General features: G+C 40.1%; 8 protein-coding genes across 20 annotated transcripts; 4 read left to right on the top strand and 4 right to left on the bottom strand.

Annotated features, from left to right (window-relative positions):
* Positions 1-14143: 14143 nt before the first annotated feature.
* On the bottom strand, positions 14144-22416 carry klhl30 (kelch-like family member 30). Of its 2 annotated transcripts, none has more exons than XM_048975868.1 (8): positions 22283-22416; positions 17416-18208; positions 17101-17296; positions 16882-16968; positions 16321-16476; positions 15590-15778; positions 15157-15302; positions 14144-15025 (listed from the first exon to the last, which is right to left on the bottom strand). In XM_048975868.1, the coding sequence occupies exons 2-8, from the start codon at positions 18187-18189 to the stop codon at positions 14777-14779; spliced, it is 1797 nt and encodes a 598-aa protein (XP_048831825.1). In that variant the 5' UTR covers positions 18190-18208; positions 22283-22416; the 3' UTR covers positions 14144-14776. The 2 variants fall into 2 exon arrangements, with proteins under 2 accessions (XP_048831825.1, XP_048831824.1); XM_048975867.1 differs by lacking the exon at positions 22283-22416 and adding an exon at positions 18736-18999.
* scly (selenocysteine lyase) lies at positions 22046-34603 on the bottom strand. The gene is made up of 13 exons (XM_048975872.1): positions 34415-34603; positions 33711-33802; positions 30803-30912; positions 30473-30573; positions 28747-28915; positions 28094-28221; positions 26305-26460; positions 26090-26196; positions 24844-24880; positions 24346-24429; positions 24078-24180; positions 23838-23913; positions 22046-22526 (listed from the first exon to the last, which is right to left on the bottom strand). The coding sequence occupies exons 2-13, from the start codon at positions 33797-33799 to the stop codon at positions 22373-22375; spliced, it is 1314 nt and encodes a 437-aa protein (XP_048831829.1). The 5' UTR covers positions 33800-33802; positions 34415-34603; the 3' UTR covers positions 22046-22372.
* Positions 34604-39788: 5185 nt separating this feature from the next.
* On the bottom strand, positions 39789-77554 carry LOC125708382 (kinesin-like protein KIF1A). Of its 4 annotated transcripts, none has more exons than XM_048975858.1 (48): positions 77245-77554; positions 71078-71243; positions 70316-70389; positions 69808-69987; positions 69571-69639; positions 69301-69479; positions 68081-68192; positions 67676-67753; positions 67504-67569; positions 67362-67379; positions 67192-67270; positions 66982-67060; positions 65868-66010; positions 64538-64671; positions 64172-64251; positions 63782-63857; positions 62330-62409; positions 62010-62116; positions 61784-61861; positions 61506-61686; positions 61317-61389; positions 60749-60836; positions 60404-60552; positions 60096-60274; positions 57666-57803; positions 56311-56429; positions 54465-54550; positions 54244-54373; positions 53996-54158; positions 53478-53568; positions 52801-52919; positions 51309-51364; positions 49076-49184; positions 48647-48713; positions 48169-48253; positions 47763-47868; positions 45944-45970; positions 44013-44127; positions 43790-43923; positions 43602-43663; positions 43374-43519; positions 42838-43017; positions 42667-42738; positions 41855-41976; positions 41570-41713; positions 41293-41485; positions 41068-41186; positions 39789-40915 (listed from the first exon to the last, which is right to left on the bottom strand). In XM_048975858.1, the coding sequence occupies exons 2-48, from the start codon at positions 71181-71183 to the stop codon at positions 40873-40875; spliced, it is 5034 nt and encodes a 1677-aa protein (XP_048831815.1). In that variant the 5' UTR covers positions 71184-71243; positions 77245-77554; the 3' UTR covers positions 39789-40872. The 4 variants fall into 4 exon arrangements, with proteins under 4 accessions (XP_048831815.1, XP_048831817.1, XP_048831814.1 ...); XM_048975860.1 differs by having other exon boundaries at positions 54244-54328; positions 61784-61864; XM_048975857.1 differs by having other exon boundaries at positions 61784-61864.
* A 4402-nt stretch (positions 77555-81956) lies between these two features.
* zgc:103559 (Allantoinase, mitochondrial) lies at positions 81957-87574 on the top strand. Of its 3 annotated transcripts, XM_048975870.1 has the most exons (11): positions 81962-82234; positions 83117-83268; positions 83872-83986; positions 84137-84283; positions 84787-84829; positions 85546-85651; positions 85744-85930; positions 86050-86188; positions 86864-87036; positions 87121-87153; positions 87273-87574. In XM_048975870.1, the coding sequence occupies exons 1-11, from the start codon at positions 82049-82051 to the stop codon at positions 87435-87437; spliced, it is 1446 nt and encodes a 481-aa protein (XP_048831827.1). In that variant the 5' UTR covers positions 81962-82048; the 3' UTR covers positions 87438-87574. The 3 variants fall into 3 exon arrangements, with proteins under 3 accessions (XP_048831828.1, XP_048831827.1, XP_048831826.1); XM_048975871.1 differs by having other exon boundaries at positions 81957-82055; positions 86864-87153; XM_048975869.1 differs by having other exon boundaries at positions 86864-87153.
* A 2281-nt stretch (positions 87575-89855) lies between these two features.
* On the top strand, positions 89856-93432 carry LOC125708773 (alanine--glyoxylate aminotransferase-like). 3 transcript variants are annotated; one of them, XM_048976570.1, is made up of 11 exons: positions 89856-90074; positions 90459-90651; positions 90783-90847; positions 91295-91395; positions 91495-91565; positions 91643-91727; positions 91815-91913; positions 92059-92128; positions 92693-92788; positions 92922-93050; positions 93221-93432. In XM_048976570.1, exons 1-11 carry the CDS (start codon positions 89916-89918, stop codon positions 93326-93328), a joined length of 1176 nt encoding a protein of 391 aa, XP_048832527.1. In that variant the 5' UTR covers positions 89856-89915; the 3' UTR covers positions 93329-93432. The 3 variants fall into 3 exon arrangements, with proteins under 3 accessions (XP_048832527.1, XP_048832528.1, XP_048832529.1); XM_048976571.1 differs by having other exon boundaries at positions 89991-90130; XM_048976572.1 differs by having other exon boundaries at positions 89999-90138.
* Positions 93433-93556: 124 nt separating this feature from the next.
* LOC125708775 (claudin-18-like) lies at positions 93557-102987 on the top strand. Its single transcript, XM_048976574.1, has 6 exons — positions 93557-95814; positions 97554-97801; positions 101491-101655; positions 101732-101879; positions 102190-102300; positions 102511-102987. The coding sequence occupies exons 1-6, from the start codon at positions 95741-95743 to the stop codon at positions 102650-102652; spliced, it is 888 nt and encodes a 295-aa protein (XP_048832531.1). The 5' UTR covers positions 93557-95740; the 3' UTR covers positions 102653-102987.
* Positions 102988-104610: 1623 nt separating this feature from the next.
* On the bottom strand, positions 104611-110507 carry im:7152348 (uncharacterized protein LOC559250 homolog). The gene is made up of 4 exons (XM_048976573.1): positions 110357-110507; positions 108927-109273; positions 107935-108042; positions 104611-106745 (listed from the first exon to the last, which is right to left on the bottom strand). The coding sequence occupies exons 2-4, from the start codon at positions 109259-109261 to the stop codon at positions 106691-106693; spliced, it is 498 nt and encodes a 165-aa protein (XP_048832530.1). The 5' UTR covers positions 109262-109273; positions 110357-110507; the 3' UTR covers positions 104611-106690.
* Positions 110508-113598: 3091 nt separating this feature from the next.
* On the top strand, positions 113599-131558 carry cep63 (centrosomal protein 63). 5 transcript variants are annotated; one of them, XM_048976822.1, is made up of 14 exons: positions 113599-113826; positions 115317-115385; positions 115622-115799; positions 116667-116762; positions 118001-118123; positions 118551-118727; positions 119223-119362; positions 119680-119826; positions 123931-124033; positions 124222-124419; positions 126067-126153; positions 126352-126557; positions 127222-127540; positions 128748-131558. In XM_048976822.1, the coding sequence occupies exons 2-14, from the start codon at positions 115345-115347 to the stop codon at positions 128922-128924; spliced, it is 1992 nt and encodes a 663-aa protein (XP_048832779.1). In that variant the 5' UTR covers positions 113599-113826; positions 115317-115344; the 3' UTR covers positions 128925-131558. The 5 variants fall into 5 exon arrangements, with proteins under 5 accessions (XP_048832779.1, XP_048832778.1, XP_048832781.1 ...); XM_048976821.1 differs by having other exon boundaries at positions 113599-113814; XM_048976820.1 differs by lacking the exon at positions 113599-113826 and adding an exon at positions 113917-114302.
* Positions 131559-139531: the final 7973 nt, after the last annotated feature.

The raw sequence follows: 139531 nt of genomic DNA on the forward strand, positions 1-139531 counted from the left end.
CAGTGCCCCCCCCCCCCCCCCCCCCATTTTGATTGTAGTAACACTGGCTGCATGACCGTAGCAAGCTGCCGTCTAGTAGAATCGAACCGTTCTTAAGTGTGGCAACGGGAGATTCAACATTAGGGAAAACTCCGTAACTCAATACTGAATTACACTCCGCTATAGCTGAGTTTCCACCACCAGAGACGCTTTTCCGTAGATTAAGAACCCCCAGAAAACTGGAATGGAAGGTAATGCTTCCCACGGCTTGCCAACGGCTCACATACACTCCGGTGAACAAAAGGGCTTGATGTCTCATGCTAGGTATGCTACAGATATGATGTTTTATCCTCCAGGTAAAACCACGCTAACTTTGTTGCATTCCTGCTGGGTCCTAATGGACCACCACATAGGCACAATGCCCCGAAAAAAAATCCAGGAAGTGAACCAATAACATGGATAGTAGCAGTAGCAGCTCTTACTTACATGAGACAGTAATCCATCTCTCACCAGGTGAGGGCAGTCCACCTTTATCTGTTCGAGAAGGGTGTTCACATTATATTGAGAGATTCAGGCTCTGAAAGAATCATTCAAAAAACAGAAAAGAAAAACTGACAACTTGCAAGATTATAGCAAACACTGTCCCAGTTTCTGAGGGATGCAAGAAAAGATGCTTAATACTATATTCACAAAGTTATCCATCTTTACTAGGTTATCCAACAGCTTTCCTATAAGAAGTATTGTAGCATCCGGATTGGCCATGGTTTCAGCAGAATACATAAAGGCAGGAGGCAGCAAAGCATGATCGCAAGTTGGCATTCATTGCACCCATGCCATTCATTCTGACACTTGTGAGGTTCCCACCCCACGCATGGTGGACCCATGCACACTACTCTTTATAACACTTATCATTTAATACTGCACATGATATTATGTATGACACAATGACAGCTAAATGCAGGATAATTACAGGGAACTATTAATGTTACTTAAAGGGTTGGCAATGGTCTAACCTGCGGCTGTGCATGACTGGTATCTCCAGCACTACAGTATTAATGAAAGATCTTACCACAGCTTTTCAAATCACGTGCAACTGATATAAATAGTTATTTAAACTAGGTTAACATGCAATCAAATCAAATCAAAATTTATTTATAGATTACATTAAAAACGACAAAATAAGAAATAACACATTGCCCAACAGGTAAATCACACCATAGATGAACTTTCTAAACAGGCAAAATGACATTTAATATTCCCTTCAACCATGTACGAACACTAAAATGGGCCTTAACTGGAAAACATATTCATCCAATTCATTGAAACCAAAATTTTAAACAAACTCTTTGTACGAAATATGTTTGAATGTTCAGAACTCCAAAAACACAAACACTTACTGATGCTCATTGTAGATAAAACATTACTTCTGAAAAGGTAAATGCGCATTAAAGGTACTGAAGGAAGCAGCTTCCTCACTGGCTTGGCCTGGCATCAGCTGGACCTTCCGCATTTATACCTACACTATACACAATTCTATTTTATAAACTGAGACTTTGTTACTTTGGACTTCCTCTGCTGGCTCTAGGAGGATGGGCTCCCACTTTGAGTCTGCTTTCTTCCAAGCTTTCTTCCTTGCCACTATTGCCTCTGGCTGTCTCACTGGGGCTTTGGGCAGGGAAAATGTAAAGTGGATAATATAATGTAAGTGCTTTGAGACAATTTAATGTTGTGAAAATGTTCCATACAAAAATGAATTCCATCCATCCATCCATTTTCCAAACCGCTTATCCTACTGGATCGTGGGGGGTCCGGAGCCTATCCCAGAAGCTATGGGCACGAGGCAGGGAACAACCCAGGACGGGGGGCCAGCCCATCATCGACAAAAATTAATTGACTGATAAGTTGATCTACTTAGCAGATACATTTATCTACAGTAATGGACAAAGAAGGATCAGAGAGCAGAGTCAGACAGTGTCCCTGGAGCATTCGGGGTATAGCACCTTTATTAAGGGCCCACTGGTAACATCATTTTCCCAGCCATGAGGTTTGATCCATAACCTTCTGATCATAGACACAGCATCTTAACCTGCTGGAGTTGGACCCTGGTTTAACCCCAAGATGGAGAAAATTGGCTGTGTGCCTTTTGACACATATCAACAGACATCTACAGTTAGCTAAAACATAGTTCCATAGTGAGGCAGTCTGGCGCCGTGGTGATTGGACAGAGCTTTTTACATGGCCCAGTTAGAAAACACACATCTATGGCATTAGAGGTGGGGGTGGGGTGGGGAAACGGAGACAGGGGGCTAGTTATCCAGTGGGTTTGTACTGGGGAGGCTCTCACATAACAGCTGTGGCTCTTACCACTCAGGCTGAAGCCTCAAACACAAATGCGCAAAAGCCATTATGGTCCAGTTATGTTAGTATGCAAGTAAACAATGCTCTTCTGAGTCCTTCCATGTGTTCCAGCAGGCGGTGGTCATTTACAGTATGTTGCATCAGTGCCTTAATCTTGCCAGATGGTTGTACTGTCCAATGACCTTTTTTTAACTGCTGGAATGTTTTTGCAGGAAACGACTGCTGGGAAAATCACAACTAAAATTTAAACAAAGGAATAGTCTTAAAAATGCCGAATACAGGCCAAATACTGAAGTGCTTTATGTGTTGCCTAGCTGCAGCCTAGTTATTGTTGTTCAAGTAATTGATAGAAGGGGGAATTCTTGCTGACCGCCTCCCATCCAATTTTCAAAATCATCAGGCATCTTTTTTGTTAGCCTTGCCTCAGTTCCCACTTAGATTCTTTGTCAAACCGTGGATAAACAGTGTCTGCCTGCTCCAGCAATCACAGTACCTAGGACATTTTGACCTTAATGAGACTGATGCACCTGGGTAGCACTTGTTGCTAGTGGATTGTAACAAGGGACAAGCTAAAAGCCTCACCTGCCAAGTAATTGTATGGTAAATATAACCGTCCCCCATATACTGAGAAAATACGGCTGACAGTTCCATAATGCCAGAATTTATTTTCCTAATCTTTCCCAGATTGTCATTGTTTGCATTAATACAGTGGCCACCAACCAGTCGATCACGATCGACAGTTCAGTCTTGCAACAATGAAGCCATTACCTCCAGTCCCCCGGTTTGGAAAAAATGTGATATCTTTTCTTTGTAAAAGTCACTGTGAAAAAAAAAAAGGTTGGGGTCTATTACATAAAAATTTGCAGTAAATGATTATGCACAAAGTATGTTTATATGACTTAGAAACAAGCTCCAGTTGCAATAAACTAACCCAACAAACTTGCACAAATGAATTAAATGAAGATCTGGGGGACACACCAGTTCTAATGAGGTAAATATGGTGAAAAGGACTTCGGTCTGGCAGTTAAGCTTAAGAACTAGGATACTGTTACATATCAGGGGAAATTTTCCAGTCATTCACAAGATCAAAGGAGCTCCACCGTGTTAGATAATGCCTTATGTCATGTTCTGGAAAAATGAATACACAAGGAAAAAACAATAATCGATTAAAGCTATTCATGAATGATAGAGGGGTCCTAAGCAAGGGGTAGAAGGGGACAAGAGGCCCAGCAGATCAGAGACTGCCCCAGTATCATTCAATTATTTAACGCTCTATAGCACAATATACCCGTGTTTTTTTAAGGATCAGGTAAGGGATCAGGGCTCGGTTGTGCTGACCATTAAGTCTTTTTAGATAAAGGTCTATATAGGCTGGTTTATTCACAGACAAATAGGACACCAAGCCCATATTCAAAGAGCAGCATATTTCCAGCTTTTTCCTTGCATGAGAATGTAAATGTAGACAACAGAGAAGAGATATACCCCCAAAGTCACCCTAGGAAGCTTACACCATGTATTTACCCAGAAACTGCTTCCCTTGTTTTCAAAAAACTAACAAATAATGCTGTGGGATATATCTTTAAAATCCTATCAGGTGGTTGTGCTTTAAGTCAGAATATATTGAATTATGTGATTTTTATTTTTCATTTCTTGTTTCATTTCTTTTATAGAATCCATTTAGCCAGGGTTGTTAGTTTGATTCTTACCCCCAAGGCTTTGTAGAAATTACATGTTTTCTCTTTGTTTACCTCTCCTCAGATTTCCTCTGGTGCCCTACTTTTCTCTCACATTGATGTCTCTATATTGCCCTGAGTGGGTAAATAAGAGCATGTGTCCTTCGACTGATTGGCACCCCATTAACCATGTTTTCTGACTTATGCCCTGTGCTTCCTAAGAAAGACCCCAGGCTCTTTGAAACACTATATTTGATTAATGACTATGGCAAATCAGTGTATTAATGGACTGTGGTTACTGTTTCACAAGAAAATTAATAGGGATGTCTGCTTTGGCTTTTCAGTGTACCAAATGGAGTGGCGCTCACCTCCTCTGTCTCTGTGCCAGTGGACACATAACAACTTAGGCAGCTCTATGGTTGGTTCACTTTGCAACTGCAAACAAAGTTATTCTCTTTGGACCCACTGTCCTCATCCAAACCTTAGAACTGCACTGCCATGAACTTCCCAAAAGAGAAAGAACAATTCTGGCATTTCTTCCCTTAATAAACTGTAATCACAGTAGGCAGAATGAGGTACAGAGGCAGGACGCATTCCCTGTCATAATTCAAGATGTAAAGGCCGCCTCAAATGAGCCTTTAGGCAGTGCTTAGATGGCTGCTTGAATTTGTTCATGCTTCTCATCTTGCTGCCTGGTGCCAATTCCCTGCCCCAGTGTACCCCCACCCCCATTCTTCCTCTGTGCTGTCATGCCAGATAGCCCTGTCCTTGCTAACACAAAACACATGTTTGAAGAGAGCTGACAGCAACACTGCATGCCTGTGATAGGACCGGCCCACGTGTACGTTAAAAGCAGAAGGTGGAAATGAGAGAGAGAGAGAGAGAGAGAGAGAGAGAGAGAGCGCAAGAGCATACCCCACCTCTCCTCTAATCAGCAGCCCCAGCCTACTTCTTCTCTATTCTGAGGGAGTAATATCTCCAGCAGACTCAATAAGCAGTCAGGACAATGGCCTCACTGTTTCATGCCAGGGCCAAAATCCTGCTCCACGTTAATAAAACATTTCAAATGACCATTTCAAATTACAAAAATCTAGTGCCTTTCTCACTGACTTAACCATTTTCAGTTGAAAACAGAATGTAATATTGTCAATGCACACTGTTAAGCTTTTAGGGAACCAAATGGGGTCAGAAACATGACAGCCAATAAAAGCTGAACGTAAATGACTTCTGAGAACATTTATGTGTATCAGAATTTCCATTTTGCTGATTATTTTTACCATTTTAGTTTAGTAATAGGATATGCAAAATTAAAATTCATGGCAAGCAGTGCTGGACATCAGCAAGCCATTCACAACAATAAAACAGGCTCCTTGATTGTCATGAGGCGGCGGGGAATCGTTTCTTGCATGGAACAGTCTTTTATTACATGCGCCATTCACAGTACAAGCAAGAGCAACTGATCTATTCTGCTGGCTACCCAAGCACAGTCGTACACTAAAGGCAGAGCCAAATCTAACATAGGCAACATTAATCAGTATGCCCGATAACAGGCATCACTACATCTCCCTTTTCTTAAGGAAATAAAACAATAAAATGTTTTTTTTTTTTCTCTCTTCAGCCTGCTTGAATGACATTCGCTCCCAATTATATAGCACGCAGCAACTCGGCTTCCTTTTTTTCTTAGTATTATTGTTATTAGTTTAACTTCAATTTACCTTTAAATAATTAATTAACTAGAACATTTGAATTTGAACGTTTCAATTAGGACACTGGGGTAGACTGCCCTCCGTCCACAGCAACATAGGCATTATTCTGCCCTCAAACAGTTGCTGTTCCTATAACGACAGTCTCTCCCCATTCTCTTCACAAAGGAGTTGGACTCCCCACCTAAGTGTCTTTAAACCTGAGAGGGGTTCTGATCTCTCTACCCATCAATGTTATTCTCACTGCTCTAGGAGTCCCAGGTTGTGCTGCGGACATCGGGGCAGTGCCTGTAGTTGACTGGGTCTCAGGTTGAACCTGCGGACTGGCCTCTCCAGTTGATCCTAGTGTATCTCCAGTATGTTCGTCTGATGTCTCAGCAGAGGGTGAAGCTGGCACAACCTGAAGATGTCTCCTGTTCCGTCGAGCGACCATACCTCTGTCTGTTTTGACCCAATAGGATCTTGGCTCAGGAGATTTGCCTAGGTCCTTGGCTGGTGTTTTCCAGGCCTTCTCCTCGTCTAGTTTGACCCTTACGCTCTGACCAGGGTGCAGATCCGGCAGAGCTTCTGCAGAATGTCGGCGGTTATAAAAGAACCGGTAGGCCTCTTTAGCTCTGTTGTCCCTCTGAAGCACTTCTTCGTAGCTGACATGCTTAGGCTGCAGCTTCTCATCCAATGTGAGGAGTGTTGTTCTGATCTGACATCCAGTCATAAGCTGCGCTGGACTCACTCCTGTCGCACGATAACACATCACAGCAAGATGAGGGTCTGGTTGCTTGAGGATACGCTTGGCAGTTTGCACAGCGGCCCCGTTCGCCTGGGGATAATGTGGACTTGAGGACAGATGCGCCCTCAGTGTGTAGAATCCCTGCAATGATGGTAACTGTGCAATTCGTTTTGGCCAGCCTGACCTGATGAAACTGATGACCGTTTGGAGATCTGCATCATTACGCGTGGCCTCTCTAATGTCGTCTAATCTATGAACTGACATTGGCCTACTCGTCACCACAGCCTCCACAAAGACCTTAACATCCTCCTCTGTGTTGGACGTCATATCATCTCTCAGTGGGGTTCTGCTCAGCGTGTCAGCCACTGTTAGTTGCTTGCCTGGCTCATGGTCGGCTTTCACATTGAAACGCATGAGGCGCATCAACAGACACTGGGACCTGAGTGGTGCTTTGTCTAGGTCAGGGGTCGGGAACCTATGGCTGGCAAGCCTGATGTGACTCTTTTGATGGCTGCATCTGGCTCGCAGACAAATCTTAAATTTTTAAAATATTTTTTTTTATTAAAGTTAAAAATATAAAACATTCTCATGTATTTCAATCCATTCATTTCCTACCGCTCATGTTCATGGTTGCGGGTGGCTGCAGCCAATCACAGCTGTCCTCCGGGACAACACCAAATTTTTATTGGATAATGCCTAAAGCACACGGGTCATTGTGAGGTCAGGAAGTAAACTTCCCTCCTTTTAATCAAGTAGTCAGCTAATTGCAGAAACCCTTTTATCGAAGAAGATGGCTAAAAGAAAAGAAGATGAGGAGTATCGTACTTTTCAGCAGGAATGGACAGAGGAATTCGCCTTTGTGGAGAGAGCAGGTTCTGCTATGTGTCTAATATGCAATGATAAATTTGCATCAATGCAACGGTCAAATGTAAACCGGCACTTCGACACACGCCATTCTACATTTGCATCGACATATCCTATGGGGGACAGCAGCAGATTTGGAAAGACTTTTACGACAGCAAGCAGAGTTGGCAAGCAAACACAAGTGGGGAGAAACGAAAAGACTTCAACCCGCAGGCCAGCTGATTGTCAAAACCTGGAATGTGCTTCCTGTCACACTGTACCACACACTGCAGCGTGTGAGTATTGCTGTACTGACAATGTTTGACTCCACGTATGCATGTGAGCAGACTTTCTCACATCTAAAGAACATTAAGACCAACCTACGATCATGTTTAACGGATGGAAGTCTCAATGCCTGTATGAAGCTTAACCTCACCACGTATCACCCAGACTACAAAGCCATCAGCAAAACCATGCAGCACCAGAAGTCGCATTAATGGTAAGAAGTACTTTATTCATCATTGGTTAGCAACAGCATAACAACGTTATTAAAAAGAAATCAGAAACTTGTACTTTAAAAGTGTTGGTCTTACATAAAATGCACAGATTTACTTGTATTTAGTTTTAAACATATTGTATGGCTCTCACGGAATTACATTTTAAAATATGTGGCGTTCATGGCTCTCTTAGCCAAAAAGGTTCCTGACACCTGGTCTAGGTCATATGTATTGATCAGTGGAACTAGTGGCTTGTGATCAGTTTGTAAACAGAACCTATCCAACCCATGTAAGTAACGGGAAAATTGCTCCCAGTCTCTTGGGGCTACTGTATGTCCTCCAAGGTTGGTAGGATGAACTTTTCTCACTTCACGGCCTCATTGAGTCTCTTTAGATCAACGCATATTCTCACTTTACCTGTCTTTTTGATGACTGGAACCATGGGCGCACACCAGTCGGTGGGCTCTGTAACCTCTTAAATAATGCCCAGTGATTGCATGCGTCTCAGTTCCTCCTCCACCTTAGGTAAAATGGGAATGGGCACTCTGCGAGGAGTAGCTAAACTATAAGGTATTGCATCTGACCTCAGCACTATTTTAACGGGCTCACAGTTTAGCAGTCCAATATCACCAAAGATGTCTGTGTCTATTTGATCAACTCTCAACACTAAACCCATCCTGCATGCTACTGTTCTTCTGAGAAGATTGTTTGCATAAGGCCCACAAAACAAAAACCCAAAAGGTGTATCTATGTCCCTTGTGTTTTGCTTGTGACTAGAAATTCTCCCATACAGTCGATTCTGCTACCTGGGCTACTAACGGCAGTTCTAGTATTCACCAGCAGGGGGCTGTCGCAGACTGGTATGTGTTCTCTGACATCACTGTGACATTGGCACCAGTGTTTATTTTAAACTTGATCTTGTGGCCATTAACAGGGAGCACAACATACCACAGCTCGTCTGAGTCTGCTTAGTTAATGAACCCAGGAAAAATGCCCCTTGATTTTCCATTTCCATCTCGGGCTCTTCTGTATCCTCTTGCACCATTTTTGTTTTGCACACAAATTCAAAGCGACCCATTCCATTACATTTCCTGCATCTCTTATTGCGTGCAGGGCACACTACACTATAATCGTGCGATCGTCCGCAACGTGTGCAGTGTCCTTGCTTAAACTCACTTTTCCCCTGCTTGTTAGACTGCCGCTGCTGTCCTCCAGTGCATTGATTAATGTATCCGTGCCGCTGCTTGTGTCTTACCTCGTCCACTTTGCTGCTCACGGTTCTTATGCCGGCGCACTGCACCTTTATCTGCTCACACTCACGCGCGATTTGAATTGCCTTGGACAGCGTCAAATCCTTTTCTAGTTATAATTTTTGTGAAACATCATTGTCCATTATTCCCATCACAATCCTATCCCTAATTTGCTCATCTTCGGTAATTCCGAAATCACAGTGTTCGGCCAACTCGTGAAGATTTCTCACGAAAGAATCCATGGATTCTCCCGCCTTCTGAGCCCTCTTATGGAAGCAAGCGCGCTCACGAATGACATTACACTTAGGCACGAAATGGTCATCAAACCGTGCAATTACAAGTTCATAGTTAAATTCGTTTTCTGCCCCCATACGAAAAGAATTATAGAAAGGCTCACAGTCCCGGCCCATTGCATAAAGGAGCGAATTCACTTGCACTTCACTGGTCTTCTTATCCAGTTTCGACGCTACTCGGAAAGGGGCAAAACACTGCCGCCATATTAGCCACGCAGCCGACTGGGAGAAGTCGAGCGGCTCCAGTGGGTTAAATTTCGACATCTCTTTACTTATTTGGCTCTCAGTCCTTTACTTCTGACACCATGTCATTAGGCGATGGAGAATCGTTTCTTGCATTCCATGTGCCATTCACAGTACAAGCAAGGAGCAACTAATCTATTCTGCTGGCTACCCAAGCACACTCGTACACAAAGGGCGGAGCCAAATCTAATATAGGCAACATTAATTGGTATGCTCGATAACAGGCATCACTACACTGATGGTCAGTACAGGACTTCAAAACATAGATAATTATGTATTGTATATGTGAATGGTCACGTTAGCCCTTATAGAAGAAATCATCACTATAAATCCCAGCACTTTCTTGAATCTATATAAGGAAGTATCATAGGGCATGAGGCAGGGGGCACCCTGAAGATGATGCCAGTCAATCACAGGGCATGAGGCAGGGGACACCTGAGGCAGGATATCAATCAATCACAGGGCATGAGGCAAGGGGCGCATTGGACATGATGTCAGTCAATCACAGGACACGTGGTAGGGGACAACCTGGACAGAATTCCAGTCCATCACCAGGTACGAGACAGAAGACACACTGGATGGGATGCCAGTCCATTGTGGTGTAAAAATTGCACACAATTTTAAACTAAGGCCAACACCAATATATCCAAAAACACATCTTTAACTGTAGGAGGTATCACAAGATACCTGTGTAACATGGGAAGAACATGAAAATTGTACATACTCAAAGCTGGGGCTACAATTTAATGGACCAAGGTTGTGGCCACAGTGTTGCTCAGTATGCCACTTAATTATGCCACATAATTTTTTTACGGAATACATGAAAAATTCTGTGACTGCAAATAATTACTGAATAATACTGCACTGGATTGAAAATCTTTCATTATTATGAATGGAAATGAAACGGAATACTCTGTACTAACAAATTAAACATGTTGTATCAGATGTACTCTAAGTTTCCACATGAGAAATACTTTACCTGATAAATAAGCATGTTGGCTTTTCAACCTGCAAAAGCAAAAATCCATAATAGAACAAATATTAAAAGATCTTTTCAATAAGTAGAAAATATTATACTCTTTTTCAGAAGTTTTATGTCTTCTGCTGCTATTTCCCTTTATTTAGTATTAAATATTACTTATGGTTTATTTCTTCTATTGATATTTATACATATATTTATAGATATATCTCTTCATTCTTTCTCTGTCATCCACTGTACATCTCCTCACAGCAGTGAAAAATGCACTGCACTATGACCTATCTGCTCACGTACAGTACCACACTCATAAGTTTCCAGTCCTACTGTCAAAGAGGGCTTCCCGCCAGCTCTGAGCAGCCATATGTTTTTATGTCTGTTCCCAGGTCAGCTTCAAAAAGGGGGACTGGGGCTGGTCTGGATTAGGCATGCTTCGTGGAGGATGCCCCCATGGGAACACAGCAATGGCCTGTTGCAAAGGCCCTTTCGTTGGGCTCGCATCATTAAATTTACCCGCCTCATTCACCAAGCAAGCCTGAATTTATTATTCACCATCAATCCCATATGGTGAATGGGAAAGGATATAACGTTGACTTGCACCCACAATGAAAGCCCATTGTTGACTTTTAACCATCTTGTTCCAAAGGGTTTCAGAAATACTAATATATATATATATATATATATATATATATATATATATACTTGAAAAGTTTATGTTGGTAAATTCTGTTGTTTTTCCTAACAGAAAAAATCAGAAGTTACACATTAAGAATATATATATTTTTTTAGCCATTGGTTTATTTTCTTCTTTCACCAGTTCTTTTTACAGTATATCTAGTATATTTAAAAACCTCAAATTATTTGTGAATATTTGTCATTGTCCTTTTATCAGCGTTGAAAGTGTTATGTAAACATCTCCTGAAACATCCTAGTCACTAACTCAATGTCATCGTATCACAAGCCTTACATTCTGAATTCCACAAAGTAATCTCAGTGCCATTTCTTCCTCAAAAGACGATTAACATTTTCTTTTCTGATTCATCAGCTTAAAAACTTGGGGGCAAGGATTCGAGATTTTGAAAAGGACACCTGTATCCCCTTATGGATTCTGAGACTCACCTGGTTCATACTCAGCCAGAGCAGCATAGTAAGGGTTACAGCTACAAATATTTTCTTCAGCTTGGCTAGGCCCCAAATGCTTAATAAAGAAAATTAATGGTGTGCACTACCTGTAAGATTCTTAAACACAGCTGGAGGGGATGTCCATTTCCTCAACCATATGCCTTGCTATCTAATCCCTAAAATGTGACCTCCCCTCCTTCCCATTACCCCTTTCACATGAGCACCACAAAGGAACCCCAGCTGATTGTGAAAACTTTTGTCTGTGATGAATGGCCATTACACAACACAAGACCACATGTGATCCTTACTTTAGGCTCATCATATACAAGTTCTGGCTCTCACTTGCTATGAACAGGACTATGAAAGTAATGCCAGAATGATACAAAGAACAAGAACCAAAAGAGCAACATTGTTACAGAAGTTATTATACTGTAATAAGCAAACTGTGAATATCACTATAAAAATGCGGCCTAAAATTTCAGTATTTCAAAATAATGCAGCACTCAAGTCTACAGATGTCATTACATAAACTAGGGCATGAAGCAGGGAAACAGGAGCGGGAGAAAACTCACTCAGGAACACAGCACAACATCACCGGACTGGGAAACATACTTAAACGCAAACCTAAAAACCCAGAACAAATGACAGCAACTCAAAACAGCTGATCACATGGGGATTCCACAAGAGGTAACGAGGGGGTGTGGCACACAAGAGGATCGGATGAGCGGGGCATGACAGGACCCCCCCCCCCCCCCCCCCGAATGTGTTTGGCCAGACCAGGGACACAACGGCACCTGGGGAAACAAAAGCAAGAACATTAACGAGGGACAGGAAACAAAACAAATGGAGCAGTTTCCTCAGGGTCTCCTCTGCCTTCTCCAGCTTCTGTGGAGGGGATGCTGGACTAACCGCACCACAAGATCCCCCATCACCCGCCAGTAAAGACCCTGGAGGGAATCGTCTGGCCAGGATCTCTGGTGCAGACGGCGGTGAAGCTGCCGATCCCAGAAGGGCTTCTGACACGCCCTCCTACTTGTGACCCTTCCACTTCTTGCGAGCGGATGCAGCAGGAGTAACGGAGGGTTCGGGCTGCCCAGATGGCAGGAGGAGAGGCAATACACTGTCCAGGTGTACTCGCCTGAACATCGTCTCTGCCACTCCTTCCCTCAACTGCTGCAGGTTGGCTTGTACCTCCTCTTCGAGGTTAAACACATTACGATGTGCGGCTGTACACTGAGCATAAGAACTGGAGCCAGAGAAACGCAACGGCAGGTGGTATCAACTCTCTTATATGCTTTTTCAGTTTTGCCACTACAGCAAATTGCAGACCTGAACTCACAAAGAACGGGATATTCCAAGTGTTATTCTGAGTGTTATTTTGCATTAGATGGCACCACTTATAGGTATTGCTTAACCTGTGTCGTAAATTATGTATAACCCACATTGTGTTGTTATACAGTGACACAAATCGGCATAGATTGCCATAAGTCTGATAATTTAGCAGGTATGTCCCAAAAACACAATTTAGCAGGTATATCCCAAAAACATTTCTTATATACCACTGAGGCGAGTTTTATACTCAGTGCTTAGTGTGTGTAGAAATTTCAGCGGATCAAAATAAATCCAACAAAACGGAACACTTATGCACAAATTAATTTTTGACACAGGTGGAAATGCAGGCAGATTCTCAAAAGGCACCAAGCGAGAATCAATCCAGCTCCAACTCCATGTTGGTGGAAATGAGACATCCATCCATTTCCACCATAATCCATAATTGCATTTAATAGCTGTAGGAACTAGTGAACGATATTTAGCAACATTCATCAAAAAACATTTTAAAAAGTTTGGTAGATTAAACCCCCAAGTGCCCGGACTATGTACTGTCATGCTGGACAGGCAGTGGGGGTTTTCTTATCGCACTAGCAGCGGGTGGGCGGTGTAGAAACGGCCAACGGTCAAGAATTTAGGACACATTTAGCTCTTTTGTTATAGAGCTATTTTAATTTAGTATGAATGTTATGTAAATCATTTATGCAATAAGAATTGAGGAAGAACCTAAACAACCGTGTATCAGCCTCAGTAATGGTTCGACAAACAGCGCAGCTCTGGTACGTGCAGCCGGCCTGTTTGAACAACGCGGCTGAAATGTTTGCCCGAGACGGCACCAATCTTGCGCATGCGCACTCACGCAGACACGCATTTCAAAATGGCGACAACAACGGGGACACATGCTGCCCTTTTATTTCAAATAAGCCCCTTTAAACACATCGTTTTTTAAGTAATGAAACTCTTTTTCGGCTTAATATGTTATTTAAAATAAAACATCCTAAGCATTTCGACAGCAAGAATCAAGGAATAACGCGAGCGATTCTTGTTAAAATAAATAAAATAAGTTTATGTATTCTTTGAATATTTTTTAAGGAAAGATAGAGGTAATCTTCATTCAAGGGAGCAGCAATACAAGTTTCACAAATCAAAGTAGTTTGAATACCATTTAAAGTTTACTTCAGTTTTCAGACATAAACAAAGTAGTAACAAATATGATACATGGTTTATGATTATTTTTATTAAGAGGTTATAGTTAAGCAAATATTACCTAGAATAAGTGTTCCCAACGTTTTCATCTTCACTTACTAATTTATGTCGCACAAAAATTTCGGGAAGGGGGCAGGGGCTTCAAGAAGTTCAAATGGTGATTTCATAACATTAACTTTCAATTCAATTCAATTTTATTTATACAGCGCTTTTAACAAAAGTCATTGTCACAAAGCACTTTACATTCAACCGGCCAGAACCCCACCAAGCAAGCCTGAGGCGACAGTGGCAAGGAAAGACTCCCTCTAGCAGGAAGAAACTTTGAGAGGAACCTCGACTCGGAAGGGGACCCCATCCTCCTCTGTTTCCATGGGTCATGAAAATTTAGTTCATATATAGTTTATTTTAGTATGAATATAGTTTATTTTTGGAAATAGACCCCTCTGCAAAATCCCCATGGCTTACAGGAATACTACCCACATACTGGACCAGGGCTTGGGAGTCTAGAACATACAAAAGTACTTATATCTTTGGGGGCAGTTCAACAAGCTGTGTAATTGATTACCTTTGCCCTTAGTTACATCTGATTGAGAGGGAAAGGCTCCATCCATTGGGAAGGGTCCAGGAATATTGAGCAGGATCCGCTGTACAGCCACAGCCTGGGCAGATTGCATTCCACATGCCAGATATTAGAGGCACAGCTGTATGCCTCCACTTCCACTCCATAATCGCCCTCCATGCCCTTCCAGTGCCCACCTGTTACATACAGCTGGCCTCCTAGCACTATGATGCTTCCATTCTCATGTAAAGTATGAAGGAACTGCACCTGAGAGACAAAATCATGTATAGGTAAGTCGAATATATAACTCATGCAGGATTTAATACATGATTTAGTTGTCACAACAGAATCAAATAGATGTTTACAAACAATTTAAAATGTATATGAATCATACTAACCCTTTGCCACATATTAGCACTGGGGTCATAACAATACACTTTCTTAGTGTTGTCAGCTATTAAATAAATGATTCCATCCAAGCAGACCGAGCGGGGAGAGGACAGATATTTTGGGATGAATGGAGAACAAATAATACTCCAGTTGTCTGTAATAAAAGGGAAGGATTAGTTCAAAAGAAAAAAGGAACCAGAATATTGTCATATCAGGTTTGCTTATGAAAAGAATTTATGTTTTGCAATAATTATTGACTTGCCAGTACAGTATCCCAGAAGTTTAATAGACTTGATGCTATACTCTGATTAAAAAGTGTTCCTTAATTTTGTTTGAGCAGTGTATAAATTGGACATCAAATATTTTAGTAGACAACAATGGTCTTCAGCATTTTATAATTTTTTATAACAATTTTGTATATTGAGCTGAACTCAGTCTTACCAATGACGGGGTTGTAGCACTGCATCGTGAGCGCATTATATTTCACTGCACAGGAGCCAATCAGGTACAACTTTCCAGCACAGGCACTGGCAGTAAAGTTTGTAACATATTTCAGAGCTGGTCTAGTGAGACACCAGTTGTTGCTGTAAGGGTCATAATGTTCCACTTCTACATAATCCACTGTAGTGCCTACAGAAGAAAAGGTTTAAAGGAGTATTATCCTGATAAATCACTCAGATTTTTTTGAAAATTGTACATGTGTTATAGCATTAATCTGTCCTCGCACTTAAAAAAACCCTGTAAATTCCAACAATTCTAACTTTTTAAATAGCTACCCATTTCTCAAAACAAACTTCTACCATTGCTTACTATGTACTTATATGTTTCTGCAAGTGCTCCAAACTGCATGTTGCAATGTCTATACTTTGATGTCAAATTACAAACTTCACATAAATCTGACATATTTACAAAGTACACTAAGATTAAGATGAGTTTAATGCCAAAACAAATATACAATAAATAATTTATTTGCCTTGAATTAAGTTTATGATATTGAATGAAATGTGTCATGTCCCAGTCAGTGAAAGTGTGTTCCATATCCCTAGACCCCTGAGGGTTAAGTACTCATAAGACATGTTAAAAACATGTCAAAATGAAATTCCCTTTTTGACTGTTTTTGAAATTTTCATTGTTACCTCTGTAACTACACAAGGAAAACTTTATTTCCTTACCACCAATGACATAAATTTCTCCATTCAGCGCTGCTGAAGTATGGTTTGTTCTTGGCCTTAGCATTGGAGCCACTGTTACCCACTTTCCTTCTCGAGGGATATATTTCCATGTCTCTGTGGTGGACCAGGTGTGCGTCCGAGACCCTCGAGAACCTCCTGCATTGAAAATAGCATTAGACACATTATGTGTGTGATAATCTAAAGTAATGTATATCCCTCAATATAATTAGATAATTTTAAGATATCCATTTGTGTAAGTTCAAATATTAATGTAAAATTTCAGTGTTTAAAAATAACATTTTAATTTTGTACATTTTATTATGCTTTATTTATAGTTCATAGTCAAGTTAAAAAGTTTAACTGACAATTATGGAACTATCACAAGCCATATAGAATTATCAACTCACCTTTGTATTTTTGGCATCATTTATTTTTAGAATACACCAAAGCCCAAACAATTGCAATTCAACATGGACACATACCCTTTTTCTTTGTTAAAATAATATTTTGTGGTATGACATTTGCTGTGAAGTTATGTCTACTTGTCAGTATTAAACTTACCTGTGATATACACATCATTGTTCAGCGAGACCACAGAATAACCCAATTTGTTGTAATCTGGGAAATCAGGAAGTACATACCATTGGCCTGGAAAAAAATATTTATATGGTTTATAACAACACGTCTGTATGTCTGGGTGTATATGTATGCATGTGTGTGCATCGTTATCATTTCATATATACATTTATATATGAAATGATAATGATCTTATATTCTCACTTGTCCTTGTGCTGTAGAAGGCACAGTTTCTCGGAGGTGTAGCTGACACATTCTCCTCTTCTTCTTCTTCTTCATCATCGTCATCATGTGAGTCATCCAGGGAGTGGCCTCCCATAACAAACAATACTTCCTGTAGGTGGGGTTGTGGACTTCTCATATTTCCCTCTATTATAGTTCCTGGTTGTAAATCCAATATCTCAAGACAAAAAAAGACAATGTAAATTTGCCGAATGAAGCTTAGTAGAAATGAATAAAAATAATAAAAAAATACATATTATAAAACTGGTCATTCACTACAGAAAATCACACACAAACCCGTTTTTGGACTCCTTCCACAACATCCCGACAGCTTTGACTCTTCAAGATTAAGGTATCCTTCAAGAGAGTTTCTGTGATGTATTCAAGAGGCAAGAGAGAGAGTCTGGCCAGACTGAGCAGCTCTGGGAGGTGGGCGAGCCGTGAGTCTTCCTCGTGCTTGACCCAGGAGAGGACTGCCCTGGCGCAGGTGCAGACATCCCGAGTCTGCAGGCCTTCATTTGAGAGACAGGCAACGAGCCTCTCCTTCCCCAGAAGCAAGAATTCCTCTTCTTCTACCACTGCTTCAAAGTTTTCCAGTACAAAACACCAGGCTTTAGCCACCACTTCTGCGCAGCCATGTATTTCACCAAATTCCAGAATGCCTAAGCAGTTAGTTGCATCAATTTGATTCTGCAAATAACGACTGCAGACAGCTCGGACAGTTTGAAACTGCAGCTGGCTGGAGGTGCAGATTAATCCCTCCACATTCTCTTTGTTGATTGTCAGCTTGCCCGTGTAGGCAAAATTCAGCAGAATGCTAAAAATGTCAGGATCTACATCCTGCAGTTCTACTCTAGCAGCGATGCTTTCCACAAAATTTCCAGAAAACATGGAATGGAAATAGAGGCTGCAGAGAGCCAACACACTACGATGGCAAGGGAATTCACGGCCACCTACACTTAATGTCACGTCAATGAATTTGGGATGCAGACAGAGGGACCGCAGTCCTTCGAGAATGCTTTGTGAGTGTGAAGAGAGGCAGAAGTCCAGATCATCAACGTTGCGTACCATGGCTCAAGGCAATATTTACCTGGAAAATAAACAACTTCAACTATAAAAAGTAACATCTAGAATATTGTAAGAATACTGTATCATTTACTTTCTTAAAGGAGAGCAACACTTATTCTAAACCAGGCGGAAATGCATAAACACTTCTTTGCAAACAAATATAATGTACTGTATATTGCAATATACTGCTGAAAAATGTATTTATGGTTTCTGACTAAATAACATGATGCCAATAACTATAAACATAGGTCATCGTAACTCACAAAACACTAGTAAGACTCATTATGTAGGTAAGCAAAAATCCAGTCCTGTATCGACAACAGTTCATTTTGGCTCCATCACATTTATATTCTGTGAAATAAAAGGCTGGAGGTATTTGCAGTTAACTTTATAACACAAGCTTGTTCAGAAATGAATCATTATCATCTTTAATCAGTAATTAATTACAGTGTTAAATGCATAATCTGAAAATTCCTAATGTGAAAGTAAACTAAAATAAGGAAAATGTAAGCATAAAAGACAAAGTTGGGAAAAAAGCCGAGAACTCACCAGAGAGGCAAATGAGTACAGCAATCACATATTATTTAGTTGACCAACAAAACACTGGCAAGCGTTTTGGCACAACGCAAGGACAGCTCGTAGCATGCTTCTGCTGAGCCATTTAGAGCCCACATGATGGTTACCAGACTATTTTTAGGTCATACCAAGACAGGGAACTGACATCAGACTCCAGCTGCATGTTTTTAAACCTCACACCTGTTGTTGAACATATCAGTTCAATGTTAGGAATTGATCTCACAAACACCACACGTTTTGTGGCAATGCCTTAAAATGGGAAGTTCACATGAAAATAGCAATATAAATGTAAAAAGTTCAATATTCATTATATTTTAACTTTCTTTGAGACACTGGATCATTACACAATTTTTTTTTGTTTTTAGACTATATCCAGGAATCAGCACTAGCTTTCCAAGAACAGCACAATTTTTCATAGTATATTCGATTTTTTTAAAATAATGACCCTGTATACTGATTGGACAAACTGAATGTTTTTTCTTCGTAGCAGCCTAGTGGAATGGTGTTCCAGATACAGTAACCTGCAAACATGGTAAAATATAGGTCACTTTAGCTTTCTGACCAGTTATATAACAGTGGATGTAAAAAAAAAATCTACACACCCATAATGAAATTTGAAGATATTTGTGATGTAAAGCAAGAAATCAAGCTGATCTTGCCATATATTAGTAGCATATATATTTGGAAACCTAAAATTGATTTAGAATGTGACAGATTACCTCTGAACCTTGTATTCAATAGTGGGGCTTAAAATAAGACTATCATCAGCACTATCTATTGTTATACCACAAAATATCATTATTTTAACAGAAGAAAAGGGGTTTGTGTCCATATTGAATTGCAATTGTTTGGGCTTTGGTGTATTCTAAAAATCTATGAGGGCAATAAATAGAAAGGTGAGTTGATAATTCTATATGGCTTGTGACAGTTCCATAATTACCAGCTAAACTTTTTAATCTATATTATACATTACATTCAAACACCCCAAATCATGTGGGAAAAGGGGTTATGGTCTGACTGACAAAGGTTGAACTTTTTGTCCTTAATTCTTATTGATGTTAAAATGTAATTATTCATATTCAAATGTTGTATCTCCACATGAAGAATTTACCTTTTACATTCCAACTTGCAGATGTTAGACCAGAAAAACTCTTGTCTCCTAATTCCCTGTTTTCTGCATCATCATGCTCTGCCAGTAGTGTTCAGTGACCTTTTTCCCGATGTACAATACGTGTTCAAGTATGTAATGCGCTGATGTCCTCCAGTGGTAGAAAAATGAAGTGCTGTATGTAATAGGGTACTAGTAGCCTTACTGATTATATACAAAGGAAATCTGAATTGATTAAACAATCAGCAAATAAAGAGTTTGTCAAGAATGACAAACAAAAGCTATACAAAAGATATAAATTTCTGTGAACAAAGAAATGGATTAAACTAAATCCATTTAGCAGCATCTAACTCACTGGAACTATATAAAACCTGCAAACATTGCTTACCTGAAATATTATGCTTAGACAATTTCTCAAAAAAAATAAAGGGAATATATCATAAGGATATCTTTAAAATGCACAAATAAAAGACATAAGAATTTCCACATAAATGGTTTTTATACTTTCTTTGATGCAGCATGGAGAGCAAGAACAGTGATGGCCCCAGTATTGAACACTATGGGAAATCAGCAATACACATGATACAAAGCTGCCATTATCTTTCTGTACACATCTCTTATGTTAGACGGGTCGGTGCCGACCCATGTCTTAAATCAGACATAAAATACCCTCAAAACAATTATTTATCATCCAATATGTTTTTTAATTTTTTCTAAATAGACTTTCCTGATGCAGTACACAAATTTATGTGGTGCTTTCATGCATTTTAAACTTAAAAAGGGTTCGGTGCCAACCCCAACACCAGGGCTGTTATAATGTTGACCAGAGCATTTATAATTTAGTGAATTATCATAATTTTTTTTTAAATAGAGGTTCCTGACAAAGTCAAAAAGCCTTGATGCAGTACACAAATTTATGTGGTGCTTTTATGCATTTTAAACTTACAAACCGGTCCGTGCCAAGTCTAACATGATAGGAAGGTTAAGGACAGTTCCACATACAGTAGATGGTTGATAGTGTCTAGGAGCATATACTGTATACTGCTTTGTATCCATACATCATTGCATAGCAGTTCAACTGGTTAAAGCTGTTTCAGTGCTGTGGCTTTAGCGAAAGCCTGACTAAAAACAAGTATATTATTAGTGTCCAGGCATGCCTTTTTTCAAGGAAGGCAACATTTGAGACAGGTTTAGGTTGTTACAAAACATGAGGGTCTAACTTTGGCTTCTTAAGCAATGTCCTGATCAAACAAACAGCAGTGCAATACAGGATAAAACATCTACAATATAAGAACAGTTGTAATAATAAATAAGTAATAAGTAATGCAATATTGGGATGAAGTACTTATGAAAACAACTTTTCAACATGCCTCCATCCATCCATCCATCCATCCATCCATCCATCCATCATCTATTCTTTTTATCCCCAGCTCCCACTACTAAAGGTACAGTACTCTTGTATGTTAATGTGTTTATACCAAAAAATTTTGGACTGATCTGGAACAATTTATGGGAAGGTGTCATGGATGTCCAGTGGAATTAAAGGAGAGAGACACTGGCCTTCGACTCACGGATGAAGATATGGATACTTACACAGATTATTTGATGCATCTTCTGTTGGAACCTACATTGACAGCCACAATAAATCTTGCTATACTAGCTTGACACAATAGCTTTGACACATGCTAGTGATGCCTGTTAGAAGGTAACAAAACACTGATTGATATAATATGACTTTACAGTGCTTCACGCAAACAATTTAGCATGACGAAAATTTTGATCATAAAAACATTTTAAAATGAATTTGAGGAAGCACTTCTTTACAGAGAGTGTAGTTAGAGTATGGAATAGTCTTCCTTCTAGTGTAGCACAAGCTAAAACTCTGGGTTCCTTTAAATCAGAGCTAGATAAGATTTTAACAACTCTGCGTTATTAGTTAAGTTCTCCCCAAATGAGCTTGATGGGCCGAATGGGCTCCTTTCATTTGCAAATTTCGTATAAGTCAAATTGATTATGGCTAGTAATTAAAACAAACAGTAATGACATACTTATTACATGGCAGTCCACAGAAGGCAAACCAGCAGCCTTCCAGAACCATATACCAGCCCTGAAAAGCTCTGATAAAAGTATGTATGTTTATTCTTATAAGGAATGAAAAAAGTAGGATTGAAAATGTATTTTGTTCATTTCCTTGAAAAAATTATTTTTCATTCTATATTCAAGAATAAACCACATGCCAAGCATAATTCTTAAGTAACAGTAACTTGACATGATTCTTCCTAAAAAATACTCTAAAACGCATCATGTACAAAATATCAGAAGCATTTGACTCACTATACAGCTAGCAGGAGCTGACTCTTAATATCCCTTAAAAATAAATTACTACTGAAGAAAACAAAAACTTATAAGTACCTTATATAGGCTGTGATTTGTCTGCTCTTGTATTTTATTTAGCTCTGTATACTTTACACAGGACCAGTGGACCCCCAGTGAGGGTGCTTCTTAAGAGCCTTCCTCCAGCCGACATACAGCCTCCCTTAGGTCCTCCACTGCCAGGTCGACGTCCTTCCTGGTGGTCCTACGGCCCACACTCAGCCTCAGTGCGTTTGCAGCCACCTCTGGTGAAATATCACAGCTCAGCAGAATATGAGAGGGTCTGCAAGGAAAAGGTCACACAAACTGGTATACATGTCATTTGCTTCCATTTAGATTTCTTTGATTTGATCGCTTCTTATCCAAATTCTAATCCTATCCCTATCAATGTGGAGGAGCAGTGGCTCTACTTTGAGCCCCTGTCAAATGTCTGAGCTCCTCACCCTCTCTCTAAGGCTGAGCCTAGACACCCTACGGAGGAAACTCTTTTCTGCCACTTGTATCCACCATCTCATTCTTTTGGTCACTACTCAGAGCTCATGACCATATGTGAGGGTAGGAACGTAGATCAGCTAGTAAGTCGAAAGCTTCGCCTTCCAGGTCAGCTCCCTCTCTACCGCAACCGAATGGAACAGTGTCCACATTACGACTGATACTGCACCAAACCAATGCATGCTGCAGGCCACCGTCTTACAACCCCAACAGAACCATGTCATCTGTCAAAAGCAAAGATCCAATCCTGAGTCCCCCGAACAGGACCCTCTCCCTGCCTCTTGTCTACGACTACTAGTTCTGTTCATAAAAGTTATGAACAGAATCGGTGACAAAGGGCAGACCTGATGGAGTCCAACACCCACTGGGAATGAGTCTGACTTACTGCTGGCAATACAAATCAGGCTCTCGAGGACAAGTCCCCCCCTGAGTTTTCCAGCTCTATTTACTCCAAGGAAGGCATATCAATGGGATTCAGGAGATCCTCGGAATATTCTTTCCACTGCCTGACTATATCCCCAGTTTATATCATAAACTTCATTCATGGCAAATAAATTATTTCTTATATATAATTTTTTTGGCATTATATTCATCTTAATTTCAAGACAGACTTGCACAGTCTCACTTAGCTCTCACACCCGCAATATTTAAGGAGCTCAAATGAATGGATGAACGATGGATCGAACAAATGAGTCAAAGCGTGTAAAACGAGAATGTCGTTTTTTTTTTCCACCGCAGAACAAATGCTGCTGATGGAAATGTATAAAGAATACAAAGATGTAATCCCTAAAAATACTGTGGCCAATACTGGCAATACTGTGGCCATAAATAAAGCCAGGGAGTTGGCTTGGCAAAGAATTGCAGACAGACTAAATGCGCAAGTTATGTAAATGTTACAAGTGCCTAGTACAGTGGCATGGTGGTAATGTGGTTTATGCTGTTGCGAAGGTTCCTGGTTCGATTCCCATATCCAACGGGGAATTTTATGAGTTCACATGTCATTCTTACTCGCTCACAAAATCTCAGTTTACCTGGCACTACAATATTTTGAAATATATGGGATACGGGGAGGTTAATTTTCACTCTCCATTTAACTAATTACCTTTCCACTTTGTCAGAATGGCATGCAGCCCCCACACTCGCCAGAAGCCACCTGCACCTGGAAAGCACCTTCCAACCTGCAGAAGCACGACACAGAAGATAAGTTAAAGGTATCAATTATGAACGTGATTGTCTTAAACGCTATTAATCTGATAATTACTTGTGTATGCGTAACCTATAACTAGAAAATCATTCAACAATTATAATTATTGGTGCATTAAGCTAACTGTAGGTCATATACCTTCTAAGCCTGGCCCGAGCAGTGACACATTACAGGTGTTTGGGAGAGTCTCCGAACCAGGAAAATGGCTGTTGAAGTGGATCTTCTCCTTCCCAAATACAGCCTGATGATAAAGAAAAAGAGAAGAATTTGTACAAATAATTACTCGACAATCATAATGTTTATATACACAAAAAATGACAAATTCAAAATGCATATTATAAAAACCAATCAATTTAGCATTCAGGGATCTGTGAGAGCCTTTTCTCCCAGTGTCAGCAGTACTGACCTGCAGCCGCTGCTCTAGGTACTGTTTAATATCACACAGGTGGGCCTCATACTCTGGAAGATGCAGGTTCACCAGCTCTGCTGCCTAGACGACATAACAGACTGAAACATATGCTGATTTGCTCTAAATGCAACCACTGGTCACAGCCTGATCACTCCACCAGGGAAAAACAGATCAGTCCTTGGCTAACCCATGAATGTTAACCTATTTAAGGGATTTTCTTTCAGAAGCTGAACTCGGCTTTGAAAGATGTGATACACCACAGTTCAGTTTTACACACAGGGCAATGTAGGTTTTACCTTCATTTAAAAACTGCAATAAGTGTTTACTTGTGTCATATTTTTCTAATATTAAAATTTATTTGATGATCAGAAACATTTATGTGTGACAAACACAAACAAATAAGAAATCAGGAAGGGGGCAAACATTTTTTGACACCACTGTTTTTGGCTAAAGGCTTTATCAATATAAACATCTCTCATAATAGTTATTCGTTACCTTTCCAAGACCAGCAATCATTGGTGTGTTCTCTGTCCTAGGAATAAACAGTACAGCATTTAATTTAGCAAACAGGAATGAAGAATTTATTAAGTCATGCAATGACTGTACTAGAGCTGTCATGATTACTGGTGTATGATGAAATGACACATTTACCTCATTACTTTTCTATTTTTATTATGTTTCAAATTGCTATAAACCCATAAAACAGCTTGTCACACAACTAAATGTCAGCATTTGAGAAGGCATTTTTAATATAAAACAATATTTTTAAAAGGTACAACTTAGGATACTGAACACTAAGGACACTAATATATCCATCCATCCATTTTCCAAACCGCTTATCCTACTGGGTCGTGGGGGGTTCGGAGCCTATCCCGGAATCAATGGGCACGAGGCAGGGAACAGTGCTAACCACTGCACCACCATGCCACCCCGACACTAATATACCACATTTTAAAATTGTACTTCCTGCTCTTTTAAACTGCTTCCTAGGGTCAAGAGTCATCATGAAGAAGGCATCCCAAGGAATGAGAAGGCAAGTCTGTACAAGCTCATTATATTTAATAAATTAATTGATAATTTAGTTTCTCGGGCAGCACACAATTTCTACACATCACTACTGTTATGCACTGTAAAGGCTCATGGGGCAGCACATGGCTCTGTGGGCTAAGCCTGCGTGCCTGTGGTCAAAAGGTCACCAGTTTGGAGCCAGCTTTGGCACGTCTGCGGGTCCTTGAGCAAGGCCCTTAACCACCAGCTCCCTGGGTGCTGCAATAGGTGGCTGCCCTTCACTGCCAGCTTATCTTGCCTACAAAGAGCAGGTTGAGGGAGGTATAAAGCCAATTTCCCTACGGGAATCAATAAAGTATCAATTACTATTATCGTACAGCGGCAATTAAAACAAAAAAATTCCATTCTAATCGGAATGTCACTAGCATTCATGCTAATGCCATGAATGATCAGAATAATTAAAAAGCTAATTAATACAGGAATAATAGTTGTATATATTTCTCTTGATTTTGCCATTTTGTAAAATAAAATACCAACATACATATCAAGGTGGTATACTTCTGTGATTAATGTAACAGATTAAAAAAAATGTATTCTATTCAATTCGCACTTCAAATGGAGGATGATCTATATTTATGTATAATTAATGCTGTTGATATTAATATTTTAATTCACATATAGCACACTGTTACCTCAAGGGACAAGGTAAAAACGGTTATTTGGCTCAGATTACCCAGGTCTAAAATTCCTTTCTTGTCCACCTCCAAAGAACATTGGGAACAATGGAGTCATGCTTCCAGGCTTGTTTACATACAATGCACCAATTCTTGGGCCATAAAACTACAAAAAAGCATACAAGAACAGGGAATGAGGGATCATTAAAAACACATGAAGAATAATGAAGACATATTATATAGGAGTTTTATAAGATCTTATAAAACCGCTAACCTTGTGTCCCACTATGGTGAGGTAATCCACTCCAAGTTCTTGCACGTCCACCTTGACTTTACCAATTGCTTGTGCACCGTCAGAGTGCAAAAGAATTCTGGGACCAGACCTCTGCACGTTAAGGGGTTGCACTCTCTGGCAGAGCTCTTTAATTGGCTGAAATAAACAAGATTTTAATTAATCAATTTACAAAGATAGTATGAACACCAGTAGTATGAATAACACAGATGTGTCTCACCCATACTGACGTAAATCTAGTGTAAAAACCAAGGTGTGATTCATTTACAATTATTGAAGGAATGATTCAATGCACTGGAAATCTTTAATGTCCATGATTATAGCTGCTACAATTGCTTGATTAAACCTTTTAAAAGCATTGATTAAAATTTGCCTTCTCGAATCAGCAATATGGTGGAAGACTGAGCATGGGGGTGGCGGTCCAAATAAAGAGCGAAAGCTTCAGTTGTGTGGGAGCACATCACATTAAAAGTGACGTAAATGTAGACATTCCAGAAGACTTTCAGGTTGACAAACTCAACCAAATTGTGAAGTTAGAACATAGATAAGCTATGTTCCCTTTAGTTATTTTTACTTAGTTGGCTTAATTTACTTTCTGCTTTTCCATATCAAGATAAATTGCAGCTAAAATGAAGGCTAGCCTCATTGCTTAGCCACACATTGTGTAGGCATAGTATTAACGTAGGCACTGTTGCACAGTGGATAGCACTATCATTGCACTAAACCGCTTTGGGTGTTTACAAGTTCTTACTGTGTGTGTGTGTGGGTTTATGCCAGATCATCTAGTTTCTTCCAATAGTGTAACTTAAGTGAACTGGAGTGCCTAAATTGACCGTGTGTGAGTTAGTGCGCATCATGCAATGATCTGGCACCTAGTCCAGGGTTGGTTCCTCCCTCACGCTAATTGCGGAAAATTGGGGAAAATTTCACAAATAGTACCATGGGAACTTAATTACATAGTATTAATGGAATGCAAAAAAGTTGAATCTCAGAACATAAATTGGATTGTTAGGGGACACAGGGACAAGCCAGTTTGTACACTGCACTGCACAGAGCAAAAACAAACAGATAAGCAGACAAACAGATGTTTTTTAATCTGTGGAAATTGAATGATTGATCTGTGAGGCCACAATTAATAATGAATTATATACATATTACCACACAGTTGTTTGAAACCTCTTGTACGTGATGGATGAGCAGAAGAAATCCCTTGTCCATCACTACAGAAAATGGCTGATCATCCAATGCAATCACTTCCATTATTTTAGTAGTTGTGTCTTTAGCTCTGGTGCTGCTAATATTAATAAAGTTTAAATATCAGCCAAAATTGACGCATTTTTAACCAATACTGGGCGAAACCGATATGTTAATCAATATATCATGCATCTGTATATCTAGCATTGCTTTTTATAATAACCAGTAATAATTAGTTCATCATGATGCACCTCTAATAAGGACAATACAAGGAAGTACTTCTAACAATACCAAATTCTGAATTGCTTAAGTTTCCTACAGTCCTCTTAGGTCCCAGTATGTTGATTTCTGTTGGTTGAACATCATCCACCTTATCTCATCAACATCTCTAAATCGTCTCAATAAGTCAAATTAAGAATGAACATGGTTGCATACAATACTTACTAATAATCTTAAAGGTTAATTTCTCATAGTAAATTGAATATCGGCTATTTAATTGGGATTGAGCAAGTATATTAAGTTAACCAATGCCTCTCCCTTGCCCTTTAACGTCTTTTGACATTTTTATAGACCTTACCATGATGACCCCTGTCTCATTGTTGGCCAGCATGACTGAGATGAGGCAGGTGTTTGGACGCATGGCTGCCAGCACATCATTGACTTCCACTCGGCCCGTCACTTTAGAAACCTTCACAAAAGTAATATCTAGACCAAGAAACAGAAGAAGGAAGGAAAACATTTAAATACTTCACTTGTAACTATAACAAGCATAAAACTATAACCCATAACATAATGGTTATCCCACCAGTAATCGTAATCATGTTTTTTTCATGATGCTGCATCTAATCTGTGAAATACTTTTTGAGTTATTGCCCTAACGAGATAGTACCTGCAGCGGCGGCAGACAGGTCCCAAAAGCATACAAGACGTCTGGGGGACATAATTAGAATTTCAGAGCCATTCTCAGTTTATTGATTGTGCACAACTCTGCAGGACATAAGCCTGGGATACATCTTGGATGGGATACATCTTGGATGGGATGCCAGACCATTGCGGGGCACAACCAAAAAACAGACAATTCTGAGGTGGCAACTATGTGAAAAAACCAGGCGCCCAGAAGATTCCATTCCAATCAATTAGTGGCATTTCCTTTAAAACAACCATTTGAGATCTACTGTATAATGTGCTACCATTTAGAAGAGGTATTCTCAAAATCGATACTGGTCATACCTGCTTTACCCTCCTTCAGCAGGCTGTCAGCAGTGATCTTCACAGAGTCATGCTCTATACTGGAAGTGATGATGTGAGGGAGGACAGTCATTTGCTCTTCATTCAGCAGAGTCTCTCCCCAGCTGTCCCAGAAATGCTTAACAGCTGTGTGGAAAACCAGGTTGTTTGCCTGTGAAAGAAGGGGATTATGACAGGTAAACTGATGTAATACATTTTAAAAACGTGTTACAATGAAAGAACCAAAATGGACCAAATATATAATTAGATATGGATAATTTGATTTGCTTGCCTGTACAGTACTGATTAAAATAGGGATATGTACAGGGCTAGCAGGGGAGGATGTAACTGATGGCAACTGTACAGTCGCCAGAATTTAATGCTAGGAACACTTTTGCACAAAGTTGCATCACCTCTTCTTTTAACAATACTTGTAGGAACGGGGGAGACCAGTTGCTGGAGTTTTGAAAATGAAATGTCCTATTACTGCCAGATATAGGTTCTATATATTATCTATCTATCTATATATATATATATATATATATATGGCGTGGAATGTGGTTTGACTTACTGAAAGATACAAAGCTTTCCCTGAAAAAGACTATCTTCATGGCAGCATATGTTGGTCGAAAATCTGTATATATCGATCAGCATTGATGGTGCCTTCCCAGATGTGCAGTTGACCAAAGTTGGTAACCATGAATGTTTGAAAATGTAATGTTAATTTATTAATACTTATAGTTGAGAGAAGGGCCGCAATTTGTGTGTGTTTGTGCTCCATTGGATTTGAACCCACGAGCTCCGTGTTGTCAGCACAATGCTATACTTTTTGAGTTAGGCCCGGTTAATAGTCAATGCTGGCAACGTGTCCACATACTGTGCGCATCATGGCCACCACATGTTTCCTGCGTTGATTCCACACATTGCTTGTGCACTTACGCAAGGAATGAACACTATGTGTATGCAAGATGCAGTATTACCAGAAAAAAAAAAAACATGCTATTATAAGAATGAGTTTTTAATTTCTTCTGCTTCCAAATTCAATCTGAGTTAAGAAAACAGTGCATATGTACAAAGTATAATTAAATTGTTATTTGAATGCCTTCTCCACAGACCACAGACAATTAAAAATGTTACAGTTCAAGAAGAATACTCAAGTTGGGCTGGGTGATATACAATTAATATCACAAGTTATGCACATGCAATTCTCAGGTTGCAGCTGGATTGAGATTAGGTCTAGTCTAGTCTAGTCTAACTCCGTTTAGTCTAACTCTCTTCTCTTTCTTTCGTCACTAAGTGCCGATGCTTCGATTTTGGTGCAAGTTGTCTCAAAACTTGAACAGGTTCTGATCTTTATCTAAACAATGACAAGGTCAAGCGTCTGAGGCTGTCCTTTTTGCTATCACCATGTGGCGCTGCTTCAACAGAGATCTGTTGCAAAATTTGGGCCGTTTTAGTTCACCACCCATATAAATACCTGCAAAGTTTGAACAACGTAAAATCCCTTTAGTGTTACTTAAATGTTTCCCACAGCTGCCGTTTCCTTCCTTTGCTGCAACACAGCTTCATATTCAGGGTAAATTGTCTCAAAATTAAATCAGATGTAGATTTTCATCCATATAAAGTTATCAGGAAAGCATTTATAGCAGTGGCAGAGGCAGACCTGTCCTAAAAGCATATGTATTCCTAGATTACAGAATACAATAAATACACAACAAATTCTTCTCACCTCTGTTCCACCTGACATAAAGATGATGTCCTCTGCTTGCCCGTTTACCATTGAAGCAACAGTCTCTCGAGATTTATCATTAATCCCTTTGGCCTTCCTGCCTAGAGAAACCAAAACTTTACATTTGGCAGAGACTTTTATTCAAAGTGACATAAAATTCAGAATTGCATGATCAATTATTCCCTGGAGAAGTTTATGGGCCTTGATCAAGGGCCCAACAGCGAAATAACAGAACTAACCTCAGGATTTGAACCAACAAACTTCCAATCACAGATATACAGTTATAACCCCCGGAACCACACATCAGGTTTTAATTTGAAAGACACTAACCAGGCAAGTATGTGCTGCTGGGGTTTCCCCATGCATCCTTCAGAGCTTCAGTAATAGCCATAATAACCTCTGGCTCTAATGGGGTGGTAGCATTGTAGTCCATATAGATTCTGTGGAACAGGCAGAACATCACACATGTAAAATCAAGTCGTTTGCATATATTTTTAGCATGCAATTCGATCCTCATAATGGAGAAGGCAGGCAAAAAAGCACATAGGTATAAATGCTCCTAGACTGACATTCCAGTGAATACCCAGGTGTATGTGCTATAGTAACATCCATCCATCCATTTTTCTAACCGCTTATCCTACTCGGTTGCGGGGGGGTTGGCCTATCCCAGAATCAATGGGCACGAGGCAGGGAACAACCCAGGATGGGGGGCCAGCCCATAGCAGGGCACACTCACACACCATTCACTCATACATGCACACATACGGGCAATTTAGCAAGTCCAATTAGCCTCAGCATGTTTTTGGACTGTGGGGGGAAACCGGAGTACCCGGAGGAAACCCCACGACGACATGGGGAGAACATGCAAACTCCACACACATGTGACCCAGGCGGAGACTCAAACCCGGGTCCCAGAGGCGCATATATATATATATATATATATATATATATATATATAAGTTGGAAATGGATCTAAAAGTGTTTTATATATATATATATATATATATATATATATATATATATATATATATAAATAAATATATAAAAACACTTTTAGATCCATTTCCAAGCTACCATTTTTTCTATGGTCTTGGAGAAAGTTGTCTTACATCAGCTATCCTTATTTTTAAGACTTAATATTCTGGACAATTTTCAATCAAGCTTTAGAGTTCTCCATTGTACTAAGTGAGGCCTTTTGGGGATATCTAATGACTTACTTTTAGCTGCTAGAAGTGAAAACTCCTGTGTAAATGGAGATCGTTTTCATTTGAAAACTTTGTTTTCCTTAAACAAGTTAGAATGGAGGGGATCCAAAGAGCATGTGGCATGTCTCAGAAAGCTGAGAGCAGTCAAAGGGTGTGAAACTGGAGAGCCAACTATGAATGGGGGTGGTAAGAGACAGGAATTGAAATCAGGGATGGAGGCAAGATGGGAAACAAAGGCAGCCAAATAGCTGTGAATAATGGAAATTTTATCCTGAAAAAAGCTAAGAAAGGAGTTGCAAAGATCATCAGAGTAAGAGTAGGTATTATCTAGAGGTTATAGTGGTTTAACAATGGAAAAAGGGAGTAATAAGCAGTTCAGGCAGTGTAACGGGTGGAAGAGATAATCCTTGCAGGCCTCAGCATGGATGGCCAGCTTGTTCTTAAAAAAAAAAAATCTCTCCAGCCAACAACCATTCCTTTTCATGAAATGGAAACATTTGCTTAATACTGTAAGCAACTTATCAACAAGAACAGTATTTACAGAGAAGAAATATTTTTACATATTGCCTCTTTCACGTAGAGCATACCAATTCTATCCATACCATTGATCTAGACCAAATATTTTTTTAGATATTATAGTTTTAAAGCCCCCCCCCCAATACACAGAAAAAGGCCTAAAAATAACCACACCACACCATTCTTTAAAATGTATTTGTTTGTTTATTGATTGATTGCAAAACTAATGACAGTAGAGACCTAAAATTCTGTACATTCCCTATTAGGATCCACATGTTCCCCTGGTTTTTCTAGGCAGATTTGAGGTGGTCAGGTGGGAAGTTTGTCTTAAATCTGATAAACTGAGATGGAATTATCCAAAAGAGCCAGTAAATGGGAAACATGTTAAGGCTAGTGGACTATGGAGAAAAAAACAAACAAAACGCAGGAAAGAAAAAAAAATAGTTGTGAAGCAACAGGACGTCAGTAGTACTCTCCCAGTCGCGGTCATGCCATAAAAGTAAACGATACACGTATTAAGACGAATATGCAGATGACTACGTTGCCATATATTTTGTACGCCACTGGTCAGTGTATGAGACACCTGCCTTATCTTCATGGGAAGGGAAAGCACTGCTCAAGGATACTTAATTATTTTGGGAACTGCACCTAGTTAGTCAGTGTGTGTAGAACGCTTACCCCCATCCTTAGGAGTGGGGGATACATTGATTATAGAAGCCTGGCCAGTTTGTCCCCTGCCCACATGTAATGCCAAAAATTTAGTATAAAGGAAAGGGGAGATCTCAGTGTTGGTCGGAGCTCAGCCGCGGGATAGAGCGTGCAAAGCCAGGCACTTTCTTGGGACTTACGTGTTGGTCTCCTGCCAGGACTGAAAAGTGCTCCCCTGTCTAAGAGTGAGGGGAGGTAATGATGGCACGTCCGAGTGTGAATAGCTTTGCAGTGTCAATGTGTTGATTCAATTAATTATCACAATAACCATACTATCAATCTGCACTTTCTATGTATGCATGTTTTTTTTTATCACTTTTCATATATACCTATAATCTCTTGTATTGACAGTTTTATTCTTGTTAATGATATATGTACATAGCTATTATTATTAGATATCACTTGTGAATCGGAACTATTGTGCCATGCCTTTGATCCAGTGTTTTGGTATTGATTTTAATGCTAGGTTACTTTGTATTGCTTGTAATAAATAGCTTATAGAAGTGAACCTAAGCAAGCAAACAAAGCAAGAACCTAATAAGACTAATATTCAATGAGCTGAATGGGCAACATTAAGAACATTTAGGGAACATAAGAGTGACAACAGGCTATTGGAGGTATTCCTAGAAAACATGGGACTTGAGGCATTTCTTGAGGAGGGACAGAGAATCTGACAGCTCGACAGCTATTTCCACCATCAGGCAAATGCATTTTAGAAATGTCTAGAGTGAGAGCGCTAACAGGATCTCCAACAGGATCTCCAACATTATATCTCTCTAAGGGCAAATTTACAAACTGCTTTCACTTACCTCTCATCTTGATCCCTGCAGTTGGAGACAGTCTGTTCCATCAAGGTCAGCTGATCTTTGCTGGGGACACCAACCACTGCATCCCCCATGAACTAGAAGTATGAATAAGAAAGTTCCATTTCAGTCAGTCTCTTGTAGGACAGCTAAAAATATTTTCTGCAAAGTGCACTTATATTTTGAATATGCACGGGCCAAATGAACAGATTTATCTTTTTCAGTTTGTTCATTCATTTACTGTACAAGGAACTATGTTCCCTTGCGTCGTTAGATCTCAACAGCTAGAGAAGCCAGTAAAGCTCGATACAAACTACACACTATAAGCCAAAATAAACTGTAACGAGGAGTTTCTGGAAAACGAAACTACAATACCTTTAATGGAGTATGGAAATAAACATATTAGATAAATTAATTCCTACAGAGAACAGGCCGAGTATTAATACTAAAGTGCTATATTATATACGACTAGATGCAGCACAACACGTTAAACAGCATGTAGCCAGCATAGCTACCATTACGTCAGTGGTGAAAAAAGCATTTATGGCTCTCATTTAACTAATTTGTACTTTCGCAGTTTTTATTTTTGAATACTAAATTCAGAAACATAATATGAGCATTAAATCATCTTCTTGACGAACCACCTACAAATATCCACATAGCCAATGCATTATCCATCGTGTACAGTATAAACAGTAAAAGCGACCGACCTGTCCGTTTTTCTGCAGATTACTGCAGTAGTTTATTGTTAATTTATCTTAACGCAAAAGAAGTAACCAGCAGCTTCACGATACTCGAACGTAAAAGTGACGAGCTCGGACCCTCCCAGCGAGCAACGTGGTGTGACAAAGCGACCTGGAAGTGAATACAGAGAGGGACTGAGGTAAGGTTGGTTTCGTATTTTCTCCGAATATACAGTGAATAACATTCTCGGCGATTTTAGCCTTTAGGGACCGTGTGTAAAGTGTCGCACAAAAGAAAAAGTGTGTAATCTTCCTGTTTAAAACCAAAGAATTGAAAGCCAAAGTAGATTAATAAAACAATTAATTACTTCATAAGGAATTAAGTAATCAATTCTTCCAAGAATACAGTTTTCCTATACATTAGACCTCCTCTAGAAGACCTAGTCCCCCTCTGATTTTGTAGGCTTCTAAGTATCATTTATTTTATTAATGTAATAATCGTTCGCTTCTACATGGCTTACCCTAATGCTTTATAACAAGTTTCCCTACTTCAGAAATCCTCTGGAGGACCTACTCCTCATCTCCTTTTCCGATGCCAAACCTTCTGCTAATTTTAAGCAATTTATTTGGGTGCGAAATAAGCAATACCTCATTAATGACTTAATATGCTCCTGAAAACTAAGTTGCATTTTATAAATATTACAATATTATTTTCTGACAGCAGTGAAGTGGCAGCTCATTGTGTTAAATGTCCATAAACAAAATGTACAAGTATTTCTGTTTTGGCACTCACACGAAGAAAGTTAGTGAAGTTCAAAACCCGAATATCCAAATATGAAACCAACTTTACTGCAGTCAGAGAGGGCAGTAAGCAGCTTACACTACAAGAAGGAAAGTCCTGCTTATAAACCGACCATTACACATCATTTTATCACGTTCTTCCGGGTTTCAACCTTACTGAATTTTACCAAGAAATATCGGAGAACGATACTGGTCAGTTTTATAGTGAATAACTTTATTGCACAGTTCCCCAATGGGATGGATAGATGGATGGATAGTGTCTAATGAAGCATGATGCCACAATGTGCAAGCCATATGTGAAAAACATCAATCCAGATTTTTAAGTACTAGCATATAGTGAACGTTGTTTGATCCTGGGATCAATATGGCAGTGATCAAGTCTGCTGGACCCAGGCACAAATATTTCTGAGTGTACTGCAAGGTTAACATAATACACTGCGGCTACAGCTGCTGGTGCTGTATATGCCTTTACGGTTTACTGTGCTTGTCCATCAGTGTGTCTATGAATGTTCTGAGCATCAGTGTCCTCTGTTTTCCTACCCATTTGTCTGGATGCTGCCTGAGGTGGGCATCTTCTCACCTGTAATGCTGGTTCAGTGGCATAGAAGCGTGATATTGAGTATGTGACTTAGGAACTGTGTCATCATGTGTGCGGCCTACGATCTGCCACCCAGCTTGGAGAGCTGATTCATTCATGGACTTTTACTGTGACTACATGTTACAATGCTTTTATTAAAGCTGACTCTTTATCTCTGTTTTCTATAATGTTAGCATGCTCTGGGGACTTGGGCAGCCAGTTCATCTTGGAGCCCCGAAGGTTTTTTTTCTACCTACTTTGGAGTTTTTGGTTCCTCTCTTCGGTTGTCATCTGCCTTTGTTTCTGTCTTCCCTTTTTCCTGTTTCTTCTACCATTTTGAATGAATTATGTAATGTATTGCCACACATACACTTGTCAAACACCTTGAGGCAACTTGGCATATAAAATGTCAAAAATTCATAAATAGATTTGGATGCTGGATTTCCTCCATGCGCTGTTCAAGGATAATCGGGGGGCGTAAGGAGATGCAAGCGTTGAAAAAACTTGTAATGTAATATCCATGTCTGGGGTGAGCAAAAGATCGGAATGCTAGCAATGGGGAAGAACGGACAACCGTTATCAAGTAGGACGTGACAGGTGAGCTGTGGGGACAGAATGGTGAATACATGTCAGCGCTCTAATACATTTTTTTGTGAACATATTCTGCGTTTTGAGAAGAATTGAACAATATAATTTAAGTTTTTTTGCAATATTTAAAGAGTTGAAAATTAACTATATAACCAAATAGAACTTATCTGCCAACAAAGTCTGTCAAATAAGGTGGTGGGTTTGCTGTTGATTGTGTAATGAGATACAAAGCAGTCGAATAAATCAGAATTTTGAGGTAACATTTTGCTGTCCCTCATGCTTCTTTAGCAGAAAGGTCACAGTTACTGTTGTGCAGTGGGAAAGCGACACATAAAAGTTCTCAGTCAAGATGGCCCAGGAACTCAGAACCAACAACTAATACTGAATTACTGATAGTATAAACAGACTGGTCCAAATGTGTTTTCAGCTGTACATCAAACAGGGAACATTACTGACATTCACATTTTTTGGCTAATGTCAGGCAAGAACTAAATGGATTTTCACCTTCAAACATGTTAATATGAATGGAAAGCCAAGTGAAATTCTTAAGGTAAGCCTTGGTAAATGCATCCCCCTACAGGCGCAATTGCGTCATTGCATCCGGCTGCGCAGCAAGGTGGACCGGAAAATCCAAATAGAGACTACTTCATTCTCTTCACAGATACTGCATTAACGAACTTTTGATTCAAAGATTTTTTTCTTCTTCCCTGGTTCAGTGTATCTTTTTTGCTGAATTGGTCTTTTCTTACCTGCACTCAGGAGTATGTATATATAGGCGCACTAATGATAAAATGTGCAAAAATCTAGTGTTTAAGAAGGAAGTGGTCTGTAGCTGATTATTTATTCTAAAAAATCAGAATAAAGAGGAGGAAGCTAGTAAAGAGGGAGCATGGAAAGAGAGGTCACAAGTGATGATGAGAGTTAGATTATTAAATCTAATGTTCAGATTAAAATATTTTGCAAAACAGTAATTTAACTCCACATTCGTGCATCTCGAGTTTCTCTCAGTCTGTTAAACTTTCATTTATGTTCATTTTACATTTTTAATAATGAGTCCAAAATGTACTGCTCCCAGTGCAGACAGTAGTTAACTTTCAACATACAGGGAGATCATTTAGATGGTTTGTATATTATATAAAAATGTCTTCATAGAAAATAACAAAGTAATGTGACATGCAAAGTGTATGGTACTGTTTGTTTAGGAATTGGAGAAAATAGACTTTTATGTTATCGTTCAGGCTAGCAGGCTGTTATGGGCAGCAGTTAGGGGTGCCTTAAAAGTAGCCTCTTATTTGTAAATTGTCACATTTGCAGGCATCTGCCGGCCCTAACCCTCACTAAAGTGAAGGGGGTATATCACTGTCAGTCTTCCATCAATATAAAAACAATGGCATGCAAATTAGCAAAACTTGCAATGCATGCAAACATGCAAGGTCATTGATTGATACCATGGACCGAAAACAAGGATGCAACCAAATCATGTGCTGGTGTGACCACCTGAGAAAGCTGGTAGCTGCAGTGCTATCACTGGAAAAGTTAAAAAAGTTGGAAAAGTCTGGTGCCCTGATGGTACTTTGTTTCTTATTTATTGTCTGGAAATGCTGAGATGCAAGGCAAACAGCACATTGTCAGGATTTGCTTCTCTTGTTAGAATTACACTCACTAATTCCTTGACGATTATTGCTATTATTTTTATTTTGCTATAACATGAGCATATATATATCACGGACTCTACTGTACACTCTTGGGCTTTAACTCCTCTCTATATGATAATGTAAAATGTAAATGACAGTTATAAATGTCAGGCAGCATGGTGGCTCAGTGGATAGCATTGCAGCCTCATACCTCCACCACCAGGCTTTAAATCCCACATTTACTTAGTCTGTTAGTATTGTCTTTGTTGCATGACATTCCAGTAGAAACTTTGGTTGCCTCCCACAGTCCAAAGGAACACAGTTAGCCTAAATGGCATCTCTGATTTGCTGATAGTGGCTGTACCCTGTGATTGACTGACTTCCTGCCCAGAGTGTCCCCAGCCTTGTGCCCTATGTTTGACTGATATGCTGCCCAGGGTGTCCCCTGCCTTGTACCCTGTGTTTGACTGATATGCTGCCCAGGGTGCCCCCTGCCTTGTGCCCTGTATTTGACTGACATCCTATCCAGGGTGCCCCCTGCCTTGTGCCCTGTATTTGACTGACATCCTATCCAGGGTGTCCCCTGCCTTGTTCCCTTTGCTGCCTGAGATAGGATTCAGACTCCCAAGGACCCTGTATTGGATAAGTGGCTGGAAGAGGAATGGAAGACAACAAATGACAAAAGTTAGTTTGTAGAATGTCTATATACAATAATTATTGGCATCTTAAATCTCTTAAATACAATGTTATAATTAAATATGTGCACACTCAATTCACAAACAAGAAGTATATTTATATTTATGAGGAAAATAGACCACATAATATTATATGATGTTGTACATAATGGAGAATGCGGGTAAGCATTATAATTGTATGACAAGTGAAGGTTTTTTTTATTTTTTTAAAAAATCCAGCAAACGAAAAACAATGGCACCACAAAACATGAGCCTTGATATAACCGTACTATGTTGTACAATAGCTGAGTTTCATATGTGCTTCATTTCTGTAAAGTGGAAAATTTTAAGGTTTGATTCCAAAACTATGATTTCAAGCAACACAACGAGTTCATAAGTCACATTTCAGTCTGATTAATACATATTTGGTTTTGTTTATCCTGGTCAGGGGCACTGGAGGGTCCACAGCGTATCCCAGGTAGGAAAGGGCACTACAGGCTGTGGTATATCCTGGGTGGGATGCTAGTCCATTGCAGGGCACATGTGCGCATTCTCACTGTCACTGCCAGCAGTAATTGAGCAGGGAGAATACTGAGAGGGGAATCAGGATCGGGAAGCCAGACAGTCAGGAACGAGGGGTTTTATTCCACAAAATGGTAAAACGAAACACAATCACGCTGGAGACTTCAGTGACAGGACTGGGGAAACATACTTGAATGCGGACTTAAATACAGAGGACTCACACAAGGTTAATGAGGGGGCGTGGCTCACAGGAGGATCGGACGAGCAGGGTGTGACACTCACTATGTGCGGTTTAGAGATGCCAGTTAGCTGAACTACATGTATACACTGTACAAACCGGAACTGTGTTTGTGTTGCCCTTTGTAATATAATGCTAAACGATACAATCTATGTGCAGCTAAAATTGCAGACACATTTTTAGTTATGTTTAAAACAATTTACATTTGAGTAACTAATGGTTTAAATGGAAAATGCTAGAAAGATATACAAAAGTTTGTCTATTTCCATAAAAAATATAAAAGTCTATTCATAAATTATTTAAATTATTTCAAATTCAATTACTTTAAAACAAATACTTACTTGATTTAGTGTTATTTCAGCTCATATAACATTAGTTCAATAATTTATTTTTGCACACAGTTCATTATGGAACACACATTACACATAAAGTTTATGATACAACGTAATGGTTTTGTCAATCTAATCCAGTGGACAGGTTTATATCGTACCAATGCACTAGGATTATACTGTGCATGTAAAATTCCTGATTTCAATACAAGACAGACTCTTGTATAGAATATATTAGCTACACTTATTGTGCAGACCCAATATGTAGACAAGTGATGCTCTTATGTTCTTAGTACACAAAAAAATAACCCAAAACACTGTTGAAGGGAGAAGACGCAAGTACATCCATGGAAAAATTTGAGACCACTCTATATTTTTAAACAAATCTGGATTTTTGATCACGATTCTGCTGGCAGAAGGCTACGGTGAGCAGCAGGTTGCTTCCAGGTTCAGAATTTCTAAGACATCAGTACACAAAAATAAGTTGAAGCAGGAGACACCAGGAAGAACCATAAACCAGCCAGGTAAAGGAGGAAACAACTTTCTAATGCCAAAGATGACCATAGAATGACATCAAGTGACCTTAAAAAGGAATGGGAAACATTAAGTGTAGGTGTGAAGTTCACTGCTAGGACAGATCGTATCAGGTACCTAGAAGCAGGACTGAAGTCTCATTCAGCAAGGAAGAAGCCCTTCATAAGTGATTCAAAAAATTGTGCTGTGGTCTGTATATTTTTTCTGCGGCTATAAATACAAGTATATTACTGTAATTAGACATCATCTCCTCACCCCACACCTACAACCTTTCATTTTGCTTGTATGTAATTTTCTAGTGAAGTATAGCCTGGCTGAAATGCAAAACAATATCTACATTACTTGGCTCATTAGTAACAAAATCAAAACAAAGTCTGGGGTAATTAACTCCTGAATTTACTAGTTTCGTTGTGCTGGAAGACACATAAGAAGAAACGTAATATAATAAGGGACGAGAAGGGTCAGATATAGAAGAGAATCACCACAGAGCTGGAATACTTATTCAAATGTACAAAGACAATGTTTGTCTTTTACCTAAAAGTAATTGTAATTGACAAAGATTATTGGAGAATTATATTACTGGTGGTCTTATATGCTCATCTGGGCAGCTCTTCTTCGGGAAAGCTTAGATCTGAAGACAAAAGAAAAACAAGTTGATGTTTCTTGGGTGCTATTAATACTCTGACATTCTGGAAATCTTTGTACTGAAATGCTGAATAAGCAATCACATCTGTGTGGTTAGCTGTGTATACATACAGTGTGTTTTGATGTACTGACTATTACCTAATAGATCCAGCAAGGAGTGGATTAAAGGCATAAAGCCAGTCATGCATCTCTTTGTCACTGCTGGCTTGGATCAGAATTCCACGATGTGCAGTGCAAACTGCGAATGTGTTAGGGGTCTATCACAAAAAGCAGAAAAGCAGTGTTAGAAAGCACAGGAAGGGGCATTGCAATAATTTAGTTCTGCTGCGTTTCATTTTTCAGGATGCAGAATAGGTAACTCACTCTGAGCATGGCCTGCTGGTCTTCACTGTACTCAACCTGTGCTGACGATAGGTTGAGTATGGCCCTCTCCACACCGTCCTTGTCAGTGTTGTAAATATAGACGTATGGCCGGCGGACCACCACGTAGCGCTTCACCCAACCGTTGGTATGTGGCTCAAGGAAATGCAGGGAGCCCTTTTTGGATACAACTGGGCTGCAAAATCAACACCAAGAGAGAAAATTAGCATAATCAACTAACAACTCTCAGGACCAGGCAACAGTGCTCAATGCCACTCACCTCACACGCATTTCCTGAATCTCGGGTACAAAGGTTTGCATTCTTGCCTCAGGCTCAAGGACTCTATTGGGAGAAATTTTTATCCGTCCCTTGAGCAGGAAGTCAGGATCAGGGCTGACAATTTGCGGACATAGCACTGGAGTTCTGAAAGACAACACTGCCCTTTAGTCAATATTGTTCCACATGTTCCATAAATATCTCCTTTGAGGGAGATTCTAATACACCTGTTGCACATGGTCAACAGAGCATCCTGGCAGTCTTGCTGTTTGAGTCAACCATACCCACCTGAGCTCTATGTTACCATAGTGCCCATTCACCAATGAGGGGCATGTGGAAGAAGGGGTCAGTGTACTCAGAGCAGAGGTTGAGGAAGTGTCCTTCAGCAAGGTCACTGACATCTCAGACAACTGAAAATTAATGAGGACACATCACATATGAACTTATGGGCATGTATTCGGGGCTCATAATACATCAAATTAATCTCATTTGCAGAAATCACAAAAGTACAAAATGTATATGGGTTTGTCTGATATGTCCTGATGTTCTAGAAAAGGTAACCATTAATAATCTTAGATATACAGCCTTGGAAAAAAATGAAGAGACAACTCTATATTTTTAAACAAATCTGCATTTTTAAATCATGGTTTAATTGTGGTTCTGCTGGCAGAAGCTACGCTGAGAAGCAGAATACGCTCAGGTTCAAAATTTCTAAGACAGCAGTACAGAAAAATAAGGTGAAGCAGGAGACGCTGGGAATGACCAGAAACCAGCCAGGGAAATAGACATTCTAATGGCAGAGATGACCGTTAACTTATCCGACAGTTTCTCATGAATCGAAAGATTGACATCAAGTGAACTTCAAATGGAATGGGAAACATTAAGTGCAGGTGTGAGGTGCACTGCTAGGATAGTTTGTATCAGGCTCCTAGAAGCAGGACTGAGGTCCCATAAAGCAAGGAAGAAGCCCTTCATTAATGAGGAGCAGAGAAGAACCAGGCTGCAGCTTGCAGAAAAATGATATTATTCACGGTGGCGTGAGCAGTAAACTTATACAGGGACTTGCTGTACTCCAGTGACCCCTAGTGACCTAGAATTACCTTGCTTTCGCTGGCACTGATGCATACGTGACTAAACTCTCTGTTGAAGGTATGAGTGAGAAGCCGCAGACACTGTAGAGACAAATGGCACAAAAGACAAAGATCTCTCAGAAAACCAGATGCAGTTCCATGGGTGAATCACCTGGTAAATGGCTGATAACAGTCACTGACCTTGGTAGCCAGCTCTCTCTGCCTCTCGCTGGGCTGGTTCAGGGTAAGCGGGTTCTCCAGAGTGGCTTTGCCTGAGGGGGATTGTTGGGAGAGCCCCTCCTTCTTGTTAGACTCATAGTCCTGCATCAGTGTGGCTTGCAGCTTCTCCCTCAGGAGCAGGTAGTGCCTCGTTTTCTCGACCTGTAAACACAGATGTGGAGTACCAATGAGAAGATGTCAATGTCAAATGACATGCAGACACAAGTCAAGTGTGAGCACCATTACATAGGCATTACATTTTATTATAGAATCAATCTATGGATAAATGTTGATATATTTGCTAAAGTATCACATCTATTCAAATCTTCATACTTTGGCCATTGAATTCATTTTTACATCCAGCATGAGCTAATGTTAGGCAAAGCAATGCCACAAGCTGGATTTCTGATACCCACCAATAAAGCCCAAGGAAATGAAACCCCGGTTCACCTTAATGACACTTATCTTCTCAAAGTTACACAGCATTATAAAGAAAAGGCTGAGCTTATACTTGTCACCTCCTGCAGGAGACTGAGTTTCTCCAGCTCCCACTGATGGTCTAGGATGAGGCTGTCACTGCGGGGTCTCCAACCAGCCAAATTCTCCTCCCCACGCACATATGCCACGGAGGTGTCTAAAACTCTCCTGCGCCTCCTCTGCATGCCTAGGAGAGAACCAGAGAGGGCATTCACAGAGGTTTCCTGCATACATTATGATTACAAATTCTGAGGAGAACGGTTCTTTACCTGGACTTCCAGCATCTCCTAGACGACAGAGGCAAACTTCATATACACCAGTAACACGCCCGCTAAATACAAATTAAAATGACAAGGTTTATTACTTGTCAGCTTAAAGCAAATTTCTGTTTTAGATATTGTGATATAGGGCACTGTCTAAAAAAGTGTATCAGGTATCCAATTTGATTAGTCTTCACCTCTCTGATGCCTTCAGATTGCCACTGCCAAAAAGATTGCGGATTGAGCGGGAAGCAGCTGTTTTGGCATTCCGCGGGTAAAACACCATGCAGAAGTCCTTATTTATCACTGCCGGCTGAGTGCAGTTCTCCATCTATAATCAAAGACGAGTAAAAATTTCACATTCACTGTTATGAATGGCCACTTTTACAAAGATCAGTCTGTTACTGCAGGTCCTTTTACCTCCAAATAAGCAGACAGTGTCATGTAGATTTTCTCGCCATATGAAGTAACACGGTTCAGCAGCAAGGAGTTATGCATGGAGCTATCCCACGCTGCCTCGAAGCGGAAAAAGGTCCTGTGAAGCATTGCACATGTAATGTCAAACAACTGATTTTTCATACAGAGGGCATGAAATGAAATTCCTATAGTTACTGGGTAATCATTTATGGAATTCACCAATACATTCTAAAGACACACAGAAAATACTGATTTCAATGAGTAATGCTCATTTTAGAAATACTGATTTAGAAATCAGTAAAGAAACATTGCCTAATTTCTATAGAATATCTTCAAAGTTTTGTCTACCAAATTCCCCTAGATATACTTCTTCCAATCTTACCTATAAACAATGAGAACATGACAAATAATTTCAAAACTTTTCCCACCTTTAATGTGACCGATAACCTGTACAATTCAATTGAAAAACAAACAAATCTGTTAGGGCAAGGAATATAAAAGACAAAAAAAACGTACAATAAGCTGGTTGCGTAAATATGCACACCAACACTTAAACCAATACTTTGTTGAAGCATCTTGTGATGTAATTACAGCATTCAGTTTTTTTGGGTATACATCTGCCATCAATTAAAGTGAATCTGATTAATCCAAATAAAGTTCGAGTAGGATTTTCCTGACATTTACTCAGTTGCATACTACAGCAAAAGCCATGGTTCGCAATGAGCTTATAAAGGTTGAAAGGTATGTTTGGCACAAAAACATGACTGCACACCACCGAGAGAACGCTGTACACACAGTAAAGCATGGTGGGGGCACATCCTGTTTTAGGGTCATTTTTCTTCAGCTAGAACTGGGGCTTTATTCAAAGTGGAGGGAATTGTGAACAATTCAAAATACCAGTTAATTTTGGCCCAAAACCTCTCTGCTAGAAAGCTGAGGATGAAGAGGAATTTCACCTTTCAGCATGACAATGACACCAAGCATACATCCACATCAACTAAACAATGGGTTTTCCATTAAAAAAAAAATAAGATTAGGAAGTCAAAACCTGATGCCAAATGTAAATCTGTGGGGTGACCTGAAGAGGACTGTGCTCAAGAGATGCTATTTGACAGATTTGGAAAGCTTTTGAAAGGAAGAGTTGGCAAATATTGCCAAGCCAAGATGTGGCGTGCTGAAAGACTCCTACCCGAAAAGACTGAATGCTGTAATTAAATCAAAAGGTGCTTCTACAAAGTATTAGTTTAGGGGAGTGCACACTTATGCAACCAGCTTGTTATATGTTTGTGGTTTTTTATATTTTGCCATTTGTTTGCTTTTCAATAGAATTGTACAGGTTAATATTTACACTGACAGTAACTCATAAAGTTCATTATTCAAGTAAACAACACAGTAGCAGTTATGTTTAATTAATATGCCTTATTCAAAAACTTGATAGTCATACTGTAACAATTGCATCACAGTATACCCACACACAGACATATTATATACTGTACAACATCATTTCCTCTGACTGCCTAAGACTTTTTCACGATACTGTAATTTGTAATTTTCATTCATTCATACATACATTTTTCGGACATTTTGGCTTGAGCAAACAGCTCATCTCTTCGCTTCAACCAAGAAGAAGGAGTATTCAGCTGCCCCCCCCCCCCCCCCCCCCCCCCCCGCACAATCAAGCCACTGCCTAATGCGGCCATGTAAGCCAAGCAGTTTACTCTGCCACCAGCTAACCCCTAGATCGCCTCAAATACCCCAGGGCTCTTAAGGTGTAGAAAGTAGAAACCACAGCACAAAAAGCCAGGGAAATGAGTGTAGATTGGAACTGACTGGGCCTCAAATACAAAGAAAAAAAAAGAGTAAAAAAATGCTGGGTGGAGGAAAGTTTTTGTTAAAAAAACAGGATAAATAAGTAGGGCATTTGAAAGAAATACCTGGGCATATCTGAATCGAGGAACTGTCTGCAAAATAAAGCAAAACAGTGGATTGAATTGTTAATTGGTTAGTGGATTGAATTGGAGACAAAGGCAGAAGTATCAACAAGGCAGCACATTTTTATGATTTTTTTTTTAACTAAACTAAAATATTAGTAACACAAGAAACAACTATTTACACAACAAGGGGAAGATAGTCATACATAAAACTGGTAAATAGTAATAATAATCATCAAAATTAAATTACTTCAGACAATATCAGAACAGGACATGCCATCACATTTCTAAATTCATTTAGAATTTAGCGGGGGGTCCGGAGCCTATCCCGGAATCAATGGGCACGAGGCAGGGAACAACCCAGGATGGGGGGCCAGCCCATCGCAGGGCACACTCACACACCATTCACTCACACACCATTCACACCTACGGGCAATTTAGCAACTCCAATTAGCCTCAGCATGTTTTTGGACTGTGGGGGGAAACCCCATGACGACATGGGGAGAACATGCAAACTCCACACACATGTAACCCAGGCGGAGACTCGAACCTGGGTCCCAGAAGCTAGAGTGCTAACCACTGCACCACCATGCCGCCCCCCCCCCCGAATGGACCAGTGTGAGTTTTTTTTCCAGTGGCTGGAGTGCCAATTATGCCACCAACTCCCAAGTTTTTCTCTGCAAGTTGTAGGACCTCCTTAAAGGGCTGGGTGTAGATTAATGTCATACCCAGGATGAAACAATTGCAGGTTAAGGGCCTTGCTCAAGGGCCCAATGGAGTAGAATTACTCTGGGCATTCACGGGATTTGAACAAGCAACCTTCCAGTTGCTGGCACAGATCCCTAGCTTCGGAGCCATCACTCCACCTATTTATTTATTGTAAATTTACAAAACTGTCATGACCTGCTTGTCCGATCCTCCTGTGTGCCACACCCCCTCATTTACCTCGTGTGAAACCCTGATTGTTATCAGCTGTTTCATGTTATTTCTGAGTGGTCCTGTGTATTCAAGTCTGTTTCCCCAGTCCGGTCATTGACGTTGTTTTATCGTTCTGTACCTGTCTGCCTATTTGCCCGGAATAAACCCCGTATTCCTGACTCCCCAGCTTCCTGACCCTGATTACCTGCTCCATAAGTCCTCTGCTCGCCGAGCAATCATAACAAATACAATAAAAATAATTCTTTGGCGACCGATTTGAACCTCAAAAGAAACATATACAGCAGTATTTATTTTTATTGGCACATAAACTTTGAACTGTAAATCAATGCTAGCCCACCACCCTGGCCCAATAGAAAGCGCTCATTCGTATAAACATAATCATTATGCTTCTGCCATGTTTCAACTAAAAAAAGAAAGTCCAAATTGTTAGAGCAGAATATATCATTTAAAATGAAAATCTTATTAGAAACTGAGCACACATTAATCTAAATGTAATAAAGACTCTAAACAAGAATTTTGAAATGTGCAATTAAGTATGGAGGATATTTTAACATTCAGGATAAAAATATACCAATGATGTTTTCTGCGAGTGGTCAATGATGTCCAGCCCACTCAATCATAAAGAATGCAGTGATGAGTAAGAGACTTTGTATTGCAGTTTACTTTGACATCTGATATTACAATAGCCATAAATTTGTTTTTTTCTGTCTGAACATCATAACCTTATTTAACCTGTACTAACAATATATAACATGGAGTAAGGTAATCATTTATGGATTCAACAAAGATTTTCAGCCCATCCTTCTATTCAGGCTCTATTCTAGGCTTTTATTGCTAGAATATAGATCTAACATGTGACAAAGTGGACAATGTTATGACAAACCTGTCGTCCTGCATGGGGCAAATGTAACCTGCAGACAGGATGTTCAGGGAGAGGATGTTGGGGTCGATGATAGTCTCATCTGTTTCAGGGGTATTGCGAATGCGACCTAAGAGACAGGTCACAATAAATCACACTGAAGATATTCTATTAAGAATTCAATTACACCAGTGGTCCTCAAAGTCGGTCCTCAGGCCCCACTGCCCTGCTTGTTTTCCTGCTATCCCTGCCCCACACACAAGTCCTAGCTGTCTTTCAGCTTCTGATTGACTGAAGACACCTGATCTAGGTAATCAGCAGTGTGTGGGGCAGGGATAGCTGGAAGACAAGCAGGGCAGTGGGACCTGAGGACCGAGTTTGAGAACCACTGAATTACACCAAGATTCATACATATTATGCCTCGACTTGCCTACAACCAGCTCCTTCACCTCATTCCACTCAATGTCATGTCCTGTCTCGTGCACTATGGTCACAGTGATTCTCCTCTGGGTACCCTTGGGAGGAAAGAAAAAAAAGTAGGTTTTTCAGAATTGCTACTACAATTGTAGTTTCAAACAGAAAGTTTAATCACAATGAACCATGACACAACATGACACACGGCAAGTTATACTTGCTTTCTGTACTAAAACTTTTGTTCTTTTGTAGCACAAGATATGTAATACATATACTTTTTAAACATGTGCACTAAATGTAAGTCAGTAACATTCAGTAATAAGTGATTCATTTTGTGTAGCACCTATGGAGTGCAGGGTTACACTGTGATGTATGTACAGTATGTACTTTCTTTGGAAGAGCAGCTGATATAAGCAGCGTGATAAATGTATATTTGTCTGGCTGTGTGCTTATACCACCTGGTGTTCCCAAGTAAGTAAAAACAGAAAATATACCTGGTGCAGCAGGAAGGTCCCATGGCATGGCATTCCTTCTATATGATCCACCACTGCAGGGAGGTAGCTGGCCAGATATTTAAGAAATATATAGTTTCACCACCTATCTTGAAGCCATGCTAATTCTGAATTTCACTGATCTCGATATTTCATTTTTAGGAATCTAATGTTTCTTACTGCGGTCTGTAACTGTAACTGATACCCTTGTGTGGGTATAGAGAATAGCTCTGTAGTGTGTCTGCTTTGCAAAGTAGGGTTACTTCTGGATTTTTGAAAATACCGTGAAACACATGGTAACTTAAACAGATAACATCTTAAGCTGAGTATCATTAAAAGTATTCATAGTTAAATAATAGTCACCACTGTCTATTTAAAGAAAACAATTACATATTTTTATTAGCTTTATAAGCACTCAGAAAAGATACTCACTCTCCATTGGCTTCCAGCTCACATATTTCAAAGAAGACCATGAGGTCATACTTGCAGTGGCATGATCCAACAGTAGGACGTCTCAATGTGGTCAGTTTGGTGGCTGGTACTATGGGAGAAACTTCATAGTATCACCATCAAGACATCCAAAGCACAAGTACTGATGGCTCATACAGCCATTCTCCTAATTCCTAGAAGAGCCCACATTATCTGTTGCCTAATTGGTGAGTGGAAAATTCCTGTAGAAGCTGATCCAGTCTAGCCAAATTCTGCCAGTTTTTTCCATTGATTCCATGTGGTTTCTGATTTCTAATGAGTAAGTCCTGAGAAATATTTATGTTTTTTGATTTTGCATTAGTTACAAAGATGTACCAGATTATTTGTTGAATGTAACACTTGACCTCATTTCCACAGACTTACTGATTTATCTAACTAATAAAGCATAATATCCCGGAGCATACCAGGGGGGTGTTCCCTGAAGTAGGATTTCTCAGTTAGTAGAGTTAACTAAAGCTAGAAATCATGATTGTCCAGTAGGAATGTTCCTTATTTCACATCCAACCCCACTCCGTCTGATCCCTTGGTTTCCCTCGGGGTTAGCTCTTGTTCCTGCCCTTTTGTTAACCAGCTACAGCTGCCTAGCGTTTGCCCTTTTGTTTAGTCCTGTATAGTAGCGTTTCTTAGGGCTGTGTTCCCTGTTTGGTCATTGTTCTTTGTCTACATGTGTAATCCTGCCTGGTTCTTGCAATAAACACCCCTGTGAGGGGTCTTCCTTCTCCCACTGCTAGTGTGACAGAATGCCATAACTGCAAAGATGAATGTGGCTATTTTCCGGTCTGATTGGAGGAATTTTGTTCCCCAGCTGATCTCTGACAGCACTCATCTATGTGACTACTGGTCCAGCACCAGAGAGGAACCTGCGGCCACTCCCTTGTCAGCCCCCGCACCTGCTCCAGCCTGGGACAAGGTGGTCGCCCTGCTACGCTAGATAGGAGAACTGGAGGCGATCTCCTCAGCCTCCACTTCCCCAGCAACACAGGAAATAACAAGGGCTTTGCTTGCCCTGCACCGGTGGGTGAAAGTGATGACTCCACCAGCTGACCTGCTGCCAATGGAGGTACCATCACTTGATTCGCCCTCATCCACTGCTGCCCTCCCACCTGCCAAGCTCACCTTACCCGAATTCCCTGGCGAGCCCACCTCTGTGCTGCCAGCAAAACCTTTTGGTTAGCTCCCGTCAGAGGAGACGGAATCCTAAAAGGCTGACAGACCCTGATGTGGCAGCATCCAGGTCCAGAGGAACTCACCATATCTCTGCAAGCGTATGGTCCAGAAGAGGTCAGTGCTCCACTACTTTGGCCCAGGAAAAGCCGCTGTTTTGCGAGTGCATGCCTTGAGAGGGTGCCATGCCACAGCCCAGAGAAGGGGAGATCTCTGCTACTCTGCTAGCGTCTGGCCCACGTATCCTTGCTGTGCCTTGCTTGCAGCCTGAGGTCCCTGCTGCGCCCTGCTCACTACCAGAGGTCCCCTGTCATGCTGCGTCCATATATGGAGGTGCCTGCCTTTCTTAAGTCTTACTAGTAAGACTTATTAGTATCTCTTAGTCCTGTTATCTCTGTTTGGTCATTGTTCTTTATATGTGTAATCCTGCCTGATCTCTGTAATAAATACATCTGCGAGGGATGTACCTTTCCGCAGACACCATTTTGGAAGTTCTGTTGCTGCTGTGAACGTGACACCTTACCTAAACTTATTGGATAGTCCTGACTTCTAGCTTTAGTTAACTCAGCTGACTGAGAAACCCTGCTTTGTGGAGCACCCCCCTGGGTGAGTCATAGAAAAATGGGCCCAGCTGATGTAGGGAAGCTCAGTTTTGGCTCTCCACAGAAAATCAGTGCCCAGGATTGTCCTACACTGTACATGCAGAGTCTTTGCTCTTTAGAATTGCTGAATGTTGCTGATAAGAATTTTCGGGAAAACCAAGCTAGAGTACCACACCCTGTCTACAGAAATTATGTGACAGAAAATATTTAAGCCAAGCAATACTGGCAAACACACATTTGTTGCAATAGATGTCAGCATGAAAATATATGAAGATGTTTTGAAAAACAAATGAAGATATTTCTTCTGTTTATTTGATAATTGATACTCATTTGTATGTTTCCGATGTATTTTAAAACACATTAAGGTTTTCTCAGACAACTTTAATTAACCAACTGTTTTTGATTCTTACCTGGTTTGGATAGTGGCATAACCCGTGGAAACTGCCTTCTACAAGGACGCAAAGGACTGAAGAAACAAAGTATTCAACTAGCATTGAGAAATTTCATAAATGAACAGTGTTAATTTATATAACATCTTAATTTTGACAGTATATTTTGATTTAGTTTTAGTCCTTAAACACTTGTGCGTACAAACAACCATACGTAGTGAATGTTGATGCATCTCGTGCATTATAAATATGACTGTGAGTACAAGGCAAGTAACTGAAATAAAGAGACACCCTCAATGAACCATCTACGGGCATAAAACTTCCAAATAAAATGTTGAACCGCAACAGTGTTGCAAAAATGGAAATGGTGAAGAGGCATATACCCTATATTTTTATTCCAGTTTATCATATATTTTGCACTATGCGCTTGTATTGTTATTTTGTAACTGAATTCTGCTATTAAGAAATACAGAGAGAGGTAAGGAGCATGCATCCATATTGAAGGAAACTTCCGTCGTATTTTCTCTGTCTTTTTGGCATCTGTTTCTCCGGTTCCCTAACTGTCTTTATGGTGCCAGGCGGGCAAAGAAATTTTTCCATTTTGGTTTTCTGTTCTGACTGCAACTTTCTTTACCGTTTAGACAGTCATTTATATTTATTGATATTTATGAACGTGAAAGAATACAGTTGTTTAAGATTGTATGTGGTGTTTTAATCAGAATTTTTAAAAGAATAATTATTATTGATATTTTTTATCAGTAATTTTTTTTTCAATTACTAGACATTTCAGGGGACCCCACTTGAATTGCAGGTGACCCCAAGGTTTAAAAACAGTGCCCTAACAGTAGAAATTGGCATTTTAAGGCGAGAAGTTTTTTTTCAATACGCTTCTCCCTCATTTGGTTTGCATGTTCTCTTATCTTTCCCATGTAGATGGATGACTAAGGGAATTTGCGCTCTGTGTCACCTCATGTTCATATCCCTGTTAACCAGGAAGGTTACAGCTTGAAGGTTCCTATTCACTCCACTCAACTCAAATATGTACAATTCACAGGGGAAATATGCTTCAGTTACATTGTGTTCACTATAATTTCGTGGAACATGTGTTTTCGTTAAAGATAATTATTTCTTGGTGAAGGATTTTTTGCCTTTGAATAAATTTATGTTAATGAAAGGTTGGATTTTTCTCAATTTTTCAGTGTGACATGAAGCTGCTTCACCCTTAAGCACTTACAGTAGTGCTTCACTTTTTACAAATCTTTACAAGGGGTGCCGGTAATTGTGGATGGGCTCTGTATAAGGACAAGTATTCAGGCTACAATTGAAGCTTTGAAGAAAATAAAATGCTATAGTATAATGATATACCAGTGTGTGTGTTGTGTGTATATATATATATATATATATATATATATATATATATATATATATATATAATAGTATACCAGTAAATAACTATGGCACCAGTGTAACACCCACCCCTAGGTAACAATATGGTGAAATTTAGGAATGTTACCTGATAAGATCTTTGCAAAGAGGCAGAAAGGGTTGCTTCTGGTAGTGCCCAAAAACTTCAAAAACAATGGGCTGAGTCTTAATGTACTCCACAAATGTCTTTGTCACATCTACTGCAATCTGTAAAACCACAAACATGGGAAGTCAGTCCATCGCAGGACACATACCATCATACTAAAGGGCACGGTAAGGCAGGGGAAAGTTATGATGATTCCAAGGGCCCCTGAATGACAGGGGGGCCTAGAAAGTTTGGAAAATATCTGGACTGGTCTGGACTGCGGGGCCCAATGATATGCCTTCATGGGGCCCAAAATGTCTACCAATGCCGTTGGTCATGCCTAAGGACTTATCTTTGGACTGCAGGAAGAAACCTGCACAGCACAGAAGCACATGCATAAATACACAAACAGAGGCCACCCTTAATACTTTTGAATTTTTGCTTTTTTATCATTTGAGAATTCAGCCCCCCCCCCCCCACAAATATCATGACAACTTCTACCATCATCAACCACACCCCCCCCCCAACCCTTTGGCAACCCAATTTTGGTGATTCACTGGTGGAACTAATTTGTACACGATTCTTTTTATCAGTCATGTCATTGCTTTTACAGCAGTGAGTTTGACATGTATGGAAATGTGTAGATTTAATGGTTATAATTTACAATTTTAAACACTTACATCCTGTGCATGGTAGAAACCCAACGGTGGTCCACGACCAGTGTTCTTCAGTGGCTCAGTAGAGAAGGCCTCATCATGTCGGTGGATAAAACTGCAGACAATAAGAGACAGCAACTGTCAATATGAAGAGAGAATCAAGAAGCTATTATTTTTTATATTTATATTATTATAACTTTTGTGGTTTAAGGCGACAGCATAAAGCTGCCAATAATTGTGGCACATGTGTTTTTGTTAAAAATAATTATTTCTTAATGATTTGTTTTTTCTTTGAATAAATTTATTTCAAAGAAAGGTTGGATTTTTCACATTTTTTTCAGTGTGAGATGACTACTTCACTGAAAGGTAGATTTTTTTCTAGCCCTTTTTACAAATCTTTACAAGGGGTGCCAATAATTGTGGAGGACGCTGTATGTAATCTGATCTTTATGCATTTGGCTCAAAAGCCACAGAAGAATTGTTTAAAGCTCCTCTACATATTAACAGCTTGAGTTACCTTTTGTAGTACAAAAAGTACTCACTTGAACTGGCAGAAAATATCAGCATACTCTGCAGGGATGCTAGAAGCCTGCAGGACCGTCACCCTAAAAGTGAAGGCACTTCCAATTTTGAGGTGTTCCAGGGATCTGTCCAAAGGCTTATCCAGCTGAGTCTTCAGTGGACTCTCCAGTTCCTCTGTGCAAGCTGTACAGTATGTATACACAAAGTCATCGGGTTAATTACAAGTAATAACATTTTTTCACAATACCACTTGCAAATCTGGCCATACCTGCCCAGGTATTGTTGTTGACCTCATCTGCAGAAGGCCCACTCTCAAAGTTCTGCCTCTCTCCTTCCACGATACGTAGTTCCTCCTGAGATACCCCAGAATGAGCTAAACCCGCAGTATAGAACTTGAACTGGAAGTGGGCCAATGAAGGAATGTTTTTAGTGTGAAACACATTAAACTGAATATTTATTGTGATACTCTACAAATCAAACAAATCTCACATTCTCAAATTGCTGGTCTTCAAAGGAGATCTTGGCAGTCCCTGACTGTCGCACTCCCGAACCACAGTCTGGGGCATCTTCATCGGCTAGAGACAGAAACATGGCAGTATCCAATCATTTCCTTGCACAAATGTTTATTAATTTTTTTTGTATTCATTTTATTCTATTTACCATGGACCTAAACAGCACAGTACAGCTATGCAACTCATGAGATCTATACAAGTGTTTGATCATTAAAGAGAATGCAACCTTGTTTAGTCTTATTTAGGGACTTAAATGGTTAATAACATGCACGGTTTGCCTACACAAATTAAAAGGGTTCTTTCCGAAGGACCCGTTCCGCAGCACCTGCCCAATTTGTACCTTGCATGAGCAGCATTACTTTGCAGCATATTTTACAATGGTGCCTGATCATTTTCATAACCCAAACTGGTCTCGTTAATATTTCTTTAAACAATATCAAGTTCACTTTACGAACTGCTTGTAAGCTATCTTCACCAGCCAGGGATATGCTGCCAGATATTCAGATTTTGAATTCTTTGTGTTCTCTGTCTGTTTAATAGAAATCTTGCACAGCACCTGCACCTGTGTGCATGTTTATGCATCTCATTAGATACCCCAGTAAGGTTGGGATGACAGTATATGTCCCTGACAGCTGTCACTATTATACTGTCAGTAGATTATGCCAAAAAGACAAATATCTAGAGAAATCTATGTTATTTTATGGATTCCACTGAAATAAATCTGATTATTAAAAAGACCTCTGCGTGTATGTTGATTTTTTCATGCCCCAATTTAAAAGGCCAATAGGTGTGGGTGGCTTAAGTCAAGGGAGGTGATGCTAAGATTATAGAATTCCTTGGTAAGACCCCACCTAGAATACTGCGTGCAGGTTTGGTCACATTACCTTAAAAATTACATTGCAGCCTTAAAAAGTTCAACATAGGGCTACAAAAATGATTCAAAATCATGAAAAAATGAAAATTGAAATTAGTATAGCTCATTTAAATGAATGGGCATTTTATGTTGTTTAACTCGTGTATTTTGTCAGCGTAATGCGTTTTCCTAATTTTGCTGGACTTGGCTCCGTAGACTGTCAACCTTTAGCCTTTTGTGTGACAGTGATGGCTGGGATATTCATGAATAAAATTAGATGGTTAGATTAGCTTAAATAATGTTTAGTTTAAAAGTGTTTATGTTTATTGTTTTTAGTTTCTATCTACGAAGCAATATTTTCTGTTGTTTATCCTTAAAGGTTATAAACCTAATTGGGTATCGACCTAATCTTGCTTCTAAATAAAAAATACGATAAATGAGTTATGCCTTGCATCCTTCAGTCTTGAACTGGCCATTTTCAAGTTTAGGCAAGAGCTGAGCTGTGGAAATCTACCATAACTTGACATACATTAAAATCACAACTTTATATTTCAATCCTGAGTGAACCAAAGCTATAAGCATACTAAAATACTTGTTTCTGGATAGCAGTAATTTCATGGGATATTAATGTCATAGAATTAATCCAGTAAGCATCTGTAAGCAGAGAAGTAGAGTGAAAAATGACAAGCAAGGAAAACATGTTGTTTTCAGTTAGCATAATCATTATCACTACTTTTGCTAAACAATAAAGCGACCCTTTTGTCATAAATGTACACAATATGGTTTAAACAGATGAACAGTGTCAGGAAAAGTAATGCGGTGTGTGCATGCTCGAAAATGTTGCGCATGCACGGTGCATATGAGTACAAATTGGACAGGTGGCGCATATCGGATAATGACAGACCCATTTACTTCTGTAACAATCTAGTTCGGAAAAACTATTTTTACACTAAAACCCAGAGACATTTACCTGAAATAGCCTGGACAGCCACCTTCAGGGAGCCCTTGACCTCCCCTTTTTCACTGACAATGGCCACTCGGTGAACCAGTGGCACTGGATAAACAAGGTTGCTAAGATATACAAAAGCCCTATGGTGGGAAAAGATGACAGACATCAACTGCACAGCCATGACACAGCTGCCAAACAGCAACCACAATCCACATATCAGGCATGACACAAGACTAAGGGACATCACATAGGCAAAACTGTTATATTAGTTGTTATATTATGCATAGTTATTGCATTGGAATGGGAGGTCGACAGACGGATCGGTTCGGCCCTTTATGGCACTAATTGGGATGTATCTGGATCGTGTTTCACTGCGTTGTTCATCTAATTACCATGCAAATGTGATTTAAATACGTGAAAATGCCGCTATTTATAATGCGAATAGCGATCTTCAGGTGAGGGCGGCACTACACGCCCCCGATGCAGGTAAAACAAAGAAAGGTGACATGGTTTACTTTTTTTGCCGATTTAACCTCATTTTAAAAACTTTAATAATGGGTTTTTCAGGATTAAGTTCATTTTCATGGAAAAGAGGGACTTTGCAAATAATTGCAATTCATCTGATCACTCTTCATAACGTTCTTCATATGCATGCTGGCATCATAAAATCTGAGGCAGCAGACTTTGTGAAAATTAATATTTGCGTCATTCTCAAAACTTTTGGCCACAGCAATAGTATTTCTCCGTGTTTCCTTAATTTCAGGTAAGTTCCATAGTTCTGTTTCCATTAGTGTTAGTTACTTCACCTGTGTCTTGTTGCCCTGTGCCCTGCCTAGGTTGTTGTTGATGATTCATACCTACCTTTTGTTAGTTCACATTATCACTGTATTTAAGTGACAGCTTTTGATACTCTGTGTGTAAGTTATGGTGTGGTGTTGCTCTGTTTGGTTTTTCTAGGCCTGCTCCCTGTTTTGCTCTTTTCCTTAGTTGTTACCTTTTTATATTTTTGTACTTAGTTCTTGTTTCTCCAATTTGCTTTTAACCCCACATGGTCCTTTTATTTTGTGGTGTAGCCCTTGGTGTTCTGTTTTGCTTAATAAACCCCTGCTGTCATGGACCCATAAGTGGACTCTCATCTTTTTCCCTTCCTGCACCATGCCTTCCCATAATAGTTTGTATGTATGCTGGTATGTGTGCAATAATGTATGAATGTCTGTAAGCACATAGACGTTTATATATTATTTCATAACAGATATTATTTTATATACAAGTATATAAAGCAAAACCCTAATTTTTACTCTCTGTTCTTATTTCTGTCTTAACTGTGTAATAAGATCACAAAATCACAGGCATTCCCCCCATAATATGCACATCACCTGCCGACCAGACGGAACCAGGGAAAGCGGTCATAAAAAGGGTCCCCAACGGTCACCAAGCAGTCACAGTCCTCTGCTGCGGAGCTGGGCACCTCTGCTGCCCGGTCATACATCTCGCGCATCAGCTCCAACCGCTGCCTGGTAAATGGCATAAGGCAAATAAACCATGAGAAATCAAAATACTACAGTGAAACCTTGGATTGTGTTTTGCAAGACAAGCAAAAAAATTTTATAAATTCTAACTTGACAAACGAGCGAGGTCTTGCAATACGTATTACGTATACACTTTGTCTGCCTAGCATCGTGCAATCATAACTCAGCCAATGGTTCTTCGCTCTCTCACTGCGGGATTGTGGGTAATCGTTTCCCATGCTCAGTCTCAGTCAGCGTTCCTTACTCAAATAGTCAAGCACCACCTGAAGAAGACCGTAGTACTGCGAGCGATGAATCTATTTAATGACAATGCAATATTATTTATTAGTTAGATATTAGTTGGTACAATTGGCTCCGCTTCTGACATCATAAGTGGGAGGGGGGGCGTATCCCTATCGTTATTTTAAAAGAAACTCATTATATTTATCCAACATGTTAATAGAAGAAGAAAAACTTTTACGGTATTTTCCAGTGTTTTATTTCGTTGTTAGGTTGTAGATTTAACCAGCAAGCTTTTAGGAGGAACAACCTTTAAGTCTGACGGTAGCTAAAAGGCGAAATGAGCGAGTCCCGCAGCTCTGGTACATGCAACCGTCCTGTTTGAACAACGCGGCTGAAATGATGGTATGAGATGGCCCCTATCTTGCGCATGCGCACTCACGCAGACACGCATACATCATTCCTAAAAAACATAATTAAAATAACACATTAATAAATAAATGATGTATTTTTATTCTATTAAAGTTTAACGGCAACCCTTATCTCCCAAACCATGTCCCCTATCGGCAACACGTGGCATAAGCATGTATGACACCATATATGGACATAACCCCTCAACCAATCAGAATAAGGGATACGCCCCCCTCCGCTTATGACGTCAGAAGTGGAGCCAAATTAAGCACCGTCTATTGTACCAACTAATATCTCTAATGTCACATTTCCATGAAATTGAAAAGGAGGCAAAAGCAACTATAATTGGATAGGTTCCTTGTTAAAGTTGCACAAAAACAAAAAGATTCCAGTGAGCCAACAGATAGCAGTGATTCCGTTAGTTATAGTGAGTCGTCCTACAAAATAACCCTCCTCTTCTCCCTCTCATCTCCCTCACACCATCCATGATTCTTTTCAAAGGTAAAGTGCAGGTTAATTTGTTTTATGTATTTTTACTTGATATTTCGTATTAATAATTTTTATATGAATATTTTCGGGTTGTGGAACGAATCATCTGAGTTTCCATTATTTCTTTTGGGAAAATTTGCTTTGATATACGAGTGCTTTAGATTATAAGCAGGATAACGAAGTGGAATTCTATTGGTAGGCAGAATAGTATACAGCGAAGAAAAACTGCCTCGAAATCCATGCATGAATATGAAGAGATTGTGGATGCATCCATGTACCAGTTGTTGTTTGCAAACACACACACAGCACCAGTGTGTGATTAACCACAGAGCACTGGTCTGATCTGCTCAGAGTAGCTGGCAACCAGGCATCTGAACAGTGGTATCTGGTATAGCTGAACTAAGCCATGTTATAACAAAGCAAACGGCTGAAATACGTCCATAATCCTCATTAGTTATCATGAGCTGTGAATGTTCATCCATCTTGTTGGAAAGAGAGCAGTTTGCTGGAGTGCAGCACAGAAGCCGTTGTGCCTCCGCCCGTTGTCCATTGTGCCTGATGTGATTTCATCGTTATCCTTGCTCTCGTTTGGTGGAGACTTGTGCATCAAATCCGCTACCTCACACATGAACACGGGAGATAATTTAGGTGGAAATGACTCCTTCATACTCAGAAGCTTGGTGTGAGCAAAAGTAATTCTGCAAGACCCTAAAACCCATGTTTTAACAAATGAAGCTAACAAAGACGGGAGTACTGAGAAACTGTGGAAGCCAGGTGCTGAATGTATCCGTACACCAAATGCCATTTATAAACATGTAAATGCCACCCAACCTAGTGGATGAATTGAATGAGTTAATCTCGTAAGCATTTGTGGACACTGATGCCTGTCTGCTAAAGTGTGGCAAAGTGTCAGGGGTGGGTTCCAGGAAGATATAAACATTGCCGGAGGACATTTGAAACACCTAAGAGACTAAACCTGACCCAATGAGTACAGTAAAATGAGAACCGTATACCTACTTTTAAGAACAACTTTGCAAAATAATTTTTTTTTAACAAAAGAGAACTTTAAAAAATGGTACTTTTGGTCCACACTGTATTTTAAAAAAAATAAATGCTCCGCCATATTTTCCTCAGTTTTATTTTCTTTGTATTTTTTACCTGAGCTTCTCCAGGGTCCAGTAGTGCGTGGCACCATTTTTCAAGTCCTGAACTTTCACCGCCACGATGGTGCGGGGGAAGGGCTGCTTTTTTCGCTCTTCGGCTGCATCAGGAGGCAGCAGGTCAGGCAGCAGTGGCGAGTACAGAGTGTCTGTCAGCAGCACAAACTGGAACTGGACCTGTGGGCCACACACATGCATCAGCCACATGACAGAGTATTTCCATACTCAGTAAATTTGTGTTTTATCTCTCCGACGGAAAGACTAGGGTTACCCATCATACACAGTCTGTCATCACCCTGAACTCACCTTTTTCTTCAGTTCCACACTTATGGCATTAGCTTCCTTCAGGAAGATTGCATTCCCCCATAGCAGATCTCTCAGGGATGTGAACTGGTAACACTTCCACTTCCGGAAAGCCCAAAGCGCAAGATCAGTTTCATGCTCCGTCCACGGAACTATAAAATGCCCAATAAGGACCCTAAATTAACTTTATCAGACAGAAGCAATGGTGGTCATAATTTCCAGTGGTATGAAGTACCAGCAGAAGTTAAGCAGAAACACAAACTGTTATCATTATGTTCCCACTGCTTCTCCAGGCAAGGTGAATGGTGGCAGATCGGATGCTTTTGACTCCAGATAAAACCACTTTACCTTCCTCTTCTGGTTCATCTTCTTCAGTGACTTCTGGGTAATAGCCATCTACTTGCTTCTGAAGTGCCTCTAGCTTACTCTCATAATCCTGAAAGAGAGTAATCTCCTTGAGCGTTTTAACTAAACACAGATATACATTGAAAATTTTCTTTTTGATTATTTAATGTGATTTCTAGATACTTTTATGTGCTGAATTCAAAAATGAAAACCATTTTTTCTATCACCAGTCATTAACTCATTATGCGTTTTTTTTTGTTTGCTTGTTTTTACAATATAAATTAGAACATAAGAAATTTACAAACGAGAGGAGGCCATTCGGCCCATCAAGCTCGTTTGGGGAGAACTTAACTAATAGCTCAGAGTTATTAAAATCTTATATAGCTCTGATTTAAAGGAACCCAGGGTTTTAGCTTTCGCTACACTAGTAGGAAGTCTATTCCTATATTATATATATATATATATATATATTTTTTTTTTTTTTTTTTTCAGATCTCATGCTTTTAAGTGATTTTACAACATATGATATTTCAATGGCATGTTTGAATAAAATATTCAGACTCAATCTCACCAGTCTCTGTTGTTCCAGGAGATTGTTAGCTTCTTCTCTCTCCTTGCGATACTGGTCTTCGAGTTCCTGTAGCCTACAGAGAAGGAAACAAGACTTACCATAACAAGATTTTCTTTGTTAAAATTTACTGGCTTGTGTCTCTTACTGTAACTTATGTTTGAGTTTTATTTAGGTAGGAGTCTTTCACACCTCTGCTCCATCTCCTGCTTCATGTCAATGCCCTGTTTCTCCAGCAGTTCCCTCTGTGCAAAGGCCCAGTCTACAGCTTCCGCTGGGGTCTCTGAGCAGGGAGTACGCTCACGCTCCTGACGCGTCTGCTCTGGATGGTTGAAGCGGAACACGTGGCTCTTACCCAGGATGATGCGGTTTCCTGGAAGAAGTGCAGTCACACATTCAGCTCTGCATGTTTGTGCTGTATATTTTATTCTACCTGGTTCACCAAGATGCAAGATAAACTGGTGACCCACCTGATCGGAGAATAGTGGGCTCAGTCACCCTTTTGCCATTTACATAGGTCTCTGCCTCCTCACATGGCTCCAGAAAGACTGCTAATGTTCAGAAAGACATAGTCAGAAAGCATAGTCAGAGACAGCACATTTACAAACTTCTGAAAAGGGCGCAAAGTCACAAAATCCTCATCCAAAACAAACTGGAATTAAGTACAAAACTCCTGAAGACTCCGAGGAAGCTTACTTTCTCCAAGAGGACCAGTGGTGCTGGTGAAAGTGCAGTGTTCATCCTTAATAAAGTGTCCACTCAGGACAATGTCTTGGCGGCTACAGGCATCCTCACGTCCCACCCTGACGAGGCAACAACATTACATAGAGTTACTGATATGAAATAATCAGTGTAAATAATCAAAATACCCAAAGGAAACCTCATGATAACATGGGGAGAACATGCAAACTCCACACACATGGAACCCTGGCGGAGATTGAAACCCAGGTCCCAGAGGTGTGAGATGACAGTGCTAACCACTGTACTACCATGCTGCCCATAGTTGTGAGTCTTACCTGGTTATTCCATCTTTGATGTAGTAAAGGAGGCATTCTGACATTAGTGGATCTTCATTGAGGTTCACCAAATGAGGTGTCTGAAAATGGGAGTTGAGTCTTTATATCTGTTTTTCTAAACAGAGTACAAAATCCTGGAAGTCTGAGTCCATTGAATTTCTATCCTATGTTAATGTGAAATAACTCCACATAAAACATATTTGTTTCTTAATCCAATGCAACAGCATGTTTTCATTCATTAATTTTATTCATTAACAAAATTATTCATCAGTGTTCATTTCACTGACCTTCGTACACACCTTCATTTCCCCCACAGAAAGTAATGTGCTTTGCAGCTTTCACTAATAGGACTGGGCAATATGACGACATTATCGGTAATCAACGATATGAGACAAGTAACCCGTTGTTGATATCTGACAGTGACTAGCAAGCAATTATCACCTTTATTGGGGAAAAGGCCTAGGCTGCACTCAAAGCGATTAAGATAAAGATTCATGAATTGGCTTTCAGTTTAGCTTTCTAGCCTACATTTCCCACAGTTTAAAATAAAAATAAAAAAACACATTGCTATTATTTTTCTTAACTTCTCATACATTAAAACTGGATATAATGATGGTATTTGTTAGGGCTTACATATTGATTAGAGCACATCTTCCGGTTGTTAATGGGGTAGTTCACCCCAAAACTGAAAAACGTTTTTACAGGGGTTTTATTGTCTATCTGTCACGGGATCAAGCAGAGTGGGCATGGGGGCGAGGCATGGAGCAGGCAGGCAACAAATAACAAAATAAAGGGTATTCACCAAGACATGAAATACTACTTATAAGCTACACAAGAAAAACTAGGCTGACAGACATGAATGACTCCAGGAAGAACAGAACAGGATCCATCCATCCATCCATTTTCCAAACCACTTATCCTACTGGGTCGCGGGGGGTCGGGAGCCTATCCCGGAAGCAATGGGCACGAGGCAGGGAACAACCCAGGATGGGGGGCCAGCCCATCGCAGGGCACACTCACACACCATTGGGCAATTTAGCAACTCCAATTAGCCTCAGCATGTTTTTGGACTGTGGGGGGAAACCGGAGTACCCGGAGGAAACCCCACGACGACACGGGGAGAACATGCAAACTCCACACACATGTGACCAAGGCGGAGACCCGAACCTGGGTCCCAGAGGTGTGAGGCAACAGTGCTAACCACTGCACCACCATGCCGCCCCCTGACCCTGACTCTATCCATTGCACACTGCACAGTGATACAATTGCTGATTGGAGTTCATCAGAACTACTAAGTCGGTGGATTATCTTCTATAGCCGGGTTATGACTATTGCGATTTATTATGCGACTCTTGTTGTTTGACTTATGAAACACAACTAGGCCTAAGTTATACTAGGCAAAAACATCTGAAAGAAAAAGAAGCAGGCAGTTCATTTTGCAAGTCAGCTTACTTTCTTAGGTGAGAAGACCCCAACTGTGCCCCCATCTTCTCGCATGGCCACACCCATTTCTGCCAGGAGGGCCTCTCTGGGAAAACCAGCACCTCATTGTTATCACGAGCTGTTACTGCACACGACCCAGTTTCATTACATCTGTGGCACACACAATCCCCAATTACATTTAGCTAGCACTGCACTATAATTGTTCTAACCTATGACAATATAGTTGCCATACTAGACATGAGTTGTCTTAATAAATGTTTTATATGAGATTCAAGTATATATTCCATTCCGGTGTTTCCCCTGTGTATACTGTAGGCCTTGCACATGTCAAATAAGCTTGATGCATAACATAATGCATGTTGTAGATACACGGGCATTTTCTGCATCATATAAACTCACCGTTCCATTCGAATTCCCTCTGTGCGACGAAGCTTCTCCTCCCAAGTTTCATTGAGCTCGGCAATAATTTTCTCTGTTTCCTAAAAAAAAAATACAGAATTAACAAAAGAAAAACAGATTAAAGCTAATTATAAATTCATTAGTTATCAATCCCTCTTTCAGTCGAGGGGCCTGCATTTTTTACTTGGTGACACGGGACAGAGAAACACGCGAACAAAATTCCAGTCTCTCACAGGGCAGGCACACATTAATCACAAACAATCAGAAACAATGAAAAATTGTATCTGCATGTCATTCAAATCCCCAACCATGGAGATGTGATGTAACAGTGTTACCCACTGTTTCACCCAGTTCTTTACAACAGACCTTAAGCCTCTCAATGGTCTCCTCACTGCCTGGACTGAACATGAGGCGGTTATGAAGGCTGGTAATGGATCCAGCTTGCTTGGACAGGACAGAGAGGGACGGAGAGAGGTTCATCCCTGTCATGGCACTGGTCACTGCGGAAAGATCACTGCTTTAATTGACAGATTAGTGATTATTGTTATCGTTCTTGTAACTGGATTAGTCTGTAACAAGAAGTGTCAGTGGGATAGAGAAAGAGAGCCAGGAGAATAACAAGAGGTAAGAGTAACACACCGAATCAGAAAAAAAACACGAAAAAGGAACAGGTTTAAATTAATCTGAAAAACATTCCTATTCATAAAAAAATGGTCCAAAGAAACAAGCAGTAAATACAGTGTAAATGAAAAGATGCCAGTGCAAGATTCACTGAGAGGTGTTTGAAAGTGAGAAAGTAACATTCAACTAAAAAACATATAGGCATGATATTGCCAATAATGCCATTGTTCACAAAACAGAACTTTGTTGTTGCAATTACCTCCCTGAAATGTTACAGCAGCATTTTCTATGGAATCAGGGTACAGTAAAGAAACATTGCATGTTTCCCTCAAGTCTGAAATAATCACATAGCATTGACAAATATTTCATGCGATTTACAGTATACTGATCTGGCAGGTTTTGGTTTCCCAGGGAAAAAAATTCAGGGAAAATAAGGAACAAATCTTTAAAGATTTCTTTGCCAATGTATTACTAATGAGTTGAGTACATTAAAAACCAGATTTTAGAGGCTGTCCATAGATTTACACTTTAACTGCACAGGCAACTGGGTAAGCTTTGCTTATACTGCTCAGCATAATGAGGTCTGCTACATTTACCTGCCTAACATAATATCAAATGTGAACTTATAATCCAAAATGTACCTTATATCCTCAAATGCTTAGAAATGCATAGTTTGTCTGAAGTATGGTATTTTTCCAGTTGCTAAATACTTTACCTTAAAATTAGATAACAGCAAATTATTTCAGGGAACAAAGGCATTATTAGATAATCCAAGAATCTCTGCAATAACTCAGAGATTACAAAAATTTCCACAGATAATAACAGACAAAAGATCTTGCGCAGCTTACTGGATCATTTTTAAAGATAATACTAAAGAAAATACAGTGAAATACAGGGAAAAGAAAAGCATGCACAGGAATCGTGTTTTTGTATAGTTTTGCCAGTATATTTTTTTGTTTTGCTCTGTCAGTATATTTTGTGAATGGCTGCAAGTGAATCTCTGCTTGGATGTCTCTCTCATAATGGTCACGTGTCATGCTTATAAGACACTGCACCACCACAACATTGTTCTTACTTTCAATAATATCTCCAAGGCCTTGGGCATAAAGAAGCTCTTTCAGTCGAGACACTTCTTCTTTGAGCTCACGCACCAAACGATTGTTGGGGTCCTCGTTTATTACTGCATTGCAGCGGATCTGCTTGGCTCGGTCTGCATACCTGTAGCAGATGAAAACAAATAAAGGGAAGTAGCTCAGTCTCACATGCCCCAAAAAATGACGGAGAAGTATGTTGATCTTCATAAGTCAGGAAATGGGTATAAAAAAACTGCTACTCTCCTGAAAATAACAATTTCAACTGTTAGAGTAATAATAAAACAGTGAACATCTATTAGACCTGTTACAAACCTGCCTGGAAGAGGACCCAAGTTTATTTTGCCCCCACATACTGTACAGTGTCGAGGATCATAAGAGACGCAAAAAAAACTAAAAAACACTGCTGGTGAATGTCAGGCTGCGGGAGGACGGGCGAGCAGGAAGCAGGGAAAGACCAGGCGGGCGAGCAGGAAGCAGGGAAAGACCAGGCGGGCGAGCAGGAAGCAGGGAAAGACCAGGCGGGCGAGTAGGAAGCAGGGAAAGACCAGGCGGGCGAGCAGGAAGCAGGGAAAGACCAGGCGGGCGAGCAGGAAGCAGGGAAAGACCAGGCGGGCGAGCAGGAAGCAGGGAAAGACCAGGCGGGCGAGCAGGAAGCAGGGAAAGACCAGGCGGGCGAGCAGGAAGCAGGGAAAGACCAGGCGGGCGAGCAGGAAGCAGGAAAAGACCAGGCGGGCGAGCAGGAAGCAGGGAAAGACCAGGCGGGCGAGCAGGAAGCAGGGAAAGACCAGGCGGGCAAGCAGGCGGGCAAGGAATTCGGGGTTTATTAGGGATTGGAACGGGGGAGACGGGGCAGACAGCGACAAACTCAGAGCAACCAACATTAATGACAAGTCTGGGGAAGACGAAATCAGACGCGGACTAAATACGCAGAATAATAGAAGTTTTCACCATGTTTATGTGCTATGCCTGAAATAAACCCCTCGTTTTGGATTTCCGTCTGCCTGACCCTGACTCCCTGCTCCCTCGCACGGTCATTACAGCTATTATTAATAAGGATTCTGTAAATCTCTGCATTTCTCCATGCCTTGGACCTACCGTAAGGTGCTCAACGTCTCATCATAGTTGATGTCTGCAGGACTAAGTGCTGCCACCATAGCAGTACGAGAGTTTCCTCCTGAAAAGAATGAAAGCCAAAAAGACAACCAAGACTAAAATAATGGATTAAGCATTCTTTAATGTCTTTAAAAATTCTAGAATACAAAGGAAACAATATTAATACATCTGAAATGTAAAAATGTGTATTACCCAAATTTTCTCTCAAAAGCCAGGTGAGCACCGAATCTCTATATGGAATAAAGGTCTCCACCTTCTTTTTCTTCTTGTTCTGTGTATGTGTATATATATTTATATATGAAACAAACATTTGATGAACATTCCGGAAATGCCAGAAAATATAGGATTTTCTTTGAAAATACCTTATTTAGTCCAGAATCCTGGAAACAGCAAACATTAAATTATCATCACTGTTATTAATATTTATAATAATTATGAATAATTTGGGAAAATGTCTTGATCAAACATTTACTAGTGAAGTAAATTAAAGAATAATATACTTACAACTTCAGTCAAAGCAGAGATAACTTTCCCAAGTGTCGTCAAAGATTTATTTATGTTTGCTCCTTCCTGAACATGGAATTAAACAGAAAGCATTCAGCAATATATTTTGTAGCAATGTCATGTTGTTAGGAAGTGAAACACTGGTTAGAGTAATATCAGAGTACCAGCTCACCTTTAACCTGGTGCCTTTGGCTCCTGTGGAATCAGCTCGCTCACTCCCAGCCAAATCAACCAAACTGACTTTGCTAACCTACAACAGAAATTGACCAATGCTCCAGATACTAACAATGTAATTATATTTTTATGACTTAATCCTCATATTCCCCTTTAACATTTTTACGTTTTTTTACTTGGCATGTATTATTGTTATTTTGATATGAACTATTTACATTTTCACTATATAAAAGGTAATTTTAATGTTATTAGTCTCCACACTGCTGGAAATGTAATAAACACCATATAAAATCCTTAATAATCACAGTCAGACTTAAAAGCAAAGTTCTAACACTACTGCAATGAGGTTAATAAATCTAACACAGTAATAGTGAACATGGTTGAGGGGGAACTGAAGCATTACTTTCTCAGAGGTGCTCTCAGTTTCTGCATCATGCCGCTTCTGTGTAAAGATGATATTAAATACGGCGTGAGAACGGCTGCTGGTCTCATTCATGTTGGTAGCAGCCACAGTCCTGAACACAAAAGATACAGGTTGATGTTGTCAGCACAGCAAAATTATAAAATTCCAATTTAATCTCAATTAATTTAACATACTTTAATGTTAGTATTAATTCTCTGTGAGGTTGTATGTGTCGGTTTTCCTTGCTGAAAGCCAAAAGAATGACACTTCGCAAGCAATCAGAAGTGATGTAAATCATATATGTACATGGCACAAGCAAAATATTTTACGACAGATGAGCAAAGGGAGAGTGGAAGACCATTGCATAAAGGTAACTGACTCACACACCACCACAGGTCAGTAGTCTGTAAGCTACAGACAACCCATTTTTAAATAGTATTTTGGCGACTGTCTTGATTATGATATCTAGCTGCACATGCCGACAGCCAATCTGGCAATAGCATTTATGCGACGAGTAAACATTATTTGCGACCTTAAATAGGACGAGCGGTTTTAGAAAATGGATGGATGGATGGATATAGGCTCCATGCACGTACATCTTCCAGATTCTGGTATACTGACAAATCAATTTCTGGTTTCTACACGCCTGTCAAAAAGCTGAACAAAAAGTGCCCCCCCCCCAACGGCACCTCCCTCCCTCCCATGAAAGTCAGGTTAATTTTATTTAATTTTATTTTCTATACAGCGCCAGATCACAACAGAAGTCATTTAAGGTTACCTTTCCTATAGAACAGGTTTATACATTAGTTTATTTAATAAAAGGAGAAAAAGCCTTATGTTAATTTATCTTATTTACACAACAGTTTGTCATTTTTCGTCTCTACGCGGTCGCGCGTTTACAATTCCCCTCTGCTCTCTGTATCACGTGTGGTAGAGTTCCACCCCCGGTTTGTTCGCGCGCACACAGGTGAGCACATTCCCACCAGCGGACAGAGCTATTTTGATAGACTGCTTTCATTAGCTAACAATCTAGAAAAACAGAATCACTAAAATCACTCTGCATTATTTGCACATTGCATATCATCAAACACTGAAGCCCTGCTTTTCCAAAAGAACAATACTCAATACAAATGTACCGTTTGACATTTTTTTTACTTTTTCCAAAGAATTCTGCATATAAGCCTAGCCCTAATCCTAACCCTACCTGGATGTAATACTACCTGGCTTTATTTCCGGAGTCCATAAGGTCCTGAATGTCGCTATAGGAGGTGACAGCCAGTTTGGATAGGTCTTCGACATAGGGTCCCAATAAAGGATGCTCTCTGACACGCAGATTTCCCTTGTTCTTGGGGTTCAAAAGGTCTCGTACACGCTCACAGTAAATCTCCATGTAGCTCACCTACAAGCAGGGGCAAATTGAGTTGGTAAAGCAGATAGGAATGGATCTTACTATCATTTCCACTAACACTAAAACAAGTAGTCACTCTTACCTCAACAGAGTAAGACAAGCTGTTGTCATTATTGCTGTCATTGATCTTCGTGAAAAGGTCTTCACACAGCTGGTGGAGAAAAATCCAGTAATATAAATCCAGTAATAAAAATTTTACAGTCATTTTCTGTGAATGTTACATATAGCTTGGTATTTTCATTGCATTTCTTAAACGTGCAATTTTCATTCATTCTTTGAGTGTCCTTTATATGATCATGCATCATTGGCAAGTTCGCACCATTGGAATGATGCCTTTCTGGTCTTTTTCCTGTTTGCCCATCATGGTGTAGGACTTGCCAGCCCCTGTTTGTCCATAGGCAAAGATGCAGACGTTGTAGCCCTCAAAGGCATGCAACAGCATCTCCTCTCCAATGTCCTTATACACTTGTTGCTGGGATGCATAGTTAATGTCTTCTGGCTGCAGAAAGATTCCAGATTCAGTATTACCCCCTCCACTGTCAGTGTCGTACTCGAAGTGCTCCAGCTGAAATGGGCTGATATGTTTGAATAGCTAGTAAAAAACCCTATAAATATTATCAGAACAAAGTGACTGATACTATAGACAGGCAATGAAGCATATGGTTACAGCCTATCAGTGTGTTTCAAGAAGAAACACAGTGTTATGGCTGAAAGAAATAAGAAAAAGGTGAAAGTCACCTGCCATATAGCCAAGTTATATAAAATTAATATATAAACTTTACAATGTTTGATATTTAGAATAAGGATTATGTTTCACGGTTACTTACTGATGTGTGAGACCAGTAGGAGTAATCGAAGTTGAAGCTTTTATTCTCTTTGGGTACCTTTGGGTTGATAATTGCTGAAAAAGACCGCAAACTAGCATTGTACCAACTGCAATGTTCTTAAGACCACAATTTTATTCTTTGCAGCCTCGTCTTGTTTAAAACAGCCTGTCACAAAATGCCTACACCTTCAAATTTATATTTGGTTCAAGAGAAAAGTTCTACCAAGGCTTCGAACCTAAACCCTCTGGTTGCACATTTCAGTCTTTGACCAGCCGTAAAGATTACTATCCGACAGGGATGAGGGGAATCCATTACTTTACAAATCACAATTCTTCAAGGTGGTGATTTCAAGATCAAGAATTCAAAATCAATTTTTACATATCAAGTTAAATGTACGTCACTGTAATTATGTTGGTCACATTTGTTACCGTTAATTACATTTTGTTAAGGGACTGACACATGGAAGTCTGGTGCTAATGGTGCTAACATAAACAAGCAAGCGTGTGCATAAACACTTCTATCTACTATTCTATGAAGTCCCTAATGGGGCATGAGAGGAGAAATGAAATGGATTGGATGAGAAAAAAATGAATGAAAAAAATTGCATATCCTTCTGCCCAGTAAAAATATGCAACAAATAACAGCTGACAACAAAAACATTAACAGCACTACACCTTAATGTACAGTAAAAAGTGCCACGCATGCTAATGTTCCATACCATTCATACACAAGGTTGACGCACGGTTTGGACGTGGTACTCACTGGTGGTGTTCCCAGTCATCTGGATGATACATTTACTATCTTTCCCAGTCTCTCGTGAGTTGAAGGGGCGCACTCTCACTGCCACCTTCACCGAAGCACCTGTCATGGTGCTGCTAGTTTAGCACAGCAGTGGATGATATTAGAAAAGGCTCCGGGATGGAAGGTACTGTATGGGAAAAGAGACATAATGACTTTGTGAATTGTGGGCACTTCACTCATCACAGAAAATATTGAATCCAATGCCATTTATACTATGAATACAAAACTTAAAAGAGATTTCGGTTAAACAATAACAGTGCAATTGTAATGTGATCTGGTTATCCTACTAAACCAGTTAACCAGACGAACTAGAAAAACAGCCATCCATTCCCGGGGATGAGATCAGCAGCGCACTATCCCCACTATAAACAGTGTTGATGCTGGACCGCTTTCCCGCCCTGAGACGCTGGATGGTGGATCAGAATTTCCTCGAAGCTGTTCGGAAGTCGTTCTCCATGGCCTCGCCAAACTCCTCCCATACCCGAGTTTTTGCCTCAGCGACCGCCGAAGCCATGTTCCGCTTGGCCCGCCGGTACCTATCAGCTGCCTCCAGAGTCCCACAGGCTAAAAAGGCCCAATAGGACTCCTTCTTCAGCTTGACAGCATCCCTCACTGCCGGCGTTCACCAGTGGGTTCGGGGGTTGCCGCCGCAACAGGCACTGGCCACTTTACAGCCACAGCTCCAGTCAGCCGCCTCAACAATGGAGGCACGGAACAAGGTCCATTCGGACTAAATGTCCCTGGCCTCCCCCGGCACAATTCTGCCGGAGATTGGAGTTGAAGCTCCTCCCGACAGGGGATTCAGCCAGGCGTTCCCAACAGACCAGCACTATACGCTTGGGTCTGCCCGGCTTCCTCCCCCACCAGCGGAGCCAACCCACCACCAGGTGGTGATCAGTTGACAGCTCCGCCCCTCTACTCACCCGAGTGTCCAATACATGCGGCCGCAAGTCCGATGACACGACCACATAGTCGATCATCGAACTGCGGTCTAAGGTATCCTGGTGCAAAGTGCACATATGGACACCCTTATGCTTGAACATGGTGTTCATTATGGATAATCCGTGACGAGCACAGAAGTCCAATAACAAAACACCACTCGGGTTCAGATCAGGGGGGCCGTTCCTCCCAATCACACCCCTCCAGGTCTCACTGTCATTGCCCACGTGAGCATTGAAGTCTCCCAGCAGAACAAGAGAGTCCCCAGGAGGAGCGCTCTCCAACACCCTTTCCAAGGACTCCAAAAAGACTGGGTATTCTGAACTGCTGTTTGGTGCATAAGTGCAAACAACAGTCAGGACCCGTCCCCCCAAACACACAAACCTCTCCACCACGATAAGATCTTGGCTCCAGGAGGCCAGCTAAGCCAGTCAGAGAAAATAATGGATACACATCAGGCTCTATTTTGATGATGTATCGCAACACATAAAGCGCAAGGCACAACCAAAGTTTATGGGCGTGTTCAAATCTGTTTTGACGGTGGAAAAAAACAGACATTGTGCCAGTGCAAGGCATAAAAAGGTTGTCCTAACTCTCTAAATTATTCAGAGGTGTGTTTTAGGCATAACATGCAATAAACCAATTAGAAGGGCACATCACCTCACCTTTAAAAGGGTGGGGGCACATGAGCTACAGTGAATTGCTATTATAACGGCATGGTTACCTGGCAAACCAGATTGCTCATGCAGAAAGTGGAAATGCGGAAGCACTGCTGTTCCATCTAAGCCTTTAGAGGTGAAGCAGGCATGGGATGAGGTTACAGTAAGTGACAACCCAAAACTTAAAGTGAAAAAATGATGCAGTAGACTAGTCCATTTTGCCGAAATTTCATTGGAGCAACTCAAAATCATACTCAGTAGTCTGTATGGCCCCCACATGCTTGTATGCATGCCTGAAAATGTCGGGGCTGCTCCCAATGAGACAATGGATTGTGTCCTGGGGGATCTCCTCCCAGATCCAGACCAGGGCATCACTGAGCTCCTGGACAGTTTGACATCCAACCTGGCAGTATTAGATGGACCGAATCATAATGTCCCAGAGGTGCTGTATTGGATTATGGTCAAGCAATCATGGGGGCCAGTCAATGGTATCAGTTCCTTCATCCTCCAGGAACTGCCTGCATACTCTCGCCACATGAGGCCAGACATTGCCGTGCACCAGGACGAACCCAGGACCCAATGCACAAGCATAAATGCCAATCGAGCTCCAAGGTGCTGGGGTGTGAGCCCAGGGCCCACTAGAGGACGTTGGGCCCTCAGGTCACTCTCATGAAGTCTGTTCTGACAATTCTGTAAATTCTGAGATTTCTGTTTTGTGTTTCTCATAGATCTATCCATCTATCAAAATGGCTGAACAATCTCTCTCTACTAATACCACAATAAAAATTAACAGCAGCAAAAAAAAAAAACTAGTAAAATAAGTTTCCATTCAAATAAATTCAGCAAACCATCCATCCATCCATCCATCCATTTTCCAAACCGCTTATCCTATTGGGTCGCAGGGGGTCCGGAGCCTAACCCGGAAGCAATGGGCACGAGGCAGGGAACAACCCAGGATGGGGGGCCAGCCCATCGCAGGGCACACTCACACACCATTCACTCACACATGCACACCTATGGGCAATTTAGTGACTCCAATTAGCCTCAGCATGTTTTTGGACTGTGGGGGGAAACCGGAGTACCCAGAGGAAACCCCACGACGACATGGAGAGAACATGCAAACTCCACACACATGTGACCCAGGCGGAGACTCGAACCCAGGTCCCAGAGGTGTGAGGCAACAGTGCTAACCACTGCACCACCATGCCGCCCCTTCAGCAAACCAAATAGAAGCAAAAGTTATAAGGATACCACATGACATTTAGTAGAGAACGGGCTTTAATACTGTCCTTTCAAATCACACCAAGTAGTAATTCTCTGCTACAAAATTTTACAGATCGGATGGATAAGGTTTGGCCCATCAATTTGAGACCATGAAAGCAAGCATTTTGCTGTCCTTTACATATGAAATATTCTTATTCACCTAGGAATTATAAAGACAGTATTTGAACCAAAAACCATCTGAACAGAACTACAGAGGTCTAACCCACCACCCATTGCCCCTTGTACCCCATGGCTAACAGAATAATTTCTACATGGTTCAATTTCCTTATGTTAAACACAGAAAAAACAGAAGTTCAGGTAATTGGTCCAAAGGCTGCAAGAAATAAGTTTCACCACCTCAGCGTTGGTAGTCTTCCTACACAACCTAATACGGTGGTTAGAAATCTTGACGTTCTTGTTGATTCAGGTCTATGCTTTGATGCTCACATAAAAAGTATTATTAGAACTGCGTTTTATCATCTACGGAACATAGCCAAGCTTCGTAAGATGCTCTCACTTCATGATGCAGAAAAACTAATACATGCCTTTGTAAGTTCCAGACCGGATTACTGTAATGCCCTCCTATCGGGTTGCCCGTCTGGATCCTTGCATAAACTTCAGTTGGTACAGAATGCTGCAACTTTGATCGTATTACACCGGTCTTATCCTCTCTTCATTGGCTGCCAGTTAAGTCTCGAATTGACTATAAAATACTGTTATTAACCTATAAAGCACTGAATGGCCTTGCACCAGAATACCTTAGTGATCTGCTGACCTCATGCAACCCTTCACGCCTGCTTTGTTCTCAAGCCATGAGATATCTGTTAGTGCCTAAGGTAGAAAGAGCTACGGCAGGCTGCAGAGCTTTCTTCTATAGATCTCCTCAGCTGTGGAATGGTCTTCCACTGGATGTGCGGGTTTCAGGCTCACTCTCAATATACAAGTCTAGACTAAAAACACACCTGTTTATTTTAGAGTATAGGGACACTAGTTCTAGCTAACTCCTCCCTCCCAGTCAGACCTATAGTGTGAGGTGTGGAGCTGGGTGGGGATCGGTGCCATTGGCTTTGGATAAACTGGACTGTCAGTGCTGTCACTCTAGCTTCACAATACCTTGTGGAACTGGAGTGCTGACACTTCAGGGACTCCCCATGCCTGCATTCCCACTTGCCTCTTCCTCCTACTGATGCTGCCATTGCCATATCTGCCAGAGCTTGCACACTGCACTTCATATTGCACTCACCTAGCTGTTAGCACTGTCTATAGTCTCCCCTACTTTGACTAATTGTACATTTTATTTCCCCTACTCCTCCTGGGGGGTGATGCCTGGAGACCTCAGTCTATCAAGATGTCCAGCACACCCTGCTACATGTGACGTCACCACCACCAGTGACGTCCCTGCATCCAGCTCGCCGTTCTGCCAGTGTCATCTTCCATGTATGACCCGCTGCCTTGCCTCTAGTTGCCTGGCGATTGGAAGAAGACTCGGCACTGGCTTGTCATCCTCCCTGCTCTCTAGTTATTTCTCAAATCTTATGATTGGGACAGTATGACTTGGTACTTCACCATCTCTGGCACTTAACCATCTCTCTTATTTGACTCTCCCTGCTGGCCCCTGGAGGATGGGCTCCCCCTTTGAGTCTGGTCCCTTCTAAGGTTTCTCCTTTCTTGGGAGTTTTTCCTTGCCACTGTCGCCTATGGCTTACTCACTGGGGGCTTTGGGTGCGGATGCTGTAAAGCGCTTTGAGACGATGTAATGTTGTGATAATGCGCTATACAAAAATAAATTTGTTGTTGTTGTTGAACCCATGAGCAAGGCCCATAACCCAAACTGCCGCACGGAACCTGGCGGATTCTTACTTGTATGTATGTTGCTGTGGGCAAAAGCAACTGGCAAATAAATAAATGTAAACGGTATAGCCATTTTCCATAATGTCCTGTCCATCACAAGGTCATAATGAACCTATACTAGAAAACATAGGGTAGGGGGCACCATGGATAAGATTCCAGTCCTTCACAAGATGTAAGCATATACGGTACACTCAATCACAAACTCACAATTCATATACTAACTGCATGATTAGGACTATAGTTTCCTAGTCCACGTCATATCTAGCAGGCAGATTTATAACAAAGATTGCACAGTCCCCCATAACAAATAATTAATACAGCAAATGGTAAATTCATCTTAGTTAATTTTCTTTGAAAAATTGTCAAAGTTACACGATTAGCCTTTCGGTTCTTGCTTAAAATGAAATAAAAAGCCGTCTCTAACAGAACATTTTTAGTAACATTTTACTAATTCCCAGCTGGGAATCTAAAACTCTTGCCTAATCAAGTAAATTGCACTTTATTCGGATTATCAATATGTTGCGTTTAATCAATTCATGGTTAAAGACGTCGTCTATGTATAGTCTTCATACCGTTAGCCCACTATCTATCTGAAATGACATTAAATAAAAATACAATGATTGATTTTTATTGATTTTGAAAATACATGACAGAATTTGATGCATATATTCTTATGACGTTTTAAATTTTCAAAGTGTCATTTAAATTGCACCAGTAACTCGTATTTATTCCAGGTTTATTAAGATACCAAACACAAGCCAAAGGTTTAGCGAAAGTAGCACAGATGGTAAATTATCCTTTCCCGTATCTACCTGACTGTTATGCTGTTTTTCTTTCCCTATCGCTTAAATGAGTCATAGCACAATATTTTATTTTTGCTGTTAAATATAATTTTATGTGTATCTTTTTACTTATAAATTTTCTTTCAAAATGTGACTGCACGTACGTAGAAATTTAATAATTAGAATTCATATTTCATTATTTCGCCATGTTTGATAATTCCACAAGGTATTCACTTTCCCGTCTGATGAAATGGATGCAGTCGACTTGCATTACAAGATGGTTCGTTATTTTTCAGCACAAATTATGTGGCACAATAAACAAGACGGGTGACTCAGATAATATCGGCGTTTTATACATGACGCCTGCCTGGAATCGATGCGTGGAAGAGTTTGAATTCATACACATTCAGGGCAGACTGTTTTTAATTCATAGCGGGCTAGCGGCCGACAGTACAGAAATATTTTGCGGACATGTAATGAAATCCGGCCGTTTACGACCTAATGTAAATTTCACTAAAGCTGACCGTTTGTGTACAAATGTTTTAAATTAATTATTTGAACTCTGTTGCTAAAGAATAATTTAACAAACCATTATAACACCATATAATTTTAAATATTCAAAGAAGTATTTCACCTTATTGCAGGCTCTTCTCTCCTTGGCTGTTTAGCTGGTTATTTAACCTCTACTTAGTTCAGCTTGTCTCAGCCTTTCTGTAGCGCTGCTTCTGTGTAACGGTCAGCCTCTCCTCACTGCTTACACTATTCACGGGTAATCTCGAGTTGTAAAGCTTTGTATTACGGGTTTGTGTAGCCTCGAAGCTGTAAAAATTTATTTTTATAGTGCAGAAGCCGACATAGCGGTATCGGTGGATAAACCTACTGATGCTGAGTTGCACTGAGCCACTGACATCATCACACGAGGGGGGAGTCTGAATGCAGCATAGGAAGGGGGATGGGCGGTGTTGTAGGAGAGGAGGGGTCTGAGTAACACGGATATCAGCATTCTCCTGAAAGCAGTGCACATAGGAATCACGCGCATCACTGAGATTTTTTTTTGCATGCAAATGCAATTTTCCTAGCAATGGGACAAATGCATACTTCCAATATATGTGTTTTATGTTAAGTATCAAACACGGAAGCAGGCGAGGGGAACAGACTTGAACGCGGACTTAAATACACAGGACTTAATGACGGAACCGCGTAACAGCCTATAATCAGGAATTAACACGAGGTTAATGAGGGGGCGTGGCACACAGGAGGATCGATCGAGCAGGTCATGGTATTATACACTGTAAGAAAAAAGTACTAATTTGTATTTCGAGGGTACAGTTACTTGTCATTGGAACTGTACTCTCAAGGGTCTGCCAAATGTACCCTAGCTGTAGGTACATGCACATTTTTAAGATACAGAAATGTACTCTTACACACATTTTTGTGCCATTGGGGGAACATTAATATTGTTTGTACATTGTGGGACAAAACTGTACCAGGGCTACCCTGTTTTTCTGAAAATGAATAGAAGGATACTCTAGATCTAGGTCATCGGGTGTCAATTTATCTGTATGGCAAAAAATATTTTCCCCCTTCCTGATTCCATCTATTGCATCTTATCCACAACACATCTTTGTTTCAGATCCCCAAATAAATTTAGGATTAATGTCAACCTAAGTAAACACATTGTCATGTTTCAATTGTTTCAATCCTCCTGTGTGCCACGGTCCCTCGTTAACCACATTTGATCAATGCAGTCATCTATTCACAGAAGGGGAAAATAATCAGATTTTGTGATTGCATTTACTTTCCTGTAATTAGCACAAAATCAGAATGTGCTAACTGGGGAACACTGCTGCTCTTTGCTGGAGGTGTTTGGTTACTCTACCTTCCTATTTAAAATACCCCAAAGGTGTTCTATTTTATTCAAGTCAGCAGACGTGCTTGGCCAGTTCAAAGTTTTCACTTTTTTGTGTTATTTTTGCAGTGTGTTTTCGATAATTGTCATGTTGAAAAATTGCTCTTCTGCCAAGCTTCTTGAGACTATGAATCATCGTTTCATTCAATATTTTTGATATATGAACATGCGTTCATGGTGCCATACCCCTTTTGCACACCGCATATATTTTTTTAACTAATTCTTTTAATGTGTTGTTAATATCACACATTGTATCATTTAGATGTTTTAATTCATTGGCAACATCTCCTACAGCATGTGCTATTGCATTTTGTGACTGCAGCACAGCTTCAGTCAGCACACGGCCGGACAGTGGCCCCCCAGTTTCCGAGGCACAGGAATGTGTGCAGCCAGAGCCCAAAGATGTGCTCAGCACAGCAGCACCATCACCGCCTGTGTCGTCCTCTGCACTGGGAGCATCTCTTGTACTATTGTCTGTACTATTGTAAAACAAACAATGAACAAAAGTAACACCGCATCTGCGCCCTACTTGTTATTCATAAACATGCAAGTAATAATAATAATAAATAATAATACATTTTATTTATAATGCCCTTTACATCCCAAGATCTCAAAGGGCTACAAGTTAAAATAAAAGAGACAAAATAAACAGTTTAAAAGTAAACAATTTTAAAAGCTCTAAGTGGAGGAACCAAAGGTTTTGTTAAAAAGAAATGTCTTTAGATGCTTTTTAAAGCAGTCAGTGGGTTGTGGTGCCCCCAGGAAGTCAGGGAGGGCGTTCCATAGGCGTGGAGCAGCAGCACGGAAAGCCCTATAGTCTCCCATAGTCTTCAGATTGGTTCTTGGTTTGTGGAGGAGGTTTGCCTGCGTAGAACGGAGGGAACGTGTTGCGCGTTGTGGGTTGATAAGTTCTTTGAGGTGGGGGGGAGGCATGTCCATGGACGCATTGGTGTGTAAGAAGCAGAACCTTATACTCAATCCTGGCGGAGACGGGAAGCCAATGAAGTGAGTGGAGATTGGGAGTGATGTGCTCATGTTTTCGCACTCTCATCAGGATCCTTGCTGCAGAGTTTTGAATGTATTGGAGCCTCTGCAGGCTCTTGCTAGGTATCCCAAAGAGAAGTGCGTTACAGTAGTCCAGTCTAGAGGAGAGTAATTCAAACAAGTATGCTATGAGAAAAACTTACCCACGCTGACATCGGCGTCCCCCTCACCCGATAAAGTGAGAGACCGGGATTCCGCTACCTCCGCCTGTGCTGTTAAGACTCTTACGGTGAGCGGCCACCTCGTGTTGTCACGTCGACTTTAATGTCGGATCACTTCTTTTTTAATTTCGGCCACTGTGCGAATATATAAAAACACTTTTAACTGACCACCACTTTCTGCTGCAGTCATCCACAGCTTCTGACTGGAGTGTGCTGTGATCGTCTTGGAGACCAGGTGCATTCGGTCAATGCATTTGGTCACAGATGATGTGTACTCCTCCAAATTGGTGTTGTCGCCAGTTGTTACAGCCTCCCTACAAATGACCCGGTCAGGTTGTTCAAAACAGTCCTGAAGAGTAGAGACAGCACCTGCAGGCCAGGTTCTCACCTGTCTCAGGACTGGTTTGGATAGCAGGATTGACGGAAGGGCCAGGTGGCTTGGATTAGCTCTTAGCCCAGCGTGGACCCCTGAGCGTTTGCCACGCTTCTGCTTCCTCGCACAACGCTTAATGTTCCAATGTGCTCACTATGAGGGTGGATCATCTGGTCAGGCTACTCACGAAAAACAGCAAGTCCCTTAATTACTTAAGAAGCCGTCGACAGACTGGCACATGCTTTTTGAAACCCATTATGCTGATAACAATGACTGCTTATTTATAAGTAAAAATTTTAAAATATATTTTTCATATCAACATGTTTAATAAAACACAAATATGTACCACTTGTGAAATTCTATTTGCTGCTGGAACCTCCTATGCAGCTGTACGAAAATAATCAACAGCCACATGACCAATTGGTCTCTGGACCAATAAGGAAATAGTATTTACCAAAGCTGTGTCTACTGTATACACAGAAGTGACATTTAAGGATGGCAAGATGGATAATAAACGTAACACTATGTACAATACAGAAGTAATATTTAAGGCATTAATTAAATATATAATGTACAAAAATGGCAATGTATAATGGGCAAAAATTGCAGAGTGGAAATATAACAGTTGACAAATACAGTGGACTGTCAGGGTCTGTCCTATGTGTTATGTTCCCATTTGGCCAGCAGGTGCTGCTGACCATCCGCTTCTGCTGCAATTCCAGAGCCCTGCCCAGAGGAGGTCGCCACCATGATTCCAGAGCTCTGCCCAAGGGAGGTTGCCACCATGATTCCAGAGCCCTGCCCAGAGGAAGTCACCTGTGCATCTCAGCCTCCAGAACCCCGCCTAGAGGAGGCTGCTGTGGCACTTTCAGCACCCTGTCCAGGGGAGGCTGCCACCCATCCTGAGTTTCCAGAGTGCGGCCCAGAAAGGGTCCCCACCAGTCCTGAGTCCAGTCTGCATGGTCCTGCTCTGGCCAAGCCTCCCTAGCCCAGCCTGTAGGGTTCCGCTCCGGCTCTGCCCGAGCTTCCAGAGCCTGGAGCCACAAGGTTCTGCTTGCTCTCTACCAGAGTCTCACAAGTCCATCCCAGAAGGGGCTGACGTTCGACCTTAGCCTTCCAAGTAGACCCCAGAATGGGCCACCAGCCAACCAGAGCATCCCAAGCCCGGCCCACAGGATCCCGCTCCTGTTCCACGCGAGCTTCCAGAATCTGACCCACATGGGTCCTCTCATACTCTGACCATGATAAAGATCTTTCTTTCATATTATACCTAATGGGCTAGATAAGGCTAACTAATATTTCACATAATGTCACTAATAAAAAATAATAAACAGCTTATGAAGGGGAAGATATGAGTAATAGTGTCCATAGAAACATTTCACACCCAAAGTTGGACAGCAAAATAAGTATTTGATGCTAGCTTATAATGGTGTGTTAATTTCAAGCATTTCTCTTATTTTTTATTTTTATATATGGTTATAAATAACCTTAAATTGCATGCCTCATTCCCATAATATTATACTGCTCTGTAATGTACTTATGATATAGAGCGAAATTCTTTCAGTAAGACGCATTCGTATATTCATTCTCTGCACTACAACTTTTTCTGGACACCCACCTCTGATCTGTAGTGCAGAGTGCTCTCTCTAATGGTTAACACAATATTTATGCTACATTGCTTTTTTATAGATCAAAAAAGTTGCTCTTTGTGATATTTTTTTCATATTAGTCTATATCTATATCACAATATAATTCAAATTATTATTTCTTTACTTCAAGGTTCCATTTTTTCTTAAAATTCTTTTCACATTCCCTTCCAAAATGTTAATTTAATGCCCCTACAGAAGGACAAAGGCAGCAGTGAATGAACTCTTATCACAGAAAGCAAACTGTTACGTAAGGTTTCTAACAACTCTTTTTGGTCTCCGTGCGGTAAAACGGCAAAGCTTGGATGGAAGGTAATGCACAAGAAACATATTACAAAATGATACCTGGATCAGCAATTAATGTACTGAGAAGCCAAAGGGTTCTGTGTGGCAATGACATTTGTCCAGCAGTTATTCTCATCAAGGATGGGAAAATCAAGAGCATTCTCCCTGATAGTGCTTTAGATCTGGATGCTGGTGAAACAGAAAAGGTATTCTCTATGCTATAAAATAATCCTACATATGTTTGTTCTAGAATTATCTTGTACAGGTATTTTTATCATAGTGGACATGTGGTATTTAATTAATTTATCTGTTGTGTAGAATTTTACTTTATTGTGAGGTGCACCAGGTCCTGTGTTTATTCATCCATATGAGTAGGAGATGAGTGATGGTGATCATCCTGGCACAACTAGTATATAGGTGGCCTTGTCCTGAAAGCATGAATATACATGTCGGTGGGGCATATATCTGAAATGAATAGTCCATCTGAACAACTTTCGTTGAGTAATGTACGTTCTATGAATTGTTATATGTGGAATGTCCAAAAGCAATATTGATACTAATGTTGAAGTCTTTTTCCCTTTTGTGTACTATTATAGCAAATTCTGGTACACTGAAAAAATTTTAATCTGATCAAGTTTAATTTACTTTAATTTAGACAAAATTCTAATTTCATTAATTAACTAACTAAAAACATCTTATATATAAGATTAATTTGCTCTTCTATTTAGGCATAGCCTTATTATAGGAAATCTGACAACGCATGCCGAGGTGTACAGTGTGCAGAAGTCGCCAACTGTTTACAGAGTCAATAGCTACAGACCTTCAAACTTCATGTGGCCTTCAATTTAGCTCATGAACAATGCGTGGAGAACTTAATGGAATGGGTTTCTCTGAAGAAGTGTCAATTCATTAACAAGTGATTCTGACAGAATAAAAAACCATGGTTAAAAGTTATTTTCTATTTTTACCATTTTTCAATGTGATATTTATTACATTTTCGCTGAAAAGAATATCTCAGTTCAATTGCATGCAAAATTTCTGTATAAATCAGCACAGAATGTTAAATTGTGATTCCATATTGCTTGCAGGTGGTAGATGTGGGCAGTAAGCTGATCATCCCAGGCATTGTTGACTGTCATGTCCATGTTAATGAGCCTGGCCGAACCACTTGGGAGGGGTACTGGACTGCAACCCAAGCAGCAGCAGCAGGAGGGGTCACTACCATCGTAGACATGCCCCTGTAAGTCAATGTGCTTCTTCAGAAACTCTTATCAAAGGATCACAGTGAAAAACAAGTTGTATATTGTATACTGCATTGTTTATTAAATATGACGATTCACTGTGCTTGATAAAGGTAAAGAAATATATCACAGATATGACTCATAATTGTATTACGATGTAAGTGTATATGATATCACCCCCTAGATAATTTCCTTTGACTGCTTAAAAGTTCTACACATATCCATATATGGTATATGTATGTATAATAGAACTAAATCATGATTCAAGCACCTATTCAACGCAGTATCTAGACAAGTCTTGTGTGGATTCTAAGCAACACATAAAGAAAATCAGGGTGTGCCCTAACCGTCAAGGACATGCATGGTATGGGCAATTTCAAGGCATGAAGCCACATGCCACACTACATGCCTCTGGGAGGAAACTCAAATGAATTCCAGGAGTATGTTCAGATAGAGAAAAAACTGGAATCCAGAGCTCTGGATATGTGAGGCCCACTGAGCCAGTCCATGAATTTTTTTCTTAAAAAACAGAAAAGACTGTTACGTAATCTTTAAGTAAATTATAATATCGAGACAACTTGCACAAGTGCATTTTCTTATAGCAACAGCATTCCACCCACTACCACTCTGGAAAACCTAAGAGAGAAAATTCAGGCAGCTGAAGGGAAATGTTTTGTGGACACTGCATTCTGGGGAGGTGTGGTGCCAGGCAACCATGTAAGTAATCAGAACTTAATGCTTTAGATTTAATTAAGTAGCCCCAGTGCGGTCTGGCAAATTGTTCAATACTCAATCTTTATTTGAGTATAGTTTAGTCCTGATATATTGGCTATTTGCCCCTTCCGGCCCTCAACTTGGCTTATCCAGTGGGAACTCCGGCCCATGATTAAAGCAGGAGTCGTCGGCTTCAAGTGTTTTCTCATCCATAGTGGTGTGGATGAGTTCCCTCATGTTACAGACAGCGACCTTCATGCCGCTTTGGAGCAGCTCAAAGGCACTGGAAGCGTTTTACTAGTAAGCACACTCCTGTCAAACTGTGTTACAATATACTTTGCCATTGAATATTTAGTTTAGATGAATTACACGTATACCTCATTGAATTTTTACTCCTTGTAAGGATATTTCATAGTTAAACTTCTAGTTCACTTCTTAATAGTTAATAATAATTTTGCTGACCTACGCACAAAATTTCACAGGGCAGGGGATGCTGATATATTTTTGGGGGCATTAACTTGTCATTCACGAGACCATGTCACAGGCACCTGGTTCATTAGTTAATGAGGCATGACCAGAAGCCAGGATTCATAGTTTTCTTTCGATGTATTGACACTTTATTTAATGTACAATAATCATCTTGTTAATGGACCTGAAAAATCAGAGTAATGTTCTTAAATTAATGATGTTTGACACAGAATATACCCCAGCATATCACTTGTTTAGACCCATTTTAGTGCCGTAGAGTTCTATTTATTCAGATACCAACCATGCTTCAGAAGGATTTGCTTTTTGTTTTGAAGTTCCATGCTGAGCAGGAAATTCAGCCTCCATCTGATGAAGATGGTAAGAAGATACATGGAACTACTGAAATAGGGAATGAGGATTCTGTAATGTAGTCATCTATAGCTAAAATACTTGTCAAAGCTCCTCTTTTTCATGTTTAAAATTATATATATTTCTGTGAATATGAAATTAGAAAAAAAAACTAGTGAGGACCAAAGTAGTGTTCAAGAAAACTGCAAACATATAAATATTGGACCCCTAAAAATTTGATTCCTTCACACACACGATGTATTCATTTGCCTGAATATACTTACAACAGAGCAACACAGAACAAAATTAAGACAAAGGATAACATATACATCAACACTGAGTGCACAAGCTATTGTATGCTATGCTAAATGCTAAGTCTAATGAGAACTCAGTCATGATTTAAGGACTGAGAACTAAGGAGTCATCCTATATTTTTGCAGACATGTGGGAGCCCTGTAGCATAGGGCTCTAACTCAGAACAGAAATTTTCCAAAAAATATATATTTATTTTTGACATGTGAGCAAGGCATGAGTTTAATGAAAAGAGAGTGAAGTTTGACTTGTAAACATTTAATAGTAGAGATAAATTTTGCGGTCCTCAGCCAGTCCTCAGCCTCAGCCTTGAGTGAGTAGCAGGATTTCAAAGTGCACTTTAGACTTGACTGAGAGCCATTGTAGGAGCCAGACAAAATATATTGATTTTAAATTATGCCATCGTTGTTAAGACTGAATGTATCTATTCATAGTTACCACTTCAGATCCTTGTGAATACTCAACTTTCCTGAGATCCAGACCAGACACCATGGAAATGGAGGCCATTAGAACAGTCACACAGCTCTGCCTCAGATACCAGTAAGCTGGAATTATCAGTAAAATCTACCCATTTGGCTGGCCACTGATGAGGAATCATAATGATTAACCCTGTACTGCTGGCCTCACTCCAGGGTGCGGTGCCACATCGTGCACTTATCCTCTGCTCAGGCCCTGGGCCTCATTCAAGAGGCACGCTTGGCTGGTGCCCCACTGACAGTGGAGACTACCCACCATTACCTAACTTTCTGTGCTGAAAACATCCCCCCCGGGGCTACCCAATTCAAATGCTGTCCCCCCATTCGAGGGAAGGCTAATCAGGTGAGAGAAGGAGTAAAGAGTGATTTAGGAATACTCTTAGTGGTAAGATAAAATGCTTTGTAAATATGGTCCCATTACCATAGACTTTTAAGGCTTGCAAAATTTGTATTTTTCTCTAGGAGCAGCTGTGGTCAGCACTGAAATCTGGACTTATTGATATGGTGGTTTCAGATCATTCCCCCTGCATTCCAGATCTTAAAACCCTTCAAACTGGAGACTTTATTCGGGCCTGGGGTGGGATTTCCTCCCTACAGTTTGGTGAGATCCCATATATGTTGTGAAATTCGCAGTTCTGTCCAATATACTTGTGTCTCTGTATTCCCAAGAGAATTTTTTTATATTTAATACTCTCGTTTTCCCCCTAATTTTAAATAAATGTGAAATCCAAACATTTTCCACCCCCATCCAGCTAAGCTTTTGGTTGCGCTGTTTTCAGTACAAAAGGCCACACAGATAAAGAAAGCAAATAATATGTTTACTAAGTAATTATTTACTATAGGAAGGAGAAGGTAACCAGTTTGGCCAAAGTCCACACATAATTTTTCAAAACAGAAATACAAAATGTATATTTATAACTACAGCTAATTTTTTATTCTTTTCTAAAGTGTAAGCTTGTAGGGGAAGATAGATTATGTTTATGTTTCAAGGCCTTATGTTTAAAGTTTAAGTGGATTGGGATACCTTACTGTTGTTCCCAGGAAGAACATGTCATGGTTCAATTTTTGCTTAAAATTCCCTTAGAACAAATTGAATGGACTGCAACTGGTAACGTTGTCACGGTTACGTTAAATTACGTCACCTGGATTTGCCAGTATTGTTGAGATGAAAATGAACTGTATGTCCAAAAATGTGACACAAAAGGTCTTGTAGGTCTTGTAGGGTATTGCATCTTTACAGACCGAGTGAGAAATTTTTATCTACTGGGAAATTTAGGTTTGTCACTGTTCTGGACTACAGCCAGTAACAAGGGATTTTCAGTTTCGGACATGGTAAGATTACTCTGCCAAAAACCAGCAGAACTGTGTTGCCTTGACAACCAGAAGGGCAGCCTTTCTCCAGGCCATGATGCTGACCTAGTTATATGGGATCCAGACAAAGAATTTGAGGCAAGTATTGAGTATTTTATATACTTTTCAAAGAAATATCCAAATGTCTTATTGCTGCAAAAGCATAATTCTATTATATTCCAGGTGAGAGATGCAAACATATTTCATAAAAATAAGGTAAAGTATTTAACCACCCTGTAAGTTATATAACTTCACACCAGATGTTGAAGTAATACTAATGGGATTGCATTTATAATTAAAGTGTGTTAAATATAAGCAGGGATGTTTCTCTTCAGCTGACTCCATATCTTGGCTGCAAACTTCGAGGAGAGATTTATGCAACTGTTGTCAGGGGGAAGATTGTCTACAGTCAAGGCTCTTTCTCCCCTCAACCTCTCGGAAAACATCTTTTCATTACCCAGCCACAGGCTAATGAAGAAAAATCTAGTTTTGCTTCATAGATTGTATGAATGAATGAATATTGTTTAATTCAATGTATTAACATGTTATGATACTATTAAATGGACACATTTTACTAGAAACTAAATTTCAGTAGTTACATATTTTCTGACTGTCTATATTTTTTTCTTAGAGTTATCCATCCATCCATTTTCCAAACCGCTTATCCTACTGGGTCGCGGGGGGTCCGGAGCCTATCCCGGAAGCAATGGGCACGAGGCAGGGAACAACCCAGGATGGGGGGCCAGCCCATCGCAGGGCACACTCACACACCATACACTCACACATGCACACCTACGGGCAATTTAGTAACTACAATCAGCCTCAGCATGTTTTTGGACTGTGGGGGGAAACCGGAGTACCCGGAGGAAACCCCACGACGACATGGGGAGAACATGCAAACTCCACACACATGTGACCCAGGCGGAGATTCGAACCCGGGTCCCAGAGGTGTGAGGCAACAGTGCTAACCACTGCACCACCATGCCGCCCCCTCTTTGAGTTATATTTATAATAACATGCGATGATGTGCAATATGATTTGCCTTCTGAATAAAGAATAACATTAACCAAGTTCCTTGATCAAGATCTAGTTTTCGTTCATGTATGTTCACCTTGCCAGAAAATTTTTCTATGGGTATTGGATATTCTCTCATCCTGGATGCAGTGAACCTGGAGGAATCCACAGAAAGACGGAGCACAGGGCAAAGGGAGCACTCTGGATAAGGGGACAGTTAGTATGTTCTCCTCACTGCATTTGAAAAATGAATATATGGAGTCACGTGTGTACCAATCATTGCAGATTTTAATTTTCATTGAAGTCATCATGGTTATATGTCAGACAAATGTTAAAGAGAAAGATCTGATAAAATGTTTCTAAATTGTTAATGTTCTTATGAAAACGGGTCAATGTGTTGAGCCCAAGTTAAATATTTTCTCATCAGCCAATCGCCTCCTCTGGGAAAATTTCACCTCCCCTCCTGATATTTCAGTAACCAAAGATGTAAAAACTTTACATGGAAAACCAATAGAGTGGATTATATATTAAACAGAAAATATAAATGGATCACAAAATATAAATCCAAATCATCCATCCATGCTCCAAACCGCTTATCCTACTGGGTCATGGGGGGTCTGGAGTGTATCCTGGAAGCAATGGGCACGAGGCAGGGAACAGCCCAGGATAGCACACTCACACAAAGGGCACACTGACACACCATTCATGCACACATGGACTCCAGAGGGCAATCTAGCAAGTCCAATCACCTTCAACATGTCTTTGGACTGTGGGGGGAAACTGGAGTACCCGGAGGAAACCCCACGACGACATGGGGAGAACATGCAAACTCCACACACATGTGACCCAGGCGGAGACTCGAACCTGGGCCCCAGAAGTGTGAGGCAACAATGCTAACCACTGCACCACCATGCCGCCCCAAATCCAAATAAATGTTTGCCCATTTACGTATGTAAATCCAAACTATATCTTTCTGGCCTACACACAAACACAACCTACTAATATAGAACTACGTGATATTTTTTCTACCATTACCAGATGTACCTAGTAGGTCAAACTGGATTGACATTTATATAGTACAAAGGCATTGCATTGCCAAATATATTCAAAAATGTTAAAACTAATACTTTATACAACACATTTACCATTAGTAATAGTTATATAAATTAATAAATCAGATATTTAAACTGTATGGAAACTAATTTTTTCCTCCCTCTTAATATATAACCTATTCGCACCATTGAACCCATTATTTTACAAAACCAAAGGAGAGGGTTGTGGTCTGAGCGCAGGGCCAGGCCATTTATCCATCAATCCAGCAGCAGCTCGGGGGGCTAAGGTCTCTGCACAACTGTTCTGCTGAGGCCAGGGTTTGCACTGGTAGCCTTTTGATCCCACACACCACCCCCCAGCCATACACAAAAAGTATTCGGGATAATATTAAATTACATATGATTCCCATTTTGAATCAATAATCGTCTGTTTTTTGCATGTTTTCTCAGTATAAACAATAACCAGATAACAATTTAGGCTAATGATAAGTGTGTGTGCGTGTGTGTGTGTGTACTGTATATGTGTATTATGTTTATATTACATTGTAGGGACCAAATGCCCCCCACAATGTGTTAAAAACCAGTCATTTTGATGTTGTGGGGACCATTTTTCAGGTACTCACAAAGTAATAAAAAAACTAAAAATGTCAAAAGTCTCATATTTTGTTTGGTTACTTATGGTTAAGGTCAGGGCTGGGTTGCGATTAGGGTTTTCCCTATAGAAATGAATGGAGAGTCTCCACAAAGATATAATTACAGTACAAGCCTGTGTGTGTGTGTGTGTGTGTGTGTGTGTGTGTGTGTGTGTGTGTGCGTCTGTGCGTGTAGGAGGTTCTGGCGCTGTATACTAAGCTAACCAGTTTTCTGCCCTCAGTTCTATTTGAATTCTCTGCCTTTGCAGCCCACGGAACAATGTCCTCTCTCTCCATTCCACCACCAGCATGCCTTCTCAGACCACTGGAAGTACCCCACCGTTACCTCTTTGGACCTGGACCATCCAACGTGTCGCCGCGAGTCCAGGCTTCTGGGGCAAGACAAATGATAGGGCATCTGCACAGAGAAATGCTGGAGGTACAAAGCGTTTAATGATAGCTAAAAACCAGCAGAGTTTGTACGTTTGTTGATATGTAAGTAGGTATGTTTCATTACATCTATACTTGTTAGGTGATACATTAGTAACAAAATACAAACCTTCAAAAAAAATCATGATAACATTTTTTATTTCACATGAATTGTTATTCTGGATCTGCTTGCTTATCAAATACAGCATTTACATAATTCCATGGAAAAGATGTGAGGTTGTTGTGTTTAATGTGAAAAGTAATTTATGAAACTACATACTAAGTGTGATTTTAAATGACTTGTAAGTTGTTGCATGCTGTGAACGTTTAAAATGAATAATATTTCAATGGATAAAAGACAATGTCTTATATGGTCACTCTGAATTTCTTTCAGATTATGGATGACATTAAAAAAGGGATTCAGTATGCATTTCAAACCCAGAACAACATGACTATTGCCATAAGTGGGTCTGGTCACACTGCCATGGAATGTGCTCTTTTCAACACTGTTGAACCAGGGGACAGTGTCCTCATTGCTGTAAATGGCATATGGGGAGAGAGAGCATCAGAAATTGCAGACAGAATTGGTATATAACTTTTACAATCTAAATTCTATCTTAAACTATACTAGTTAGTCTTTTCCATAGATTAACATTGCATCTTCCTTTTTTAAAAAAAAGTCTATGATATTCCATTTGAATAATTTTCTTTGAAACAGGAGCAAGAGTTAACACCATTGTCAAGCCTCCTGGTGGTTATTTCACAAATGACGAAATTGAACAGGTAATATATCTTTTGATAGTATAATAAGGGTAGTTTTCTTGTATGGCGCTATTGCTTTCATTTAATTTATTTGTGTAACTGTACAGTATAGAGATTCTCCCCTTCCATAATCTGGAGTGGTCACTGAATCCCTTCCTGGCTCTGCTGCCCTCAGCGCAGGATACCCGTTCCAGCTCAGGGGCGTTGAGGGTTAGCACAAACCTCCTAGAGGGGGCAAGCTTTTAGCCACCCATTTCTTTTCAAACTACTATATACGCGACTCAATTTTTCAAGCCCTGGGTTCTCCAACCCACCTTATTACTTATGTGTGCTCATGTGTATTTCAATACAAGTGGAATACACCAGGACCTTGCATTACCCCATTTAGCACTGCTGGGTATAATTTTATTTCTCAACTATTTCTTTGAAAAATAAATGTACTAGAGTAACTGGCTGTTTACCTTCCAGGCTTTATGTGAACACAAACCAGTGCTATTCTTTCTCACACATGGAGAATCCTCTTCTGGAGTTGTCCATCCCTTAGATGGCATCGGAGAACTGTGTCACAAGTAAGTGAAAATCTCTGGTGAATTCTCTCATAATCATTAACTAAGTAAAATCACACATCACAAATCCAAAGTTAACATCCATTTTCTGCTCTCCACCAGCCAAAACTGTTTGTTTCTAGTGGATTCCGTTGCATCGTTGGGTGGCTCACCTATCGTCATGGACAAGCAAGGTATGTTCAGGAAGCTTCTACGGTATAAGGATGCGAATTCAGTTTTATCGCCTAGACATATGTGTTCATTTTCACAGGCATTGACGTACTGTATGCTGCCTCCCAGAAGGTTCTAAGCTCGCCACCTGGGACTGCACCCATTTCCTTTAGTGAGGGAGCTTGGTGAGAAAAGGGGAAAGTGGAAATGCAGAGTTTTCTATTAGTCTGATCATTGTTTTGATCTGCTCTCTTAACCTGATGTTTTTGTAGCAAAAAAATTTTCAACAGAAAGACAAAGCCAGTGTCTTTTCTCCTCGACATGAGTTGGCTAGCAAACTACTGGGGCTGTGATGGCAAACCAGCAAGAATGTGAGCACTACTACATAAGCAAATTATTAGAACCATTTATTATTTAATAATATATTTCTCTTAAATATTTTAGTTAAACTTTCTTGTATTTAGAGTTATTTTCATGTGATGGCTCATGCTAAAGCAATAATGGTCTTGCTTTTAGGTACCACCACACGGGACCTATATCTGGGCTTTTTTCCTTGAGAGAAAGCCTGGCCGCTCTTTCTGAAATGGTGAGGCCATCTGAATGATCTTTAACTTCACCTTATATTTCATGCATATTATTTCTTAAATTATCAGACAGTATAAATGTACAAATTAGGCAATTATCCAAATTAACAGCATGGTGTGTCAATCTGTGTTATTATTGCTTCATTACTGAGTTAGAAATTAGTCTAACTAACTACAGAACTTTGCAAATCCGATATTTCTGAACTGCAGTGTATTTAGTTTTTTTGGTCCAACAAACTAATTGCCTAAATTTACTAAAAGTTTTGCTTTACAATGGACGTATTTGTCTAAAGACAAAGGCCATCATTATCTCAGTAGCAAATATCTAAAGTGGTTGATTTTTTTCGGATTTATTTTGTTAAAAGAATTATCTGCATATCTGTTTCTTCCACAAGAATTTGTTGGTACTTTTTCCACGAAATCTTGCCTTGTGTATTTTACTTTATAATTTCTGGGTAACCGTGATCCTGTCAGATTAGCAGCTCTTAAAGATTCATGGTTGGTTAGAAACTTGTATTTAAAATATTGGCATTATTGGTACAGGTTGTGTTTTTGTGGTTCTGTAGGGCCTAGAAAAATCCTGGACTCAGCACAACAGGACTGCAGAGCATTTGCATAAGGGGCTGGAAAGTCTGGGTCTCAAGTTATTTGTACAAGAAAAGGTGAAAATGTATAAATCCTACAAAATAAATCTAACTATGGATTATTCATGCAATATAATTACTTTGAGGTGTACATCTGGTGTATATTCAGATAATAAAATTGCCAAATGCTAAAATTGCTTGCGTGTTACAGTCCCTTAGGCTGCCAACAATCACCACCATTGCAGTTCCACCGGGGTATGACTGGAGGGAAATCATAGCCTATATCATGAAGCACCATGATATAGAGATCTCTGGAGGATTGGGGCCCTCCTCGGGCATGGTATGTCAGTCTGCTTCAATTAATTTTAACTAGGTTAAAAAATTGGTTACAGATTTTTTCTACCCAGAGACAAGTATTTTTTAGGAACTAAAATTGCAAATATGAAGTGTAGTGTGATGCAAGTGTCCTCACCGGACCCCACTGACTTTCTCCTATACCCTGTGCAACAGGTGCTGCGTATAGGCCTGATGGGGTACAACTGCAACCAAGCCAATGCTGACATGGTGCTAATGGCACTGAGGGATGCACTTAAACACTGTCACAAGAGCAAAGTGTAGAGACATCCCTCAGATTCCGCACCTAGTGCCTTGGAAAAAGCAAAAGCTCTGCTGAAACCTGCAATTTGCATGAGAGGAGTATTAATAAAATGTCACAAAATGAATATCCTGTCTTGTCTTATTAAGCTTTATACTGAGTTACTCCAAGTACATTCATTAAAATTTATGTTCTATGTACCCACATTCCTTTACTGCTTATCTAGCACATGGTTATGGTAGAAAGGAGCTAGAAGTCACCCTGGAGGAGATGCCAGACCATTTCACTTACAAATCCTCACAGACTGCAGTGGGGAGCAAAGAATCACCATGGAGGCAATACCAGACCTTTTAAGACAATTTCCCTTAAACATCATCACAGACTGTAGTGGGGAGGTAGGGGTCAATCTGGAGGCGATAATAAACCATTTCAGGGAGTTTCACTTATACATCATCAAAACTGTCGTGTGTCAGGGTCGGCACCCATCCTCCCCAACCTTTTGTGTTTCCCCCCATTTTACAAGCAGGTGTTACTGGCCGTCCTGTCGTCCTTCTTGTCCTTCAAGCCCTTATTGTGTTCCCCCATCCCTCCCCAGACTTCCGCATACCTCTATGACAGTTTCCCAAACCAGTCCTCGAGGAACTCCGGACAGTCCATGTTTTTGCTTCCTCCCATCTCCCAGCCAATCAGGAACACCGAATACCTGGTACAGATGCACTGGGAACTGAGAGGAAGCATAAACGTGGACTGTCCAGGGTTCCCCAAGAACTGGGTTGGGAAACACTGCTCTATGGGATAAGCATAAACCTTTTGGTCATGAGTTTGAGATTAGCTTCCTCCTTATTTGTAATTATTGGATTTTGTTCCACAGTATTTCTTTTCTATTTTAGTTTTTTTGTTCCTAGTTTTTGGTTTGTGTTCTGTTTTGCAGGTGCCTGTGTTTCTGATTATGTATTATTTGTCTTTGTTATATTCTTAGTATTTGATTCTGTTTTTCAGTTTCCCTGTTGGTCTCTCGCTCCCATGATTAAGTTGATTTGACCCACTTGTTTCCCTATGCATCATGATTGTGCTACCTGATTGCTCGTTGTCCTGCACCCTATCTGATTGGTTAATTGTTCCATGTCTCACTCTTGCTGCTTCGCTATCCAGTTTGGTTTGTGTATTTATGTTCCTGCCTTAGTTCAGTTCTCCAGTTGGTCATTGTGTCAGAATGTTAGATGTTGTTCTCTGCTATGGTTTGAGTTTGAGTTTGAGTTTGAGTTTGAGTTTGAGTTTGAGTTTGAGTTTGAGTTTGAGTTTGAGTTTGAGCTATGGCCTTGTCTGTTCCTGCTTCCTGTGTTGCCTTGTTCCTGGACCTCGTTTTCTTGTAGTTTGTTGTTTTCCCCATTTTGCTTTGTTTTTGACCCCTTGTGCCTCTTTTATTTGTAGTTTTAACCAGTGCTTATAGCTTCCATAACTAATCCCCTTGTGTCTCAGAGCCACTAGTGCATTCTCACCTCTTTTTCCTGCCTGCACTATGCCACACTATTGTGACATTAGTGCATAGGTAGGGTTCACTACGGTGGTCTGTAAGTGTGAATGTGCTGTAAATTTTGTAAACATGTGCAACACCACACAATGGAAGTTTCCAGTAATCAGAATATTTTCAAAATGAGCTATATGATGGCACAATACCATTTATATCAATATACTTTTATCATGCATTACAATGAAGGCTCTCCTAAAGACTATAAATAGAGACCAACAGTATTCCTTCCTGGGTGTACAGTAAGTGTTGAGTGGGCTACAGTCTTGATGTTGCACAGAATCCTAATATTCACACCTAAAATCAAAACATTCAGTTGACATCTCAGGGGGATTTTGTTTGAGGGGAAAGAAGATGAATAATCTTTCGTTTCATTTTAATTTCCAAACGGCTCATATGTTCAGTCTCAATATTCAAGTCTTGGCTAAAACATACTTGTTTAGTGTAGCCTTTAGGGACTCTAGGTCTAGCTTTAGCTAACTGCTCCCTCCCAGTTAGACCTGGAGTGTGAGGTGTAGAGTGGGGTGGGGATCGGTGCCATTGGCTTTGGATAAACTGAACTGTCAGTGCTGTCACTCTAGCTTCACACTCCCTCGTGGAACTGGAGTGCTGAGATTTCAGGGACTCCCCATGCCTGTGTTCCCACTTGCCTCTCCCTCTTACTTATGCTGCCATGGCCATATCTGCCGGGAGCTTTCATGTTGCACTTCCCTAACCGTTTGTACTGCCTCTAGTCTCCCGTAGTTTTGCTAATTGAACATTTTATTTCCCATACTCCTCCTAGGGTGTGCTACCTGGAGACCCCAGATTTTCAAGGTATCCTGCCTACCCTGCTGCCTGCGACGTTTCCACTACCTGCAATGCCCTTCAGGTCTGCTTGACACTCTGCCTGTGATGTCTTACCAGTATGCCCTGCTGCCATACTACTCTTCACCCTGCCATCTTAAGCAGCTGCAGCACTTGCTCCAGCATTGCTCTCTGGTTTGTATCGCAAATGTTAAGCCTGGGAAAATGTGAATTGGGACTTTGATTTTCCCTGCCAGTCCTAGGAGGGTCTGAGTCTGGTTCCTCCTAGTTTCTTCCTTTTAGGGAGTTTTTCCTTGCCACTGTTGCCTCTGGCTTGCTCACTGGAGGCCTTGGGTGGGGATGCTCTAAAGTACTTTGAGACAATGTAATGTTGTGGGAACGTGCTATACAAAGAAATTGAATTTAATAATATGGAAGAATCTTAAGGTGACTTAAAAGGAAAAAATAATATAAAGCATTCTGAGATTAAAGTCAAAATAAACCTTTGAGGAAGAAATCAAAAGTTAAAGGGTAGAAACCTGTTAGTGACTATGAGGCGTTAGTAGGAGGTGAATCAATCTGGTCCTTTCCGGATTCATTCTACACTAAAGGAAGGCTCATGTCTGCTAGCATTCGTGTTCCCAAACTTTTCAGCCCACAGCCCCAAACCAACAGTGACAGAGACTAACGACTGCCACTAGGTTTATATTAGTGGTTTCCAACCTTTACAGTGCTAGCTATTGAGTCTCGGGGAAGGGGGTAAAAGAAATTTAAGTAACTGTTAAAATGGATTTTTTACATGTTATGTTTATAGACATGCTATGCAAATCATCTCACAACTGCCCACTTTGGGAACTGCTGAGCAAGGAGAAGTTATCCATAGATTGAAATCTCTCTGATATCTCCTTGTTGCTCCCTTGTTTTTTCTTGTCACAAGAGTTTCGCAGCCCTGTGCTCTATAGTCCATGTCCTGCCCGGTGGATGCCTGTTTTGTTCCCTGTGCCAGTTTTCCCATTGGGAAAGCTTGGACCCCTTGCAGATTGGTTTATTTTCCCAGTTCTTGTTTTGTTAATAAAGCCCCTTTTGTCCTCCCTATGTCTGCCGTAAACTCCTCCAAAAATGAGGATATACCTAAAAAATGAGAATCTTTCCAGATATACAGGACATTTTCAATGGCTATCAGGCTTCTGTTTTTATAGCCATTTGTGAAATACGTTTTAGATTTCCATTTTTCATGGAAATTTAATTTATGGAGATGAACAAGCATTAAAATCATGACTAACAGCAATGAGTTGTGAATTGATCTGAAAAGGCAGGCAAGGGCAGAAGCATACATACACAAATTTGACTGTGGATGATAAGTGGATGTTAGATTCAGAGCAATATTCAGTTTATTACATAGGGTTTTGAAAACTCGGGATGTGAACTGTGGACCCCTGTCAGACACAATATCTTCAGGGATTTCATAGCATCGAAAAATCCACGTTATTAAGTCTAATGCTTAATATTAAATATTAACTTGTTAAGTCTAAATGTTAAATGTAATATTAAATATCTGGTCTTATGAGAAAATACATAGCTTTCATTTGATATTAATAAAACTTCAAGAATAATCTGGGAAAGGTGAAAAACATGCCTTCCCATGTGCCTAACATTTTAAACAAAAATCTTATCAAAGTTTCGCCAAAACTGAGAACAGTTCCGAGTGACGTGCTTATTTTCATAACTCATAGTTCCTCCCATTCTCATCCAACATCATGACTAGCTCATGAGCGAACACTGCTCTGATGGTGAGGTGTAGAGGTGGGGCTCTACCAAAGACAAAGCTATCTGGTTTAAACACTGAAAGTCAAACAGGCACACAATAGTCTTTGGACTAGTCAAGTACCATTCCCTACAGGAGTTGTTCACCAGAATATTTCTCATTTCTGCAGGTCTGAGCTTGGCTGTAGAGAAATTAAAATGGCAGTCACTATATGCCAGGTGATGGGGTTTATGCTGGGAGTTTTGGGGGTAATCGGGGCCATTGTAGCAACTGCATTGGACCAGTGGAGCACAGAGGATCTCTTTGACAATCCTGTAACATCAGTCTATAGCTACTGGGGCCTTTGGAGATCTTGTGTCAGACAGAGTTCTGGCTTCACAGAGTGTCGCCCGTACTTTACAATTCTTGGGTTGCCAGGTAAGAAACAACTATACTAAAAAGATAATGAGAATTATCTGTTAAAAACAAAGGAAGATAGCTTGCATGACAGCGCAATATTTTTCTTGAACTTAAGAGGCAGTGAATTTTCAATTCTGTCAATGTCAAACTGAAGAACTTTACCACACATTGTTCTTAAGTGTTTATTTACCAAGAAGTCATTTATTACATAGAATGAAAGAACTGCATAGTAAAAATTGTCACTGTCAATTGTGTGTATGTGTTTTATAACTTTCTTTGTTCCAGGCTTTATGGGTTTATATATATAATCGTATCATAGCGTATACTCATGGGTTATTCATTTTCTTTAAATTAAAAAGTCGAAGGTCACAAAAATGTATAGAAGAAAATGTCTTACACATGTGTGGGATGGTTACAAAATTACAAAATCACTTATCAAAACCAAACTAAAACCTGTGCAAACATCATGTGACCAGTTTCTGGCTAACGCCGGATACCTTTTGTTCATTTTTGTGATAAGGAGTACAGAACCAACATCCATTTAGTGACTTTCCCTTGGAAAAATAAGATGGCCTAATTTGTTTTAGAGATTTGTATTTCCTTTATTTCGTTTTGGGCCATAAAATGCCTCATTATTTTAGCTGTACTATTAATCTGCTTAAAAAATTGTGGACATAAACAAATTTCTGAATAGTATCAAAAAGCTAGTGTCCAGCCAAATGGTTTGCTTTGGTGATTATTGCACATGTGCAATATAATATCAATATGATATCGCCCAGGGCGGCATGGTGGTGCAGTGGTTAGCACTGTTGCCTCAGACCTCTGGGACTCAGGTTCGAGTCGCCTGGGTCACATGTGTGTGGAGTTTGCATGTTCTCCCCATGTCGTCGTAGGGTTTCCTCCGGGTACTCCGGTTTCCCCCGACAGTCCAAAAACATGCTGAGGTTAATTGGACTTGCTAAATTGCCCGTAGGTGTGCATGTGTGAGTGAATGGTGTATGAGTGTGCCCTGCGATGGGCTGGCCCCCTGTCCTGGGTCGTTCCCTGCCTTGTGCCCATTGCTTCCGGGGTAGGCTCTGGACCCCCTGTGACCCAGTAGGATAAGCAGTTTAGAAAATGGATGGATGGATGATATCGCCCAGCCCTAAAATATTGTAATAGTCATTAAGGAATTACAGCAAATGGAGAATTGATTGACAAGCTGTTTCATTTATCAGTAATTTCATTAACAATTAAACAGTCTGAATAGTCTGAACTTAATTCTACGTGTGGAATTTGCATTTGGAAGCTGCTGTTGTGAGCTGTCAATATGAGAGCAAGTATGCAGGTCATCATTACACTGAGAAACAAAAAACAAACCCATCATAGAGATTGCAGAAGGAGTGGCCAAATCAACACTTTGATACATTACTTTAAAGAGACAGAACACATTGTTTAGCTCAGCAACAGCAAAAGGAACATGAAAGACAATTCTGGTGAATGATCACAGAATTATTTTGTTGGCGAAGGAAAACTCCTTCACAACATGTGGCCAAGTCAAGAACACTCTCTGGGAAGTAGACATATCATTGTCAATGTCTACAATAAAGGAAAGATTTCATGAAAGTAAATATAAAGGGTTAACCACAATCCAGGGTTGTAATCCACTGCTAATTCTCAAGAATATGAAGGCCGCATTAGATTTTACCATAAAACATCTAAACAGCCTGCACAGTTATAAAGCAATATTTTTATATAGCTAAAAAGTATATGGAGAATTGAAGGAATGGCTCATGAATTAAAACAGGCGTCTCCAACTCCAGTCCTGGAGAGCTACCGTCCAGTAGGTTTTCTATCCTACCTGGCTTCTGATGAGCCACACCTGTTCTCAGGTACATACAACTGTGCAACCTCTGTAGGGTCCAGATATCGCCTCATGCTACCAGTAGTGACACTGACCATCGCCAAATGCAAAACTAGTGAAAAAAACGCCAGAAAAGATCAGCAGGGAAAAATGCCAATGGCCCCCACCTGTTAAACCATTCCTGGTTTGGGGGTCGTCTCATTGTTGCCCCTCTAGTTCACCTATTGATAATTTCATTAACATCAAAGCAGCTGAAACTGATTAACAACCCCCTCCGCTACTTATCTGACCAGATCAATATCCCAGAAGTTTAATAGACTTGATGCTACACTCTGATTAAAAAGTGTTCCTTAAATTTTTGGAGCAGTGTATATATTAAATGGTCTACTCTAGCAACACCATTCAGAGCTTCGAGCTGACCTGAACACGCTGAGGGCGCACTTTAAGTCGATCCCAAAAGAAGTCGCCACTGTAAAGTCTGTTATCGATTGACATTCCAAGGAGATGGCTGGATTTAATAAGGGTCTGCTATCTCTGGATAGTAAGATTACTGAGATCAAGTACCAGAGCCGTCTCCTTAACCTTAAATTAATTGGGTTTAAGCTTGGCCGCGAGGGGAGCGACATGGGGTGCCTTTTTACCCAACTATTCCTGCTGGCCATTGACCGTGCTCACAGGCTGTACGGCCAGTCTGAAACCTCTTCTTGCCCCCCTCCCATCATCATGCACTTCATTGACTTCTGTGACCGGCAGGTGGTGATACGAGAAGCTTGCAAAATACAGGATACAGCTGCCATTTTGAATTGATCGTGGGGTTGCCAGATCCATAATTCTTACGGTTTGAATTATCCCAAAATACGTCAAAACTGTCTGAGCTAGTCAAAGTATTAAACTGTTGTGGCTACTTACTGTACCATACGTAAATGAGAAACATCTTCCTAGATAAATATTATCCATGGGTACTCACACTCCCCAAATATAAAATCAACTTAATTAATAAAAAAAAATAAATGTCGTGTTGATTAAAAATATTGATGTCGACAATTTTTTTGTGTTGATGCTGTCGACTACATCGACTAATTGAAGCAACTTTCGTCAGAATTCTTAAAATTGTGTCACAATTTTAATCTATATCTATAGGAAACTACTGTATATACAGATGCTCCTCTACTTACGAATTTGCAACTTACGAACTTTCAGACATACGAATGAAGAGGAATGTAAGTCCAAATTGTGTTCATTGGGCTCCCGTTTCCTGTCCGCAATATCGATTTTTTTTTCTGGTCGCTACTCCCACCACGCAACAGCGTAACGTGCATACTCCCAGCATCCTAGGTCTTTGTATTTGCGTATACCCTTAAATGATGTTGAATAATGACTTACAAACATTTCAAGTTATGAACGGCTGTACGGAACGTATCTCATTCGTAAGTAGAGGAGCGTCTGTATTTAGTATATGTTCAGAAAGGGCATGGTGGCTCATACTCCTTGTGTGCGGAGTTGTTTAGGAATGGCTCCATCTATTGTGATTTATTATTGTTATTATTATTATTATTATTATTAATAATATAATCAATAATAATAATAATGCTATTATTATTACAACTCACTAAATGCTTTTTATATTTAGTATATATTGCATAATTTTCTTAATGGACCTGGACAGGTATGAGTATAGTGTGTACTAAATTTGATTTCTGTACTCAAGGGGCATTTCTAATTATTTTTATTTCAGTCTATGCCAATTTTACTTAAAAGAGCAACTTATATAAAATGATAGATACAGTATTGTAGCAGTGCTTTTCAGGAAACATCTTCATTTGTTTATAATTTATTCCCATTATAACCACATTTCTTTGTACAGGACTATTCCAAGCTGTGAGAGCCTTGATGATAGTTGGAGTTGTTCTCGCAGGAATAGCAGCCCTCATAGCCATTTTTGCTTTGAAGTGTATTAAAATGGGTGGTATGGAAGACACAGTCAAGGCTAACTTGACACTAACATCTGGAATCATGTTTATTCTCTCAGGTAGAGTAACTTCTGTGTTTAACCTCTTGTATCCCAAAGCCTTACCATTTTTAAATTAATAGTCTGTTTCTTTCAGGCATTTGTATAATTGCCGGAGTGTCAGTCTTTGCTAATTTCGTTGTGAGCAGTTTTATGATGACCACCTTCAGCACTTCAGAATTTGGAGGAATGGGATCAATGGCAGGAATGGGAATTGGGGGAATTGGGGCACCACTAACTCCCAGGTAAAAGAAAAATTCCATATTCTGAACACTGTTTTCCTATGGAGACTGTTTAGAAAACAAATCATATTTGTTGTTGTCTGTGCTTTACATGTACTGCTTATAGAAGTACAATGCAATATGTATGAAGTTTGTCCAGAGTCCTATAAGGAACAAGAAGTGTGGTTCAGCACACAGGATTTTCAGTACAGAAGCAATGCATTGATACTTATATGATGGCAGCATGCATGTATTTTTGTACTGAAGATGTCTGTTTAAGTAATGTCATACTGTGGATACTTTAGATTATTATATAGTGTTTCTCTTGTTTCAGGTACACATTTGGACCTGCCCTTTTTGTAGGCTGGGTGGCAGGAGGCATCTTGACAGTGGGTGGAGTTATGATGTGTGTGGCTTGTAAGGGACTTCAACCAGAAAAATCTCAGTAAGTTCTATTTCCTTTATGTGCATTTGACGAATAGGTTCTCTGTAATTCTATTCAGCTAAATTAACATGTAAAAATGTTAAACCACATATATTAAAGGTAAATGTTATTTAAAAAGATTTCCTTAAATGTATCCAAGATCAGTTTAATAAGATATAATATCATAATCTAATATCACTCCCTTTTTGTCTCTTGTCCATTTTAATTCAGGTTCCATGCAGTGTCTTATAAAGCTCCTTCCCATAATACAATCTACAAATCAGAAGACAGACAAAGACCAGTTTACAATGACTCCTACAAGGCTCGTAGTGAAGATGGCAGGAGATCAAACATGAAATATGACTATGTTTGAGGCTTTCAGTATCCATTATTAAACTTATGAAAATGTACACTAATAGCAGTAAGTGTAAATTGGCATTTGTTGTTCAACGAAAACAACTTTGATAACTGCTAGATAATGGAGGAAAAAGATTACATTACCATCTCAAATCATAACAGAATACTATCATAAGTTTTAAAGAGCAGTGAAAAATTATGAAATGTGTCAAAGGAGCTTTTTTTCGTTACATTTTACTTTTACACATTGAATTCTGTTGTCGGTCTATCTTTCACCAGTAGCTACTATTTTCTGTACAAAGCAGTAAAATATACATCCTATGTCATAGTGGTACTAAGACATTTTGATTTGTAGCCACGATACATTTATTACATAAATACATAAATATGATAAACATTTTTTTTCTGCCTGATTTGTTCATTTGAATGAAAATCATATTTTTTTCAAACGTTTAAACAGATTTTATGAAACACTTCAAATTTTAAAATCTTTGTGCAGTCACCATATTGTTTATACAGTGCAGGCGAACACTAGATTTCACCTGAAAAGGCCATAATGTATTTGTGGCCAGGCTGCTGGCTCCACCCAGTGTTTGGATCACAGATGTACTGGTTAATTATTCGGGTATTTCCAATGGCCTATAAATAGTTTAGCATATCTGTCTTGGCAAGCATCATGTCTGGTCCCTACCTCCTCTTGTTGAGGTGCTGTGAAATTCAGTGTCAACAGTGTTCCTGCGGTAGTAATTTGTGTTGGACAACCTTTACTTGCAGGCTATGGATTGAGCATCAACCTCCTGCTTAGCCTGTTTCGTCAGGCTGTTTCGTCACCTAGGTGATGTAGTAATCATGGCAAGGCTGCTCCTGGAAGGTTTTCCCCCTGTTGAAACATGATTCATGGGACAGACTGATTAATGCCTTATATTTGTTCTAATATGGAGTAGTGGGTGTCAGCAGACATTGTCCTTTTGCTTTGAGTCCTTTCACCAAGTCTTACCCCCTACTTCTCTTATTTCCATGTAGTGGGTCATTTAAAACATTTTTTCTATGAAGGGACACAGGTCTCTTGTCCTGTGATACTAACTTGCGTGCCTTAGGGCAGTTTGTAGTTAAGAATTTAATCTCTGAATGGCATAAAATTTAGGTCTCATTACAGGCATCCAATGTCATATATTCACTAACATTTAAAAATCACAAAAAACAGCAATAAATGCAATAATTACCACTAAAATGATATATCCTGTTAATCTAACTTTAACCATGAAAATAAAAATGCTAAAGGATAGTGTCAGTATGACAGGATACCCCTCAGGTGTTCCTTTACCTCAATTTGGAGTGGGACTGGTAAAATACGTGTAAAATAAAGTCAAAATTCATCTGAACCCAACTGTCAACTCTTGTCGTTTGAAATTGCTCAGTGTCATTACCTCTCTCTTCTTTCTGTAGAAATTGTACTTTTTTTAGTTTTGGTATAAATGTGTTTCAGAACTGGTGGTTTCACCTGAAAGATGTAATGTTTCTTGTTGAAATGACTCACATTTCATTGCTGGATTTAATTCTGCTCATCCCAGAAGCATTAGAATGGCTCCACCCCAGGACTTGTATGGCGTTTATAAGCAGATAAGCAAATGAAGTAAAGCAATTACAGCTCAGTATGTTGAGCTGATGTTAACGTCCTCATCCGTCTGACGACATAAATCAAGACTAGGGAGGTGCATGTCTGGTTGGGTTTGTTGGCCCAGAAAGTAATAAAATTTCGGCATGTAGGCTACTGGTGCGTTCGTTTTTCTCTCGGAACTCGGAAATTCCAAGTTGAGTGACATCACGTCCGACAATCTCCCGTTCGAGCTACCACATCTCGGAACAAACATGGCTGCCTCCATGAACATGCTGCTGTGTGTTGTTGCTTTATTTTTTAGCAGTTTTAGAGTAAGATTATTTTTTCCGAGAGACACACAAACAAGAAACACGAACTGGTCAAACCACATTAAAAGCTTTATAAAATATTTTAGTACATCCACCCATCCATTTTCCAAACCGCTTATCCTACTGGATCGCGGGGGGTCCGGAGCCTATCCCAGAAGCAATGGGCACGAGGCTGGGAACAACCCAGGATGGGGGGCCAGCCCATCGCAGGGCACACTCACACACCATTCACTCACACATGCACTCCTACAGGCAATTTAGCAACTCCAATTAACCTCAGCATGTTTTTGGACTGTGGAGGGAAACCGGAGTACTCGGAGGAAACCCCACGACAACATGGGGAGAACATGCAAACTCCACACACATGTGACCCAGGCGGAGACTCGAACCCAGGTCCCAGAGGTGTGAGGCAACAGTGCTAACCACTGCACCACCATGCCGCCCCGCACATAGAAATATATATTTAAAATAAAATAAATGAAAACTAATAAACTAAAAAAACCACACAGAAAACTTAATCAAACTGCACTTTCGAAAATTTCAAATGGAAATAAAAATAAAAACTAAACAAAAAAAAAGAAACAAAATTGTAATAATATTGGTTTAAGTGTAAAATATCAATTTGGATGTCACAAAAAGAAGGGTTTGCAGGTATCACCAACTCCCCGAATGAGGTTTTCCATGGTATAATCCATGAAACACTCACTGAACTTGTGGGTGTTACCTTACTTGATGACTCAAAATAAATTGCACAACAGTGTTTAGCTGCTGAAGAAAAAAAACCGACTACTTACACTGTACTGAAACTAGTGACACCGGAAAGCCATATACCGATGATAAATCTCTAAATTGTGATTGACTGATATTACCTGATTCATATGCTTTGCTCAACCCTGAAGTCAAGAAGTTTTGGTTGCTAAACAAACATGTTACTGTATTCTGGTAGAACAAGTTCTGTGGAAAAAAAGGCTTCTTTTTTTTGTTATTTTCTCTCTAATATCTCAAAAGGAAACAATAATTTGTATGTTGTTCAAACTGAATTTAGGAATAATGATGATTTGTGTTACATTTCACTTGCTCTCATATTCATCCAGCATGCAGGCGAGCAGATTAGCAGTGACACGGCTCACACATACTGGGCGTGTTGCTGTGAAACAAGTAGCTCTCAGTATCTGTGAGTACTTTGCTCTAACTGCCACTATTACCTAGTCGAGACTTGACCTGCCCAATCCTGTTCTTCCCAAGCCTGCAGGGTCAGAAAACTCTGAAATATTCCAGTCAACACAACATATACTTCCTAATGGCTAGAGGAAACGTATCACACCTTAGTCCAACCATAAGTACTTTTATCAGTTTTTGCTGCAAGTGCGCAGCAGGTTTATTATTACGACGCTTTCATTTTCTATACATCTTTCCTTTGGGAAGCTCAACCCAACTCAGAATTCATGTAAATATGAATATATTTACATGACACACAACACACAAAAAAACACACAACAAATTTGTTTGCATTGTCTGCAATGTTACATAAATGCACTGCATATATATGAAAATCAGTTTGTGTTTTGATTTTTATATAATCTGTGATGGTTCAGCTCAAGAGATGTGTGATAATTAGCACAAGAAGTTGATTCAGGTTATTAAATGTTGGGAAACTCAAAAATGTGTAGAGCTCCAGCCCTCCAGGACTGGAGTCTGACATCCCTGGGTATACACATTCAAAGGACAGCAGATTTAAAACATAACATTGCTTTGTGTCTGTTTTGAGTATCTCTCAACAAGATACTTTGAATTTTTTCAAAAAGGCTCTTGAAGACAAAGAAGGACAGACATCTGCTCAAAGAGGACAGCTGACCCAAATACTACAGCAGCAGCTCTACAGTATTACTATATTATATTCATTTGGTAGCCACTTTTGTCCAAAGTGACATACAGGTGAGGATCGGAGAGCAGGGTTAGCCAATGTCACTTTATGTCTTAAATGTTGCCAAACACAAGTAAAACTCCTTCACCTTGAACACATTTTCCAAAATTCTTTGAAAAAATATATTTAAAATACCCATATAAAACAAAACAAAAAAAAACGTTCAGAGCCATAAAAAAACAAACTTTTGGGGCTGCCTAAATCTTAATTTCTGTAGACCATCTCTTCTGCCGAGAGTCTGCGCCAGGATTTCATCTCTCTGTCAAGGAAGAAACAGCAAGCTCAGTGTTACTCAAATCTGCCAGTCACTCACTTCAACTCATTACTCACAGTTGAGCTGGCAAGTACGCGTAATATAAAAAAGAAATTATAGTACCACACTACTAGACTAATGCGTTCCACGAAATCACTTTGTAAGATTGTAAAATCTTGGAGGCATAATTTCATTAACCATTAATTTCAAGGAAAAATGACCTATATTCAGTTGAGATTGCTACACTGCACATGGTCATCAGTGAGCGCAACATAAAACGAAGGTGGGGAGGCAGGAGCTGCAAAACAATAGCGATGGCAGTGCACCTCTTTTTTGCTCCTTGCTTGGAAACCAGTATTAAAATAATTAGTTGTATAGGCAAAAACTAAACTGAAACTAATGTCAATGCAAAGAAATGTCTGAAGCATGTAAGTCAAAAATCCAACACGCCTCATGAAATATGCTTGTTTGTTTCATGACGTGTGTAACGAGTGAAATACAATATTTGTGTATATTTATTATAGTGTTATTGTGTAGTATTTCACACCTCATGAAGTTCTTTCAATTAGGATTCTAACAAAATTACTTTTAATCAAACTTTCACGAATAATTGTAACACTGTATTGTACATAAAAATGTACATACCCATTTGTTATTCTCTTCTGAAACGTATTTTTCTCTTTTCATTGTTTTGTAACGTTTTGTATTACAGAATTTCATTCAGACTAAATGGATGAAAAAAGGTTATTCACCTAAACTGAATCATTATATATTTACAGAACTGTAAAAGTTCATTCAAATTATACGTCTTCAGGTTAAGTATTTTGTGATTTCTTGTTTATGTTATATTTTGTGATTTATTGTTCTTTGTTGTGTTTTTTCCCCCTGTTTTTTATCATTTATACTCAGTAAATCTCCCTAAGTGAAAAATAAAACAATAAAAAAATTGTAATTAATTAAGAAAATACAAATGATCTTACAGGTGAAGAAAAAAAATACAATGTGAGGATTTTCACAATTTATTGGACAAATGTAATTTGTGAATACCTTAATGCAGGATAATGGGTGTATGACTAATATTGTGCAACATTATTGCACATATTTTCAAACTGGTTTAACACATATGGACACAGTATTACAAAACACTCCTAGTGATAAAAACAACACAGACAGAAACTGGGAAAGAAAGACTCACACATTTGAGGCTGGCAAAACTGTCTCTTGCTGCTGATGCTTGGAAAGACTGAATTTCTTCAGGAAGGTGGGAAGTCTGAGCTTGGGGACAGAGTTTTTAGTGGAAGACCTGTCAACAAATGCAAATAAAGATGGAGAGTGTTTCAGAGGCATAACGTAAATAAAGTGTCAAGGCTGGTATATCTTTCAAAATGGCTCATAGCTACCACTGACCCCTCCATTGTCCATGCCTGTCATTCACAAAATTGAGTAACAGAATGGTTAATTGGTAATGGTAACTATGACAAGTGGCTAGATCTTGAACAAAAAACTTAATTGATCTTTTTTAACCAATTAGCTAACCTGGTGGAAAAAAAACAAACTTTATATACTAAATTTATATACTGCTAAAAATATTGTACTTGTGGGATATGATAAACAGCGCACAGTCCATAAATGCGTTGGGCTAGATATGTGCAACATAGATTAGGAGGAATAGGTTCCAAAAAGGTTTCTACTTCGATTGTGTGGTAATTGCTTGTATAGCCTGAATCCGACGTTGACCAATTTACTGTAATTTACAAATGTTTTACTGTTTGTGCAGGAGGGAACAATACAACCAATCATTTTCATCTATATCTACACTAAACTTCTGAAAGTATAATATTAAAAATAATTTTAAAACTCTTTTTCTGTCATGAGTCAGCTGGGCTACGCCACATGTGTAGTCTTTTACACACCTTAATAATTAGGTTGATTTTTACAATGCCAAAAGCAATGTTCTTGTAAGGATAGTCTTGCTAAAGTTAAATGGTCAACATTAGGCTTATACTGTACATAGCCTACAGTCAAAAAAAAATCTTTTATTGTGGGTTGCTATAACCAAAAACACTGTGATGACATTTTGGTAATATCGCCCACTCCTACAGCTTGGTATGCAACTTGAAATGAATTCAATACAATATCTCATTTACATATTGGGCTAGGACATGGTCACAGAGAGAAAGAGCTTACCATTCATCAATGGAAGAACATTCTAGAAGGATCTTATTGGGCTCTCCTTTTTCCTCATTGACACAAGCAACTTCTTCCTCCTTATTCTCAGAGATCTGCTCCCATAGATCAGAATTGACCCACAGTGTAGCTTGCAGCCCACGCTCTCCAGTCACACAAGTTATCCGGCGACAAAGTGGGCAGCACACAGACAGCAGACCATCTTTAGGCTGGGCCAGCTGCTCCAAGCAGGGCCCACAGAAGGTATGTTCACAGTACAGAACCCGAGGTACACGCTCGTGCCGAGAATAGGGCATGTAGCACACACTGCACTCATTATCTTCGTAAAGTACCATCACGTCAACTGCCTGTATTGGGGTGATGGGGTAAGGGGTTGTAGAGGAAAAATGCGATAAATTTATACTTGAATTTGGTTTGTCCCATGGAGTGAGCTTTAATGTATGTGTACTCAGAAGCCTTCTTTACTTACCCAACACTACTTAAATTGAAGGACCATAGTGGTTCAACATGATTATGAATAATTAAATACATAGAATTTAATTTTTTAAGAAGTGTGAGAATGATTTCTTTCTCTTAAAAACAAAACCACTTGTTTTTCCTATTCTGGATTGAATACCACCATAACAAATGCCTAAATGTCTGAAAGCAATAGGTTAAATCACTCCATGTTTTGCCAGTATGAATATGTTTTCATGAGATGCTGTGGAGCATGCAATATGGCAATTTAAAAATTAACATCTATTTAAACAATAAAATATTTGCCATAAGCATTATGTGTATATACTCAAAAGAATATTTTTTTCAAAATGAATATAAGGCGTTTCAGTGGTTGCCTATATTTGTGCCTAGTGCAACCATAACAACATAGAAAATATATGCTTTTAAAGAAATATAATTCATAGATAGATTGCTGTACCGTATTCCATTTATATATATATATATATATATATATATATATATATATATATATATATATATATATATATATATATATATATATATATATATATATTAACATATATATATTAACATATATATATATTAACATATATATATTAACATATATAACATATGAAAAAAATATATATATATTCAGGGTCGCAGGGATCCAGAGCGTATCCCGGAGGACAAGTGGGTGTAGAAAAGGAATTAATTAAGAATAAATATTTATTAAAATAATAATGTTGATTTAATCCAACATATTTTAGAACTCAAATATAGGTCATGGCATATGGAAGTCCTGTTTTAAATATATCACAGTCTCCAGTACATTCACTCTCCAGTACAGATTAGATCAATACTTCATAAAGTATCCAAGATATTTTAGGCTTAATCATTAAACTACTCTAATACTTTCATTTAAAATTTCTGTTATGTAATTTGAAATCACGTTAATAGATTTTTTAAATGTCATCTAATCGAGTACTTACCGTCAGATACTGCTTTTCCTGCAGGTGGCCTTCCGTTCAACAAAGCTGTAAGAACTAGAGTAAAAGGTTTTATGTTCAAAAACAGGATTTCATTCAGCCAAATGGGTGTAGTTTTATGTCACTTCAGTTTAACAATTTAAAAGGCAGGACTCCGCCTATTCTTTGGTGTTGCTCAATTCTCCTTCAGCTGGCAGAAGTACTCAGTATTACACCCTGTTTTCTAACAAATACTGCACTAATACACATTTTATTTGCCTGTTGGAGGGCATTAGATGTAAGAAAATGGTATTCTGTGGACAGGGACGGTCATATACCTTCTACAGTAATGTCCATGAACTGAAGTTGTAAGAATACTATAATATACATTTATTATTATTATTATTATTATTACTATTATCGACAGGGCTCTATGCAAACTTATTTTTCAAGGAGCACTTGTGCCCCTAAATTAGAAAAACTTAATGCATCATTATAATCCAATTTCACATACAAGCTAGCATGGACAGGTTAACCATGACAGACAAAACTGGCAAGAAACTAGATTTTTATTGTAGTATTTTAGATTTCTTTTGATGTTTTATCGTATTTCACATTACAATTCATACTGTAATTAAGTCCAAGTGGTCTGGCCAAGCTTTGTACGTGTAGTATATGTAACCGGTTCATCACTGCGGTCAAGCTATCCGCACTTTGCTGAAACATGGTCAAATCATCCGCGCTTAAAATGTGTGGTGAACGCATAGACATAACATTATGGTAACAGCTCGCGTTTCGGAAAGCAACAGTCTCTAAGCGATCGCACTTAAGAAAAGGATTAATGCTCATATGTACGAAGTACAGGATGTATTTGAATACAATTCAATTTTGTACTTTCCAAAAATGTCTAAACAAGTCATACAGCATCTGAAATGCAACGTCCAAGGCTATTTCAGGACAAATTTTTTTCAAGTTTTACTGTATCATTTTCAAGAAAAGGCACTTTGAAATTCATGTTATTGTATGTTATTAGTTAAGTTTGAAAGGCCATTTCTCAGACTCATACCTTCTGAAAAGCAAGGTCCTTGGCCATTTCCAAACATGATTTGGTCAACTTTTACTCTACCATTTTCAAGATTTTTGCATTTTTCATGCACCTTGCATCCATGGTTTAATACGGATTTGCATATGACCCAAGTTTGACAAGTCATTTCTCAGAATTTTCTCAAAAGGTGTAAACAAGGGGGCAGCATGGTGGTGCAGTGGTTAGCACTGTTACCTCACACCTCTGGGACCCGGGTTCGAGTCTCCGCCTGGGTTACATGTGTGTGGAGTTTGCATGTTCTCCCCATGTCGTTGTGGGGTTTACTCCGGTTTCCTCCCACAGTCCAAAAACATGCTGAGGCTAATTGGAGTTACTAAATTTCCCATAGGTGTGTCTGTGTGAGTGAATGGTGTGTAAGTGTGCCCTGCGATGGGCTGCCCCCCATCCTGGATTGTTCCCTGCCTCGTGCCCATTGCTCCTGGGATAGGCTCTGGACCCCCGCGACCCAGTAGGATACGCGGTTTGGAAAATGAATGGATGTGTGGTATAAACAAGTCCTATACCTTCTCCAAAGCAAGTTTCTAGGCTATTTCCTGTCAAAATTTGGTCAACCTTTACCACTCCATTTTCATGGTTTTGGCACTTTGGAATTGAGGTCTTATCAATTCCTTGCCCAGTCTTTGAAGACGGTTATCTCTGAACTTCCCTATAGGAGGGGCAGATTGGTAGGCTATGACAGAGAAAACAATTGCAATGTGCAAACAGTAAAACTCAGTGCTTCATTTGGTATGTATTTGCATAGAATTTGTGTTCAACCAGACTCAGTTAAATTGTTTTAATATAACCATCCATGAATCACCACCTTGGTGAAGGAGAGGGTCGCCTCCCTTTGACTTCGAGTCAGAGATTGGGCTCTTATTGTTGTCTCTGCATATAGACTGAACACCATTTCAGAGTTTCCGACCTTCTTGGAGATCTTGCATGGGGTACTGGAAAGTGAAGCTACTGTACTTCTGTGCTAACCATACTTTGTCAATAATGAACAGTACAGTATGTTCAAACATAAGGGTATTCATTAGTGCACCTGGTACCAGAGCACCCTAGGCCGCGATTCGATGATAAATTTTGTAATAATATCATTGGATCTGTGCTGGCAAGTTTTGGACACTCAGGTGAAGAGAGGAGCTGAGCTGCCAACTGATCACCGCCTGGCGGTCAGCCGGATCCGATGAAGGGAGAAGATGCTGGATAGACATGGCAGACATATAGTGAGGATTTGCTGGGAATTTGGCGGAGGCCCCTGTCCAGGAGATCTGGTAGGAGTTTGGTGAGGAGAAGGACTTTTGGTCAGCCTCAGAAAGATTCTGTAAAACCATCAGGCAACTCAGGAGGGGGAAGCAGGGCCTCACCCATACTGCTTACAGCAGGGAGGGAGAACTGTTGACCTCAAATGGGGACATAGTCAGGCGACGGAAGGCATATTTTGAAGATCTCCAGAATCCTATTGACATGCCTATTTGTTGATGCACTATGGGAAAATGCTGAGTTAAGGCCTTTCAAAAAAATTTAAAAGCAAAACAAAAAAACCAAGAATTTCACAGTACATTTTCTTGAATATAGTACAGTAAATGTTGAACAAATTTTGACTGGAAATAATGTTGCACCTTATCCTTACTTTTCAGAAGCTCTATGACTTGATTATACATTTCGGGAAAATTCTGGGATATGGCCTGTCAGACTGTTGATCCAGTAAAATGAAATAAACGTGTTCTTACAAACCAGAGAAACACGTTTATCAGGTGTAGGTGATTCAAGTATTGGAGTAAATATTCCCATTAACATATTTACACCCTGTGAAGTTGTGTATGATCTGTATACTTATCCCATCAAGATTTTCAGTCACTGAACCGATGACCAATCAAGAACCTCAATAATTGTTCAACTCAGATGTACAGAAAGAACAGTAAAGTGATATATTGTGTGGTTAAAAATGTATTTTTATTATTAACTTGTTTATCCTGCAATATTATTATAGCAGGATAGTAATATCAGTGTAATGAACTGTGTTATTGAACACAAGCATAATATGAATATTTTGTAATAATTCTGTAAAAGTACACTATAAACTAATGTGGTGCTGATCGAGGTATCACCCGCTGCATGGCAGCACCCAGGTTTCTAAGGTCCACATTCCTGAGGTGGTCCGTCGTGTGGTGTATCAGTGTGCTCCTTAACTCTCTTGCGAAAACCCGCTTACTTTCCGAACTGCAGGGTAAGAGTTCCCTCTACTGGCCACAACTTCACACCTTTCAAATGAACATTGTTTTGGGTATTTTTGATAGGAATGGCGTCGGTGCAAGTCAAATGCTTTGAGTGATTTCACCATAGGGTCCTTGAGTAAGTTGCTCCAGGGACGATTTGACCCTGCTTTCTCTATGTAAGTAAGCAAGTAAGTAAAATTTTAAAATGATAATAAAAGGTCTAGCGTTTGCTAAATGTAAAATATAATGCAAATGAAAAACTACATTTCTCTTCGGGAAACTCCGCGTTTCTTTCCTGAGATTGGATTTGTCATGGAATAGACTTCTGAGAGATAATCGAACGCATGTGCCGTAACTTTTACGACAGTGCCCGAAAGCTGTGCGACAACCGAAAAAGCAGTTGTTATAGGCAGCGGGTCGCTTGGAGTTCGAGTATTTTCTTGAGATGAGCTATATGCCGAGTAGATATCTGTTAATATTTATAGATATCTAGTGCAGCACGTTACAGGGTTAATGATCTCCGAATCTGAGAAAAGAACAGGAAAAAAAACCGCAAACAGGGTTCGTCCGGGATTTGAACGCGGGATCTCTCGCACTCAAAGGGAGAATTATACCCCTAGATCAATAACCCAAGGAAGAGGAAGAGTTTTGACAGTACTCTTATGTAAGTTTTCCATTCTATTATATACTGTGTTGTCTAACATCCGGTTGCAAAGTTGCCACATTCGTGGTCTTCCTAACCAATTTGACTATTTTGAAAATATAGTTGCGGGTAAATATTATGGGGTTGCAGTTTTGGGCTGATGATATAATGTTCCACAGCAGCAGACTGTAAGAGGAAAAAGAAATTATTATGAACGCAAGTGGCTTCTAATGCTGTGTAATACTGAATCGCTAGCCGTCGAAAATCAGACAGACGTATACCGAAATCAGGGTTGCCAAGGCAAGCTATCTTACGGAAATATATATAATTCTATTACAAACCTAAAATTAGCTACACCAGAAGCTAATATATTCGTCTTAAAGTCTACTTGGACCCACTTTCAACTAATTCAAAGATGACGGCCGAACTACACTTCCCATGATGTTTTTCGTGACTGCACCTTTGCGCACCAACTAATCGTTTACGTTAGAAACCTCGGCGCTTCATTCTGAGAAAGTAAGATTCGTATCTGTTTTCTAGACATATAACGCCAAGCAGGATCTATCTGTTGAGTGTTGTGATAATAATGAAACTCGGTGCGGAGCTGAACTTAGCTCTTTTAATAGCAACAACCGGAGCAGACAGGGATCACAGTACCTGGTAACACGTTAAGAGAGAGCATAAACACTGCGCATGTGTAAAATAAAGACTACGGTATCTGCGAAGGTTCAATATTACTGCGTGAACAGTCAATATTCTACATTATCTACAGAGAAGCCCGTTCTTGGAATAAAGAAAACGCTAATTAGGTACTTCTGTTAGATGTTAGCTGGCTAGCTGTTGTGGAGTCACTTTACCGGTGTAGTCAATGGTTATACTTGAAAGTGTAGCTTCATAAATAACGCCAGCATGTCATGTCTGTATTAACTGGACAACTTGGTTTTGTTTCTGTTACGGACTGGTTTTCATGATAGTCCAGCTGATGGATCACCTTAGCGCTGAACTGTACTATAATATATATTTACTTTTTAAAAGTGTGGCAACCCTGGATCGGTGACTGAATATGGATCTCTTTTTGAGAACATTGCGGGATCAGGATGATAGGTGAGTGTACAGACGTCAGCAGTTAAATTTAAAGTTATACAACGATGGTATTATGATAATGTCATCATACATCAAACATACGTGTTTGTAGAAGTAATATCATTTTCTTTTTTGACTTACTACACATATATATGTATAATATATGTGGCTTTGTGCGTGTCTATATAGTTGTAGCACAGCTGAATTTGTGGACCTCAGACTTGACACTGGGGCTTAATTGCCTTTTTCATCTGCAGTGCGGTTTTGACCTCTTGTGAGCCTGAGCTCCAGGAACTAATGCGTCAGATTGACATCATGGTCGCTCAAAAGCAGACTCAGTGGGACCAAGAGATGAAGGCCTTGAAGGGGAATCTGGCAGATAATGAAAAGGACCTGAAATCCACCAGAGATCTCTTAGAGAGAAAGCAGGCTGAGGTAGTAACTTTTCAGATTTCTTGAGTATTGATAGACAAAATACATTGCTCATTTTTTGCTCTGACTCACTTCCTTTACTTCTAGTACATATTTAAAGTCAGAGAAGTAGTCATTGCTCTGTTACAACTTCAGACCAGTGGCTTTTGGTGCAGTGAAAAAGCATCTCAGCTGGTGGGGAAGGATTCTGCAAATTATATTATAAATGGAATGTGCACTAAATGAATGTGTATTTTCAGATAAGGTTGCAAACTTCTGTGAATTTTCAAAGTTGGAAACTATTGGGAATAAACTGGAAATTTGCTAAGTTGCAGGTTAACTTAAAACATGTAATTAAAACATGGCAATTTTCTGGAAAGTTTGCAGAAATGTACAGGAAATTTTACATCTCTTTGCAACCCTATTTTCAATCTTGTATATCACAAAGTGGACTCACTGAATTCAGGTAAAAACACATTTATAAATGTTAACAATTTCAGGTGATCTATCCAGTCACTCTAGAAATTTTACCAACTGGTGGGTGTGGGACAAATATGGCTTAGATAGCCAGATCAAATAACATGGCCGTCCGGGGGAATATAGTGCTGATGTTTCCAGCAGCAGCAAATCTAGTTTTTAATAAAGCCATTCATCCTAAAACACAGTCACACACTCTGGGCAGTTTACAGATACCAGTTAGCCATTCAAAAAATGGGCTACTTAAGGATCCAATCACAACACAGGAGTGTGCAGAGTGCGCAAACTGCACACAGACACAGTACACGTTCAGGAGTCCAATCCCCAATGTGAATTTCTTCATTTATAATTTGGGATCTTGGTTCAGAAGTGTAACTGAATCTGTAATGTGAGTCCATTCGGATCCATTTTCAGGTTGATCTGCTCCGCCAGCATCTGGAGGAAAATCGGGCAGAGAGGCAGGAGCTTGTGGCGAAGCATGAGGAGCAGCTGCAGCATTTACGCAGTGAGGTTTGTGTGCTGCTGTCTAACTCATCACCAAGGGGAATACGTTTATGCATTTAAGTTAAATGAAGCTTCTGCAAAGAAACAAGCTTTAATGCCATCCATCCATTTTCCAAACCGCTTATCCTACTGGGTTGCAGGGGGTCCGGATCCTGGAATCAATGGGCACGAGGCAGGGAACAACCCAGGATGGGGGGCCAGCCCATCGCAGGGCGCACTCACACACCAGTCACTCACACACGCATTCCTATGGGCAATTTAGGAAGTCCAGTTAGCCTTAGCATGTTTTTTGGACTGTGGGGGGGAAACCGGAGTACCCAGAGGAAACCCCACGACGACACGGGGAGAACATGCAAACTCCACACACATGTGACCCAGGCGGAGACTCGAACCCGGGTCCCAGAGGCAACAGTGCTAACCACTGCACCACCATGCCGCTCCTGCTTTAATACCATTAAAACAAATATATTGCTGAATCCCAATATTTATTAATTTTAATATTTGCCTCTATTTTTCATTACTTTAGGCAAAGGCATCTGCTAAATAAATTTAAATTGTTCTCTTTTTTGAGCTCATTAGATAAAGGATAGTGTTTGGGAATGTTTGAAATGCGATGACTTTATGTAGTGATACTTACAAATGACCCATTGCCTACCTCAGATTTCTGTTTTCAGATCTTATTACCGTTGCTTTCACAGAATGCTCAAACCATAGAACAGCACCCCAAAACACTGACATCTGAGGGGTGGGTTTGACAGTCTTCCAAAAACCTTTTTATGGCTATAGAAATATCATAGTCAGTGTTCAGCTCATTAAAATTTTTTGAATTACACCCAAAATAACTAAACAGATTATGTTAATTATTAATTTTATTAATTCTTTAAAATGACTGGACCATACACAGCTTTTGGGTCAGATTCCGGTTTAATAAACAAAAAAAATGGCAATTTGTATGACAAGCTCTTACCTTGGAAAAAAAAACCTTAGTCATATGCAAAAGTATTAATTTGATACCAAGAATATGTGCTTCTGAATATGTGTCTGAGTTTTCCAAAGAACTATAGCTGAACCATGTAGTAAAAAAGTTCATAAGAATTAATTTTTTTTTTTCGCTGTCTGCTAAGTAGAAAAGGTGCTGTATTTCAAAGGGAAATAAAAATGAATGACCAATATAGGAAGGAAAAGTATAGGGGTAATTGACAAAAATGCTATGCTTCTATAAATATCAACCCTTCCATCTGCAGCTGGCCAAGCTGAAACACAGCTATGAGAAGCTTCAACGCAAGTATGTAAAGGAGGCCAGAAAAGGAGCCCGGAGCCAAGAGGAGGCCCAGAGCGAAGTGACTCCGCTTAGCAGCAAGATCGAGGTAAAGCACGGGCCTGGAATGTGCATAAAAAGTACGGCTTAGCAGTTCAAACATGCAAGCAATGCTAAGGGGAATCACACTTGGCTCAGCTTGTTCAAGAGCTGAAGGCTTCCATGTCAGCAGATGTAAAGAAAGATGATTGTGCTCAGTTGTACTGGCAATTAATCACTCATAAATTTAAGTGTAGTTATGCCTCCCAAGATATTTATGGATATTATTTTGTCTTCATGTTAATTTGTGTGATATTGATTCTCTTCTAAATATAATAATTAACTTATCTTCCAACACTAGTATGTGAAATTATACTAATTCAAGCAGTGTGTCACTTTGGCCTACAGTAGGTGTACAGTGTGTATATAATATTGCATAGCCTTGACAGACATCAGTGTTACTCTGACCCCTCATGTGGTTCTCATGATGGAGGCAGCAGTTGCAGACGCCCCATCAGCAGCAGGAGCCAACAAATCACTGGTGCCATGCAGAAGTGCAGAAGCTGCGGGGTCAGCTGGAGAGGGCTCAGGACGCATTGCAGGTCCAGGAGCTACAGCTGAAGCAACTCGGCCTGCTCCAGGAGGAACTGGAAGATGCTCAGAGGGAGCGACAGGTAAGCACTACAGCTAGACTCTACCTCTCCATCAGAATCTGTCCTTCCATCCATTCAGCCAGCTCGTCTGGGGACGAGCGCTTGTTCACTGCCGAGAGGCATGAAAAGTGGCGTATTTGTGTAGAAGATCTATTAGCCTTTCCTTAAGGCCTGTAAAAGCTGTGATGCATGGCTGTCAGTAAATACTGAGACTTAACTGCTAACTGGACTATTTAAGAGAAAGTAGTTAGGAATGTGAGTCAGTGGGTGCATTAGGGTAAACAACACATGCGAACCCTGCAGAGCAAAGTTGTTTTTTTTATTTAAAAAAAACACATTAATAAAAGTAATCAAAGCTGAATATAACTGATTTGAGTGAGATGATTAATTCTGCTGAGTACATATACAGTGTTTTATTCTTCCATTTCTGTCCACTTGGGGCCTGGGAACTTAAGTCCTAAAAAGAACATGACTAGTTCAGGATGATGAGTAGATGGGGCTGTTTCCTCCCCACAGGTACTGACTGAGGAGAAGGTGGAGCTACAAGCCACACTGGATGCGCAGGACAAGTTCATGCTCAGTTCTGGTGTGAAGCAGCTGCACAGCAAGTTGACCTGGCTGACTCAAACCCTACAGGCCAAAGAGCACGTCATTCAGTAGGGGCCGGTGCTGCATATCTACATTTGGTACATGCTATTAGAGTAGTAGTCATACTTTATTGGGAAGGTATTGAGTTGCTTAGTGGATAACACTGTTTCTTCACACAACCAGGGTTGGTATCCTCTTGTTTCTTTGATTTCCTCCCACATTTAGTGAACTGCTGTTTTTAAATTGCCCATGGTGTGTGTTAGTATGTGTTTGTGCACCCCCTTGACCCAGTACTTGATAAGTGATTGAAATATGGATAGATAGGTTGTAAGTGAACAAACTCTTCTGAGACATGTGTAGCTCAAATAACTTTGTGTGTGTCAAGGTCTTTGGAGGATTGCTTTGCAGACCGAGGTCTGTCTGCTGGTCTGACTCCACTCAGACAGGATCTTGAGAAGACTCTGATGCAGCTCCAAAGTTCTCGTGCCTTGGAGGAGCAGCTAAAGGCAGAGGTGGCCCGACTTCAGGACATGTATGTTCAGACAGCAGGTAGTCTAGTAATTAAATAATGGTACTTGAGGCTGAAATACTCCAGTTTACCTGTGTGCAAGTCACTCAACCTGAATCTGTTTAATTACAGTATATCCAGGTAAAAACTGGTAAATCAGCGAGACAAAAGTTTGGGCCGTTTCACGCCGAATGCAAAATAAACTAAATAAATTTGTGACATTTTGAGTTGCAAACTTGATGGATCAGAAGCGTTTGCACCAAACATGATGCAAAATTTTCGGGATCTCCTGCGGATCCCGGCTGGCGATCCCCCAGGCAGATACCCAGATACACTAACCACAAGAATAGCGAAAACAGAGCTTATTCTTTATTTTTAGCTGAAAATATTAATAAATAGCCACAGTTTGATATAATCCATAAGCAATATAATGAAGTATGTAAAAAGTAAAGTGAATTCAACATAAACACAAGTAACCAGAAGAACTACAAACAGTTTAACATGCCTCCTGTTAAAGAAGACAGGCTAGTGGGGATGTGCTGCAAATGTTTTCATTTTGAGATTCAATTCTAATGTTAAAATAGTATCGGGCAAAAATTTATTGCAGCCAGTTGCAGTTGTATCCAAAGTACATGTTTCAGAGTTACAGCAAAAATTGCGACAAAGCACTACATTTACCTTTACTTCTATTTTTCTTTGTAATTGGTGTGTACACAGTTACTGACCAAAGTGTTCAATGTTTATTTGTACTGAAAACTTTCGAAAATGTAGTATTTAAAGGTGCCTTAGAATGAAAATCTGACTTTACCTCGGCATAGTTGAATAAGGAGAGATTGGTGTTCCCTCTTTGAAATATTATTATTATTATTATTATTATTATACTGCCTCATATGAATTCCAAATTTGTAAAAGAAGATGGTAAAGCAGGCTGATTCAAATATTGTACACTGTTAGATAAGAGTCTTTACTATGCCCCAAGTGTAATATACACAAGTCCACTTTCAAGCCTAATGGACCTGCACAACCTGCAGCATATATACTGCTCAAAAAAATGTAAGGAACACTTTTTAATCAGAGTATAGCATCAAGTCTATTAAACTTCTGGGATATTGATCTGGTCAGTTAAGTAGCGGAGGGGGTTGTTAATCAGTTTCAGCTGCTTTGGTGTTAATGAAATTATCAACCGGTGAACTAGAGGGGCAACAATGAGACGACCCCCAAACCAGGAATGGTTTAACAGGTGGGGGCCACTGGCATTTTTCCCTCCTCATCTTTTCTGACGGTTTTTTCACTGGTTTTGCATTTAGCAATGGTCAGTGTCACTACTGGTAGCATGAAGCGATACCTGGACCCTACAGAGGTTGCACAGGTAGTCCAACTCCTCCAGGATGGCGCATCAATACGTGCCATTGCCAGAAGGTTTTCTGTGTCTCCCAACACAGTCTCAAGGGCATGGAGGAGATTCCAGGAGACAGGCAGATACTCAAGGAGAGCTGGACAGGGCCGTAGAAGATCCTTAACCCATCAGCAGGGCCGGTATCTGCTCCTTTGTGCAAGGAGGAACAGGATGAACACTGATGGAACCCTAGAAAATGACCTCCAGCAGGCCACTGGTGTGAATGTTTCTGATTGTCTGGTAGACAGACTTCATGAGGGTGGCTTGAGGGCCCAACGTCCTCTAGTGGGCCCTGTGCTCACTGCCCAGCACCATGGAGCTCGATTGCCATTTGCCATAGAATACCAGAATTTGCAGGTCTGCCACTGGCACCCTGTGCTTTTCACAGATGAGAGCAGGTTCACCCTGAGCACATGTGACAGATGTGAAAGGGTCTGGAGAAGCCATGGAGAACGTTATGCTGCCTGCAGCATCGTTCAGCATGATCGGTTTGGTGGTGGGTCAGTGATGGTCTGGGGGCGTATATCCATGGAGGGACGCACAGACCTCTACAGGCTAGACAACGGCACCTTGACTGCCATTAGGTATCGGGATGAAATCCTTGAACCCATTGTCAGTCCCTATGCTGGTGCAGTGGGTCCTGGGTTCCTCCTGGTGCACGACAATGCCCGATCTCATGTGGGAAGTGCATGTAGGCAGTTCCTGGAGGATGAAGGAATTGATACCATTGACTGCCCCCCATGCTCGCCTGACCTAAATCCATTAGAACACCTCTGGGACATTATGTTTCATCCATCTGATGCCACCAGGTTGCACCTCAAACTGTCCAGAAGCTCAGTGATACCCTGGTCCAGATCTGAGAGGAGATCCGCCAGGACACCATCCGTGGTCTCATTAGGACCATGTCCCGACGTTGTCAGGCATGCATACAACCACGTGGGGGCCATACAGACTACCGAGTATGATTCTGAGTTACTGTAGTGAAATTTTGGCAAAATGGACTAGCCTGTTGCATCATTTTTCACTTTGATTTTTGGGGTGTCTTTGAATTCAGCCCTCTGTAGGTTGATAATTTCATTTCCATCAGATTATGTGGTATCCTTTCATTCCTAACACATTACCCAGTCTACATCAGTATAGATATCCAGCATGATTTTTTTCCCCCATTGATATCTGATGTGTTTTCCAAAGTGTTCCTTTAATATTTTTAGCAGTGTATTTTCTCTCTCAAAAGGGCATGTGTGCACAATTTCTAGAAGTCCACCTGTCAGGGAAAAAATATATACTGACTGGCAGTGATATAAGGTTATGTTTTACTAGTAACCTAAGAAGGCAAGGTCTGTGCAGGTGCACGTTTCTCAGTGGGACCCATTAGCTTTTGGGAAACATACCGCAGGTAAGCAGCAGAATAATAAACCTTACGTAGTCTATGATACTGACATTGACGGGGCTTCATTACAAACGACACGTTTATGAGCTGCTCAGCATGTTTTTCTGGAGGTCTTAGTAAAAATTGCACGAGAAAGCTAGCATCATAAAATTATTTCTTAACTGAGATGAAAAATGGTCCAGTGTTCTTATTACAAAGCTAGTAACGTCATGACTATGTGTCTAGGCTGCAGTGACAGTATTAGTTACGTGTAGCAATGTAGGAAGAGAACAATCTAAAATAATGATTAAAAAGTAAAGTATAGTAGCAATATAAAGTTATTATCAAGTAGTTGTATATGCTATACATTTAAAGCGACATCACCACAAACACATGGGAAATGTGTTGCAGTATGACATGACTAGGCAATAGGAATTATCAATAAATGATAGAGAGGCAGCTCTCTTAGAACAAAGGTTCCGCCTTTATTGAGAAACTAGCAGCTGTACAGACATGGAGTCAACAATTGAGTGCAGGTTCACACTTACTGTTTACTTACATTACACACTTACTGTTTACTTACATTACACACTTACTGTTTACTTACTACTACTGCCATAAATACACATATTAATGTACAAGATACTACAAAGCATATTGGTATGCAGAATAAGTACATCTTTATTAGCCAGGCCTGCCACGTCACACACACATACATAAATAAATAAAATTTTAACCTTTTAATTTTAATGTTTATATTGTTATAATGAGTAGGATTGTGATCCACTATTGGGCAGGGCTGCCCATAAATGAGGGGAAAGAGGAAGTTGCTCAGACACTATAGAAAAATAAAGTGGTTCAGAGATTTAAATTTATCATTAGGGTTGGGCCAGCATTGAATATTGGTATTGGTGATTGCAGCCTTCAAATCAAAATCAGTTGGAAATGAAGATCAGTGGTTTTCTTCCTTTTCAACTAACCTGATCATGTGTAAAAACTGACCTAATGATTGTTCATTTTTTAATGTATCCAAAAACTGCAGAAATCAAACTCTCTCCAAATAAAAAATGAGGGATCACAATAATGCAAATTTGTCAGATTCAGTGTGAAAGCCGTCACAGAGACACATTTGTTCATTTCTGAATAATTCGTTAATCTTTTTCATGCAAAAAAAAAAAATCTGACTCGGTGTGAAATGGCCTTAACTATGAATTATTTTGATGGATTTTTTAAAATCCAGTCCAAAATGTAAAATGCAGGAGGTCACATTTAATAAATTTATTAATAAAGTTGCTGTTAATAAAATTATGTTCCCAACGTGCTAAAGATTTTTGCGTGAGCTGAACAGTAATCCTCTCTTCAGGCTTGAGAAGATGCAGGGACAGAGCAACGCTTCATCTGGAAAACAAGCAGAACCAAACCTTTTGGAAGAAGAATACAGTCACTCTTTGGGGGAGGTGAAAAAGGTAGGACTGAGTTGACTGGGTACCTTATTAGTACACAATCCAATTAAATATACATCAACAAAAATAGTGCTGTGATTTTGAGAGCCCTGGTGATGTAACATCAGAGATATTGTACTTATTTTGAATTTGTCATGCCATGTGTCAGCTGGCGTTGTGGTCTCTGGGCTGACACTATGCTCGCATTGCAGCTAAGAGATGAGCTGGAGCTGACTGAGCAGAGGAGGCTTTGGGAGGTAGAAGGCATGAAGAAAGAGGTGTCCCAGTTGGCCAGTGAGCTGCACCAGCGTGAAATCACAATTGCCACGCTCAGCGGGTCTGCCTCCAGCATCGAGCGGCAACTGCGGGCTGAGATGGAGCAGTCTGAGCATAGGGCAGCTGAACTCAAAGTGGGTGTAGTACACATGAATTGAGGAAATGCCCAATGACAGCCCTTATTAGATACGAGTGTCCAGTGTTGATATTAGTTGTATGTAGGGCTGGGTATCTGCACAGATGTCCCGATTGCATTTGATCCCGGTTCACAAGCTAACAATTCCATTTGATTCCAATTCAATATCAATTTGATAGGAGTGAGATAAGGAAAACTGAAGGAATACTTTCCATATTTGGAGAGATGTTTAAAAAAAACTCTAAATGGATCACAAAATTACAAATGCCGAGTCACTGGAACCAAATTGTGAAAACCACAGAAGAAAAGGCCAAAGGCTTGTATACCTAAATCTTATTTGAGGAACAAAGGGGAATAATTCCTTAAATACCAGCCTGTTTCTTTCAAAGCACAAATAAGTCTAGGTGAAACTAAAAATGGACATGCCATGTTTCAGAAGGACTTTAACTTAAAGATATGTGCTATAACTTAGAGCTTAATTCTTTTACATGAAGAGAAGGTCCACATGCATGCTGTAGCAGAAGGTTTGGCACTAGTATATCTATGTGATGTCTTGTTATAGTTATGTAGGTTTATCATGTTAAGTATGTAACTTAGTTAACTCCTTAACCCCTCTGTACAAGGCTTTGCATGTTTAGCACACCCTCTGGCTTTCAGGAAACAGTTACATACCTATATAAAATTCAAGCCACAAACAACCTCAACTGCAAACTTTTATTGAATACCTGTTCCTTGAACACATGTTCTAAACAAATGTAACTTTTTACATTGTTTTAAAATAATTGTAACATTATAAAAATATATAAAACTTTATGTCCATTATAATTTTCCGAACGAAATAACACATAACACAAAGCACCAACATATCAAAACATGATATCTGCATTTGTACATCCATGAAGGTCCAGTGATCAAAATCTATTGTCATTCTTAAGCCACACTGGGCAAACAGTGCAGAAACCACCACTAGATCATGTGCCAGTCACATCTCGCTATTCAGGGACATCAATGGATGGATAATTATTTTTCTTTTCTTGATGCTGAAGAAAATTTAGGAAATAGTGAAAGTGGGGAAATAAGGGTAAAAAGTTTCAATGTTTTAACTTGATTTCAGTGATATTCTAAGTAATTCGGAATCAGGGAGATGACATAGCACTTTAAAAGTGCATGTGAAAATACAAACACTTAAGTGTTCAGGTTGCTAGTGACCTATGTTTAACCATTGTGGAAATAAACCTAGATAACTGGGAAAGAAATGCATGTTGGCCTGGAAGATCGATCCATACATTTTATAGACTGATATTGAGTCAGGCAAAGTTTTAAAAACAATTAATCAGAACTATTTTGGCACACACTTAGCTAAGTATACCTTCCATATTTTTTAACAATAAGGTTGGCCTGAGCTGCTCTTAGTTGTCTCTTATTGCGACTCACTGTTCAGGCCACAGACCTCTGAAATGAGCAAAATGCTGACAAACAGTATGAACTGTAACCATTCAACAGTTTGGGTGGGGGGTGATGGAGTGTGAAGTGTATTGTGACATTGCATTGGACACACATTCAACACATTGTGAACCTAATTTTATTTGTGTAGTGTTTGGATTCTATATGGTAGTGAACTATTCTTACGATGCTTGTAATTCAGGTGACTCAAGTCCAGCTGGAAACTTTGAAGATTGAGAACCAGCATCTTACGGAGATTCTGGAGCAAGTGGAGTCTAGGCCTCCTAAGGTTTGTGTGACACCAGGTGAAAGGTCATCATAAATGCACTGATTTTATTTGATTTGGTTTATTCCCAAGTGCAATAATGGAGGTATGTGCTTTGGTTTGGGGTTATAAACTTAAATTTCCCTTCTTCGTGTTAATAGGCCTTTGTCTCTCAGCAGCTCCGTGTCTCTCAATTACTCCTTGTTTCTGTGCTTCCCACAGAAGGTGGCCAGTCCCCTGGCCTCTCTTGGAGACAGTTATGTGTCGTCCTTGAACAGCCTGGAGCAGGAAAACAAGAAGCTGAAGCAGGAGTTAGCAGAAGTTCATTCCCGGTTGGAAGCCTCCACACAAAGCTGGCAGGAAAAATATGAACGGGCACTCCTACAGAGCCAAGGAAAAGCGTCCCAGCTATGCACTGCCAGGGACAGGTATGCAGACCCCTTATTGAAAACCCATATGGAGCGTGCAAACTCCGTACAGAAAGGACCCAGGACCAAACCCTGGGCCTACTTGCTGTGAGGCAGCAGCACTAACCACTGCATTGCCCATCCCAAGAACCTTATATTTTTTTAATAATATTGGCAGCTGTGGTCACAGGAACATGAAGCTACTTGGAGATGGTCTCATAGCCCTTTAATGTGGTTATCTATAATCTTCTTCCTGAGCTCCTCAGTCAGCTCTCTCCTTTACTTTCTCTGGTCATGTTCAGTGTGGTGACACAATAATACCAAACAACACAATTCAGCATGTTCTTTCTCTTTAAGTAGGCCAATAGACGGAAAGCTTGAAGGTACCTGTGATACTAATTAAGGTTAAACACTTAGTTTGAAACACGACAATAATGCAAGGATAAATAGTCTCTTCAGGGGTACCAACATCTTTATAAAATAAATAAATCATTTCTTTTCACGATTTTATTAGTTTACTCTGCGACATACTAAAGACACGCAGGTATACATTAGACACTAATCACTTCTCAGGAGAAATGAAGCAGTGTTTCATTAAGCTGTAAGGGCACCAACAAATTTGTCCACATCTATATCTGATGAAAAGTGTGAAGCAATGACTTCATCCTGTTTATAACAATTTCAGTAAAGTTAAAGAAGTCCCGCACAGCCATCAAGATGCACTAGCTGCCATGGAAGCTAAGATGCAGGACGTCCGTCAACTGCAGAGACAGCTGGAGCCCCCACCCCAGGCCTTGCCCAACCAGCTGGACAGCCAGTCCTTGGGCAGCAGGTCTGCATTGGCCACATCCTCACTGTCTGCCTCCTACTCTCCCATGGAGGGCCTGGCCCAAGGAAAGCCTCCCCTGCTTCCCCCACGCCTCGATGACAGCGCCGAGCACTCCTCCAGCACCAGTCCTGTGGAGTTCCTGCACCTCATTGGTAAAGAAGAGTCTTTTCTGCAGGTGAGTTATTTTACTCTTGGTATCTTACATTGCCTCATTGTGCAGGGCTAGGTTTCCTGATAACGGTGACTCTTAGCATCTCACAAAGAATTACAAGGTATATCCTATTAGAGTTGTTTACTTTTCCCCGAACAATCCCTAAAGAGGTTGCTTAAGGGAGAGCTTCTTAAATGTGACATTAAAAGAACTGTCAGACAGCTGTGCTTGTAAACAATGGTTATTCCACCAAGTACTAAAGCATGTGTTCTAAGGGATCGAATACTTATTTCCCTAGATAAATGACAAATTGGTTTGTAACTGTTACATGATTTTTTTTTCTTGCTTGTTTATAGACTTAAATGAAATTTAAATGATAAAAAAAATCAGAAACTTCAGTAAACTGATAAGGAATATTTTGTTGATAATGCACATCACAGAAATGAATGCAGTTCCATACAATCATATGGTGCATCTTTTAAAAACGGCCAGTCTACGCCAAAAAATGCCCAGCAAGGCTGACAGATTTAGAAGGGCACCCACATGCTACGTGTATGAAATATCATGGTGGAGATAAGCTCCCCTTTAGGCATCAGTAAAGGAAGTGGCAGCCAAGCAGGAAGGACACATCGGTATTGTGGTGATATTTTTTGCAATTTAAAGTCCAACAGAATGGACTGCTGCTGTATCCTGTAAATTCTGTAAAAACGTAACTGGAGGTATTGTGACCTTATTTCAACCACTCCAAGCATTGCCATCCACAGCCAACCATCCAAGCACTACATACAAAATGCAAGTGTTTACAGTCACAAACACCAGCAATTAGAGTTTCCCCTTTAAATCTGAAGAAATACAGGACAAATCACATCCCATTTTGGCTGAATGGGACCCAGTATTTTAATTTTCACTGCCAGGACAGGTAACAGCTCTACCAGCGATGTCAAGCAGTGAGACAAACAAGCCCAACAAACCATACTGTCCGCGTTTACCAGTATTATGCCCTTTGACAAAAATGTTTATTTTGCGTGATTTATTTATAAAAATTAGATTGTACTTTGCAGGAGAAATGGAGCCTTGCAGTAAAGAAATAATAACCTGACTTTTACTGCTGTATTGCCCAGCCCCCACCCCAAGGTGCAGCAACATGACAAATGTTGAATAGCTGGACTGTGCGGTTGGAGGGTTTCGAATGCCCTGGCATGGTATTGGAAAACCTTTTCTGCATTTTTAGACACGCTGTGCTGTGTCCTCGGTGGATTCGGTGGCCGCCCACTACCTTGAGGAGGAGAGCCTGCGCTCCCAAGAACTCCTACAGAAGCTGGATTCCCACATCCATGATATGCTGGAGGACAATGCAAAGACCATGCAGAAGTATCTTAAGGACAAGGCGAAGGTTCACTCTGATTAAAAGTCTGTGGGCTGAACCATCCATTATGAAAAGAGCAGTGTCAAATGAAGAGCTCATTGAATGAACTGTAAAGAATGGCTTCCCTTCTTTGGTGCTCAGTCCTCACTGTTACTGAATGACTGTAGAACAGCATATTCTAGGACTTCTATTTTGAAATCAGCAAGGATTCACCTTTATTCATTTCGGGCAGGTTTTTTTTCTTTTTTGCAGACTTGGTTTACCTTTGTATGTTTGTGTAATATGTCACAAAAAGATGGTTTTCGAGAGGTTTTATTAATATAATTAAGTTGTATTAAATGTCTTCCTGTTGTCCAGTGGCAATAAATGATGAACTTACAAATTGTCCATTTCATGAAGAATGGTGATGCATGCTTGTTATTGAGAACAAAGACAACATTTATATGCAGTTACTGAGGTTGATCACTTGTATCACTGCGTAATTTTGAGTATGGGGGAAAAAGTAGTAATATTCAGTGAGGGGAAGCATACGATCAAGGTATGTGATGGATTGAAGTACAGTGTCTTCTGCCATATATACATTTGAGCTTCTGTTTCCTAGGATTGCGGCTCAACCCTCCTCCTTCATGGGGTATTAAGGTGCCTTATTCTGCGGCCAAGGCCCCTGGCCACCAAAAATCATGGGCTCTTTGTAATGGAGATTCTTTCCTATAGAAATACCCACACTGACTTGAGGGGGGAGGTTCCAGTATATTATTTGTTTTTGTCATAGCATCGACCTCACATTATAATCAACTGTGCACTGTGATTGGAGAAATCTCAAATAGTTTTAACCCAAGTAGTTTAAATGAGGAGATGGCTGATTTTTCTCTTTTGAAGTGTTCAGGATCACCAACAGGACTCTCGGGCTCTTGCTAGTTAGTGTTTTCCAGCAGTGAGAGACTCGTTTCTTCTTTTATTTAGCTGCCCGGATCAGCTTCTGGCCCCACTGTGACCTTGTGCTGCAAACGTAGTTGGAGGATGGATGAATTTACCAGAGTTAGTGGGTAAATTAGATTAGTCTATTGTAATGATCGGGCAGCTGTACATTGACAACATGAAATATTTCAAGAAAACATGCATCAGAAAGAAACACTTTAACGTAAGCAAAAGCAGGGTAATATGGTTGCTCAGTGGTTAGTAATTCGAACCCTGATACAATCTATATGCATGTTTTTCTAGTGTTTGTACAGACATCCTTAGGATACATTCACTGTCACGCTGTGAGGGAAAGGTTGCTTTAGAATACCAGTCTACAGTTTTAGTCCATGTCATACCACTGGAACTTTCCAATACATAAATGCTATGACTAGCATCTTGCTGATTATTTGGCCTGAGAAAATGTAATAGCTTTGGAGTAATACGGGAGTGTTTTTATGAGCTGGCAACCCATTAACCAGGCTAAACTGGTATGGAATGTTCTGAGGCTTGAGTCTTAAGTTTTTATTTTAGTCGCTTTGCATTTTATTGGAAAATATAATGCTTACGTGGATGAAAGATTAACGATTTCCATCAACTGAGTGCACTAAAGGTAAATGATGAGATTGAAGCAAAAATAATGTGGGGAAATGGGCTAAACAAGCTTCGGCAAAGTTCTGGAAAGGCTCTTTCTTTGGTTTAATTACGATTTAATTATTCTTCCTAAAAATAAACATTATGGTTTCGGCAGTTCACTTAAACATTCACGGCTGCGGAGGGTTGTTGCCTGGCGTATCCAATAATGCAGTGGCTCCGGTGTCGCAAGTGCTGCGAGAGCTTATGCTCTGTTAAAAATAAATAGGGCTATTTGTAAACGTCGGCTATATAAATGATCCGTAAAGCTGTATTTCACAGGACATAGGCCCTTCGATTTGCATCACTCGCGCACGTCAATTTGCTTTCGGTTTTGTCAGCATGGACGGCTTCTGTTAAAGCAGTGGACCTGATCCAGGTAATCAGCAGTGTGTAGGGCAGAGATAGCTGAAAAACAAGCAGGGCAGTGGGTCCCAAGGACCGAGTTTGAGAATCACTGCGTTAAAGGAAGGCACAGATGTGTCGGACATCGACAAAATGGTAAAGAATAAGTGGAGATTGCTTGGCTAAATGAAATGGGGGATAATGGCAAGCCATTTAGTGCATGGTGCAAAAAGATGAAAATGGCAGGTGTGTGCTTTTGTGTGGTGCCTGTGCTTTGTATGCACTGCGTAAATAGGTAGTAGGGCTGCATGATTCTGGGTAAAATATGAATAATGATTTTTTTTTTCCAATTCAGAATCAAGATTTAGATTTTTCTCCCATGATTCTTAAGGAGTGCATTTCTCTTCATCTTCTTATTTTTTATTGTTATTATTATTGTATTAGGGGATCCGTCCCCAGTTTGTACTCTTACTGTACGGAAATAAGTTGTTTAAAAACTTAAAAAAAAAGCAGTGTGCCATTTCTGTTCAGCTGATACTGAAATGTTAATCAGTATATTGTGCATTTCTACATATTACTGTTCCATCTTCATAAAGACAATATGTAATGCAAAACAGTATTCAGTATTGATGGTTCTGTGTTCCTGGAGCTAACCACTGCACTACCATGCCACCCCCTGCATGCTATTTCATTGTATAAAAAGAAACTTACTGTACTGTACAATAAAATGTTTCACCACTGCTTCTTCCTCAGCTCCCACTGTTTGCTAGCACGTCCATCTTTGGATTTCTTAGTGCAATCTGTGCTTTATTTTTTTCGTGAAATGTAAGTGCAGTATCTGTTTATTAAGTGCTGTGGTTTAATATGTACATTATTATTTCAGTACTGTGTATACTGTCCTTAATGTCTTGCCTCTCTCGTATAACTTGAGATACGCCCAAATTGACTTGCAACAAGTGGTCCTGGTTCCAAATGCGGAAGCTGATGGATACCTGTACTTTATATGCTGTAGTGTGCTGGGTGTCAGACATTGCAATGCACCTTGCTTTGATTTTGACCCGTTAGATCAGAGGGAGGTAATCTTATCCAGAAAGGGCCGCTGTGTATGATGGTTTTCAGTGCAACTATCAGAACAGCGACCCTAACGGTTATCCCAATACCTTGATCTTGCTAGCATATTTAAATGTGTACGTATTCAGGAATAGAGTGGTGAAGGCATTCAGAGGAGGACTGATGATTATCAGAGGGAACAAAGGGGCTGGGTACTTGTCAGTATCCAGTAGAACCACCAGACTCCTACACTGAATTGTTCTGGATGTGGCACAGATGCTAATCCCTCTGAATTAGGGGATCCGTCTCCAATTTGTACTCTTCCAGTTAATAGGTAGATTTTCAGACAGATTTTCTCCCTAGTCCAGTACTCATTGACAGCCTAATACACCGTGCTTCAGTTTCTCGTGATAATCAATACATGTCACAGGATGTACATTACTCTGATGATAGAAACACTACAACAACTTAAGAATAAGGGTCAGAAGAGTGAAATACATATAATGAGTGTGTAGCTCAGCAGACTAAGACTCTGTGGCTGTGATCAGAAGGTCGACGGTTCGTGCTCAGAATTGGCAGAATAGCCACATGTCCACAGGCTTTTGAACAAGACCTGAAAACCCTGGGGGCCTCAAGGTAGCAGTCTCTTCACTGTGACCCCCAAGCTTGATCTTCCCTTTATGGAGAGTAAGATGGGGCAAATTATTAATCCCATGGGGCCTCAGCAGAATTACAAACCAGTACAAGGAAAATAGTTGTTAATTTTACATACTACCTTCTGCTGGCCTTATGAGAATATTCAGATTATACTTTTTCCCCATCCATCCATCCATTTTCCAAACCGCTTATCCTATTGGGTCGCGGGGGGTCCGGAGCCTATCCCGGAATCAATGGGCACGAGGCAGGGAACAACCCAGGATGGGGGGCCAGCCCATCGCAGGGCACACTCACACACCAGTCACTCACACATGCACACCTACGGGCAATTCAGCAACTCCAATTAGCCTCAGCATGTTTTTGGACCGTGGGGGGAAACCGGAGTACCCGGAGGAAACCCCACGACGACACGGGGAGAACATGCAAACTCCGCACACATGTGACCCAGGCGGAGACTCGAACCCGGGTCCCAGAGGTGTGAGGCGACAGTGCTAACCACTGCACCACCATGCCGCCCCTTTTTCCCCATAATTGCAATTTTAACATTAAATTTATGATTTTACCATGGTCCTGTGGCCGCTTTATATGGTAATTATTGATGAAAACTTTTTTGGAAAATGAAACAATATTAAAATTGCTTTATTGCGTAAAAAAACTGTTTTTGTTTAGTAAAATAAAATATAATACTGCCGTCTTGTGGCAAATTTAAGTACTGCAGTTTGAAAATAATTAAATGATTTATTCCCGAAATTGCAATACCTGCTTTTCGCCACGAGATGGCAGCAAGAAAATAGAAAAATAATTTTCCCACGGTCTATTAGCAGCTTTGTGTGGTAATTGTTTGTATTAAAAATACATTGGACCAAGTCAAATAATTTTAATGAAGAATTAACATTAAAAAGCTGCTAGTAGACCGTGGGAAAATAATTTTTAACTTTTCTTGCTGCCATCTCGTGGCCAAAAGTAGGTACTGCAGTTTGAAAACAAATGATTTATTCCCGAAATTGCAATACCTAACTTTCGCCACGAGATGGCAGCAAGAAAAGTTAAAAATTATTTTCCCACGGTCTATTAGCAGCTTTGTGTGGTAATAGTTTGTATTAAAAATACATTGGACCAAGTCAAATTATTTTAATGAAGAATTAACATTAAAAAGCTGCTAGTAGACCGTGGGAAAATAATTTTGAACTTTTCTTGCTGCCATCTCGTGGCCAAAAGTTGGTACTGCAGTTTGAAAACAAATGATTTATTCCCGAAATTGCAATACCTACTTTTCGCCACGAGATGGCAGCAAGAAAATAGAAAAATTATTTTCCCACGGTCTACTAGCAGCTTTGTGTGGTAATTGTTTTTATTAAAAATACATTGGACCAAGTCGAATCATTTTAATGAAGAATTAACATCAAAAAGCTGCTAGTAGACCGTGGGAAAATAATTTTTAACTTTTCTTGCTGCCATCTCGTGGCCAAATGTTGGTACTGCAGTTTGAAAACAAATGATTTATTCCCGAAATTGCAATACCTACTTTTCGCCACGAGATGGCAGCAAGAAAATAGAAAAATTATTTTCCCACGGTCTACTAGCAGCTTTGTGTGGTAATTGTTTTTATTAAAAATACATTGGACCAAGTCGAATCATTTTAATGAAGAATTAACATCAAAAAGCTGCTAGTAGACCGTGGGAAAATAATTTTTAACTTTTCTTGCTGCCATCTCGTGGCCAAAAGTTGGTACTGCAGTTTGAAAACAAATGATTTATTCCCGAAATTGCAATACCTACTTTTGGCCACGAGATGGCAGCAAGAAAAGTAAAAAATTATTTTCCCACGGTCTACTAGCAGCTTTTTGATGTTAATTCTTCATTAAAATAATTTGACTTGGTCCAATGTATTTTTAATACAAACAATTACCACACAAAGCTGCTAATAGACCGTGGGAAAATAATTTTTCTATTTTCTTGCTGCCATCTCGTGGCCAAACGTAGGTATTGCAATTTCGGGAAGAAATCATTTAATTATTTTCAAACTGCAGTACTTAAATTTGCCACAAGACGGCAGTATAAAAAGCGAAAAAACATTATTTTACTAAACAAAAACAGTTTTTTTTACGCAATAAAGCAATTTTAATATTGTTTCACCTTCTAAAAAAGTTTTCATCAATAATTACCATATAAAGCGGCCACAGGACCATGGTAAAATCATAAATTTAATGTTAAAATTGCAATTATGGGGAAAAAGTATAATCTGAATATGCTCATAATGCCAGCAGAAAGTAGTATGTAAAATTAACAACTATTTTCCTTGTACTGGTTTGTAATTCTGCTGAGGCCCCATGGGATTAATAATTTGCCCCATCTTACTCTCCATAAGGGCAAGAACAAGCTTGGGGGTCACAGTGAAGAGACTGCTACCTTGAGGCCCCCAGGGTTTTCAGGTCTTGTTCAAAAGCCTGTGGACATGTGGCTATTCTGCCAATTCTGAGCACGAACCGTCGACCTTCTGATCACAGCCACAGAGTCTTAGTCTGCTGAGCAACACACTCATTATATGTATTTCACTCTTCTGACCCTTATTCTTAAGTTGTTGTAGTGTTTCCATCATATGTAAGAGGGCCTGCCCATCAGAGTAATGTACATCCTGTGACATGTATTGACTATCAAGAGAAACTGAAACACGGTCTATTAGGCTGTCAATGAGTACTGGACTAGGGAGAAAATCTGTCTGAAAATCTACCTATTAACTGGAAGAGTACAAACTGGAGACGGATCCCCTAATACAGAGGGATTAGCGTCTGTGCCACATCCAGAACAATTCAGTGTAGGAGTCTGGTGGTTCTACTGGATACTGACAAGTACCCAGCCCCTTTGTTCCCTCTGATAATCATCAGTCCTCCTCTGAATGCCTTCACCACTCTATTCCTGAATACGTACACATTTAAATATGCTAGCAAGATCAAGGTATTGGGATAACCGTTAGATTCGCTGTTCAGAGAGTTGCAGTGAAAACCATCATACACAGCGGCCCTTTCTGGATAAGATTACCTCCCTCTGATCTAACGGGTCAAAATCAAAGCAAGGTGCATTGCAATGTCTGACACCCAGCACACTACAGCATATAAAGTACAGGTATCCATCGACTTCCGCATTTGGAACCAGGACCACTTGTTGCATGTCAATTTTGGCGTATCTCAAGTTATAGAAGAGGCAAGACATTAAGGACAGTATACACAGTACTGAAATAATAATGTACATATTAAACCACAGCACTTAATAAACAGATACTGCACTTACATTTCACGAAAAAAATAAAGCACAGATTGCACTAAGAAAACAAAAGATGCATGTGCTAGCAAACAGTGGGAGCTGAGGAAGAAGAAGTGGTGAAATACTTTATTGTACAGTACTGTAAGTTTCTTTTTATAGAATGAAATAGCATACAGGGGGCGGCATGGTGGTGCAGTGGTTAGCACTGTTGCCTCACACCTCTGGGACCCAGGTTCGAGTCTGCGCCTGGGTTACATGGGTGTGGAGATTGCATGTTCTCCCCATGTCGTCGTGGGGTTTCCTCCGGGTACTCCGGTTTCCCCCCACAGTCCAAAGACATGCTGAGGCTAATTGGAGTTACTAATTTGCCCATAGGAGTGCACTACATTGCACAACGAGGATGGAATGATAAAGTAGCACTGGATAGATAGATTGGGAATTTTTTGTCATATTACCAGACTCAAAAAGAGGAACATAAATGAAACATAGCATAGTAAGTATTTACTGTAACCCTTTGGAGTCTGAGGTCTCTCACCCACTTTCAAAGCAGTCTGACATGCCCTGACATTTTACAGTTTTTCTGAATTGCTAAAACATTTCCTAAAATCTCCTCTCCTTTAATCAATCCACTAAGCACAAACCCTAAAATTCTAGCTAAACTCACAAAGAAATGAAAACACTACCACTCAAAATAGTTGTTGGCATGCAAAGTAGAAAATAAACAAATTATGTTAATTGAGACAAGATCGAACAATGAATGCTGTATGCCAAGATATTTCTCCAGAGCAATGCCAAGGATGGATCATGTATGTGAAGAGACAGAGTAGAATCTATGGTACTGTCTTAGCAATTAAAAAAAAACTGTAAGAAAACACACAATACCAGCCTTTTCACAGTTTATAACATGCAACAGATTAAACGTTGAAGTATAAAATGTGCAATCACATTATATTACAGGAATAATACAATACAATAAATGAATATTAAAACAACAAATTAGTTAGCTATTAGTTGCTGAGCTATTGCAGTTCTCTTCAAATGAGCTTGATGGGCTGAATGGCCTCCTCTCGTTTATACATTTCTTATGTTCTTATATAAATTGTCACTCCTGATCAGGATGCCAAGCTTCAAAACAGTTGTGGGTTATGCTGAAAAGCCAGGTCTATGCCTGGAACCCAACTAGTTTAAATGAACTAGAAATTCTGCAAAGAAGAGTGGTCAAATATTCAGCCAGAATTATGCCAGAGGCTTGTTAATGGCTACCAAAAGATTCTGGTTGATACCTGTTGTATGTAAACTTGTGACCACAACTAAAATGTGTTTTTGTAAAGAAAGCGCCATCTCATGGTAACACCCTGCAAGTGAATAAATGGGCGGGTTTAGATGAGAATTTAGGCACACCCCCAGAAGGAGGGGGGTCAGTCCCTTTGGCTGGCTTTTGGCAGGCAACCGGCAGGGGAAAATTCAAGCGGCTACATCTGTAATTGTGCAGCCCTAGAGTGAAATCACCCAAAAATTGAGATTGTGGTTTAAAAACTTAACAATACTTAAAAAAATTTAATTGCGTGTGTGATATCACTGCGTAAATATGCACAATATAGCTTCATATGTAACATGCAGAATACGAGCCCTCTGTGCTGAGATCCTGGAGAAAGACGCAGTGATCGAGGTGCTGCAGCACTGCTTGCGCTGGGAGCCAGACAAGGCTGAGGGCCAGAGCTTGTGTCCTGCCAGGTCTGTGCCCTCCATCAGTCCTACCACCTCAGACCTCCCAGTCTGGCAGAACATCATCCTGAAAATGATCTGTACAGGTCAGGTCACAGGTCAGTGCTATGAGGAGCAGAGGCTTTGGCAGCCAGGCTCTGAGGAACAGAAACTGCTTTGAAGAAAACTGATTATTTTGACCGTAGCATCAATATAAATGAGAAATCTCTACCTTGGGTACTAGGCATCCTTGGCATGTTCCTTGACTTTGAGAAAGGTCCTGGTCCCAACAGCCTGAGCTGCATCGTCGGACTTGGTACTCGAATAATAGGGGGGTGCCGCAAAGGAGACCGATCACATACGTGTGGGCAGATGCTGGAGTACTGCAAGGTCTGCAGAAGTGCCCAGTTTGTGAATTCTGACCACAGACTTTTTGTCGCTACTCTGAAGATTCAGCTTAGATCCAGTAGGCTACCATCCACTGGGAGAGTGAGGCTGAACTTAGCCAGAGTTCCAGATCAAGCTGTTTCTGATGAGTTTGCACGCAGTTTGTGTGAGGAACTTGCAGACTAGGGTGTGACTGCCGACTCCAATGTGATGTGGGAGACCTTCCTGATCAGACCCTAAAGGTTGCTGAGGGCTGTGTTGGTGTTGCCAGTGTCCCCAGAAGGAGGTGTCTCGTCTCGAAGGGCACCCTGGATATTATTAAGAGGAGTCGCAGTGCACAACTTGGTGGCAACTCTAGTCTATACCGGGAACTGAGAATGACAGCTGTGAGGGCGGATAAGGAGGCATTTCTTAGACAAATCTGTGAGCAGGTGGCACACCATCTGTGCTCTAGTGACCCACGTCCTGCTTACAGAGGAAAAGCATTAAGCACATCTGTTTATATACCAAAGTCTGATTTGTGTTAAATATGGAATAGACAATAAGGGATGCCATTAAATATTTGTCAGTTATTTCAGAGATAGTTGTGTTTTTTTGTTTTTTTTCTGGAAGTGTGCTAACAAATTTGTCCTTGTCTGTATAGTAATTACTACAGCTAGAAAACATCAGTCCATCCATTAATCCATCACTGTAACCGCTTAATCCCAACTGTGTGCAGCTGGGACGGTTTTCCTTGCTTCTGCAGGAGTACCTGTCCATATTTTTGTGGAGGCTTCCAACTGGGCATGAACTTCTGTTACTTTTCTTTTTTTGTGGACGGGTACCGACAAATTTGTCCACGTCTGTATGTTGCTGAATGTCATGCTTTTCTTCCTGATATAAAATTAAGATGCTATAAAGCAGACACATTTTAACATTATATCTATATGCATTTTTTTCTGCTAAAAACAAATGACTGTGAGTTGATCTATCTACTGTTTATAGTGTGAGTCACCATTTATGGCCTTGTAAAGAGCACTGTAGCTGGATTGTAGTGCAGAGTCCAGAGGTTGCATATCACATTTATTGCCAGTAGGTATTTAGTACAAACTAGATTGGCACCATATGATCTTATGTTTCTGGTGTCACACCCACACAGGCGGGAGCTACTGGTTGTGCGGCGCTGCGGGTAACGAGAGGGAGTATAAATACGGCCGAATTACCCCAGCACTCCGCGAAGTATTGAGCCGATGATTCCGAGCCGCACTGAGCGTTACTTTGTCTATAGTCTCCCTCATCTCCCTCGCCTGCTCTGTTCACCCAGTGTTTTCTCCTTACCTGCCTCCCTTTCCTTCCCCAGACCCGCTCCTGACCCGATTTCCCCACCGAGACCGGCACGTCCGGTTCCCCCCCTCCCGTGGTCCCGTCTCATGCCTACTCGTCGGACTGACTTCCCGTATTCCGACCTCTCTGCCCGTGAAACGACCACGACTTCTGCCTGTCCCTATCTGTACCTCTGCCCCGATTGCACCAATAAACAAGGCGTGGGATTGCATTCCTGGATCCGTGTCTTCCTGTCTGGGTTACCTTACACCTGCTATACTGTCTATACATTCTACTGTAAATACATTTTTATGAATTACAAAAAAAAATCAATGGGTAGGATGTACATACTT

The sequence above is a fragment of the Brienomyrus brachyistius genome, chromosome 15, assembly GCF_023856365.1.
Source record: "Brienomyrus brachyistius isolate T26 chromosome 15, BBRACH_0.4, whole genome shotgun sequence".
Taxonomy (NCBI): Eukaryota; Metazoa; Chordata; class Actinopteri; order Osteoglossiformes; family Mormyridae; genus Brienomyrus; species Brienomyrus brachyistius.

Bases quoted from the DNA above. Each gene is read 5' to 3' on its own strand.
- LOC125708382 (XM_048975857.1), bottom strand. From the start codon at position 71,183: ATGACAGGTGCTTCGGTGAAGGTGGCAGTGAGAGTGCGCCCCTTCAAC. The intron at 54,551-56,310 runs GTAAATGTCTCT...TTCTGTCTCTAG, and splicing joins GGCTGTCCAGGCTATTTCAG to CCGATGAAGATGCCCCAGAC. The intron at 41,714-41,854 runs GTGGGTATGGTT...GTTGTCTTTCAG, and splicing joins TATGGTAACATAGAGCTCAG to AACTCCAGTGCTATGTCCGC.
- im:7152348 (XM_048976573.1), bottom strand. From the start codon at position 109,261: ATGGTACTTTACGAAGATAATGAGTGCAGTGTGTGCTACATGCCCTAT. The intron at 108,043-108,926 runs GTAAGCTCTTTC...ATTTGTTGACAG, and splicing joins TGTTCTTCCATTGATGAATG to GTCTTCCACTAAAAACTCTG. The intron at 106,746-107,934 runs GTGAGTCTTTCT...CTTCCTTGACAG, and splicing joins GTTTTGCCAGCCTCAAATGT to AGAGATGAAATCCTGGCGCA.
- LOC125708775 (XM_048976574.1), top strand. From the start codon at position 95,741: ATGCCCTGCTGCCATACTACTCTTCACCCTGCCATCTTAAGCAGCTGC. The intron at 101,656-101,731 runs GTAGAGTAACTT...TGTTTCTTTCAG, and splicing joins AATCATGTTTATTCTCTCAG to GCATTTGTATAATTGCCGGA. The intron at 101,880-102,189 runs GTAAAAGAAAAA...CTCTTGTTTCAG, and splicing joins GGGGCACCACTAACTCCCAG to GTACACATTTGGACCTGCCC.
- scly (XM_048975872.1), bottom strand. From the start codon at position 33,799: ATGGGGGATGCAGTGGTTGGTGTCCCCAGCAAAGATCAGCTGACCTTG. The intron at 30,574-30,802 runs GTTAGTGTCTTT...TGGTTTCTCTAG, and splicing joins CAGCAGCACATACTTGCCTG to GCAGGAAGGCCAAAGGGATT. The intron at 26,461-28,093 runs GTAAGGTCTATA...TGTTTATTTCAG, and splicing joins ATGAGACAGGGGTCATCATG to CCAATTAAAGAGCTCTGCCA.
- cep63 (XM_048976822.1), top strand. From the start codon at position 115,345: ATGGATCTCTTTTTGAGAACATTGCGGGATCAGGATGATAG. The intron at 126,558-127,221 runs GTATGCAGACCC...TAACAATTTCAG, and splicing joins CTATGCACTGCCAGGGACAG to TAAAGTTAAAGAAGTCCCGC. The intron at 127,541-128,747 runs GTGAGTTATTTT...CTGCATTTTTAG, and splicing joins AAGAAGAGTCTTTTCTGCAG to ACACGCTGTGCTGTGTCCTC.
- zgc:103559 (XM_048975869.1), top strand. From the start codon at position 82,049: ATGGAAGGTAATGCACAAGAAACATATTACAAAATGATACCTGGATCA. The intron at 84,284-84,786 runs GTAAGCACACTC...TTTGTTTTGAAG, and splicing joins GCACTGGAAGCGTTTTACTA to TTCCATGCTGAGCAGGAAAT. The intron at 86,189-86,863 runs GTGAGATCCCAT...TGGGAAATTTAG, and splicing joins GATTTCCTCCCTACAGTTTG to GTTTGTCACTGTTCTGGACT.
- LOC125708773 (XM_048976570.1), top strand. From the start codon at position 89,916: ATGTCCTCTCTCTCCATTCCACCACCAGCATGCCTTCTCAGACCACTG. The intron at 90,075-90,458 runs GTACAAAGCGTT...AATTTCTTTCAG, and splicing joins TGCACAGAGAAATGCTGGAG to ATTATGGATGACATTAAAAA. The intron at 92,789-92,921 runs GTGAAAATGTAT...TGCGTGTTACAG, and splicing joins AGTTATTTGTACAAGAAAAG to TCCCTTAGGCTGCCAACAAT.
- klhl30 (XM_048975868.1), bottom strand. From the start codon at position 18,189: ATGGTACGCAACGTTGATGATCTGGACTTCTGCCTCTCTTCACACTCA. The intron at 16,477-16,881 runs GTAAGTTTAATA...TTTTCAATGCAG, and splicing joins CAATGATGTGTATATCACAG to GAGGTTCTCGAGGGTCTCGG. The intron at 15,779-16,320 runs GTAAGGAAATAA...TTTCTTCTGTAG, and splicing joins AGAAATTTATGTCATTGGTG to GCACTACAGTGGATTATGTA.